This window comes from Carassius gibelio, chromosome A23 (assembly GCF_023724105.1).
Source record: "Carassius gibelio isolate Cgi1373 ecotype wild population from Czech Republic chromosome A23, carGib1.2-hapl.c, whole genome shotgun sequence".
NCBI classification, from domain to species: domain Eukaryota; kingdom Metazoa; phylum Chordata; class Actinopteri; order Cypriniformes; family Cyprinidae; genus Carassius; species Carassius gibelio.
The window spans coordinates 16748282-16880293 of record NC_068393.1 but is presented as its reverse complement, the minus strand read 5'-3'; the positions used below and the strand labels follow the sequence as shown (position 1 = coordinate 16880293).

The following is a 132012-nucleotide window of genomic DNA, read 5'->3' as shown; positions in this document are numbered from 1 at the left end:
ATGTAGACACAGATGCATATATGTAGATATTGCTGAGATATGGCTCATGTTTAACAGGGATAAACCAGGATAAAAACAGACTAACTCTTGTCCATCCAGTGGATGACCGGAGCCACAGTGCTGTTAGGAGGATTACAGGGAAGAACCACACTCTCTCCTTCATCCACCTTCTTCGACACCTTCTTCTCCTTCTGTAGAGTGGGAGTGTCTGAAAGAGAACAGAGAATGAATTTAAGTTACACTACCGTTTAAAAGTTTGGGATCTTTATAAGATTATTTAATGCTTACAATGGCTGCATCAAAAATACAGTATAGGCATAATATGGTTAAATATTATTACAATTAAATTAATGGTTTGCTATTGTAATATATTTTAAACTGTAATTTGTTCCTGTGATGAATTTTCAGCAGCCATGGCTTCAGTGTCACATGACCCTTCAGAAATCATTCTAATATGCTGATTTGGTGCTCAATGTTATTGTAAATGTTAAATGAAAACTGGTGCTGCTTAATAATTATGTGGAAAACCTTATACAGTTTTTTTTTTCTCTCAGGATTATTTTATAAATAGACAGTTCAAAGGAACTGCATCACATGATTATAAATACCAAATCTAAAACATACAAACTTTTGACTTGAAATAAAATAAACTTAAACTGAAATAAAATAAAATATAAAGAAGTAAACTTTTTTTATTACAGCTAGTTGCCATCATTTCTCATTTTCATTTACTTCTCATTTTCATTAACTTTATTTATTAACTTTATGTACTAAAATAACTAACAATAAAACTTAAAAAAAAAATAATAATAAAATAAATGATGAATGGATGCACAGACAGAAAAAAATAAAGGGATGGATGGTTAGATAGCTGAAATTATGGATGGATGGATGAATAGAACAAACGAAATGATGGATAGATAGATGGATGGATCAATGAATGGATGCATGGATGAACAGAACAAAAGAAATAATGGATAGATTGATGGATGGATGAATGGATGCATGGATGAATAGAACAAAAGAAATAATGGATAGATTGATGGATGGATGGATGGATGGATGGAACAAAAGAAATTATGATATATTGATGGATGGATGGATGAATAGAACAAAATAAATGATGGATTAACGGATGAATGAATAGAGCAAAATAAGCGATGGATGGATAAATGGATGGATGGATGGATAGAACAAAATAAATGATGGATGGATGGATGGACAGAACAAAATAAATTATGAATAGATGGATGGATGGATGCATGGATGAATAAAACAAAAGAAATGATGGATAGATGGATGGTTGAATGGATGGAATAAAATAAATTGATTTACAAAATAAATAAATACTACAGCCATATTATATATAAAATAAAAATGGCAACAACAAAAAAGAAAATACAAAATTAAAAACTAATAAAAACTATAATATCTCTAATGATACTAAAATAACATAGCATTCATTTAAAATACAAATCTTTTGTTGTCTTTATTTTCAATAAAATTTTGATCAATGTAATGTATCCTCACTTAACAAAAGTATTGATTTCTTCTTTTTAAACTTTTTGCTGACTTTAAGCACAATTATTAATTTATCTAAAGTCATTTTTGCTTATTAGTATGGTTGAACTGGATCATCAAAGGTCAGCAGCAAAGACACTTGTTAATAAAATTGGATTAGAAACATTTGTGTAATTTAACATTTAATTATTGCAGGTTTGTGTCATATTCTGAGTCATTTTGATGAATACTAAATCTGTTTTTTGTGAGTGGGATGAAATAATGCACATTTACATTTAGTATAGAACTACAGTAACATCATGTTCACACAACACCTCTGTACTTCCGATTTCTCCCAATATGGGGACAGGAGACTTGTCAGTCCATAAATGGGAAAACAAAGTAACTGCCATGACTTTTTTGAAAAAAGTAACTCAGATATTTTCTTGTAAATTAAAATGTAATGCGTTACTTTACTAGTTACTTTTAAAAAGTAATCTGATTACGTAACTCGCGTTATTTGTAATGTCTTACCCCCAACACTGCAGAAGATGCCTTAGCTTGAAATCATATGAAATAGGTGTGTGAAGACGTGCATATTAATGTAGCCAGCCCCAGCTGCGTGTGGAGTTCATAATATGTGGGCTATTGTTAGCCCGCTCATGCTGAGTACTCTCACTTCCTGCACATATTAATCCCACGAGTGGCCGTCCCCGCTGGCACACTTACACAACACACACTGGTTTCTCAGGTAACTGTTGTCAGGGAAACTGGTAGAGAGGTCAGGATAGAGGAAAGGACACCGGGAGATTTCTAGATAGCTAGTCAAAACAATAGTTTTGTTGTTGTTCGTAAGTACAAAGTGCCGCTCGGTGTTGTGTTTGACAGCTAATTGGGATGCAATCTGAGATTTTTATCCATTCTGTATTTCTTTGAACTGTGACTGGCACACACAATGAGCTGTAATTTTCCTCTTAATGTCATTTTGTGTGTATGACACAACAGGGAGCAAGGGGCTTGATTTTGGGCTGTTATCTGCTGTGTGCCAGATTCTCTACAGAAAACTCACTGCATGTGGTAACGTCAGGATATCAAACAGGCAATCATAAGTGTGTCGGTTTATAATGCTGCAGGAATGAGAGCGACTTACTCTCTGTGACAATACGAGCCTCGTTAGACACCGCCGTGCCTAAATGATTAGACGCGTAGCAGTTATATCTGCCCTGGTATTGGTGAATGGGTCCATCTTTGGCGGTCAAAGAAAAGGTCCCAGAATCTCTGGACACAGAGAGTTCAGGGTCTTTAGAGGGGTCAAACTCCAGACCATCTTTCACCCAGCGGAACCTAGCAATAGTGCAAAGAAGAAATACATTTCAGTAACTTTTTTACATAATATAGAAAAATAACATCCTTTAATTAAATTGCTATAGTGATAAAATATTTTTTGTAAACAATCCCTTTGAAGATTAAAAATAAATTATCTCACAAAACTGTTCAACAATTTGGTGTCCATAAGATTTTCGTTTTTTTAAAGCAATTAATACTACTTTCCAGGAAGGATGCATTAAAATGGTCAAAAGTAAAGATAAATAAATTAATAATGCTGCAAAAGATTTCTGTTTTACATAAATGCTGTTCTTTTGAACTTTCTGTTCATCTAAGATATTAAGCAGCAAAACTGTTTTTAGCTATGCTAATAATAATAAGAAATGTTTCCTGAGCACTAAATAATCATATTAGAATGATTTATGAAGGATCGTGTGACACTGAAGTAATGGCTGCTGATAATTCAGCTTTGCCATCACAGGAATAAATTACATTTAAAAATATATTACAATAAAAAAAAATCACTTTTTCAACAACAACAAAAAAACTTTTACTTAAAATTGTAATAATAGTTTTTATATAGTATTTCTGATCAAATAAAAGTTTTTGAGATTTTATTCAGAAGCATTGAAAACTCTTATCGACTCCAAACTTTTGAATGGAAGTGTATAAAATGCAAATAATTGTATCCATAATACCTTACAATACACCTTAATTTTTTTCTTGTATTGTAACTGTGGGAACAATTATGTATGCAATATATAAAGCATTATATACCATATAGGCTTCAAGTAAACTGTTATCAAATTATGTAACGTGTTGCGATGGATACTAACGTGGGCGGGGGATTCCCAGTTGCCTCACAGGTGAGTGTGATGTCATCTGCTGAAAAGGTGGTGACAGACTCTGGTTGGGCGGTAATCACTGGGGGGCTTTTCACTGTGGAGAGAGTACACAATCACACACCAAACATTCAATTATCTAGTTACATTTCTGTGAAGTTAGCAAAGCAACACCCTAAAAATAGAAACAGACATCTATTTACACAGAGCTATAATAATTGCCCATTTGTAAGTCACTTCAGATGTGGATAAGGGAAGGCAAATTAGTCACAGTAGTTAGGCAGCCTTTCCGCTGACCTGCTGTAATCACATGACACCACTATTCAAAACAACTTAATGATCTGCTGCGCCACTGACTTCAGTAAAGCTTCCCACTAAACCTCAGCAATGTTCTGAAGCAAGTGCCCCTGAATCTTACCAATGCACACACTCAATTAGTTCCAACTGGCATATGCAGGAAACAGAATATCGTGCATGTCATTAGAAACTCCCAAGTGAAAAGAGGGAAATGAAAAGTGCAGTGTAAAACATGCAGAGGTAAAACATGAAGATTAGGTGAGCCTGACATGTTCTTTCTAAATGTGGGTTGTTTTACGGATGAGTGGCCTGTGAAAGCATGGGAGAGCGGGAAAAACTGAGACCAGAGAGTCAGACAGCGGGAGAATAAAGCATTGGTGATGTAATCTACGGACAGAGTCACTGAGGCTAAACAAGTGCTTATACTAGACACATAACAAACACTGATGTGTGATTAGGAATGGGTAGAGTGATCCTCACTATGCAGTTTACTTTTTAGTCTGTCACATGCACGACTAGAAGGACTGGCTGTTTAACTTTATGAATGGGAGCTTTTTTTTTTCGAACACCCTTCAATTTGCTGAGTACATGCTGAACTGAAAAGACTATGTCTGTCTCTATAAATCATATCTGTCTGTCTATCTTGATTTTATTACCAAGAACAGGTGGACAAGAAGAAAAGAAAAAAAAGATAAAAAAAGCACATAGTTTAAAAATGAATGTAATGACTGATGATGGACCACTTTATGGATCCCTCGTGCCTCTACAGAAGATAATCATTAATTTTCAAAGACTCATGCCTTAATGCAGCACCCTTGGATTTTGCACAATCATTCCCACACTTCTAAATATAACAAACAAATTTCTCAGCTGATCAGTTCTGGCTGTTGCTGCAGGCTTTCTTCCGTTACTGGAATGACTCCGGGTAAATTTTAGTGGGGTAGAGCTAGTACATGCAAAAACATATTTTACATGCTAGAAATACTCACAGTCTCTTATTTTGTCTATCCATTGAGTCAGCAAGGGGGGAAAAAAATACATCTTTTTAGATTACAATTATGCACATTGACAACATGTACTCATGTTTTACACACTAGTAACATGTAGAAGCATGCACACATATACATAAAAAACACATAAACTGTACCTTTATATCTATTATTCCTAAATACAACACCCTTCATCTAACCCAAACCTCAACAGACAGCTTTGGCATTTTTAGATTTTTTATTTTGATACCAATGGTCTCATTTATGAAGCTTTTTTTTTTTAAATGAGGATTAGATGTTGAACTGATTTGCACAGTTCCAGAAATTATATATATGTATATGTATATATGTATGTATGTATGTACATTTATATTTTCGATCCCATAACAAAAACCATTTAGCATTTTTAGATTTCCATTAAGACATTAAATGTTTATCAGGTTGTTTTCCTCATGAGATGGTTCAGGTTTTACTATCCTCGTGAGGACATTTAGCCCCACAGTGAAGACAAAACCTGACCACACACACAGACTGCATTAAGCCTTTTTTTGCAATGAAACAAATGTTTGCGCTGGTATGATTACATACCATTATTGTTTGGAAGCAAAACAAAGAAAACATGTGATGCCAGCTCAGACACCTGGACTATAGATCAGCTGGCCAACAAGAGGCTCACCAGAGATAACAAGATCCTGGCAAAGCAGAGCAAAACTAAACTCCCTATCTAGCTATTTTCCTTCTTTGAATTCAACTATTCATTTTCAAGACTGCTTGCAGTGCAGGAACAGATCACTGGCACATACAGTAGCATACGGAATGGCCCAGGTCAGGCTGTGGTCACATGCATGTCCACATTTCCCACTTAAAGGTCACTAATTGAAAGTCAGGAGAAACCGTGACCTTTAATATAGGTGTAACTCTTCACTGTCATCTCATTCTGGTGCATTTCTGTTTTGCAGCTGTTGTCATCTAGTCTTTATCCTCTCCTCTTCTTTTGTGTGTGTGTGTGTGTGTTTGGAGGGGCAGGAAAGAGATACTCTGATGTACTGATACATAGCTGCAATCTTAAATTGCAGATGCACAATAATAGCAACAAACCCAGTGCTGTTTATAGCTTTAGGAAGCTTGTTCATTCTGCAATTTTTAACTCACATAGACTACTTTAATTATAAAAATATACCATAGGAAACAGTAGAATACTGCAAAAATCAATGCAAATTAAAAATAAATAAATATAAAACACCTTGACATGCACATGCATATTGAAGGCAATGTAAAGTCCTGTACTCACATTTGGATGGGATGTTGATGGTGGCATTCCCAGGCCTGGGGGCCATGGACAGCAGGAGGAGAGGGAGCAGGAGAGCAGCACATCGTCCCCTGCTGCCCACCTGCTGTTGTATTGTGGTAGGCATTGCACCCGCTGACAGGCACAAACACAACGGGCAGGAAAATCTGCGATTATCCCAGTCAGGGAAGAGCAATCTTCACTGTTTCTTCTTCCTGTATGCTTTGTCTCAGATCACCCTCCTGATGCACTTTAACTACAAAAGAGGAGAGAGAGAGAGAGTGAGGGAAGAGCAGGAGGGGGAGACCCATGTGTGTAGAGGAAAAATATTCGGACCTCCACATGGCCCAGGACAGAGGGAGCCAGAAAGATGACAGTCAAAGGACAAAAAAAGAGGACGAGGAAGAGAGAGGGGTGGAGTTGGGGGCACAGTAAAAAACAGAGGTGCATGATATGTTGTGACCATACAGTACAGCAAATCATAGAACATAGAAGCCATGAGTTTGAGTCCTAATTGGGAATGCATGAATTGATTTAAATCTAACGTACTTTTAGGGATGTAACGATTCACTCAACAATTTTGATTTCACAGTTCGATACAATTCACGATCTAACAAAATGAGATTTGAGACAAATGATAAATGAAATGTGTCCTTTTATTATTGGGTGGATAAAATGCTGCACGTTTCTTTGGGAAACTGAATTATAAAACTATATACTAATATAGCACTTGCACATTATTGCTCTTTTGATGGTTTCGATTGCTTCTCTTGTCATCATTTGTAAGTCACTTTGGTTAAAAGTGTCAGCTAAAAAACTAAATGTAAATATAATGTAAATGTAAATGTAAATAACAAAACTAAATTGAAAATTTAAAACAAACCCCAAATCAAATAAATAACACAAATAAAATAAATCTCTTCATATAAACAAAATAAGACTTTGTGCGCTTTCCATTTAAAATGAGAGGCAACCATTGCATTTTAATCATGATCCAAACAAAGATGCTGCATACATGCAATATGAGCAGTTTTCAATCTAAATTCTAATGTATAATTTCAAAAATTTGAAGCAAAAACAGAATAGGCTGACTTCAGTTTTGTGAAACTATACTACAGTACGTAAAACATATCTGAAGGAAACAGCAGACGGGCTGAATGAGACACAGATTCACTCTCTGCCAGCAGGTGGCACTTAAATTGTTTCCTTGGTTTACATTGTAAACAAAACAGGGCTGCAGTTATGATTTTTAATATGTATTACATAGAGACAAGATGAAAAGTAAAAAAATAAGACAGTAAGTCAGTGAATGTTTGTCTGCTCAGACATACATTCATACAAACTCCTACCCTTGTATCGCGATTCGTCTGGCTTCTCAACCGATTTGAAGTGTTGCATATTTTAATAGATTTCCAACCGACTCGCGGTTAATCGTTACATGATTACATTTCTAGTACTTAAAGCAATGTAAGTCAGTTTAGCTAAAAGCATCTGCCAAATGCATAAACATAAATGTTAATACCAGTGAGTCAACTATTACCAAATTTAATGTGGTGGTACCGTGGTAGAGGGATGGTATCAGACACTATACTATGGTGCATTATCAAATTAATGTCAGGTACCATGACATTTACAGTAGGCTACACTGTACTCCAGAGTACTTTAAAGAAGTCCAGCAGCCATGGTAGTACCTTGTTACTTTTGTTGGTTAAGATTAAATTGTTTATACAAATATAATAAAACAAATATTATTTACTACTATCAGTATTTAGTATTTATTCTTACATTTATACAGCTTCTATGTATTATATATAAACTGAGGCTGGTGTAAGACAAATTTAAAAATGGCTTGGTCTTTTTGAAGACGTCTTTAAAAGAGAAGATGCTACTATTATGCTACTATAGATGCTATTATTAATAGCAAAAAAATTATAAATATATATATATATATATATATATATATATATATATATATATATATATATATATATATATATATATATATATATATTTATTTATTTATAATTTTTTGCTATTAATAATAGTAGCATTAATACTATAATAATAATAATATTTAAATGATCACTTATGTATTTGTTTCTTTGTACTACTTCTACTGCTACTAATAAATATTATTGTATCTGATATTGGCAGAGTAATATATTTTTACTCGATAAAAAAGTATTACTATATACTCTATATATAAGATATATGCTTAAAAGTTAGTATCAGCTAAATCTTCTATATCACTTCATTACTGAAAGTCTGGCCACTTATTCCTTATTCCTAGAAGACTTAATACAGAACAAGATATAATACATTCAACTGATATAAATACCAGACATCATTTTACAGATAAAGTGACCGTAAGTGCAAGCACATGGCAAAATGTCCTTATCGCAATCACAGATCCACATTCATCTTATAAAGCAATTAACTCAATGGATTTCCTCAGCAAGATCTCAGAAGACCTTAATGGTCAGGGTTATTGATATACTGTGTAATGATAAACTGAGGCTGGTGTAAGACGAATATAAAAATGGCTTGGTCTTTTTGAAGACCTCTTGAAAAGAGATGATAAGCATCTATTAGAGCAGCTATCGCTCACGCCACAGGCTTATGAGATACTCTGCAGGAGGAGTTCTCCATCTGTACTAGGGCCTGCCAAATGACACCACAAAGACCTGCGTGTGGCTCCATTTATCAGTACTATCACTGGATCAAACAACCGTCTTTTCTCATTCACAAGCCTTGATCACACTACTGTACAAAAAAGAGCTCCCCGAGGACATGTGATAAAAACTTTAGACAGAGAATGAGGATGAAATGAAGTACGGAGTGAGGGATGGATATTTTTGTTGGCTCGGGTGCAGCATGTCAGTAGTGATTACCAGCCACCATCTGTCAAGATGATTTATGACTTTGACCTTTTGACAGGTTGAACTTCCGGTAACCTTATGATGGATGGGTTGAACTTTCCGAATGAGTTCATGGGGTTAACCTATGACCCCTTCCCACGCATCGATCATGTGGTTTTGACAGAAAGTTTTACCCTATTGACCTAGTTAGTTCTAAATTATATTTTTGATGGGTAGTTTTTATGGTATAGGAAACACTCCCCACGCATCGATCATGTGGTTTTGACAGAAGCTGTTTGAACTTTGTGTCAGTTAGCTTGTTTGAACTTTGTGTCAGTTAGCTCGTTTGAACTTTGTGCCAGTTATACGGTTTGTGTGTGTGTGTGCGTGTGTGTGTGTGGTTATATGGGTTCTCCCACTCCCATTACATTCATGAGCAGTGTATAAATGGGATCGGTGTGTTCTACATTTATATAATCTAAAACAATTAAAGGTTGAAAAACATTTCAGTTATTTCATATTCATATAAATACATAATCTAAAACAATTAAAGGTTGAAAAACATTTTAGTTATTTCACTTTAATATATAAAACATAATTTAAAGCAATTAAAGGTTGAAAAAAACATTTCAGTTATATAATTTATTTCATTTATATAATATAATTAATTATCATGCTAAAGTTGAAAACATTTTAGTTATTTCATATGTGACATTCAGTTATTTCACATTTATATATAAAACATTCTATAATTTATATAATCTAAAGCGATTTAACTAAGGTTGAAAAGCTTACTAAAGCAATCCACCTACCTTATTTAGACAGAAGCTTCAGCTTTGTGAGACTCTCTCTGAATGGTTGAGCCGTGCTCGTGCCCCCAGGGAGAGAGACAGAGAGAGCGCGCCTGCATGCGCACGTTCTCACTGTCAGACAGAGAGAGCGAGCGCGCATGCCACAGTACAACAGAGCTTGAAAAACATGCCGTTCTTTATATAATATAGACAATCTAAGGTTGAAAAACATTCTGTTCTTTTAAAAAAAGGTTATAAATGAAACCGTCGGTGTTTGAATGAGTGTGTGAATGGTTGAATATGAGGCAAATTGTAAAGCGCTTTGGATGGCCATGTGGCCTGTTGAAAGCGCTATATAAATGCAGTCCATTTACCATTTACCATGCTCAGGTGTGTTTGAGGGTTACAGCTAAGCTCTGCAGAAAAATGGATCTCGTGGGCCAGATTTGAGGATCCCTGGTCTATGGTCTCCACTCTCTTCCCTGACAACTCTGCTGCCGCTAGCGGCATACCCCATAATCAATATAAAACAAATAGATACTATTTTATCAAAATAAATAAAAAATAAAACACAAAAATTTATATTACAATTCCATGTAAAGGTGTGGTCACAAAAAAAAATCTGCAAAATTGTGTGGGTAAAAATGGAAATCAATTTGTCAATATTGTAGCGATAAAAATATACAGAAGTCACCTTTGAAAGATTTCCTGAAAAAAAAAAAAGTCTTACCAGGTCAAAATTGTTATCGTTGACTTGTATTCTAGCAAATACGGTATATTTCTGTAACAAACTACTTGAACCCATTGTGAAAAATAATTTGTGTGGGAAAATAATTTACCAATGATATAAAGTCTATTATCAAAAGTTGTATGAAAAATTTGCTGAAAATGTAACCTTAATTTTTGTCTTTTTATATGTTCTGGCTAATAACTGATAAATGTGTTGATCTTAAATTGTAAAAGTTTTGTTTAAATACATTATCATAAATACATCAGTGATTTTAAATGCTACAAGTGAACTGAGGCATCACAACATTATAATGTACAGTATGAAATGCGGATATACATTTTGAGGTTTACTAGTGTTTTTAAAGATTAACTTTAAGTGAGCCTAGATGATGGCAGAGTTCATCTAATTGTAAAAATAGAAAAAATAAGCATTCAAAATTAAATATCCAAATATATGCCTATATATATCTTATGTCAACCAAAACCAGTAAATGAAAAACCTGATATGGAAGAAACTCATGCATCTGTTTTTATGGTCTTACTGCTAACAATTCCTTTGTGAACGAAGAAAATATTGCTGTTTAAAGCCTGACACCAACATATCAGCTTTTCAAAATATAACATGCTGATCTTTTCAATCAAGAAAAATTGTAGGAGGAGAAGTGATTTAATGGAAATTTTTATAGCTACTGGAACATTTGACTCCCCCTTTGAGCCCACATAATGTTACCTACAGGTCACATATGGAAGAGCATACACAATGTTGGTGTAGCACCTCAATCTTGGATTACGTGGCTCATTAAGCACAGTAACCTTGAATGGGTGCTGTGCCTGCAAATCTCATCGTGGTTGCAAAAATTAGAGTAGAGAAGAAAGGCAGAAGAGGAGCAGAAGGGCTGATAGAAGATGACAGCTGAGACAGTAATCCCTTCCTCCATTAAATCACACAGCTGCCCAATCAATCAGTCACCTTTCCTCTCTTTTCGTCCTCTAGAATCAACAATATAAGTATGAACTGATCAGAGGGGGAGGGGAATTGTCAGCAGCCAATTAGATGCCAGGTTAGCCTCTGTTGGCCTTTAACAAATGCCATCAAATGAAGATGAATTGAGTCGGGCCTTTACCGAACAGCAGAAGAGGTGCTGAGCATAGTCCGGTTAGCCCTGTCACACGGCCGCTCTGGAGGGAGCCAGCCGCCAATCAAGCTGGTGCCAGTAACGTATGATCAAGCAGCAGCCACTAACTAGGTGACTAAGTCAAGCATTACTGGCTTGCAGGGAATAAAGGAAGAAGGGAGGGTGTGTAACCAAGAGGGAGCATTACATATCCATGAAATGAGCTCTAGGCACTACTTGAACCCAAACAAGCTGATAAGAACCTTGTCTATCACAGCTTACATGGCCTCTATTGCTGATGTGAGGGAGATTGACAATGGTCAGGGTCTCTCAGCGCCGCTGTGCAGCTGTTAGTGATAGCATCTAATCCTGTCACCTGCCTCATTACCGAAGGTCATAGACTAAACGTCATTAATGCCCTGTAGCAGAATAGACCCAAAGGCAATTATGTATTTTCAGGAGAACAGATGTGCATTATAAACAAAACAAAACCATAAATAAACAATAATAAGCATAGCATGCTTTCAGTAAAGCAGAGAATTGATGCATCATTATCATAAGCAAATTGTGTAATCTCAACCCCAACGGAAAAACAAGCAATTATCTTTGCGAAATGGAGCATGTCACTTCACTCGCAGCATATACTGCTCGAATTTCAGTGGAAATGTGAGTCATTTCATCACTGAAAGTTGATGTTGATGTAATCACAGCAAAGACTGTGCTGATCATAACTTTTATTTCTGAAAAATGAAAGGGGTGCATTTTTAAACTTCTAAATGCAAGAACTTTGGAACTAGACAAGGACGGTTCTTATTTAAATACATTAATAGTGAGAAAGTTGTATTTTTAGAAGGCTGTATGAGGCGTTATATAATCTTCAGGGGACCAATTTGAACTTGCTGAACACTGTATTTCAGGAGCTGTGAGCAGTAAGCAAAAAAAAAAACAAAAAAAAAACACTTCATCTGGTATGCTAATTCCTGTCCTGTCAGCTGGATCATGGTAGAATTGTAGACGTGTAAATACCGCCCTTATTTGATCCTGGGGTTATCTGATCACACAGTAAAACTTTATGTAATTCTATATCATCCTGATGGATATGATGGTACTATTATAAATTGTCTGTATTTATTATAGAGGACAAAGTATCTAGGGGTGAAGTCATACTTGTCCAAATAAATCAAAATCCATGTTTTGGAACTACTGACACCTGAATAATTGACTGTTCAATATATTACTCGAGTTTCTGTTCAGGCACTGTTCAGGGCATATGAAATCAAAATAAATGCTTTCTTATTTAATAATTTAATTGTCTTCTTTTTCTTCAGTTGTTTTCAAATGGTTAGTGGTCCCAACATATTAAATATATATATTAAAAAATGTGTGTATCAAAATTTTTGAGTTTCTGTTCAGGCACTGTTCAGGGCATATGAAATCAAAATAAATGCTTTCTTATTTAATAATTTAATTGTCTTCTTTTTCTTCAGTTGTTTTCAAATGGTCAGTGGTCCCAACATATTAAATATATATATATAAAAAAATGTGTGTATCAAAATAAATAAATGCATAAATACTATTTCTATTCTAAAGACTTTTACATGGTTACAAAATTTTTTATTTCGAATGATTTTTGAATGCTTCCATCAAAGAACCCTGAAAAATGTTACGCAGCACATATTTTCAACATTGATAACAATAAGAAATGTTTCTTAATCACCAAATCAGCATATTAGAATGATTTCTGAAGAATCATGTGACACTGAAGACAGGAGTGATGATGCTGAAAACCTAGCTTTTCCATCACATGAATAAATTACATTTTAAAATATAATAAAAAGTTAAATTATTAATCATATTTTATAATATTAAAATGGTACCACTTTACAATAAGGTTCCATTTGTTAACATTAGTTAAACACATTAGTTATCAAACATTTATTAATATTAGTTCATGCTGATTCCAACATTTACTAATACATTATTAAAAAGTAGCATCTATTAATGTTATTTAATGGACTGGAGCTAACATGGACTAAAAATGAACAGATATATTTTTATTAACTAACATTAACCAAGATTAATAAATACCATTTTGAGAAGGCAGTAGTCATGTCAATCAGACAGAAGTGTCTCAGTGATATATTTCAAGCTACAAGAAAATCCAGCAGGGGACCATGTAGACTTCACTGTTTTAAGATCTAATATCTCTTATCTGTTCTTACATCATCATGTGCTTGCATAATTATTTCACTGCAGCCTCAAGCAACTAGTATTCTAGCACACTCATTTAAAATCAGAAACAAAAACTTCTGATATTAATCCACACACAGACCATTTTATCAAACAATACCCTGCGTTCTACCGTTTTGCAGAACCGCAGGAGAACTAAGAGTGTTTATCCAGTGAAAGTCATGTGTTTATAAGGGCTGGGTTCTGTCATGCCTCCTCTTTAAATATTTACCACCCCCAACTGTGAAGATGTGTGACAAAGACTGGAGGAGAGAGAGATGGATGAGAGAAATAAATGAATACATGCTTGGCCTCCACCCTCAAGACCTCCCTGAGGGTCTGTCTGTCTGTCTGGAAACCCGAGCGACGGACAGTAACGGATCTGAAGGCAAAGAAAGCAGAAAAGGAAAAAAAGAGGGAAAGGAGATAGGTGACTGAAGGTAATGGGGAAAAAGAGGAGTGGCTGAAGACAAGGAGACATAGAGGGGGGCCTGTAATTTGCAGAGACCCCCTGCAGGGTAAATAATTTATAGCCTGGCCTTCCATGCCAGTACAATTTGCCCTAAATTCACCTAAATTCATAATTCATATCAGTTGACTGGCCTTCTCTATGCATTCCACTGTCTTTTTGAAGACCAGCATATCATTTGCATGAACCTGTTGCAATTAACTCAACTGATTTCTTTCCGGCTATAAAAAACCAAACAACGTCAACCCAGATTGTTCTCAGTGAATCAAAAATATTTTGACACAGCAAGTGTAATCTGATTCCAGGAGGAACGTCTCATATTATTAAGTTCTTTTTATGAATAATCCTAACATACAAACAGCCGAGTTAAAAAAAATTCTGTCGAAAAATCGGGTCTGAAAACATAACGACAGAGAATCTGTTAGCTATAAAAGATAAGGCAACATTTCTCTGTCCTTTTTATAAGAGGATGAATGGGTCTCTCTTTGACACTTCATCCCGATGTTACACTTTAAGTTGAACTTTTCTTTGCACAGCGTCATAAGCACGCTCCTTTTTGCCTTGCTGTGGGAAGTTCTAAAGTGCACCCAGATCACCGCACTGCTGACTTGAGCCGATATTTCTCTGCTTTATTGACTTGACATCCTATGCGGTTTACCCAGGGGTCCTTGCATGGATGTGTCCTCTTATCTTCATAAAGGCCTCTGATGTATGCCGACAGCACCGGAGTGCACAGGAGAGCAGAGAGCCGCCCTAACCACCTGACAACTGACCTGTATCGTAGATTGCTACCATTTTTTCTTTTTTTTTTCATGTTCACCATGCTTTCCTATCAAAATGCATGCTAAAGATGCGAAAACGCAGAAAATCAAAACTGACCCGATTTTTTTTTTTTATGACAGACCAAAGTTTTGAAGGCAGTGTGTTAAGATGATTGACACAACGTGAGGTCGTATTTATTTTTCAACATGCAAAAATTTCGGATGAACATTTCGGAATCATTGTGCAATGACCGGAACAGCTTTTTTTCCCCATGATTATTCAGTTTCTTGATTTCTACAAACACTCGCTCATGCCGCCTTCTCACTGTTTCTCTGGGTTAAGGGTTAATATCAGAGAGACAGAAAGCTGTGGAAAATAAAGGTTGTCAGAGGGGCTACCGCCCACTCATTCCATCCATGTTACCATGGAAACGGGGTCTCCACAGCATCTCCTCCATACATGGACATACAAATTCAGTTATTCATACGCGCACACACGGGGAAACTATTAGAGAGATGTAGCATACACATGACTAGCTCACAACACACTACAAACACAAATCTATCTGATGTTTATCAGTTTGCAAGATATTAAGCTCGAACACTCAATGTCAACAAGATGACAAGTATCCAGAAAAAAAAAATGTTCACCACACTTGTCTTTTTCCATGTTCCATGAAGCAGTAGCCATCAGGGTTATTTATTTATTGATGTTTTTTCCCCCTTCGGACACAATAAAAACAGAGGAAATAAAAGACGTGGTAAATAATTCAGAAGTGTGTTCATTAAGACAAGAAAGGTGGGAAATGGGGTATAGATATTTCCAACACAGCTCCAGGGGCGAAGGGAGAGAGGAGAGACGAGGGAGGGACGGAGACGCCTCAAGATCAAAGGAGATTCTGATTGAATAATGATATTAAAAATTAATCTGATGGTTATACAAAGAGAGCAAGAGAAATGTGGGAACATGGTGTCTAGAAAATGATGACAACATTTAGAGAAAATTAACCAGGGGAAATTAACCAACTAGAGAGCTTCAGTTTTATCTAGCCGACAGCAACATATGGCAGAGCTGTCAATTGGTTCATTAATGAATGTATATATGAAGGTCAATAGCTATTTATTAATATCATTAGTTACATTTATATAGTACTTTTTTCATAGACCATATGTAACCTCAACCACCATTTTTACTGATAAATAAATCAAATTTATCACTAAAATGAAACAAAAAGTATAATTAAGAAAAACATTATTTCAGGTCAGTCATTTATATTTATACATATATATGAAATGTCTTTTCAATCCATTTCTATTTTGTTTGCAGATCTAGGTTAATTGTGCAGCCTGGGATGAAGCCATGGATTTAAATCAGGCATCTTTCATGTAATTTGCGAAAGAGCAAAATGATGTCAACATCAAAAGCGAAGGTGCTCCGTTGGTTTGGAACCAACGCCTACAGATTCACTGGCACTGTTTCTTAGTCTCTAAATGGGCCACATTCACTTTGTTAGTGTCAGCCACAATGACATACTAAGCTTGTGGAACACCAGCGTTCATTATCACACCTCTGGTGCTTTGGGATGATGTATGGCATGCACACTTGGCCGGTCACCCAATTATAAATTTCACCTTATTCCGATGAACCAAGTCAACAACAATGGCTAATCTGCAGAGTGCAGACGTTAAAATATTCTCCACTAAAGAGTTCGTTAATATGACACATGCTGCTTAAAGAGCTTGTGGTGTGACATGCTAGCAAGAGACAGATGTATAGTATGTGGGGGGAGATGGGGTCTAAACTCATAAAAGGCTATTGTAAGTCAATATTAGCTCTGGTAAATGTAGCAATCATAGCATTATGAAATTAAGCGGAAAACCTATTACCACTGACCTTCTTTCTCCCTCCCCCTGCACTTTAGTCAGGCATGGCTACTTTCCTGCCCTGGAGTGTCTAGCAACTCACTTGATTGTCTAAATTCAGCCATGATTGCGAGCTTCATCTTTCAAAATAAATGTAAAGACAGTCAATGTTGCTCTTAGTTTTACCATAAGTTCATGCTTGAAAAGGGAACAGAGTCGTGTGACAGACACAGTGATAAACCTTGTATGTTTTTGCAGAACACTAACACTGTGTGTCCCTGTCTCTCTCTCTCTCTCTCTCTCTCTCTCTCACACACACACACACACACACACACACACACACACAAGGGACGCAAAACTCTGCATTTGAACAGTCAATAGCAAATACTTAAAACTAATAACAAAACATACATAAAGTAACTGATTCAGAAGCACCAAATTGTCATAGGAAAGCCATAATAACCTCCTCTCCTAGGTTCACGAAAAGGCCATCCATAAAATGTGTTGCTGTTCTGTTGTAAGTAATCTTAAAGATTCCTAAATGCATCCAACTTTCAGAAGACCAAAAAGTGTTTTTGCTTTCACCTAGATACACACAGCATCTCCCTGACATGGCTGCTTCAACAACTATCTGCATTACTGTAACCACGCCTTCCTTCTTTGTGTGAACATTTGGGCGGCATTATGAAAATATTTCCACATTGTGACATAGACTTGTGGGGGGCGTGTTCAAATGAGCCGTTTAGGGGGGCGTGGCAGAGTCTTAACTTTGATAAGGATTATCTCTTTGAATTTGAGACTTCTTTATACACCAAGAGCTTGTAACAATCTCCAAAGAAGAAAACTGTGGTATTCTGAGCGGTGAAGAAATCAACAGAAATGTCAGTGATTAATCAATGCTACAAAAACTCATTGAAAATAGAGACTTTTGAAGCTCTCCAGAGTTCAAATACAAATACACACTGGAGTATTTAAAAAATATGATTCACTAGTAGTCTACTTCTATTTCTTTAGCTCGTTCTTTTGTTTCATTCCCTCTAGCACTAACTGGCGTTAGATACATTTAAATGCAAAGAAATATGTAATGCCTATTTCATTCATGTTTTTTAAATATTTATGCCAAAGGTTTTCATGAAGCAACAGGTTACCGGTAGCCAAGTCGATAGATCGAGAGGGGACTTGAAGCATTTGTAAAGGGATGCTAAAAAGCTAAAAATGTGGCATTTATAGCCTATACATAAAAAATTTGATTTATATAATTTTTATGATATTTAATCAAATATTAATTTTGAATAATGAAAATTAGTTTGTTTCTGCTTATTCTATTCACCAGTGTTTTTGAACTATTAACGAAAATAAAATGCATTTTCTGTATTTTTATTTTATCTGTGGACAGATAAGATAGAAACATCCTGTTCTACACTACACTGACAGACCTGAAATTGGGCATTTGACCCATTCAGAGAGATATATATAAAACATTCAAACACATTAAATGATATATATATAGTACATAAAAGAAATGTAAAATATAATTGTTAAACTGTTATATATTATACATATATATCAAATATTTAATATTATATTATATTTAAAATACAAAAATAAATAAACAAATAAATAAATACATAATAAATAAAGATGATTTACATTGCCTAAAAAAGTTATTTCCCTAAAGTATATATTCATATAAACTTTAGCCTAATATCAAGAAAAATTTTCTAAAACCTTATTAAGCCCAGAAAAGCATAATTATGTGTACAACAATAACATTTGACCAAGCCAAAACAGCATGTCACAGCAACACAACAAAGATGATAATTAAACCGAGCGCATCTCAAAGCACGGCAGCTCAATTAGGCCTTAATAAGGCCTGGACCACACAATTGCATGGAAGCATATCATTAGCATGCCGCATGCTGTATCTGGCTCCCATCTGAGGGCTCCAGTGTGATGGAGACGGGGTACAGGCTGTCAGTAAGTGTGCATGACTGTGCATGGAGGTGTTACAGATCCCTTGGGCCCAGTGATAAGTGGAGAGCACTGGGGGGAGCGCAGCTGTTGAGGGGGTCATGTGACACGCGGGGCATGTCAGCTGCTCCCGAGGGAAGCACAAACACACCCCACACCCTCATCATTCCCCAACTGATGGACAGCCTGTCCACACCATCAGCTCTGACATTACACCGCAAAACACACTTTACCATGACAGATCACAACCACAACAACCCCCATATCAAAGAAGCTCAGCAGGGTGCTAGCAACACAAAGATCGAGGGTTTGATTCCCAGGGAACATGCATAGTTATAGTAAAAATGCATATGCAATATTTGAGCAACAAGTGATTAAGGAAAAAAAAATATATAAATTGTGATGATATATATATATATATATATATATATATATATATATATATATATATATATATATATATATATATTTATATATCTATATATATAGATAAAAATTTAATACATTCATAATAATACATTTTCACTGCAGATTAAAAATCACGAAAGGCTTGAAGTAATGTTCGAGCAGTTACAGTACCTAGCTAAAAAATAATTATTGTTTTCTATCAAGTTTCCCACATGATCATTGGTCAGCTGAATGATAGCCACACCCCATAGGTTGAGCCACTGTTGCTTGTCTGCTCAAACAAGCAAGCAATGTTTTTGTCAGCATTATCAGCTGGGATAGGAGAAAGTGTTTTTACATTGTAAAAAAATACACCACCTTTAAAGTGTCTGCCAAATAAATAAATACATTTACATACAGTTACGAAGTACTTACCCTCAACCTGTTTACATTAAAGTAGTTTTTAGGATTGTTAGTCCATTAGTCTATTCAGCAAGCCACGTCAGACTTTACACTTTCACTCAATTTCAGTTAGCTTCTGTACTCCGTCTGAGATGGCAAACCATCTCCCAGTTTTCCTCCCGATCCAAACCTGCCGGCCAATCAACGAACAGAGGGCATGCTGAGAGCCATGACATAGACACTAAGCGCCAAATTTAAGATTGTAGTTTAGGTTAGGGAAATCGAAAACGACAGCGGACATGGAGACACAGGATGCTATTCGCTCTGTTGTGAAGAAAATACCGGCATTTGCCAACTGAAGCTCGAACAAGAAGAGTGTTTTTTCACATTTTGAATGGAGGTGATGTTGTGGCCGTACTTCTGACAGGTTTTGGGAGAAGTTTAATTTATCAACTGTTACCGATCGTTAGCGAGCAACTGGAGAGGCCAAAATCTGTTAAGGCGATAATTTTGATTGTGTCCCCCTTGGTTGCTCTCATAGACGATCAGTTTAAAGAGGCAGCGAAACTCACTCAATGGTTTTGTTTTCGCTGCATATTTGTGTTTACAGTGGAAGTTTGAGGCGGCTGAGCTGGCGAATTGTTGTCTCATCATCTAAAAATTTCCTTTGCAGTGAATGGGAAAATGGTAAGTGAAATCTAGTCTCCACCTAATCTGTGCAAGTGCTCTCATCTCATATGGAAATGAGAAGTATTGACAGGTCAAGGTCATCCCTGATTTAGTATTCCACAGGATTTGCATTCAGTCAAGAGCAGAGGCCTTGCCTCGTTTCTAAAGTGGGGTGGACATGTACGACAAAAGTGAAACTGTAATATAGTAAATAAAAATATAGTCGAGAGAGTAATCATTTTATTGCAAGGATGTGATCTTTATTATCAGACGTTCATTCTGCTGCACCTTTCAGTTCATGAAGCTTCGATTAAACAGACCAGAGAAACCTCTCTTCAGCACCAGCCCCATTAACTTTGTTAAAAGTTGCAAAAGCAGCACTTGCCTCTAAGTGCTCCTTATATATTCGAAAAGAGCACCTCTTGGGAACCGTGAGAAGAAAAAAGTGAGACGTTGCCTGCAGGCTGTAGATCTGTAGGTCGAGTCAATGGCGTTCTATATATTTATCTCATCTTCACCGCTTCACTGTTTAGATAAAATCTGTTTTCCAGCAGTTATCACATGCGCATAAGCCATTAGTGGCTCATGCAGCATGAACAAGTGAAATCGGTTTGAAGTGATTTGACTGTCATTCAAATGTCTTTGTCTGAATAGTGAGAAAATGGGGTCACGCTGGCTGTGAGTGCACTGTGAAATGCATACTGTCTGCTGTAGTCCGTACACGGGAGCGAGTGCTGGCAAAGTCTGTGTGGTGTCAGTGCATTTGCAGAGGAAGCTAAACCTGAGACCGGACGGACGGGTGTAAAAACACAGTGATTCATTCAGTCATGCCCGAATGGAGAACGGATTGCATTACTGTCCAATAGTATGACGCTAGCAAGGTGTCAATACTAAGCTAGCCTGCCTGTTTCTTTTTTGCACCAGTCACCATGACAACCTTCTGACTCTAGCGGCACACAGCCACACACCTCCCTTCCCCCATCTCTCCACCCCCCCCCCATCTCTCTCTCTCTCGCTCTCTCTATCCATCTCTCCTCATCTGTCGCTTTCTTCCTGGCACAACTTCTACATGTCCCTTATGTTTTCCCCAGCACACGGATGGCTAATGTGACAGTGACATAACAGTCCAGGTTGTCAAACACTGTTATGAAGTAGCGGTCTTAATATGAACCACTTTCTGTGAATGGTGCAAAATTGATCTAAAACATCTAAAAGAGTTTTTCTTTTGTGCAACATTTAATGGACAGGAAATTGATTGTCAGCGTCAGGATGTCAAAATCTTAAAGGGTTAGTTCACCCGAGAATGAAAATTCGTCCATCTTCTACTCACCCTCGAAGCATCCGAGGTGTATGTTATTCTTTTAGAATAATCCAATCGGAGTTACATTAAAAAATTTTCCTTGCTCTTCCAAGCATTTCAATGGGGGTGAGTGGGTGTTTGTTGTCAACAGTTCAGAAGATGTGAAAAAATCTACACACATTTGTAATAAAATGGCCTCCTGTAGCGAATCCATGTGTTTTTGGAAGATAAATGTCCAGATTTCAAATGCAATAAACACTTTTTTTCTCACATCTGCTGACTGTAGGCAGCGGAAGACATGCAGGCGGATGTTGTAGTTTGTCAGCGCTGTGTGGCTAGTGATGAGTGTGGAGATAGAACAAATCAAAATGCTGGTCACGAATTAGAAGCAAACAAGGATTTGTAAAGAAAAACGTAAGAGGATATCGAAATAAGCCAAGAGTAGACTGGTTTTCCTTTGCTAAAGTAAGGAAACTTTGTTTCCTTTGCTCCTACATTTCTGTATACACGTGCAATGCATACATCTTCTGCCTTCATGTCTTTCAGTTCCCCACAGTCAGCAGATGTAAGGAAAAAAAAAGTGTTTATTACATTTTAAATCTGGATATTTATCTTACAAAAATGCATGGATTCGCTACAGGAGGCCTTTATTCACCCCCTGGAACGTGTGAGGGCTGTTTTATTACAGATGCGCACACTTTATTTCACGTCTTCTGAACTGTTGACAACACCCACTCAACCCCATTGAAAGGCTTGGAAGAGCAAGGACAATTTTTTATATAACTCCAGTTGGATTATTCTGAAAGAATAAAATACATGCTTCGAGGGTGAGTAGAAGATTTTCAGAAAATTTTGACAAATTTTCATTCTCGGGTAAACTAACCCTTTAATTTTATATGAGCTGTTTTATATTCTACTCATTTAATATTATATGAGGCTTGTAGGCCTTCAACATTAAATTAACTAAAATCAAATGGACAAAGTTATTTTTTATGTAAAAGGAAAAATAGAAAGTGTTCAAATAGAAAGTGTTCAAATTATGTTCCTTCTTAGGTGTCACAATTTGAATGAATATTTTTTATAGGGGAAAATGTAGGACACAGCTAAATATTACATGTTTGGTAATTAAACTGAATTAATAATTAAAAGCAGTTGTTTACTACAAGGAATTGAATAACTCTTCAAGAGTAGAGAGACATTTTATGTTTAAAACTAGCTGTGTGAGGCTAATTTGATGTTAGATAATCTTAGATAATCTTATCTCACATATATAAAAGTTTTCACATTAAAAAATAAGGAATAAGACATAATAAGACAGCAAAGGGCGCCATATTCATGCTCGTTTGTCCTCATTATTCATATTCATTTGCTGGGTGTTCTGGAATTTTAATCAGTGCTCATTTATATCTATCCAGACCAGAATAGAGATGAACATCAAAATTTGTCATAATGCTGCAAGATCCAATATGTCTTTTCCTTTTCTTACTAAAGGGGTGGGGGGCAGTACTATAAATTCTGCATGCCATGCATAATACAGGGGTTAGCTGAAAGATTTTGTAAGAGAATGACATATGATATGTGCCATTAACTTTTTCAGAGCTTGAGTCAACAGAAATGGAAAACTTTCACATTTTTTTGGTCATTAAAAGCATTAAAAGCAGTATGGTCATTTGATATGCCAACTGCAGCCAAACACTAACACTTTAGTTCAATCCTGTCTCTTCACCAGTTCCCATCAGAAGATATCTGCTTTGTTATCCAAAACCCTTTAACACAGAGTTTGGTCTTCTAGAAATTCACTGAGGTGTTCATACTTTATCATAGAGTCCATGTCAACAAACAGAACAAGAGGAACTTCATACAGAACTTCACTCTCAACCTAAAGATGATTCTTTTGGAAGAACGGACAGAAAATGGATATTATCTGTAAGGTTCTATGTCAAACATTCCTAGCATGTCAACTTAAAATGTAACCACAATGTTCAATTTCAAATTTCATTAAATTCTCTTACCAACTTCTCCGCAAGCCCTTTGCAATTCTCAAGTCTCATTTCTTTCAGCAAAAGATAGAGTGATGCTATTATATGCTATTGGAGAGGGAACAGGAAAGCAAAAGGAATTAATTACTACCATCCTTATGCAAAGAAAAAGTGAACCGATCATAAACCAGTTGGTAATATAAAAACGACGAACAAAAATTATGTTTACAACAGTTCTCGGTTATCCAACAGTATTTGCAATATGACGTGAATGTCTTGTTTGCCGGAAATGTCTTTTTTTTTGTTTTGTTTTTTACTATCAATTGTCAAATGCACACACATATTCACTGAAATCGAATGAAGGGTGGGAAGATTTGTTCTTGTTAACTAGCTGTCTCTACCTAATATCTCCAGTTAATCTCTCTTCCACCAATTTCCTGTTCTCCATTTCTCTCAGATGCCTGTTCCTCTTCACTGAGCAAACTGCACTCTCATGCAAACACATCCTCCATCCGAAACAGACCGTACCTGCCGTGCCATTAAAAAAACCCAAGAGACCATAACTTCATAAAGACAACAACTTTGTTACAACCATAATTGCCTGAACCGTTCATGCAAAACTCCATCTCAAGCAGTTTTGCAATTAAAGCCAATATATATTTATTACCCATTCTTTTACATGCAGGTCGAAATCAATCACATGTAAATTTTCTCCACAGGTATCACAAGTCATAGCGAGGGGTGCTGGCCATGGCGTGTGGCTTTTTATTGCCTCTTCTGGGCAAATATGTGTCCCCATGACGTTTTTTTTTTCCCCTGGTGGCAAATCTAATTATGCACAACAGAAAGTACTGTGGAACTCGATTTCAGACTCAGCAGTCATATCCTTTCAGCACTGATTTGGGCCCTTCAAAGGAAACATGTTATCTCCTGCAACCAGCTCTGCCTCCGAGTCGTTGAAGTCGGGGTGTGGTATGACACTTCACTATGTTTGGGATCAGACGCAAGCAATTCGGTCATGATATTACTCTCTGGCCCGTCCTGTTGTAATGTGACACAGCACAGTGCATTGCATTTGTCCTTATTCCATATAAAGGAGTACATCACAATGGTGCCCCAGTGAGCAACTACACACACACGCCGAGCAAGTATATGGCGCATTCTTCTAATCTCTTCGTTTTTCCCCCTGATCGCATCTGTAATCTGGGCTGGGGCCAGTGTGTCCTTTTCTCCTTCTGTTTTTTTCTTCTTTCTGTCTGGCTATGTACTCTAGAAAGGGACTCAGCTGTAACCGGGGCTCTCTCTCTCGTCTCTCTTTCTAGAGATGACATAAGAGATGACAGCGGTAGTTGGCCCTGATTCCTGGCTGAGTCTCAGCAGAGCACACAAGGGGAAATGGAGAGAAAAAGGGAGAGAGAGAGAAAGAGAGCACATGGGAATCTGCAGTGCCCTTTCCCTGCAGTTACAGAACCGATGAAAAGCCATACAAAGTGTTTGATTACTGTACATAGAGCTACTGCCAGATGAATACACTAGTGGTTCTATACTCTCTATCTATCTATCAATCTATCTATCAATCTATCTATCTATCTATCTATCTATCTATCTATTTCTCTCTCGCTCTCTCTCCCACTCACTCACTCACGCAATAGATCAGTTGGAGCAAAGACAGAGTAAGTGGACACCAGCACAATCTTCTTCCAAATGCAATTAGGATTCAATGATGGTCTCCCTAATCCACTGTGTCCAAGGTCGACGACTCAGGATGGGTCAGTGTATCGGACCTAGTGTCAATCTCAATTACTCAAAAATGAGTTTACAAACCTTCCATATCCATGTCATTTTCAGAGATATTATCAGCCACATTCGAGCAGATTGAGTTACCAGCCTCATGGTGTATATTACAGGCCATCAGAGAAATCTTCTGTGGATAGAGCACCAGAAATGATAGTGGGAAGCATTCCACAGCACTTAACGGAGCGTGTGAGCCACAGCCTTAGCAATGGCAGCTTACATGTCACAGAAATTTACACTTCATTGTAGCTTCCTTTACACAAGAGAGCCAACGAAACGCATGTCTAATCCTTGTACAAATAAACCAGACAGGTGGCCTGACAGTGGCTTCACTGCGGGAGAAGAAAAACCAACAGAGTGTAAGACGAAATACTGGAAAAGATGACTTAATGAGAAGGGAGAATTTTTGTGAAACAGACGCAGCACTCTTCATACTGCCAAAGCCTTGCCCTTGAGAGGAGGGAAATGAACCTGCAAACTATAAATATTTAGTTTTTTGCAAAAATAAAAGGATGCTTGCTAGTGTCAGAGGCTGCTGAGATAAGCAGGGCGTTATTATCTTCTGGTTGTGCTTGCGGCGTCCTGCGAGAGTGTGTGTGCAACGCAGGCTTTTGATTTCATATGTGTGAGTGTGTCTGCATGCACTTTGTCAAGTTTATCACTGTCAGCTGTGACATTTTAATGGCTCCAGACATCATCTTGTTCTCGCTCTGCTCACTTATATATGCATATATATATATGCATAGTTTGACAGAGTTCTCCTCCTCTTCACACTTTTAGTGATGCTTGATAAGAGATGCATCACTGTTATTATTGCTCATACTTATGGTTAGAGATCTGAACAAACCATTACCCCTAAAGTATTCAAATTGCCACATAACGTGTGCCATACTGTTTGTGCTACAGATATCAATGGCACCTCAAATTGAGCTGCTTATTAAGGAAAGGTATGCTATTACTTTGCCACAGATGATAAAATGGGTGAAAAAATGTGCATAAAATGATAATTAGTTATACTGAAGGAGAAAACTGAAGTATATAAAGCAGCCGGAATATAGTAAAAACCTCAAAGCAAACCACAGTGAAAGCTCTAGCAACATCCTAGTAGCCACCTTGCAAGCTAGAAAATATTAGCATATTTGGTTGCTAACACCTTTGAAACCACCAAGTCCCTATCAACAGTGGTATAGCAACCACCTATAGCACACCAGCACTCTGGCAACAACCCGAAACACTCCAGCATCTATATTGCAATGGCCTAGAAACCAACAAGAACACTATAGAAACCATAAAGCAATGTCTCAGCAACCACATAGCAACATAAAACTACATAGGAACTGGATATTAGCGACCCTGCAAACACACAAGAACATTCTAGTAACCACAAAGCAACATCCTACAACCTAGCACCTTTTGCAACTGTTAGCATCATACTCATGTAAAATCTAGCTTTTTAACTGTTCTTGCCACCTGTGTGTGGCAATAGAAAAACGGTGGACATTCAAATAAAACTTTAACGATAAAATAAACACAAAACAGCGCGACAGCCCCTCGTGGACGACTGTCGCGCACTAATAAAAACCAAACACAAAATAAAGCCCAGGCCTGGTCCTCTCTCGTCCTTCACTGTCGTTGCTTCTCTTTTGTATCATTCCAGTCTCCTCCGTGGGACTCGAGACCGGTGAGTGGAGCAGGTGTCGCTCATTTCCCAATCACTCCACCGGCCTCGCTCCGTTCCCACGGCTCTCAGCCCCGCCCCACTCGTCACACTGTGTTAGGTTAGTTACTCTAAAAAATAATTAATTAATAGCTACTATAATAATGACATATACAACAGTGTATTTACTTTCTAACTCCCATATCAACCTCAACCAGTTGAACAATAGACATGAAACTAAAAATATATCATATAAAATTGCCTAAATTATTCTTGAACCAAAGTATTTAAAGGGATTAGATACCATTTTAATGTTAAATCCACTATGCTCTGTAGTCTAGTATTTAATGCAATTGGTAGTATATCTGTAATTAAATTACAGACAAATTTAAAGTAATTCCTTACTTTACTTTATCAAGGGAAAAGTAATTCCGTTACAGTAATTAATTACTCAGTAATGCATTACACCCAACACTGCTTACAGAATTCAAACAATTACCCCCCACCATCTCTCCCCCTATTCTCTTATTCCCTGTGAACCTCCTCCTAGCCCTGTTCCCCTGGCTCTCTTCAAAGATCATTTTCTGCCCCCTCATGACGCTCTCTCATTCTTGATGCACATCTTCATCCTGGAGCCCCACCCAGCCTCTCTCCCCTCAGGTCATCCCATTGTCCAACTGCATAATTACCTCATTAAGCCTGTTAACACAGTTTATGACCCTGTATCTTTTCCTCCATGAGATCTCTCCATTTCTTTTTTCTTTGTCACATCAGCGGTCTTGTTTTTTTAAGCGTACCCCCAATTTGCCACGTTAGCACTTCGGTTATAGCTCTCTCCCTCTCCTCTTCCTTTCCTCTCCACTTTTCCATGCCCTTTCATCTTGCTTTGCTTACTCCAGATGTGTATGCGGAATAACATCTCTCAAGTTTGTTGTTGTTTATCAGCTCCATAAAGTGTGCGTCAAGATACAGCGCAGTCGATTTCGCAGTGCTGCACTGCAGGAATACATCAACATCATAAACACAGACACTGCTGGTTTAATATTCAGCACCAGTTATCTCCTGCCTCTGAAACTGCACCGTGCCTCACATGACATGCAGGGAGGAGAAAGTGAAAGCTGAAATACCTGAGAAAATATCACATGGACTCACACACAGTGCTTGAAGGCAGAGTAAGCAAAGCTTAGCTGTGATAACGTTTCTAGTAATAGAACCATACTGTATACATTGCTAAGAGCAGGATGAAAGGGAAATAAGATATTCAAGTGCTTTTCTGTGAATAAATGTCACATATTTGCCCCGCTGGAGTGTGCCTAATATGATTTATCCAAGCAAGACCTGTTCCTGGATCAACATTCTGGCTGAAACTGTGGGAAATTTGCTACCAACCAATCAGATTTTAGAGTTAGGGGCTTAGCCAACATTTTTAAGACCTTTTAACATGGCGCAAAGAACCAAACTAGAGTCCCAGCACCACTGCATAGTGTGGAGGTTAAACAATGTCCCATCATGTCTAAAAGGGCCGGACCATCACATTTTTTTATTTTATTGAGTCTATAAACCACAAAAAGAGGAGAAAAATACATTAAAAGGCAGATCAAGCTAACTGTTCACAATGCACAAAGTATGAATGTATCTGAGGCGAACTGACTGTCTTAAGAAAAAGTTTAGATAGCATTTTCATTTTATCTTGCCTCAGTATAATGCATTGTGTTTACAGCTGTAAACAAGGAACCAATGCATCATTGCATTGACCAATGCATCTAAATTGGTTAGGGCCAGCCGGTCCTGCTGTCTAAGACGGTACTTCTTTGGAATAAGTAATTACTTTGCAACGTTAAAAAGGTATGTTTGAAAATTTATAAATGCGAGTAGCATGAGTGAAATTCCGATGTACTAAATCTGTCAGGTTGTCATTATGATGTACCAGTTGCATCACTTGACTAGCATTCATAACTAGTATATGTGTAATATATATAGTGTCTATTAGATGCAAACTTCAGAATCTCACCGATAGTAACTAGTAAGTCATCCAGGCATTTTTCAATGACTGTTTTATGTGAATGTTTTCCTAAAATGGTAGGCATGCATTTTTTTTGATGCAACCTTTGACTTTGTTTGCTGCACATGAGGGTGAAAGATTTCCCCATGCAGATTTCGCAACATGTTCAAGTTGGTCACATGGATTCACCACATTGGTTTGAATGTCAATACATTTGTTATTGACAATAGGCAATGGACCTGTTTTGCAAATGTGACCGCATCTTTGTGTAGCAACCTTGAAAAATCGCTCATCTGTTACGGCATCTGAAAAGCTTTTAAAAAAATGGTACATGCCTTGGGAAATACACTTAAGCTCTGATGTGAGTCATGTGACCTTATCGACCTATCATTTCTATGTAATTATAGGATAGGGTTATTATTGTTTGATAGGAACATTGTGTTCCTAGATCAACATTCTTTGTTGGTTGTGGAACATTCAATGTGGTTAATCCCATTGTGCGTGGCAGTGTCTACAGTATATGACAGTGTTTTGTTAGTGTGTGGGCAGGATTGCTGCTCATTTTCTGGCAGCAAAAGTGGGTGGTTTAATCAAACATAACTTCACACTTTAGCAGAACATCACAACTGTAGCATCAAGACTACAATTAACATCTAATCATTCAGATGTATGCAGTAACCTTGTCAGAAAAAGGACAGCTAAAATGTGAGACTTCTCTCTTGATTATCATCCATCTGAGCGCTGGCTCTGTAAGAGGGATATGTAGTATCTTTCCTTGGTCCTGACTTGCTCCACCATACCCAGGTTTTAATGTGCTTCTGGGTGGTTGGCGGGTGCAGTGTGAAATAAGACAACACAGTAGATGAGATTAAATTAGCCGAGTGCATGGGGATCACACTCACCAGAGCACTGATCCTGCAGTAATGAATATATCATGCCTGGCATAACGCTTTGACTTCGCTAGAACAAACACTCAAAGCTTCAGGCCTGGCACACAAACCTGCAAACACTCTCACAGTTATACCACTGGAGGACTGAAACGCAATGGAAAGTTGAGCTGGAGTCAAGACCAGACCATTACCAGGCCAAAACTAGACTTATAAAGACCCAGACCATGACTAGATCTATTAAGACCCAAACTAGATTAAGACTATCCTCCAATTCAGATTGAAATGAGACCTATTGAGACCCAGTGCCAGACTAAACCCAGGTCTATGAGTCCAATAACCAGGTTGTCAATTTTATTACATTACTCTCATTACATTGGTAGACTAACCAAAGTCAAGACCAGCTATGGAGATGTCTCTCCTGATATAAAAAATTATGGAAATATGCCGTGGCCTTGGTCTAGGATCATAAACTGTCTCACACTTAGACCCAGACTAAAACTCAGACCAAAGCCTCACTTATGTGTTTCTCAATAGATCTGAAAACCACTATATTTTGCCATTCTATTTCCCGTAACTGTCTATATACATCTAAACTCTCAAATTGTCTAAATGTAATTATGATAAGAAAGAATCCACAGATCTACAAAGGTTGTTATGAAGATCTCCAGTCATTAATCTAGCAGACTGTCAGCCCACGGCCACAATATGGTCACCCATTCAGTCCAGGTCATCTCATAACAAATCTTCCAAACAGCAGATTTTCAATAAATGATGCATAAATGATGTACAAGATGATTCAGTGAATCTGTAAGCATCATGTGAAAGTTGAGGCACTGTTTAATCATCATTCATAAGTTAGAAAAATAGTAAAATTGCTATTATGGGAAACTCATGACTACAAAGAACTAAGTGTCAGTAGAATTCATATCTTTGAGAGAGACAGAGAGACCTCTCACAAAGCAGAGATTCACACCAAGTTCACTCATTCATTTGATCAATTATGCGCGTTTCATTGAATGAGGCAAATGTTTGTCACACAAAGACTTTATTTCACCAGACTGTGGGAGGAGACTGCACTTGTTTTAGCACAGCTGCCTTTTCGCTTTACAGTTTTTGACTTCGTTGCTTTATGTTGTCAGTCACATCCTACGCAACTCAAAATAAAAAGTGTTTTGAACAACTGCTGCTGTCGAAATCAGGCTACTATAAGAAAACCTTTTCCCAAGATGGGTTTGAACTGGAAGTTGACGATGTAGGATTATTTTGATTTATCATTAAACTTACGCCTGCTTTTTGGCGATTAAATCTGTAAAATTGAGTGATTTAATGTGACCTCTGTCAGCACAAGTTAATTTCATCAACATATTTAGTTTGAGACAGCTGCAGTACGGCCTCAACTGCATGATTGGCTTCATTTAGTGATGCTTTCCATGTGTGGTAATAAAAATTAAAAAAAAGAACCGCCAATTTATTTGAGAACCCATTACTCTGATTGCAGTCTAGAGAAGTATTTTGCCTGCCAATGCATGAATAAAGATACATCCTTGAAAAAGAACAAAAATCACTTGTGAGTGCCGAAAAGAACAATAAAGAGGATTGTTCAATGCTCGATATCGCTTTTTTAATGCATTTTTATGCAGGGTTATAAATTAAATTCATTCTCTCCTCAGTTACGTTCTCATCTTCTCTTTTGATTCCTATTCCCTAGTGCACTTTGTGGAAGCTTCTTCACCTTCTCAACATTTGGAGGTGTTCTACTGCAGTCCACATATAAAAAGCACCAAAGAAATTGGTGTTGTCAGACTTAATTTATGAATTTCATTTCATTAGATGATACATTATCAAAGTAAAGCTAGTTTGACAACCAGAAAAAGGTGTAACATATAATGAAAATAATTTGTATAACTGTTAATTTAGCAAAAATATTAAAAAAAATTAAACAATTTACAAATGGAATTTGTATAATTATTAAAGTTGCTCTCTCGGTCTTTCTCTCTATAATATATATGTTGGCAGCTTAATTGTACATATAAAATAGATAAAGCAATGGCATTCATATATTAATATATATGTGTCTTCAGTGTCCCAATCAATTTTGAGCCCCTTTGCATCTTAGGCTTCACCATCCACCCTTCTGTCCTAACAGGCCAATTTAATCATCGTGCATTCTTTAAATCATCGTAGTGCACCCTCCTCCCCTCCTTTCCAGTCCTACAGGCTCGTCTGACCGTCTCTGCCATGGCACTGTCATCCCCTTCCTTTCCGCAGAAAGTCGCTCCAACCGCAGCCGCTGTAAATGGGTTTGACTAATGTGACGGTCTCTCTGTGGAGGCTGACCAGCAGAGCAGCAGCAGTAGATTGTAAAGCTTTCATTACTGCACGGGTATTTAAAACAGGTGTTATGGGGGGATTTTTTGCCCGGTTGTGTGCGGGAGCAGGATGTGCCAGCGACACAGATGCCCTAAGGCAATAACAGGTGGCTGTGGAGACTTGCGGGCTGTGCTGTTTCTCCCAAGAGCTCCTCTGTAGCCGGCACATCCACAGCAGATGCTCTGCATCTGACAGTTGCGTTTCTAGTGATATTCTTACATGCTGCTATGGCTACATCTGCATTAATATGGATAAAAGTCTTTTATGCTCTCCAATTATTTGATCAAAATTACAGTAAGACCAGTAATTATTTCAAGTATTTTTACAATTCAAAATGACTTTTAATTCTTTCTATTTGAAAATATTTTAAAATGTAAAATTTCTGTGATTGAAAAGCTTAATTATCAGCAGTCATTGCTCCAGTTTTCAATATCACATGACTCTTCAGAAATAAATCTAATATGCTGATTTGCTGCTCAATAAACATTTCTTATTATTGATGTTAGAAAACAGCTTTTGTTACTTAATATTTTATGGAAATCGTGATACACTATCGTTCAAAAGCTTAGGGTAGGTACGATAAAAAAAGAGGAGTTAATATTTTTATTCAGCAAGGATGCATTAAACTGATCAAAAGTGGCAGGAAAGATGTTTGTTACAAAAATATATCTAAATAAAATAATTTCAAATAAATGCAGTTTAATCAGCTTTCTATTCAACAAAAGATCCTGAAAAAAATGTATCACCATTTCTACTAAAATATTAAGCAGCAAAACCTTTTTCAACACTGATATTAATAATTGAGCACCAAATCAGCGTATTAGTTATTTTAAATTTTAAAAATTAAAAAAAATTAAAAATTTCACAGTATTATTATTTTTACTGTATTTGTGATCAATTAAATTCAGCCTATCAAAAGACAGTAAAAAATTTTTTATTTTGGCTGCCAAAATGTAAAGAAGTGTTTTCAGATTTATCTGTATTAATGTGGATGTAGCCTATGATAGTGTTTCGGCTGTCAAAACGGATGCCATCAAAGAATGGCTCTTTTTCTCAGTCCTTCTTTTAACAGACCCTTCCCTGCTCTGGTCCCTTCCCTTGTTGACCTTGCTCCCATTTCCATTCTCTCTCTCTCTCTCTCTCTCCTCAGACGGCATAAGTACACATATATTATTGGCCTGTGCAACAGCTTCGCCTGTCAAACGGGACCCCACCCTCTTTCCTTTCTTTCATCCCTCCTAAATCTCTCCAGCCCGTCCATCCATCTGTGCACACAGCTCAATTAAAGCCTTGAGGAGAAGATTTTGCAGAGGCAGATCATATTTTTCAGTGCACACAGACTGCTGGTATGGTACAATACGATAGCATTACTCTGCATCTCATGGCCCAAGCACCTGTGTGCCATCTACAGACACTCTGTCAATAATCAATTCGGAGTGATTTATCCTAGAAAGACTCAAGTCATTGCTCATCAGTGACAGGCAACCAGTCAAAATTCCTTTGGAAGGAGAAAAACTGAGGTTAACCTAAAATAAGCAGCTCTACATACTGTAATAATATCAAGGTATTCTTTGGAGCACCTTGAAATACAACTTTTTTTCTTTTTCGTTTGGTAATATAACAGTTATACAATATTCTACAATATAAAACATTCGTTTTAAACTAACAATCATTGTATCAATATACTTCCACAGTACTTTTTGTAAGGTAAATTTAAAAATGTCCAGCAATATCTTGGTATTATGCTTTTACTTTTTAAGTTCCTAAGAGTGCCATGTAAATACAATGATTTATGAATATAAAAATCACTGAACCATGGTACTTCCACCATACCTTTCTAAGGATAAAAAAAGGTGTAATAACGCAACATAATCATAATAATAGCATTATATTATTTGAAGTACCTAAAAATACTACATAAACACAATGGTTTTAAATTAGGTAATCACTTTGTCATATATATATATATATATATATATATATATATATATATATATATATATATATATATATATATATATATATGCGCATTATGGTGTTCTTTAATGTACTTCCACAGTACTTTAACAATTTTACAAAAATCTCATAGTATTATGTTTTTTTTTTTAGTATCTTGGAGTACCATGTAAAAACCAGGGTTGATGAATATATTAATCACTGTAGCATGGTACAACCACAGTACTTATACTGTACAATTAAAATAGAATGTTTAATTTTACGGTAATAGAATTCTTTGAAGTACATGGAATACCATGAAAATACCATGGTTATGAATTAAATAATATGTCTACAATATAAATATAATCACTGCACTATGGTACTACTTTTTAGATTTTTCTTTTGTAATACCAAAGAATTTGTTTAATTTAATAATAAGAGACTTATATGCTCTAAACAGTGCTATTGATATACAACCTGAGCACTGTGAGAGAGAACCACCCTTAATCAAACATGCTAGCGCGACGCCAGGTGAGTGTGTCTGCATTTAAGGGACTGAAAATAAATGCAGGCCCCACCCAATGCTCTCAGGCTCATATATTTGCTATTGCCACCTGCCCCATAAAAGCGTCATTATTTGTTTTCAGTACTGCACACACAAACACACCACTGTGAGGAGCGGCACTGCAGACCACAAATACTCTCAACACCACAATAACCTCATGGGTGATTAACACAATTACACGGCCCAGCAAAACAAGGGGGAAAGAGGACCAACCATATAGATAATACACCAATTATTAAAAACATCATAGTGATACTAACAAAACATACACTTTTATACAATAATGCCTTAGAAAATACAGTAACAACTGTACCAAATGAAACAACAGCCAGCTATTGGTTCTATCAAGTACATTTTTATAAAAACAACAAATCTTTGCATTATGTCTAGGTCAATATGAGGCTGCAAAATGCAACCAGACCAGCGCATGCTGCAGAACAGGCACGATTATTCAAGGCAAGAGCGCAGTCTTGCATTAAAGATGAAAACAGAAAAGCCTGTTGCTGATTTCACATGGGATGTGCAGGAATCCACCAGAGAGCTGTTCCTGTTTACGAGACAGGGCAACTCAAGGGGTGAAAAAATGTGACATCACCAAAAAAAATACAATTTTAAAGAATTAATAAATATAATTAGAACACATTTAGCATCTCATTTAACACACGTAAGTTTAAATAAAATGTTATTTGCTTTTTTCAATCTTAAAGGTCTAAATGTAACCCTATGAAAAAAAATAAATAAATGACGGAATACAATGAAATTATTTTGAATGGAATAGCCCAGTTTATAAGACCGGATACCAACCCCACTTCTACATCATTGAACCTAAAGTCTCAAAGGTGCGATCAACAAACCACATGAAAAATCTGCAAAAACAAGCCAATTCTGTTTGACATCCATCAGGCACTAAATGCAATTGACATTCTCACTGACAACCTTCTCCACGTACCTCTACAGTTTCGAAACGGCTTCAGGTTTCCGTCCCCCTGTGGCAACTCTGTTGTTTTATCTGTCCCTGAAGGTTCTTGTGTCTCCTCTCTGTGTCAGATTGATTGTGGCCTCTCTTCACTGCTGATGCTGCAGTGCGAGGAAAACACACCCTCTCCTGGCTCCCTCGCTGCCTCTCCCTGCCTCCGATTGGCTGCCATCAATAGCCAGTGACATCACCCTTTTTTCATCTAGCTCCCTGCCTCTTTTTCTTCACTCTCCTCTTCCCCCTTCCCTTCATTCTCTGACCATTCCTTTATTGTCTTCATCCTGATTTCCACTCCGCATTCTCCTGGTACCAGATGAAATGTGTCAATTTCATCGGTGATTGGCAGGATCTGTCAGAACAGGAGGAGAGATTCAGTCATGCAGAGGAGTGATGAAATGGTAAATGCAGAGAGCTGTTCTACAGCACCATTAAAAGGGTTCTTGCTGGTGGTTTGGCAGATGTGAGCAATAAGGGATGAGAATTATATGTTATGCTAATTAGTGTATTGTTATGCAGCGTTTGTGTGGTGGCACATGGAAAGATTTCTGTCTATCCCTCCCCACACCCTCTCCTTGAAATTAGAGGATGAAATATAGAAAGAAAGGATCCAGGAATGTGGGGTCAGGCTCTATTTTTTGTGTATAATCCACATATATAGTTACTTTTTAAAGAAAACACTTTAAGGATACTGGATTATTATTCTTTTTTTTTTTGTGTAATCCACTTTTATATATAAATATATATAGATAAGTAAATTTATTTTACTAAAAAAAGAAAGTAATAAAAAAAATTATTGTATACAGTATTTTAAAGATAACACACTTCTCAAAAAAAAAGCTGAAAAAGTATTGTATAAGAATAGAATAATATTCATATATTTAAATAACGTTTCTATACTAAACTTGTTAGAATAGTGCTTAAGACAATAAAAATAAATATACTGTCCTGATATTCAATTTCACTTCTCAATTAAAACGTGAATATTCAAAAAGAAAATTTGCAGTGTGTGTGGAGATTATACACAGGGCAGAGAGGAGTGAAATAAACTATAAGAGGAAACCTATCATTTATGTCCGTCTTAACTATTTACACTCTTGAAGGTGACATATTGTGAAACTAGCACACGGTTGAATGGTTGACGAACGGTTGACAAACGAATCACGCTCAATTAGATTCATGAGGAAAAGGCACTCATTGCAGACCGGCAGATTATTCCAGATGAAAAAAAGCAACTATCAGATGCTCAGATCTCTCTAGCTACACATTCACCCTCCTCAGCATGCAAGCACACTGTAGACGTGATGGTGTATATGTATACAGTAAAGGTCAGTGCTTGTGAGTTAGAATGATTCTACAAAGAGCTGCTCTCTGTTGTGTGCGTCATCCAGCTTTGTGTGCATTGCCACACTTACAAGAAGAGTCATTCCTGAAGGTTTTTCACGACACACACATGCTGAAAAACACCAGTCGCTGCCCTTTAACCGGAAACTAATGCCCAGCCTTCTGTTAAAGGACATCAATTTGTGACAGGTCCATGAGCACATCCTGAATCAGGCAGGACAAATGAAGCTTGAAGGTTCATCTAGAAAATCTCGAACAGGGAGTTGACAGTTTGCATCAATGCCATCAAATGCAATTACAAAAGCTCATGCAAAATAGCCGCTTTGAATAAGTATGATTTGCAAGTGCTACAAATAGACTGTCAACCACCAAAAAACTAATTACAGCGTTATGATCAATCTCGACATATGGAGCTAAAGTGGTGGAAATGTATTTATTTCATATGAAAATCAAAGACAAGACAAAACTAGGGGATTGGGATCAAAACACTACACAGATCAGATTCAAACCTGCAAACACACAAGGTCTCATATTATATATACACACACAGATATATACTGACACGCACAAAAATGTCCTTTTTTTTGTGTAGCAACGGAACATAGTCATTACCTATACATTGCAAAATTCACCACACTCATAAATATCAAATAATATAGCTTTAGTCAGAATATGCTCATTATAGGCTATGTCAAGAATAATCCAGTTGCTAGTGGATTCTAATCTGTACTATATACTTTAAACACATAAAATATATTATAGTTAAAAAAAAATACAGTAAGTGTATAATGTTACAAAAGATTACAAATAAATGCTTTTCTTCTGAGCTTCCGACTCGAAGAAAAAAAACATTGCCAAGGTTTCCATAAAATATTAAGCAGCACAACTGTTTAACTGTGATAATTACTTTGTTACTCGAGAACCGAATCTAATTAGAAGTTAAACTTGTTTTTACTGTATTTTTTAGATCAACTAAATGCAGCCTAAGTGAGCATAAGAGACTTCCTTACTCTGCCAACTCTAAACTTTTGAATGGTGTGTACATATAGTATAAATACATGCACACACGCGCTGCATTGTCATATAAATAAAAATAAGGAAAATATTTGTTTTTCATTCATTCAATATAATACAGTCAACTGTAAACATAGCACTAATTTTAAACATTTTATTTAAGTAATCTGGACTTTTGGTCTGTCAATAATTCATGAGTTGGAGAGAAGCCGCTGAGCTCTGCCTCCATCATTACCCTTCAATTACTTAGTGATTAACACCAGGTCAGACCATCAGAATGAACTAACATCCACCTAATGAATTCAAATAATCTATTAGGCCTCCAAGTATAGCCGCAAAATAACCAAGCTAAACCAGGCACCCCTAAAGTGGTCCCATGTTGTATAGGGAATTAATACACAACCTCTCTGGCTGGAAATGTCAGCATAACAGTTATGAATTCCATCTGCTAGAGAAGCCACTGTGTAACACAATTTTTCATTTTTCACTTTCGGTCACAAATACAGACAAAACAGCACTTTTTTTTCCATCCAGCTTTCCTCTGGATCTAAAGTGGGACAAGCGATGACGTTAATCTCTTGCTCTCGGTCTCTGGTTATTGTGAACTAGCACAAGACACGTGTGCTAAAAATTAGTGAGCGAGATAAAGATAAAGGAAACAAAGACCAGAGATGTAGACCGGAAGGAAGAAGCCAGTACTTGATTAATAATAGTCATGGCTAAAATGCAGTCTGTTCATAAGTTAATTTGAATTGAATAGAATAGAGCCTGTTCATGAGTTAATTTGAATTGAATAGAATAGAGACTGTTCATAAGTTAATTTGACTGAGGTCATGTGAGCCTCAGTGGTGTCTTTGCTACTGGAAAGAGGTTTTCTCAGCCTCTGAGAAAAGACTCGCAATCCATTTTCAGAATGATGAAAAGCAAGTGAAGCAGAACAAAGGTGGGAAAACATTTAAAAGGTGACACTTTCGGCTTCTGGGAGTGGGATTCATTGAACAACCGGTGAAAATGTGACGGAGGTTGTCACTAAATACGTAGCTGTTAATTCAATCGAATTAACACCCAGCTTCCGAATGCATCTTCATAGAATTGAAAGACCTAAAATGATGCTCTGAAAAGCATCAGCACATTTATTTAAGACTCCATAGCTCTTAATTGTTTTCATTAAACACAGTCACTGATAATGTTACAAATGCATAATGGGGTAAAAGTAATTGTAACATTGTCTGCAAACAATATGATTTGCTAGATCATACAGTGAAGCTTTTCACAGCTTAACAGAATAGCATTAAATGGGACGTCTGTTCTAGAAATTACCACCAGCACTACTCAAGGTTAAAATATACGTTCTCATTTAGGAGCATGAAGTTAATTACCTTTCAGTCGGCCTGAAAAATGAAGCAGCCCATTTATTTCCTTCCTTGTCATTTCTCCAGGATAGTCAACATTTAAGCTGATTTATGCACACTATACCACACCAAAAGTGCTCTGGCTTCCTCTCAAAAAACACACTTCATTAATGAACTGGCCCTATGCCTTGCACTAGACATTTTCCCAAATATGAACCTGTATATCTAAGATAATAAATTGAAACTGAAAAACTTTGAGAAAAGCATAAGAGCAGCTTTGTTTAGGACACCTGTACAAATGCTTTCCTCACCCTGCTTACATTATTGATAAGAACTATTGATTTGTTTATCAGGTCAAACAAAAACAAAGGCACTTGCACGTTAGGGTGGTAGTGAAGGCAGAGTTTGACCAAACATTAATACAGGTAACCAAAACAGTTTCATTTTTCCCTGAAAGAAAATGTTTGAAATTATTAGAAATGATTTAAGTATTTGTGCAATAACTAAGTATATGTGTGTAATAACTAATAGATCGCTGCACTCCCCCTGCTGGTCAGCCTGAAATGCAAAGTCATAACTGATTAGTCAAATATTAGTTTTTCCCTGAACATACAATGTTATGTCCAGAAGGTAAACCATGTACAGCATCTGTTTTAGTCCAACCTTGTACATTATTTATTGCAAGTCACGTTGCATAGACAAAACACTTTACACCTAGATTTTGTTGTTGGGGGATTTTGGTAGACTTTTCTTTCAGTTAGGACATTCCATGTTTCTTTTTGAAACTGATTGATCGGAGCTCTCACACACGTCAGATTGTGAGGAAACATTGCCAAAATGATCCACAAAAAAAAAAAAAAAAATTCACTCAAAAACTGAGGTGCTAAACTATACACTGGTTCCAAAAAGAAATACAAAATCTGTGTTGACAAAGTAATCAAGTTAACAAAACATTGAATCTAAGATCGGTGACAATTTAGCATAAAGAGAGATTTACAAGCAGTTTTTAAAAGGCTGGTCATTTTTGACCGGGAACACCAAATCAGGTAACAGACTGTCAGCACAGCAATAAAGCAATAAACTAAAGCAAACATCTGAAAGACGGGCAATGATCACGACTCCAACTTCCTTTCTCACCTTTGATCTGGCACTTTATGTTGAGCGCTGTCAGTCCAGCCAAGTGGACTCCAGCAGTCTGGGGTGAGGAGGAGAAAGCAGGCGTGATGAACTGTATCCTAACAGCACGGATGCCCAGCAGGGACATTACTGGAAGCTCCAGATGGTCTGAGACGCTCATTCCAATTCACACCCGCTCTCATGCAAAAACAGTGAAAGAGGGCAAGAACAAGGGCTAAACATCCTGTCCTAAAATGCTGATGAACAAAAATCCACAGCAATAACAACTCGTGCAGGTGATCAATAACTGGACAGAATCCCTCATACATAACTCAGGATGAAGAATAGAGCTTTTAATACTTGGACCCCACAGCATGTGTCAAGTTAGTTTCCATGGACCTCCATCAGTATATTTCTTAACATATAAATGATATTTGCTCCTGTTAGTGCAAATGTGTAAGGCATACATTGAAACAACTCTAGAGGAGACAGTGGGCTCATTTTATGCATTTATTTATGTAGCAATTTATGTTCTGATTAGCTGCATCAGCAGTTGGGTAATAACCGCATGTGTCTGAGCACCCGCGGTTCAACTTCTCAGTCCTTCACTTCTCAAATCTGTGTGATCCTCTCCAAAAATATCAGAAAAGTTGCCTAGAAATTTCCCCATTCTGAAAATCCCTGCACGTCTGCAATTTCACCAATACCTCACTCCATGTTCTCGCCCTAGTCCATGACTTCCCTCCCCAAAATTAAAGTTCCCATTTGCAAAGCTAGTGAGGTCACATTAGCAACAGAGGACAATCAACTTTTCCCCCCCTGCAAGAGGGTTACAACCATTCTCTTTACACACACAAAATAGCCCTCTCCTTTTTAACAGCCAGAACAAAAAAAAAAAAAAAAAAAGATTGAACTCCCAAACCTTTTGTACAGAGAAACCAAACTAAATGGAGAAAATGTCTTTTATATTAGTCCGCAGATATCCTCTGTGATCCTCTCTCGGCTCTGTAATTTTAATAGGGAAGTGAGACACACACATATACCAAATACAGTTCGGTGTGTCAATGAGAGGCTCTGTGTGCAATAGGCAATGTCAATACATCTGTCAGCCATCCGTTTGTTTTATGTGGATCAGAAGTAGGTCTTGACCGTATGTATGATAGAGTGAATATGCATGTGTGTCATAAGTTAACAACATGTAAGTCTACATCTGTGTGTGTGCGTCTGTGTGTGGGTTTAGGACAGTCTTTAGGCCAGTCCGAAGCCTTCAGAACATTCCTGAATGGCCAGCAGCAGCATGTGTCTTAACTTCTCATAGCTCTCATACGCCGGGAGGTCCAACTGGTTAAAGCTGGAAGGAGAGAAGAATAAAAGAGCAATAAGAAGGGAGGTCCAACTGGTTAAAGCTGGAAGGAGAGAAGAATAAAAGAGCAATAAGAAACAAAAAAAATAAAGCCATTTTTGGCTGTGCACTAGACCAGAATTGCCATTTGACGTAGCATGTGGATTTTAGAGCTGTCTTATTACATGCATTTAGGAATTTCTTAATGCATCACATGGAAACACTTTTGTTTTGAGGCACAGGTGTTTATTTACCAAGTGTGCGCAGAGGGCAGGCGGTCAGTGGAGCGGTCATCTCGGTGGATCTGGAACTTCTGGATGCCGTTCATTCCTTCCAGTGCAGCAAAGCCCTGCAGTGGCACTTTAGATGTGCCTGTAACAAACTGAAGGAATTTGGCCCGGTCAGCCTGGTCAAAGGATCGTAATGCACGCCAGAACCACTGGATCTGTGGAGAGCAATGAGGACAGAAAATTAAAACCAGGTAGAGAATACATCTGGTGGAGTAAATGCATGAAAAAACATATAGAATATATTAGGGGAGTGCAATATAAATACATGTAGACTCGGTTATGTCTAAAATGAAAGTAAACAGTTGATAGAAAAATGTATACATGCCTGTATATTAGATGCGTGCAGGTCTTAAAGGGACAGTAGGCCTATTAAACATGCAGCCTACTGTCATTGCTGTCGAGGGATAGATCACCCTTAAATTTCATTTCTGTCATTATTTACTCACTGTCACGTTGTCCCAAACCTGTATTAATTTATTTCTTGTGTTGCACAAATGATGATATTTTGAAGAATGTGGGTAACAAAACAGTTGCTGGTCCACATTGAATTTGATAGCAGCATAAAACACTATGGAAGTCACTGTGAAGCAGCAACTGTTTGGTTTTCCACGTTCCTCAAAACAGCATTTATGTTCAGAAGAAAGAAACTCATTCAGGTTTTAAAACACTTTTGAGTGAGTAAATGGTGGTATAACAAATAAAACAGACAGAATTTATATTTTTGGGCAAACTATTCCTTTAATGGTAAACACCTATAAATATTTAGGTGTCTGGTTAGACAGTAAACTTAATTTTCAGATTCATATTATTTACAATCGAAAATTAAATCTAGAATCGGTTTCTTATATCGTAACAAAGCCTCTTTTACTTATTTCTATATTTTATTTTCCGCTTTAAGCTCTTAAAGTTTACTAAGTGTATATGTGTAGGCTACATCATTATATTGTTCTTTGTATTACGTTTGTATGTTGTATAGGGATTGGTTTGTTGATTGGATACTTTATTTATTTCTATGTGTAACTCTGTGTTGTCACACTGTTTCTGCCTTATCTTGGCCAGGTCGCAGTTGTAAATGAGAACTTGTTCTCAACTGATTTTACCTGGTTAAATAAATGAAATAAAATAAAAAGTAAAACAACAAAAAGAGAAAAATCACTCACTGCTTTCTTGACTGAAGAAATTTAACAGTTGCTTTAGGAATCAGTTTACATAGTGTCATATTTTTATATTTGTTCATTCAATTTCTTGAATGCTCCTGCTAAATACACATATTGTAAAAGAAAATAATGCACTGTTTGTTTTTATTTGTATATTATGTGTAGTTGTAATGTGCATCTTTGTCCTTTTATCTTTATTAAAAAAGAACAAAACATTTTTGGCCTAAATATCCGCCATTCATTTTTTTGTTACTTTGAAAGGCTTAGTCTTTATAATAGGGAAATTAGTTTGGCTGTAATGCTCAGACAACTTCCAAAATAGTAAAACCAACATGACAAAGAATTGTGATAAAATCGTGATATATATATAACCCCCCCCCCCACCCCCATTATATATGAACAAATTAAAAAATCTTTTTAAAACCATTAACACATGTACAAAATATGCCGCATTTCCACCGAAATTACCCGGAACATTTGTACCAGGAACTTTTTTTCCCAGGAACTTTTTTCCCCCCAGACCTGTTGTGCTTTCTGCGTTTCCACCGCGGTGTAAAGTACCGGGTAGATTAGGCAAATAGACTGGTGACGTAGGTCTGCGCGTTTCTCAATACAAAGTACCGCTGATTTAAAAAAAAAAAAAAAAGGTACGCTGATTTTGGACGTGCATCATTGGTAGTTAGTTCTGACTTCGTGCATTCGACTGGGGAGTGTGATGTCAGCGACAACGCGAATCCTGTAATTTTCCTCTCTGTATATTTACAATAAAACGAAATAGGATATAAAATACCACTGCCTCCTTTGGTTTTCATTTAAGCATAATAACAGCTGCAGAAATGTACTTAGTTCTGGGATATGTGTATGCAGCCATTACAAAGAAACGAAATATTATATTTATAATATTATATTATAATATTTTATTTTCATTTTAACATATAGATAAATTGAATACAGACCAAAGAAAACCTGTTAGATTTACCCCGCAGCTGAATTATATTTTATGTTTAACCACTGAAGAGACATCAGAGCCAGCGGCACATATCAGAAGATCTATCCGAGATGAGGCTGCTCTCTGCGGATACATGAGGACTGAGCTCCCGCTGATCGAGTGGAGCTTACCATCTCTGAGATCGGCGAAACACATTTTTAAATAGGCACTGTCTTTATAAATAAACCACAGATTTGAGTTTTAAACAACTACATTCTCGCCTGAAATACTTTTAAAATTACATTTCATGACACAATAACAGTAATATTTTGAAAATGTTGATTCGAATAAATGGTGGTTGAACTCAACCAATGCTGCGTGAACTCAACCAATCAGAATGTTTAGCGCCAAAGTCCCGCCCCCGAAAGTTCCGGAACTTTGAAAAAGTGCCACCTCGCCAGCAGGGACTTTCTGAGGGGGATTTTTTTACCCGGAACTTTATTTAGTTCCTGGTTCCTGCGGTGGAAACACACCAAGTACCAGGCCAGAGTCCCTAGTTCCTGGGTAAAGTTCCTGCGGTGGAAACGCGGCTATAGAAGGAAAATGCATTTTGCTGGCTTTAAAATTAGAGAGTTGCACATGAGAAATGAGTTGAGAAAAACTTAGCGAGTTTTATGATTAAAAGCCTGAAATAAGGTCTGTGGTTAGCAAGCTCAATATATCTTCATGTTTTATTCTACAACAGAAAATACATTACCCCACATTTACTTGTCTTGAAAAATGTGGTTGCTAGCAAGTTACCAAATGCAAAATGGGAAAATCTTATAGGCTTTTTGTTCAGAGAACCAGGGTGATGCTAACATCTTTGCTGGCCTGCAAAAATACATCCTCCCTGCAGCACTCTATTGATCATTATTTTTTTCCCTCTGGCTGTGCCGCGGCAGTAAATTACATTTTGATCAAAGAGCAAGGAAAACTTCAGAGATTAAGACAACAGTCATAAATAAAACAAATACTTTATCATATCGTTCTTTCGCGTGTAAATACCTGAATAGAACTGGACTGATATTTGTGGTATTCTGTATTGGCCTTGAGGTCGTCAATGTCTATGGTGGGCAGGCCGGAGATGAGAAGTTCCAGCTCTTGCTCAGTGAAGATGGATATCAGTCTCTTGGGGATGATCTCATAGAAGCCCTCCAGGAAGGCAGCCAACTGCTTACGGATTGCACCTAAGAAACACAGAAGTTACAGCTCCCTGACAGACTCCTGAACCTCCCGTTCCTCACTAGCAGTTGTTTATTGAAGTGTAAGCTCACCTGTCATCTTCATCTGGCAGACTAGATGCACATATTCTTTCTTATTCTCCTCGGTGACAATAATATTGGCACCATTGGCCTTCAGATCTCTCACTTCACACACGCCAAACTCTTGGACCTATGAACATATGACAAAGTGATTACGATGCCTGTTTCTTTATACTAAACAATTTTCAAAAAAGCAATAAAATAAGGAAGTGCACTTGGTTCCAAAATTTAGCCCATACCTCTGTGCTGAATGTCAACTCGTAGCCCAGAGTGGACACATCATTCTCCAACAAATAAACCAGACCCTGGAAGAAGGGGTAATCTTCGCTTTCCATGTCTGTATACCTATGAATCACAGAAAACAAAAAAGATTATTTCATATATATTGAGATAAATAAGACCTAAACATGATGGATGAGAATAAACCTTGCTGGTACCTGACGCTCTTGCCCAGGATGTGTTTGTAGAAGCTGCGTGTGAAGTAACACTCTAATAGCCTGTTGTCATAGACCGCTTTAGCCACCACACGTCCCACAAACTTGAAGTAGCTGAGATGGTTGGGGTTGCAGTGGGAGGAGGGGTTGATGGTGTATGTGACCCGGTCGCCGGGAGAAGTGCGGAACAGGGCGTACATGGGGTTGAACATCTCTCTGGAGATGATCATGTACCACTCCCTTAACAGCCCACCTGCATCCTGACCCTCCTCTCCTTCAAAGACTATATACCTGCAGAGAAAGAGACCATAAGAAAAGGAGAACAAACTAAACTGCCCTGCTCATGCTGGTCGCAGTTATCTATAAAAAAAAAAAAACTGCACGTTTGTGTGTGAGAGAGCGGCAGAGTGAGAAAGCGTGAGATATTTACAGTCTGTTTTTCATGTCCTCTGGGCTCTTGCGGTGCAGCTCTCTGTAAGAATCTTCAAAGACGTGGTCTCTCCTCACATGAACGGCCATATCCTCTTTCCTCAGGCCCTCATCCAGTCGCTCTAACTCCTGACGGAAATACCTAAGAGACACACTTATTAGATAAAAGACTCAACCCACAATAAAAATTAGGAGAAACCCAAATAAGTACAACCCCCCAAAAAAGATAAATTAATAATAAAAAAAAAACTAATTAATAAAATTCATACACAAATATAAGTAACCAGGTTTCATTTCACCCACAAAATCGTTAAATTAATAAAAAATGTTTATTATGCATAAATAAAATCAGGTCCGTTTAGATTGAGACAAAGCACATTTACCACAATTTCTCATAACTACATTCAGATGTTTGACTTCAGAGTTCTTGTAATTCCCATTCTCCATAATGATTCTTAATAGACATTCACTACTTTAACCCTCTGGAGTCGATTAACGCGGATACGCGTTATGAGGCATTTTCTCCTGATAACCCCCGAAAAGAACTTAAATTACAATTTCAGTTTTGATCGTACAGATAAGAGCAATACATCCAATCTGTAAAGGGTCTACTTTTTTTGTATATAGACATAACTACAAAACTTTGTGCATTTATAAAATAAAGATAAACAAGGTGTGCTGTCCTTTGTCTGCGCTGATCTTCATTTAGACATGTGTCATTAAAATGTGAATAACTCCGTGAATACTCAACAAAGAGACATGAGAGAGATATCTATAGAAAGCCTGACAGGTCTACTTTTAAACTAAACAAGTGCTGTTGAAAACAAATATTCTGTGATAAAGTAATCCATATGAAAACAATGCGATGTCTGTTTTACACGTCTCCATTCATTATCTTCTAATGAGACCACTATGCACCATTATGCAGCTCATTATGCAGGCCTTTGTCTTCTTAGGTGTAAATCACAATGATATTCATGATAGTTGACGCCTACTCGCATATGACTTTTACCAACAAAAAGTGTCTTAGTAAATTTTAATCAATATATTGTTTTCTTTTAAGTGAGTAAACAAGATGATTTTCACATAATTTAGAAAGAAAAAATTCTAGGCTACAAGTTCCAGTTCTCAAAAGTCCCATGAACCAATGTTATGTATGCGTTTTATTGCCTTATTCAAGTGATTTAACATTTTTTGTTTTTCACTAACCACGCTTAAGTTTTTTCCCTCAAAAATACAATCATGTACATACATGCTGCTCACATTTTATTATAGCCCAGTTTGTGCTGATTACAGTGAGATTAGACTTTAGCCATTTAGATATTTATAAGAAACTGAAAAAAGCACAAATGTCAGGGCATGGCAAAACTTCTCCGGGCCCCAAAAATACCCTTAGACTCCAGAGGGGTACACTAATTTGTTATTAGTATTACAGTAAAAATCAAGGTAATACAAAAGTATTGCAATTACGTATTGTTTGTATTATATAAAGATTACAGGTATTGGGGGTAAAAATACTTTAAACTTTCATGTTTTGTCAATGTTATAATTATTAAATTGTTTTTGTATAACATTATCAATGTAAAAAAAAAAAAAAGATTTTGGTGGATGAAAGCTATATAATGTATCTTACTTGCGCTTGACATCAAAGTCCAAGATGCGAATGTAGTCAACCAAAACGGCAAATGGCCCATCTGCCAGATGAGTGGTGGACTGGCGCAGGATCTGATTCAGCACTGTGCGGTGGGTTTCTGATAAAGACAGAGATAGAGATCATTTTGAGGACAGCCTTCATCAGTATTCATCATGCATCATGGACCACAGAACAGCTTGTGTATGACTGACTCACCTGCGAAACGCAGGAACTTCTGTGTATCTGGAGGCAAGTTGGAGGAGATGTGCATAGAAGAGGGCTCCCTGGAAAAGAAGGGGTCCAGAGAGGAGGGGGTGGCGGGGGTGAGTGGGGCAGGGGACAATGGGGGTGGCTCATCCTTGATGTGTGACAGCTGGCTCTCTCGAGTGTCTCGAACCGGAGGTTTGCTTTCCCGCTCTGTGGCATGCACCAGGAAAAAGGCTTCCACTGCAGGTTGCAGCACTACAGCAGTACAAAGAGATTTGTTAGCATAAAATAATTCCTTTATTTCTAAAAACATTAAATAAAATAAAAATACCTAAAACTGCATGTTGGTCATGAGACTCCTCAAGCTCTTTCAGACACTCCCCGAGCATGTCCCATAGCTCATCCAACAACAGCTGCTCACTCAACAGGGGGAGGTCAGGCAAGCGCTCCTCCTGTTCCTGCTGACTGCTGCTTTCTTCACCTTTTCACACATGCAAACCATATTTTAGCATGCATTCTATATAAACCACTCATTTCAGACACTGATTTCTCTCAAGTTACATCAATGCCGCACCAGTTAAACATTTATTTCACATCCATTTCACAAATTACTTTACAATCAAATAACAACTGGTAGAATCTTCGCAGTATCACTATACATTACAGCAATTACATAAGATTAAAAAAAATAAAAATAAGTTCAGTGATTTCTATGAGGTAATTCCAGTTACTGATGTTCCTATTGCCATCACGTCGCATCTATTATTTCACAGGACATTACCTATTGCTGCCTGGTCTTGCTCTAGGGGTGAGGGCTGGTCCACATCCATAGGCGAATCATCTCTTTGAGCTGCTGGGGGCTCGGCAACAGAGTGCACCTCCGACTGAACCAGGGGAACCAAGGAACAGGGTGAGATTCAATACAATTTCCTCCCGACAGAGGAGAAGAGACAAACAGTGTGTATAATGTAGGAAAAAAGATGAAGTGGGGGAAGTCACAGACTCAAACCAAAAGCAGTGCTAGAGATTCAGTATCATGCATCAAAACATTCAAAATATTGGTGAGAAAGCAAAGCAGCATTGACAGCCAGACAAAAATCAAACCATGCACAAATAGACAAAGTCAGAGACCAGAGCGAATCACAAAGCTGGTTGCAAAATTCACATATATCTCAAACACTGCACCATACAGACTTGTGCATTAAACGCAGCATGATGCACTGGAAAGCAGAGCAGTGGAGAAATGGGACAGAGATCTGGGGTTTAGAAAAGATTCACTGCTGAAAACAAATATGAGTTCAGCTTAGTAACTTTTAAAATAGTGCCCAGGTGTTTGATAAATAGCGAACTAAGCTGATCTTTCAGAGTTTAGTTTCAAACTGAACTGCAGGCAAATATTTACTTGTGTCATGATATCCGATGTTTAATCAGGGTATGGCAGTATAATAAATATTTGTGAACATGAGCATCAAAGTCAGTTTATTTGGCATTTGTATTGATTTCTAAAGAACTTTCTGATAGGACATTTCACATCAGAGTATGAAAACATTAAAGGTTATAATAGGCTCTCAGGTTTAAACAAAAATAAGACTTTGAAAGTCTTCGCATTAATTTCCAAATAATTTCTTCTTTTCTGCCCTGTGTGTAATACAGTGCAATATGTCCTTCAAAAATTGATTGTAACTTTACTAAAATAAGTAATAAGTGATGTCGCATAACTTTACTAGGAAAATGCTCAGGATGTTATGAACATGGGTGTGTGTGCGCGGGTCAGTAGAGTCAGTAGCAGTCTGCCTGCTGTCAGTGCGGCCCATGCTAACCGTGGCTGTGCTGGCCGTGCCAGCGGGGTTGTTGTTCGCAGAGGTACTGGGGGCAGACGATCCAGCCACAGCCACAACAGCGGATGCAGCAGCAGCAGCAGCAGCGGCTGAAGAGGATGCAGATGAAGAGGGTGGGGGGGCCTGCTGTAGACGGCGTGCCCTCTGCCCCTCTCTCACCATCTGAATGATGGCGTCTGCTTCAGCCTCTAGCTGACGGACCGCAGCCTGGATACTGCTGGCCGAGCCCAGACTGGTTGAACCTGGAGACAAATGGAGAATAAATCTAGAGAGAACTGTGAACATAAAATAAGCTGTGTATATCGCTCAATGGGAGAAGTGACTCAAAGAAGCTTAAATATAAAGCACAGACATGTTCTTAAAGGATTATAGCATGCCTCTTTGTTAAAAGGGTGACTTACTCAGTCTTCCTCCTGTCTGCTTAGCTTTCTTGTTAGCGCGCCGTGTGTCTTCTCTAAGCTGGATGATGACCTGCAGCACACGCAGGAAAAACTTCTGCGTGGAGGTCTTGGACGTGAGTGAGCTCATGCAAGGCAGCTGCAGCTCACGACCACCCAACGTGCGCTTCTGAGCAGCCACAATAACCACACTCTCTGATCCGTCAAACCTGTAATTCATGTAGACCCAAGGAGAATGACAAGTATTGTTAAATGTAAAGAAACTTTTATGCAGATTGGAGATAAAGTCGTGAAATAGTCTGGAGCAAATGTGAATGTTTGGTAAATTTTTACTGGTTTTACTCATCAAAAGCTTTTATTAATGTTAATCACACTAAATGTAATTTTGAACCAACCTAACTGCGCCTATCTTAAATCTAGATGCTATTGTTCAAAAGTTTAGGGTCAGCAAGTTTTTTTCTTTTGAAAGAAATTAAGACTTATTTAGCAAAGACACATTTAACTGATCAAAAGTGAGAGTAAAAACAATGTTACAAACTATTCCTATTTCAAACTTTCGATTCATAAAAGAATCCTGAAAAATGTATCAAAGTTTTCACAGAAATTAACCAGCACAACTTTTTTCAGCACTGATCATAATTTTTTCTTAAACACCAAATCAGCATATTAGAATGATTTCTAAAGGACTGAAGACAAGAACAATTGCTGCTGAGAATCTAGATTTGCCATAAATAAATGAAATTTTAAAATATTTTATATTAGGCAAGTTATTTTAAATTATAATAATATTTCACAATAATACTGTACAATAACGTTTTAATCAAATATAGTCCGTTTATTATAGATCATAAAAGTCTTAAAAGACCTTCAAAAAAACCAAAGCAGATCCCTAACGGTAACGTAGGTTGAAACTCTGGCCTTACCTGCTGGTCATCTTTCCCTTTGGGCGTGTGGTGATGGATGGGTCCTCATGAGAAGCTTCAGGAGACTGAGCATCAGCACATGCTCTTCTCTGCTGCTCCAGGTTATACTCCCTCAACTCTGCCAATAAAGTGCCTAAAAACAGAGCAGAAAATTTGTTTTACAGTTTTTGCAAACTAAGCTGAAAACAGGTTATTTGCTAAGTAAATTACCATATGCCTGGCCGTCTACAAATAATACATATTCATCATTGAGCACCTTAACCTGCCGTTATGAGCAGCCATAGAAAAATATTCTGAAGTATTGTTCTATAAAAAGTGTAGTAACGTACTACTGACCAATTTGTTTGCAGAGAGTGTATCCGAGATGACGCGCCCCACTGAGTAGAAGTCTTAGTACAGTGTCTCGGGTCGGTGCATCCCCTCTGGACAGCTGCAGCAGGATGTTGGCCGCGTCCTCCAGACCTTCCTCCGAACACGAGTGGGATGTCAGCACCTGGACACAAACCACAGGAGGTAACTAATCCAACTGCTGAGCTGGGTCAAAAGAGCACAGGGTTAGGATAACCAGACATGAGGTGACATATGTGCTTGCACCATCGGTTAATACCTCCACAGAGAGCTGCAGCTGTTTCTCTGTTAGTCCAGCAGAGGCCAGTTTAGTTTCAAAGTCAGTGTTGCTCACTGCTGCTTTTTGTTTTCCTGCTAAAATAAAGAGGAACAACGATGTGATTTAAACATTGTATTGCCAGGAGCCTAAACACAATTGACCGGTCAATCTTTAGCATTATACAAAATTATTTAACTTCAGCATGATCTGAACTGATCCAGCACCAAGCTGGATATCTTCCATATAAATGTGTCTGTTTTTCAGTTAATTCTCTTTTCATTGTGCATAATAAATTTGTACTGAAATACATAAAAACAATAAGCCTCAAAAAAAAAAAAAAAAAAAAAAAAAAAAAAAAAAGAAAAAAAAAAGTGGTTTACAGTGATTTTAGAAAAGGTAAGGAGTGTTGTTGGGTGTTTTTCTTGTTGACTCAATCATTTGAAGCATTAGTCGACTAATCGCACATTTATTAATACACAATTTAAATCATAATATCGAGCCTTAAATTGCCTTCACAGCCTAATAAGCGCTCAGGCACACACAAAGCTTGCCACATCACACCGGCAAAAGTAATGAGTACGAATGTCTCAGGGAAAACCAGTAAGGAGGCTGCACTGACATTTTAATAATTCACTGATAAACTACTGCTTTCTTTGTTCTCGGTTTAAGAGATGAAGTCAGCGACACTGACTTGCGATCTCTGCAGTAGTAATGTGCCTGTGTGGATGTTTCACATGGATTACATATCTGAGAATATTTACTTTCAACTTGAATTGGTTCATTTGAAAGTAGACATTTCACTATGTTTAATGTCTGTAAGGCAAAGATATATACAGTTTCGTGCTCAAGTTCACAGAGACAGATGGCAGAAAGTGAGTCCTGTTTTCTTTCATTATTTTACAAAAGCGCAATGTTTTGCTGTTATATTGAGTGCACACAAATAAATGTAGCATCTTTACAGATTCAAAAGACGTATTACTCTTATCTGTATGACCAAAAATTACGGAGTAGGCCATTTTAAGAGGAAGTGCCTGCACTGGCACCTCCATCTGCTACCATTCAGCTTTCACACTCCACACAGACACTTGAACAGCACACATTTCTCTAGGTTAACATTAAATTGAGCGGACATGTAAAGTTGCTAATACTTTTCAGATGATAAGCCATATTTGAGGTCAATTAAATGGGAGTATTAGAGCCTGTCACTGAAGAAATTGTAATGTTTTGACTCGGATAACTCGTTAAATCCATGAAATGAAAGAGACAGAAAATGAGGAGTTGGTGTCCCACACATTTAATGGCTGGTACATGGCAACACGCTCTTCTCATTCATGAGAGATTAACTCTTTCTTAGCTTACAAATAAAGTAAAGACAAAATAATAAGGCGACAGAGCAAACTTATCCATGGTGGTTCTCACTTAGTCCTTCTTTTAAAGACTGATCACTTAACTTATAACACTTACTATGTGGTGATGATGCAGAGAACCACTATGGATAAGTTCACTCTGCCGCTTTGATGCATCGTGATGCATGCAAAATACATTGTTTGTGGATGGAGACTTTGTAACGGCCAAAACATACATACATCGTCTGCAGAAATAAGGTATTTCATTGCACTTTGTCACGTCCTGTGACAAATCTTCCACATCTAATCTGTTGTATGTATACAACAGATTAGATGTGGAAGATTTGTCACAGGACGTGCGATATGACAGTTGCGTCCGACTATTTATGAACTAGCGGTTTTAAATACAGTATTTTGATATTTAACGTGAGTTTATCAGTATGTCTGAAATAGGGATGTCAACGATTAATCGATGATCGATTAATTGTCGATAAGAGATGCAATCGATTAAGGCTATCGATGGTCGGTTAACCGATTCAATGTTGGGCTGCGTGCGGCTCATGCGCACTCAACACGTGCGAGCGGCTGTGAGTGACGGTGACGATATATAAAAGCATCATCATTCATTCACAATGTACAAATTAAGCTTTTAATGTGATTTAAACTTTAAAGTACATTAAAATAGAAACAACATAAAAGTTCTTCAACATTAAATGCAATAGAAATGTAGTTACTAATCATTTCATCAGATAACTGTTTTATATCGTGCGCTTTGCAGGGCTGCGGGACACAGTGACAGGACAGGTAGTCTATTCATTCCTACAACTTGTTAATTCATTCCTACGAATTATTAATGTGGCAATTGTCCATGTTTCATTAATTTTGTTCCCTAAATAACCCATGATTTAAGTGAAATAAGGGAACAAATTAATAAATCGAACGAATTCTTAATTCATGAAATCTTTAATTTCCCTTTCCATGTTTACCACAGTAAGAGATGCGAAAACAGTTATTAAAAGCGAAAGATAATAAAATAAACCTGGGAAATTAGAGGGTTAGACTATGAAGATTTAGGAAAAGAAACAATGCCTAAATATACTGAATTTGTGCAAATTCGTGACCAACCGGCAAACCAGAACAAAGCCGCGTAAATGAAGACTATGGGGTCCAAAAGCATGGTCGCGATCTAACATTTTCCAGTTAACCTATTATTCCTCTAATAAACAAAGCTTTTATACCACACTTGTCATAATCAGATCTTATAATTTCTAAATAAATAATTGCTGGATTCAAAACAGCGATTAATAGGCGCTGTGACCGACACATTCCTGGAGCATTCACTGCTGTCACCAAACGGTGACGCCGAGCATCGTTCACAAGTTTCTGCATGGACCTGACTAGGGCACAGGTTCTAAGCCCTGGGACAAAATGGGATGCTTTAAGGAAAATGTATAGCCTACTAAGTAATAGGCCCAACATAAAAATAACAATTTGTTTTCATGTTTTTTTTTTTTTTTTTTTTTAAAATAGGCTATGCGAAATATATCCGCTTAAATAATTAAGATTAACGGATTTAAAACAGAAGTGTGGGCGCTCCATAAGTTCACAAAAAAAAAAAAAAAAAAAGGATGACAACGCATTCTGTTTGTTTGCTTTATTTTACAAGAGCACAAATCTTCTGTTTTTATTGTGAGTGTGCACAAATGAAAGTAAACACTTTTGCGGAAAATATATATTTTTTTTAATGTCTCAGCTGTTTCGATCGCGCCAGAGCCTGCTGCACACGTATATTCCAGCGATTCAAACTTACATCGCAGTCTGTTCATTATCAAAATAAAATAGTCAACTAAACATTAAAAGGTTACACTGGTCAGTTTAAATAGACCGTAGTATACCGGTCCACTCTGCTGTTATGCCAAGGACGTTTTTGCTCATATGAAGAGGATCATCTTTTCCGTCTATATGCGAATGCGTGTTAAGTACAAGTCTAGTTTACATTATAAATAATAGTTTAACATTCAAATACATTGCGAATATGGAAACATTTCGATTTGTGCCGAATGAGACATGAGCAATAACCTCCAAATAAATCTAGCCAAAGCCGCGCTCGCTCATCCTCGTCTGCACGCATGCACTGTCACGATCTAATGCGCTGTATGCCGGATTTTTAAAAATCTGCATTTTCTAGGACAGAATCCAGCAGGATCAAATTAATGTGAGCAACTGTGTTTTGGTGCAGCAGCGCCGATGTAGTTCACTTAATGTGCAGCGCAGTCACACGCGCTCCACATTTCGGATAATTTTATTTTAAATACAATAATGTCAGTTGAAAACATTGCAATTGTGCTTTAAAATACAACAAGGAGCACCACAAAACCATTTAAAGAGGCGCGTTCAGCGTTCTCCGTGCGGGATTGGAAACTGTCAACAAAGTAAAATGACCTCAAAAGTATGGCGCGCTCTCTTCATTTTATCAAATGATCATAATCGCATCTATTCATTTTATAATCCTGCTACTAGCATTTATTCAGACTAAAACCTCTTTAATTCAAGTGAGAAAGCGTTTTGTGTGTGTGTGTGTGTGTGTGGCTTTTGCACATCCTGTCATACCGCTGACTGGGTGCCTGCAATAGACGCATTTTGCAGTATTATGGTTAACGATTAATCGATTAATTGATCGTTAATTTAAACGACGATCGATCATGGAAATAATCGAAATTTGACATCCCTAGTCTGAAAGTATATTTTTTCGATTATTGGTGATTTCATAGGCTCCCTCGCGCACCTGCACAGTTTAAAACACCTCACGGGCTGATGATATGACGATTTGAAAAATGAACATATCACCCAACACTACTGTGAACAACACAAATCAGCTGGTATTTATTCGTGTTTTTAAACGCCCTGAGAGAGACTCACCAGCAATACTGCCAGAGGTGGTGATGGTGCTGCTCACAACAACAGGTACCATAGTGGCTGGTTGAGAGGGCGTCTGGCCTACTGAGCCCTGCGAGGTGCCCGTACCTGCCACCACTGAGATGGTCCCTGACCCCGCTGTGGTTTGAGTGGCAGGAGCAGAGGGTGTGGCAGTTTGGGCCTGAGGCACTGGGTGGCTGGCTGGAACCTCCGTAGCCTTGTTGTCAGGCAGAGCGATGGAGATCAAAGAGAGCAGACGGAGTAGTTTCTCAGTAAGAAGGGAACTGCGGCGGATCACTGGGTGGGAGAGCATGTTCATCAGCTGGCCCAGCGGAGAGGCCTCAAGGCTCAACAGAGACCCCTCTGTCTCACCAGCACCCCCTAGAGGCAGAGTCTTCATGGAGGCCTTGCCTTTACGGCTCACATTCATATTGTCCAGCTTGACCAGGAGATCCCAGAAATCAGTGGAGATGCCCAGGGACTGTGGTGTAACTGTGCATCCACTCAGGGAATTGTGGGTAGAAGGGAGATTACTCATGGTAGCTGAGGAGTTGCTCTGGCTGGTGCCACCTGACCGGCAACTTCCACTGGCAGTCGGTGTTGAGCTGGCACAAAGTCGAGCGTCCAACTCAGATGAAAATGCCGATAGGGGATCTTTACAGCGCTGCTGAGTGAAGTGACTGGGGAATACCTAGAAGAAATAAGAGGGAGAGAAATTCACTTTAATCTGTACACAATCTGTGCATTTTGTGCATTGCTTTATTGCATTTAATGTTTACATTTCTTTTTGTCATGAAACTTGTTTTTAAGAGGAAAACACTAATTCAATATCATGATAACAACATATAATTTGAAATAAATTTGATGTCACACATGCCTAATCACTGACAAAAGATGAGTGCCATTTAGCTAAAAGTCCTCTAATACCTTGGCCAGTTGGATGAGGGTATCCAGTACATGTCGACAGACAACCGGAGCTGCCTGTGGGTGGATGTGAACAGTTGATCCACCTCCTGCCCCTGCACATGCCACTCCCGTTCCTGACACTCCACCTCCTAGCCCTCCTGAACTCATGCCCACTCCTGCTGAATGCTTTTCTGCATGTTTCCTGCCTGCAGCCCGCTGGATCTGAAAGATATTGGTCCTGCATCCCAAAGCTGCGTCCATTGAAACTGACAGCCAGGACAGCTGACTGGAACTACGCGATTCCACTCTGTTCAACAGCTCCAGAGAGGAAGATGAGGACGACGACGCTACAGCTGCCTGTGGGGATGAAGTGGAACCCTTTCCTCCACTCGATGTGCCCTGGCTTAGTGAGCGCTTACCACGGGACTCCTCCAGGCGTGCAGTCTCCAGGCAGAGCTCGCTCTCGCTGCTGCGCTGCAGGATAGACAAGAGGCTGCGGATGACCCAGCCACGTGTCTGAGAGTGGTAGCACAAGTTACGCAGCACCCTGTGGAGGCGGCTGGTATTGAGCTTGGGCTCGTCCACAAAAAGCAGCACTAGAAGGCAGGACAAGGCCTCATGGTCCAATAAAAGACGCCCCCGCAGACGCAGGAGAGAATCGACATTAGAACTAGAGGGCCTAGATTTAAAAGTGAACAAAAGATTAATTAGAGATTCTAAATGTAACTGTCCACAAACAAATACTGCGTTCATCAGGGCTTCACTCATATTTGCAATTTAAAATAGGTGTGCAAACTGAAAACTGTATTTAGGAGCATGTGCTTATATATATATATATTTATTCAATTTAAGATAAAAATAATCTAAATGTGTATAATGTCAATTCAAATTAAATTTAGGGATAAAAAAATTATTAGGCTGTGGCTGAAATCAGTGTGAGCACTGTACATTTAAAATCAAAACACAGCACTGCTGTGGTTCATGCAATCTATTTGTGAATTTTGACAACTTTTTCTTATTGGCGTTTATTTTGTCATTCGTTTTAGGTTGAAAGAGTGTATTTTTTTTTTTTATCTCCGTCATCTTTTTAAACAAGCAGCCGGTAAAGCATAGGCATTTTTACTATGGGTATTTTGGTAACAAACTTTCCATGGAAATTAATTCTAATTAAACTCTTGCAGCTTTTGTCTGGGCTGCTCTATCACAGGAAGACTAAGAACATCATTTAACACACTATTCAATATACAGAAAATTACAGAGAATTACAGTGAATTACTATTTACTATTATCAGCAAAATAATCTGTTCTTTAAAGTTCTATGCGCTCAAACATCAAGCCCTTTTCATTGTCACACTCACCGGTTGTGATTGGCACTCCCTCCCATTTGAAACGTCCCACCTCTTTGCACAGCCAATCGAGTGTATTGTACCCCACGGTTGCCACCGAGACGGCTTGTGAAGGCAGGAGAGCGTAGGATGGCAGACAGGGCTGAGGAAGAACTGTGACCGAACAACCTCTCATGCATCAGTTGTCTCTGTCTGGCCTCCTGTTCCCTCCGCAGTGCCGCAGCTTCTGCTGCAATATCTGGGGGCATGACTGCCAGAACGCTATCCTCCATGTCCTCCAAAACGGATCGCCGCAACTCAGAGGGCAGGGTCTGGATGAACGTGACAGGGTCCAGAGGTTGATCGCCCTGTGGAGGTTGCTGGGTTAACTCTCGACGCTGCTGCTCCGCCCGCTGCTGGGCCAAGACCTGATAGCATTAGAAAACATTCACACATCAAGTTTTGAAGATTTTTTTTCTGTTTAGGAAAGTTATTTAAAATATCTCTGCAACTGTTACTCATACTTCTTCCTGTATTGCAGGTGGCAGAGCAGCTAGGAATTCTGGGCTGACCTCAGTAACCCCTGGCCCTCCTCCCAGCACAGTGTTAGCTGCCGTTACCAACGTGGAGGCTACAGGAGGCCTAGAAGGAGGTCTTATTCCCAGCTGGTTCTGCAGCACCTCCCGCCGGATGTCTTCAGGCAGTGCTGCCAAGAAAGATGGGTCCACACCTTCTGGCAGACTGATGCCTGCAAGGAAGTGACAAAAACCATGTGATACAAAGTTGAGGTATGGCTCCATATCCATCATCAATCTAAGCTAAAACACCAACCTGCCAGAGGGTCCTCTTCTTCATTGCTGGTGGATGGGAGGGGCTCCTCCTGGATGGCCTGCGATTGGCTATCTGCACTGTCACTCCGAGGCATGGTCTCACCAGGAGATGAAACAGAAGTTGAGCTGAAATAAAGACCATAATATGGTAAGAATTCAATAGCCATACTAAACAGATTACATTATTTTTATTGACAGTATAAAATTACGCTTTTAAAAGGAACTTCACATTGCTTAACTTTTTGGCTTTATAAAGTTTACTAATAATTCAGGGTATATACAGAACTTCTTAAGTTAAATTGAACTTTTACTACCTTTTTAATACCTTCAAAATATTTTTAAATACCCACGCGACTTCAAGCTGCAACTGCAGTTAACTGTAATTAAATATCTTTACAAATGGAATAACACATTGCATCACAATGTAACGAGGTCATTATAACCTCATGGCCTGATATCAGATTTAATTAACAATTCTTCACTGAATTTGAATGCTTCTCACAAGATTTCACAGAGGTGTTATTGATTCTGTGGTGAATTTGACCGCTTTCTTCGCTGTATCTCCCATCGCTGTGTATAAGGGTGTTGCGGCTGCGGCTCGAGCAGATAAACAGTCTTTGCAGCTCAAACTAGTAGTGCGGATTTGTTTCCGCTTTCGGTTTGTTTATCTAGTGTAGCTCTTGTAAATCGATCATGAGAATGCAAGGACTTTCTTTGACTGAATGCACACTGCGATGACGTCACGGGACGCTTCTAAGCTCAGACTCTGCGGATATTTTGTGGCAATTACAAAAATCTTTTGTGAAAATTGGTCCAAAAACTAGCATTTTCCCATGTTTTAATTACTGAATGGAAGTGAGCTCACGTACATGTTTGGCAGCAAGCCAGCCGGACACCCAGTTTGTTTCAGCGCACGCGCGACCGAACACCTCACATGATATTGCTCAGGTCCAACTCTCAACATATAAATAAATCCACGCAAATTTTAGAAGAAAGGCCTGAACTTAACACAAATTTAAAATGTATTAAAAAAATTGGGCTTGAAAATTTAATACCACGTCAGATGACGTTTATTACTTTTTAATGCCCTTAATTTGGGCTAATTTAATTTACTACCTTTTACAACCCCGCAGACACCCTGTAATTGAGCTGAACTGCACTGAATTGAAAATCATCGTTGGCCAATATAGACCTTTAGGGCTTTTTGTTAGCTCGAAATTTGTGAATTTTAAAGATAATAAAAGACACTTCTTTTAAAACAAACAAAGAATGCAATAATAGCTGTACTGCGGTCCAAATACGGACCCTGTTTCTGCATCCGTTTGCCTGTCTGTGAGTCCACTGTCACCACTTCCTGACAGCTCCTGAGACATGTGATTGGGCGGAGCAGAGCTGGCAGCTGGCTCTTCCTGCGTTCCTGAGGCGGGACTGCTTGTATCCATGGGTGAACCCTCAAGCTGAGACACACCCACTGGCACAGGCTCTGAACTTTCAGCTATATCTGGACTGAGAGAAGCTGAGAAAGAGACAGCAGAGGAAAAAACTCATCTCATGTTCACAACTGACAAACAAACTAACATACACAATGCAACAGGCAGGGGAAAGTACATGCAGTAGTTGCATGTAGAATGCAGTGGGATCATACAGCAATTTTGACAAAGGCTCAGCCTCTTCAAAGATAATTTAGCGGTTGCATTTTATGAAGAATAAAGATAAGAATTCACTGTGATGTGAATGTGACTCCACCAAACCAGTGTGTAAAATCTAATTTTACAGGATACAAAGTTAATCTACCTTCCCTGACTGCATCCAATGCTCCTCCTCCTCCTCTCTCACCAATAGTGGGTGCAGGTGACATCTCCATCTGAGATGTTTCTGCCTCACAATTCGGCCTATCAGGTGCTGAGAGCTGGGGAAGCCCCACCCTTGCCAAGGCTCTGTGAGAGTCAGGACTGGAGTCAACCAGCAGCAGCTCTGAGATTGGCTGGTGCACCTGCTGACTGATGGCTGTTTCCAGAGAGACAAGGGCTTGCTCGTGTGGAGCAGGGGTGGTTGGGGTGACTTCTCCTGATGGGGGGGCTGTAAGGAAACCCTCAGAGGTGCGAGAAGGGTCCAGGCAGGACGACACCCCACTCTGGGCCTGTTCTCCTTCTGACCAGATAACAGAATGAAAAGAAATTAGTATTGTGGACATGATCAGTTAAGATAAACATGATAAATGACACTGTAGCTCAGTTGTAGAAGGTAAATGAAAAAGGCAGAGCATGTGATTGAGGGTCTGTAGTGAGGAAGGCAGTAAATTGTATAGTTATCTCCTTCAGGGGCCACACTATACTGATCCCCAACAACAACACAACTTACTACCTCACCACAACACAGCCACTGTAGCCTCACCCAACTGGAGACAGTAACTACATTCAAACAATTTACAGCAAAAGGCAAAAAATAAACGTAGATGTATTTATATTGACAGTAGTGTGGTGAATGTGATTCATGTAGATGCAAACCTATAAATAATTAAGCAGTTGCCTAGAAACAATTGATTGATTAACTAATTGTTGCTTAGTAGCAGTTGCGGCAGTGATGGAGATAGACAGGAAGATCATCCAGCTGTTGAAGCGGTTACCGTGGGAAAGACAGTAGACTGTATAGTTATCTCCCAGATCTGGTGTGATCCTAAAACTATACAAACTACTACCTCATCCCACAGCCCACAGCAGAACTCATCCAGAACCCTGGTTTTTCATATAAAATATGTGAGCACATTTTCACATTTCAGAAACAAAACACTGTTAGATTTTTTGTGTGTGCTTAACAAAAACATGCACTACAACACTATTAACATCAAATTATGTAAAAAAGAAAAGAATTCAAACCTTCCAGTGCTCTTACCTGCAGCGTTCTCTCCAGCTCCATTGACTGTTCCAAGCCCAGAGCCCTGTGGGAAATAAAAACAATTCATCCACGTTGATTCAATATGAGGCAATACCGTTTATATCGAAATACAGTAGTTTGAGACGATCGCATCTGAAAAAACTGTGGAGGACACAGACTGAGCTGCTGCAGAGAAAGTGCTTAATCCAATTTGTTCTTAACATGTGACAAGCTCCATATTAAGTCCTTTAAAAACTGCTAAGACATAGTTTATAATTTTGTTTCACAGTGCTCAGACAGAAAGGCTGCGTCTGCCTCTGACTGAGACACAGGCTACTCGCGCTGTTTTTAATGTTTTTGAGATGTGCTGTCTTCCTGAATGCATAACTTACATTTCAGAGGTATATCCTCCATCTGTAAATGTTAGAAAGCCATTTAAATATTTACATTTTTCTGTTAGAAGTGCATGAGGCTTATGTTCTGATTACATACAGATTTTTTTTTCTAAATTACATATACATATACATATATACATATATATATATATATATATATATATATATATATATATATATATATCGGATTTTGCAAATCGGCCCCCCAAATTTTTATATATATATATATATATATATATATATATATATATATATATATATATATATATATATATATATATATATATATATATATATAAAATACACATACACACACTTTATATATATATGTACACACAGACATGGCAGATGTACTGTAAAACTTTGTGAACACAATTATGAATATGGGACTACTTGATATAAACTTGTATTTTATATGTATAATAAGCAGAGTAATTGTAACAAAGTGAAGATAAGGTTAGAAAGCATATAGCTAGCAGTGTCAGAACACCAGTCGGTCAGTCAAGTCTGAATCAAGATGCAAACCATAGCAGACCGTTATAACACTGACATCTCAGATGGCAGATAAAACTAAACGATAAATGAATGATTGATAAATGAGTGATTTTACACTCATTCAAAAAATTTTACACTCACACGTTACAGAAGTTAGAACAGACATATTTTTTTTCTGGCACACACATTTGAGCGTCTTTTCCTAGTGGTTGGCAAACCTACTTAAAGGCGCATACCGGCATCTCCTGCACGACACCAGCATGACAGCTGATATGAAATAAGGATCGGACTGAGGAGAGCCGATACAAATCAGATAAAAAAATCCTTGAGATTGCCTGTAATATTACTGTTTCACTGTATTTTTGATTGGTGAGGAACTTTTCAAAAAATCTTAGAAAACAACATTTTGTATGGTAGCGTATGATTAGATAGATCAGCCACATTCAAAAGTGTGAACACACATCAGTTAAATCCTATATTAATGTGGCAAGCAACACTGTTTGGCAATTAAAAACATGATCAAAACAACAAAACTCATTCACTACCATAATAAATCAATAAAGCTTCTATAACAGAAGCACCTGTCTGGAATACAGTCTGTAGATTACACCTGAATTATAGACTTCACATGTACTTTCTATCTTTATTTGTTTACATTTTGCTCTTTTACCTGTAGGCTCTGTTCCCGGGCCTCCTCTCCAACAGCAGAACTCTCATTCTGCTTTGCTGTCTCCTCTTCCTCTGCCAACTGTCTCCTCCTCTTCTCCCTGCGTTCCTCCAGCTCCTCATCACGCAAACTCTCCAAATGCTGCAGTATAGGGATCTTCACCACTGAGAAACCAGGCACAAGACGTGTCATTAGTCATAAACTCCTTTATCAGTTCTTCCTGCAGTCCATAAACAACAGATGCTATAATATATTCATTTTTGAGATGTTCTCACCAGCCACACAGTCATGCATGCTCTCGGCATCCAGGACTTTACACTCATCCGTCCATCTGGTTAAGGCAGTCGGGATGCTTGAAAGTGTGCCTGTACAAACACCAGGGTTTAGCAAGTGCATCTTTAACCATTAATTTTAAAGCACCTTGTCTGTGGGAAACTCACCAGCTTGTCCTCCAGTGCTACTCTGCTCATGAAAGAAGTCATCCAGCAGCTCATCATCTGAACGGGCAATAATATGCACATCCTCATTACCCACCAGTAAACGTGCACGCCCGCGAGACTGCAGAGGCAGAGAGCTTGACAACTGCAAGATATCAGCTGCAGCACTGGGGCCCAATAATCTGAGACACACACACACAAAAAAGAAAAAGAATTTGAAAGTACAGTGGGACCATGAGAACAAATGAAAGATATGATTTTTAATCGTATTTAATCGTAATCGATTTCTGCACCATTGTAAAGCTTGTCATTTAATTTCTTATTAAACTCAAAGGCAAACACGTTGCTTAAAGGACTCACCTTTGCAAGATAAGAGGAGGGTTGGGCTGACGGTTACCAGGGTAATGTACATGGACTGTGTGGCCCGTGTTGGCCGTGAGCTGGCGGAGAGATCGTTGGCTGCGTCCCATGCCCTGAGCCAATCTGCTGCTGGTGCCTGATCCACCCAGAGTCAGTGAGCCATGGTCAGCATGACGCACCATCAGAGGGTGGGAGCTGGGGATATTTCCTGGTGAGGGAGGGATGTCAGCTAAAGTGTACAAAAGGCAGAAAGAGTAGATGTGACATTTCATCCAAAAAAAAAAGGAAAAAAAAAAAAAAAAAAAAAGAAAAAGGGAAGAATAATAAGAAAACTATCTTATGGCTCTTTGACTTACCGTATTTTCCGGACTATTAGTCACACTTTTTTTTCATAGTTTGGCTGGTCCTGCGACTTATAGTAAGGTGTGACTTATTTATCAAAATTAATTTGACATGAACCAAGAGAAATGAACCAAGAGAAAACATTACCGTCTACAGCCGCGAGAGGGCACTCTATGCGCTCTACTGCTGCGCAGTGCTCCTGTAGTCTACACTGAGCAGCATAGAGCGCCCTCTCGCGGCTGTAGACGGTAATGTTTTCTCTTGGTTCTTGGTTCTAAATAAATGCGACTTATAGTCCGAAAAATACGGTATTTAAAAAAAGAAAAAAAAAAATTCTTACCAGATGTGGAGAACATGTTATCAAACTCAATGATGAGGTCATCGTCTCGGTCAAATCTCTCAAAACGAATGTGTGGAGCAGCATTGATATCAGGAAAATCTTCATCCAGTTCCATTTCTGAGCCTTCGTCATCATCATCCTCATCTCCCTCCTCATCATCCTGAGAACACATAACACAAGAAGTAAAATATGGAAAAAAGTAGAGATCACTTTTCTACTGTGGCTTATGAGTTTGCTTAAATAACTATTACTTGATCCTCCTCTTCTTCTTCCTCCTCCTCTTCCTCCTCATCTTGACTATCCTCATCCTCGTTGCTACCGCTGGAGTCTTCCTCCTGTGTGTGCTCTTCATCTTCTGGCTCAAGGATGTTCATAGAGTCTAAATCAGTAAAGAAAACAAAATGACTGCAGGATCTTCCCCAAGACAGATTTGAGGATTATAAAGAAACTGGGAACTAAGTCTGTTGAATAAATGTCAGGTTTTTTAAATAATACTAATAGAAAAAAAAGTGGATAAGAGCTTGAAGTTCCAGATGGAGTCACTAAAATTCAGAGGATGGGCCCCCTTTCTAGCAGACCCAATGGGTATTTATACTATTTATGGGTCATTGTCATCATAAGTGCCAAGAGTTAAAACTCAAGAGAGATTCATGTCCTACCCTCTCTGTTAGCTTGGAGAGCGGAGGCCTGACTCATATTGGAAGGAGCTTCATCCATCAGCACGTCCTCTTGAGACTCGTCCTCTCCAGAGCGACCCACTAATTAACAGTAAATTCCAATTAAATACAAGCATCCAACTCTGTATTACTTCCATATTTGGCCAGGAATCAAATAAATCACTTACCGATGATGGTGCTATTAACGGTTCCTGCATCTCTTTCTAAAAGTTCATCAATCAAATCCACCAACTCATTTTCCACCTACAAGAATATAATCAAACATTGTTCAGTTGAAGGAGGATTATCATTTTCATCAACGGAGAACAGACCCACAAACTGCTGTGCTTCAAACCTGCATGGCCTGAGTGCTCAGCACCTCGGGCTGTCCAGCAATGACCACGGTGTCTCCCTCATTTTCTCCATCCATCAGGTCGGCATCTGTGGCTTGACCACGGTCACGATTCTCTGCTGGCTCTGCCTCCCCTGTACACAACATCAGCCATAAAACACACATTACTCAGTAAGGCCAATGTATCCATACTCTGCTGAGAGTATGATCAATGATATGAGTGTTACCTTGATCTTGGGTGTTGCTGTTGCCGTCCCTGACTGTACCAACAGTGTCATGCTCTGTCTTATTCTTGCTGGATCCACCTTTGCCCCCAAACAGGCTGCTAGGTTGGTTCACAATTCGTGACAATGTCTCCAAAGGCTTCAGTGCAGCATTTACAGTATTCGCCATATTAGGACTGCAAGAAATAAAAAAGAACAGCAATGAAAAGAAAAAAAAATGTAAAACTAAATGACTAAAAATTTACTTTTGCCTAAAATTATATTAATGGGCAATTAAGCATGGTTGGGATAAAAGAATGAATGAATAATTAAATAAATACTTGCCTTAAATATATATCAAATGAATGTTCTCATTATTATTATTTGTTATTATTATTATTATTATTATTACTATTGTGATACCTGGATAGATCAAGGCTATGAGGCACACGGGCAAGGTCATTGACAAGGCCCTTCTTCAGAAAGAGTCGGATGATATTGTTCATGCCGTTGTGCTGGGTCTTGGCTGTGGCTGTGCTGTAGAAGCTTGAGGTGGAGGGACACGACTCCATAATGGTGCTGATGATACACATTACTGCTTGCAAGCTGTAAAGACCAAAAAAGTCAAAGTTTAATCAAGTTTTAGGTACATTCTAGGTATCTTTTTAGGTCAATTTTAGAATAGCGACTAGGCAGATCGACTCACCGGGCATGCTTTTCTGTGCCTTCTGCCATGCCCAATGCTCGACTCAAAGCAGCCTTGACCTCATTGACCAGGGCCGCCTGGGCATCAGTGCCTGTTCCAGCTGCAGCGAGGCTGGCAAGGAAGAGGCGCGCAAGGGCAGGGGTGTCCTTATCCTCCGAGTTCTGGGTGTGTGGGAGCAAGTGGTCCAACACAAATGCCAGCACACTGCAATCCTGTACATACATATGAGGTTTTTTAAGTAAAAAAAAAACAAAAAAAAAAACTGATATTTATTTAAAATTAAATGAATATTTATGCATTTAGCATACACTTTTATCCAAAGCAACTTACGGTGCATTCAGGTTAACATTTATTACCTAATTGAAATAAATGTCCAGACAATGTGTTCTCTCTCCATATTGCATAAACACTCCGTTTTCTTTAGAAACAGTATGATGTGAAAAGTGAAACACTTGGCCAGAAACATTGGTTGTACACCAAACTGATGTGACTCACCTCCTTAATGAGCTCTGACTGGCCAGCTGTGTAGTTGTAAGAAGTGATAAGAGTGGCGATGCCAACATAGGAGCGCACCAGCTCTGCAAGCAGCCTCAGGATGGTAGAAGTAGGCATCAGAGGTTTGCTGGCCTTAGCTTTGGCAGCTCGGCTCTCCTCCGAGGAAGCTCCCTTCTCTCCCTCCTGCTCCTTTTTCTCTTCCCGCATTTCCTCGGGCGTAGAGGCTAGAGACAGAAAAAGCAATGACGGGAAAAAAATTGTCAAGGGGAAGTCAAGAAACTAGCACAAGTGAGAAAAATAAGGACATTGTAAGAAAGGTTTTGAGCTCTGTGTGCTTGTATAGAGGTTCACACCTTCTCCCTGTGGAGTTCCAGATTGGGAGGATTCTGCAACAGCACCATCTGCAGCAAACACCTGAGTCTGACAGAGTATAATTAACACCCACTATTAATGCAAATCCCACATTTCTGAGCCCATTATAGTATACATGCACTTGGGGCTAAGTGTGTTTTTCACAGAGAAGCTAGTTGAAGTTGAAGAAAATGTGAGCAGTGATCCAGACATAGAAAAATATATATAAATCACTGAATTTTCTAGGCCTGGATAAAACTGATTGATTCGTTTATCAATATTGATGATAATTATGGCATTCTACGATAATTGATACAATACACAAAAATCAATACATAGTTCCATGTCATCTTACATTGATGTGGAAGGCAGACTGAGAGTCAAAATCGCTGCCTTGTCTGGTAAGTCTGTACTGCTGGTAGACATCATCACCAACATCCTGCAGGATCTGACACAGGTCTTGACTTCCCGGTACTGTGGCTACCCGCTCCTCTCCTCTCTCTGCTACATATAAACAAACCCAAATGGACCCCCAAGCATTAGGAGAAGTGGATGTTGATGAGAGATATCAGCTTGATAGCTCTGGACCATGAACTAAATAAAATGCATGCTCTCGTTTTTTTGTCTGATGAGATTTCTTACCCTCTTCTGGAGCATGATATGCTGCTAGGGCATTCAGCATGTCATAGATGACCTCTTTAATAGTCTCTGGTATGGAGGGCAGTGGGGACAGCTTCAGGGGTGTGGTCTTCACCAACTGTACAGCATTTGGACCCTTAATTCTGAAGTTCTCAAACTCATCATCTGAGGCTAAATAATAGAGAGATTTGAGGATTTAGAATAACAGATTATGCTGATCTATTATTTTTGAGAGGATTTCTGGGAGTTTTTCCACCATACCAGTGCCAGCACCTCTTGGGGCCGGGAGAGCAATTCGGATACAACTCTTGGCAGTTTCAGTAAAGCACTCGGGGTTGCGACAGGCCGCTGGGCCGAGGACACGAAGGATGTAATTGATCTCCCTGGAGCCCAGACTACCTGACACCACACCTGAAGTAGTGCTTCCTGCACCACTAGTGACAGCAGACCGTACCACCTGAAAAAAAGAGAACGAGCGAGTACCAGTGAGACAAGGATAAACTATTTCAGATAATACACCTAAAATAATAGAAATGTAGCATTCATGTGAATATGCACCTTCTCCATAGTGTGTCGCAGAGTGGCTGGGTCTTCTATGATGTGACGGAAGAGCAGAGTGACCAGTGGGGTGAAGCCATTGAACCCTGAGCTCTGAGTGAGGTTCAGGATCATACGAGTACTCTTGAGCTCTGCAAACATCATGGCGTAAAGGTGTGTACGTGTGAGACGCAGACAGAGACGCAAAGTGGCATGTAATGTGTCCGGATCCACAGGAACGCTTATCATGCTGACACAGGCACGGATCAAAACAGTGATCATTTCCTCCGTCAGCCCTTGTACAACAATAGCGCTGGATCCAGAGGGGTCCTGAAGGGTAGAGGGGGCTACTGTGCTTGAATCCTTCTGCTCTGACTCTTCTTTAGGGGGCGCCATCTCCACAGCCACAGAGCTGGAATCTGAATAAGTCGTAAAAGAAAAAATGTAATCAAACAGCAAAAACTACAAAATATACATATGAATCAAAAAATAAAACATTCAAAATGCTAATGAATTATTATAATAATTATAATAAAATGATTTTATTTTATTCTTGGCCAAAGCTCTGCAAAAAGCAGAAACAAGATTTCCTTCACGCAATGAAATGTTTTTTTTTTTAACTGTATAGGTTTGTGGTTTCTCCACCTGTGTCAGTCTGTGTCTCCTCAGTCTTTGCTCTCTGTTCACTATCTTCTCTCTCTGTATCATTAACACTTCCAGATTTTGGGGTCTTAGGCATCCGTGGCACCCGCTGTACTGTCAACATAACTGGGCGTCTGTTCCCGGTCTCCTCATTCACCTGAAAAAAAAAAAAAAAGAGATATAGAAAGAACCTAAGAATAAAGATCTACTACTCATACTGTAAGGCCACTCGCATTAATTCATCACATTTCTATTTGATCCACAATACAAGTGCTTTGACCAGGTTGTAGCTGTTACCTGCACCATGGTGTTGAACTGGACAGTGTATCTCCTGCGGCCTGCAGTGAAGCGTACGCTGGTCTCTCCCGCCCTCCAGGCGGAGTCGATGGTGTTGTTGTTACTTGCACTGTAGCTGCACCAGCGGCCTGAACGGTCGTCAAACCAGCGCCAGTTATTTCCATTGGGCTGCAGGTACTAAGATAAGAAGAATAAAGTTAATATAACTCTAGATACAGAAGTTGTTCACTGCTGTCATATTGACAGTTTAGGATGACAACAGACTTCATCTGAAAACCAACCTTATTCATCTGAGCTCTTCGTTTGGATGAAACAGCCATTTTCTCATAGAAGTCAATAAGCAGGAGAACAGGGGTGATCCATCTACAAATAAACACAGGATTGTTAAAACAGACATGGGGAAACATGTTTATATATCTTATTAAATTAAAAGTGTTATAAATTGTTGTGCAAGACCCGACACATAATATTCTGCTCTTAAATTCTTCTTTAACATGCTTGGGTCAGCAGAGCTTTCTAGGAATGCTGACGTCTGAGCGCAGACTGATCACTCAAGCAGACAGGGGAAGGACAGGGACTCACTTGGGTGTTTGGATGTCCTTCTGCTCTTTGGCAGCTTGCAGACAGGGCTGCACCACCTCCAAAAGCTTAATCAGCACAGTCAAAACACCACTGCTCTCCACCACCCGAGCACATGAGAGTTTTAGCTCCTGTGGAACATAGCATGACATGCTTCCATCAGAAAAGCACAGTGGGTGTATGTACTTGTGCATGCAGATCCTTAAGTTCTTTTAGAGGAAAGAGTAAAAATAAACACTGATGATGTGTACAGACGACTGTGCAAGACCGTGTACCTCAAAGAGCAGCGTGAGCAGCAGGATGCGGGTGGCCAGGTTGGAGGCCTGGGGGAGGGTCGCCATCTGTCTCGTCCACTCAGACACTGTCTTGGTGTCGCTGGTTGTTAGCGGCACTGCAGCCTTTATCAACACGTTGGCAGCCTCCCAAACCTTTGGAAATATACACAAACATATAGTTGAAGATAGGGTCGTGGTTTTAAATCAAAGCCTAATATGCAACCTACCCAAAAATTATTATTAAGCATTTTAGATACAGTACAGACCTGGGCCAACTTACAGTAATGTGACCAGCACTACAGCTGATCCTTGTTAATCATGCATTTTTATGTGCTGAAATCTTAAATACTGCTATTTCCAGTGATTATTTAACATTTTCTTTATACAGAAAAATTTAACCTTTAATAAAAGATGCATTTATGTGTGAAAATATACACTACCATACAAACATTAGGGGTAAGTACGTTTAATTTCAAGATAAACCTTTAGATCGGGTTATATAACTCGGCAGAGTTTAGTTCCAACCCTGCTCCAATACACATATGACGCAGTTTTCAAATAAGCCTTAAGGACTTGATTATCTGGATCAGGTGTTTAATTAGGGTTGAATCTAAAGTCCGCAGGGATGAGGCCATCCACGAACTGAGTTAGACACCCCTGCTTTAAATCAAAAAAAAAATTTTTTTAAGACCACAAGTACACTGATGTCATGTTTGTCCAGTTATTTGACTCTATGTGTACGAGTATTTCTTCCAAAATACCTATTCCAATTAGTATGTTGTGTGAACAAATGGGTATACTGACCTGATTGACCACCTGTCTAAGGATGAGGTCCCTGTACTCAGGGCCGTTCCTTTTAATAGCAGTCATGAGCAGATCACAGAGGCGGTACACTGTGTCTGGCAGCTCGTCGAGCAGGTGAAAGCAGCCAGGCAGCATCGAGTCTGTAAAGGCATGTAGCTCTGTGGTGTCTAGAGGCTCAGCTTCCTGGAAACGCTCCAGACAGCGTGCCTCTTCCTCTTCTACCCGCTCCCTTGCTCTCCTCTCATCCTCCTCACGCCGACGAGCTGCTTCCTACAAACAAAAATTAACATTGTTGTGACACATATCTGTCCAAAGGCAGGGAAAGATTAGTGAAGATGAGAAGTAGACAGGTGAGGTGGCCTATGCTGTGCTACTCAGTAATTCCTATTTAACTGATGTAATGATTGTGTAGGTGCCCACCTCAGGTGAGTCTGAGCGCTGCTCCATGCTAACTTCTTGACCTAGAGACATGGCAATGGCCCGCATCATCTGGTCTTCTTCAGACATGGTGAATTCCTACAGAAACAAAGCTCAAAGTGACTACACTAACTTATAGCTTGTGTGTGCATCCTGTCTGTGTATGCTTGTGTGCGTGTGCGTATGAGAGAAAGAGAGAGAGCGTTGTCTGCGTGTTAGACTCTTACCCTGACAGCTGCGCTGAGCAGTGGTGGAGGGTGTGTGAGCAGGTACTCAGTGGCTTGTTCCATAGTGCTGGTGTTTAGAAGAGCCTCCATCGCATGCTCTCTGGAGAAGCCCATGTCCATCAGCTGTGAAGCAGGTCAAGGTTTGACTGGTTAGCAATGGCTAATAGCTCTCTTCAAGTATTACAGATCTTGAATACAACACAACCTCATTTGTGTAAATGATTGTTGATTAATTTGATTAAATTGTTAAAGAGATGCATTCATTTGTTTACAGTTTTTGATAATAACCTATTGCATTCTATCATAAAACACACAATCCATTCAATTCATTAGACATCCTTTCTGATTATTAAAAATTAAACCATTAGAATTTAGAAAATTTCATAGGGCCCTACAACAAGAAGTGACAGTACCTGAGTCAGCTGAGCCTGGTTGACCTGTGGCTCTCTGCGTGCTGCAGTGTTGCTTCCCTCCTCTGTGGAGCCTCCAGCAGTGCTGCCATTGGCACCTCCAGACACTGCTTCTCCAACTGCTCCCGCTGCAGCTGTAGGCACAGTAGTCCCTCCACTGCTTGCAGAACTGCTCTCCTCATCAGGCCGAGCAGTGCCCTCCCTCTCTTTGGAGAGCCGCTCCTGGATGATAGGTTCTCCTCGTAGGATGTGGCACAGAATGGCCAGCATGGACTCAGCCATGCGTCCACCATAGACCTTCAAAGGCTTACGGTTCCACAGGTTACGAATACAGCTGAATGCAGCCTACACAAAGAGAAATATAAAAATCAGAACTGTGCTGCTTCCCAATAATAAAAAGTGTATTTATTTCATTTCTATTAAGATTTAAAGTCATACCTTCTGAGTGACGATGAGAAAGCGCAATGCACTGAACTGTGGGGTGCTGAGTGTTGCTCCAGGCACTTTAGCAGGCAGAGAGTGTGGGGAGTCCAGAACAGTGCTGGGGTTCACCATCTTCTCTACTAGCATCAACCAGGCGTCTAGGAACTCTCCTGTCCCATCAGGCAGCTCAGAGTGCTCCAAGCCCTCTGATACGGGCACTTTACCTCCCATGGATAGGGCCCAGTTAAATGTCCTGATGAACACAAAGCATTTTTAATGATTGTAATGAGTATAATACTAGAGAAAGTCAATACAGCACAATTAAAGGTTTGGTTCTCTTCCAGAATAAAAATTTCCTGATGATTTAATCACGTCTATTTCATCCAAGATGTTTTGTAAGGTTTTTGAGGAAAGATCATGGAATGTTTTCCTTAAAAAAACCTTACATTTCTTGGCGACTGAAGAAAGAAAAACATGAACATCTTGGATGACACAGGGGTGTGTAAATTATTAGGATTTTTATTCTGGAAGTGAATTAATCCTTTAATGGACAAGGTTTTATTTTTAGATTAAGGTTTAGATCAGTTATTTATTTGATCAATTTACATAGACAAGGCAGTATTGTTTTTTTGGCTATGATAATCATGCAGTGAAAATGCCACATACAATAAAGTCCATATTTTCAAATCACTTATGATTTTATTATTCCAGGTCTAAGGTTATGAACATTAGACCTGGTTATAAATCTTAGACCCACCCCCAAAAAAACTACTCACTCAAACAAAGCATCATGGCCACCAGAACAGAAGAACTTCTGCAGCATCAGATGGTACGGATACTTCCTCTCGTCAAACAACATGGGTGACGTGAAGCCCACAGAGCAGATAAAGAAAGTCAGCCTGATTAGGAAAGAGAAGCACATAAATATTAGTCTCCAGGACCTCCAGAAGAGACAATACTCAGGGAAGTCTGTTTACATTGGATTAAAAGCAGCTAAACTTTACTAAACTATCATTAAAGATACTAATGCTATGTTCAGAATTATAGAGTAACCTTCGCTAAGTTTATTTACCTGAAACGTGGAGTGGGTGTATAGGGAGGGGGCTGCCAGCTCAAACCCTTGGTGAGGAGTTTAGTAAGAGAAGAAGCGGTGGCCCGAGCCGCAGGTGTTGGGGCGGTTCCTGTGCTGGTGGTGTGGTGAGAGCGCCGCTGACGGACAGGTGAGCCCACACAGAGCTTCACTAACAGTCCAAAGAGCTCTGCCAGAGCCCTGCCCAAACGAGAGGAGGCTGGGGAGATAAAGAGAAAGATGCAATGTTATTCAGAGATTCTCATTTTATGTATTAAATACCCAATTAAAGTGGTTGAGACCACTCCATTGGTGCTGACCTGAGAGCAGAGGCTTAATTTGTTTGATGCGTGTTGCCATTGCAGGGGTGAGTTTAGACTTAGTCTTGGGGTCAGTGCCTGTGGGTTCATCAGTCTCCATGGGAGCGAGAGTGTCTCCATCCAGGCCCATTCCTTCTAGCAAACCCTGAGCAGAGGGATCCACCCCCACAGGCAGGGTCTCAGTCTCAGCTGATAGAGAGAGAGAGAGAGAGAGAGAGAGAGAGAAGGGCTTTAGAAAAAAAAAATAAAAGCAAATACAAACCAGCAAAAAACTACATGATTGCAAATAACCAAGGTGCAGAAAGACAGGAAAGAGGAAATAAAAGAGAAACTGGTGGCTAAAAAAAGCTCTCAAAAATTGTACATATAAAATCATTAAATAAGGAGGCAGAGAAAAGTAGTAAGATTTATAAAGAATCTAAGTGTGAAATAGCCACTATGCAGTCATTGCAGTATGTTTACCAGATCTCCTTCCTGCAGCTGCTGTGCTGCTGGAGGGTTTATCATCTTTAGGCACAAGTTTCTGCATATCAGCCTGACCAAATTCACACCCAGGAGGTAAACTGCAAAAAAGACAAGCGGGACAAATCACAAAAACAAACAAACAAGAACATTATGTTTTAGTTGGTAGACAACCACCTGGCCTAATTCTATACTGTACAATAGTAAGCAGCAGCAACACATGTTTTCTTTCCATATTGAGACATACATAACTCAAAAATGAATGCATGCTTGCAGTCAATTGTGGACGAGGGGGGTTTCAGTGCATTAAAAAAAACTGTAGAAGTCTGTAGGGCTGGGCTTTGACACAAATTTGTCATTCAATTACCAATTCGATTTGATTCAATATAGATTATTTTGCATATATATCAGGTACAAGCACTTGCCAAATTTTTCAAGGAGAAAAAAAAAAAAAAGTATTTTGGAACTACATTACTGTAATATTGAAGTTTACAATTTATAAGCTATAGGATTGTTAAAATTACACAATTAAGTTTTTAAAATGGTAAAATTACAAATTACATAATATTTCTACTTCAATTCAGTATTTATTTTTTTAACTGAGTCACTACAGCGATCTGTCACGCCACATTAAACAGTTTGAATACTGCAATGCAATAGGCAAGGCAAGTTTATTTATATAGCACATTTCATACACAATGGTAATTCAAAGTGCTTAACATAAAATAAAGTAAAAACAATAGACAAAATGAAATCTGGGACTTTGATTCATATTAAAAGCACCAATGCTTATTGCTATTTATTGGATGGGAAGTGTCCTTCAATGTTCCGTCCATTAACTGTAAACAGGCTAGACTGATCGATTCTTGGGATTTAAGGATCATTATCGTTCGTAAAAAAAAGAGAATCGATTAATAACAAGATATTGATATTTTTACCCAGCCCTAGAAGTCTGGCATACATCACCAGAGAGAAGTGTCTCGTTTCACCAAAAGATTGAGTTAGGACAGAATTTTAAAAGCCCACCACATACTTAAGTTTCAGCTGTGAGATGAGAGCAGTACCAACCTGTTTGGTGTACAGAGGGACAGCAGCACAGTGCTCTCCCACACCAGAGAGCAGTAGAGCTGACTCAGTTTGTTCAGAACACTCAGACCCAGTTGAGATCCCCACTGATTGACTGAGATCGCACGGATCTCACTCTGAAGGAAAAGGAACAAGAGGTACCACATCAGTCTTCGCACTCTGAACATCTTCTCACCCTCTTTCTGCTAAGACACTAAGCTTTAATTAACCGGGCAACAATACCTCAATGTGAAAATTGATATTCAGATTTGTAGATTATTTTCTTTATCAGGTACGGATTAATCCTCACAGACTTCTGTGATGAAGCTCCTTTATTGCTAATGTCTATATCATAACTGCACAATGTGCAAAATGCAGGATTTAATGATAAATATTATTCAAAGATTTAGCAGGTCTGGACTCAGTCACACACACCTTTAACCACACTGTTCGGTTTAGAGTATTTTTTATTTTTTTGCAATTTGTGGCATTTTAGTATGCAGTAACTGAAGCCTTATAAAACCTAATTACCCAACAAAAATTGTTGAAATGGCTAGTAATTTTGGAAAACCAATAGCCACAGTGGCTGGTGAGCAAAACATTTAATTTCAAGCCTTGAATACAGTGAATGTGTATAATTGCAGTTAAAATGGGATGTTATAGCGTCAAACACTATAAAGAGGTGCACACTGCAAAAACCTTAGGAACCACTAATAAAAAGAATATAGAACTGCTTTGAATTATGAAACATTACACCGAAACGATATAGTTTATCGGCGTTCAAGTCATCTCAGGTATTTTTATAATAATGTATATTAAAATCCCTTGTTAATCGACAGCCTTTTTTACAGTTTATCATATTTTATGCCTCATTCTGTGAAAAGTGATGAAATGTCATTTCAAACATTCAACTGATGTTATGGAGTAAAAAACATGTTCTAAATGATCTCTATTGTTGAAAAATAGTGGAAGATGTCTACGGTGTCTGGCATTTTCAAATGCACGCTGTAAGCGGGGAAGCGTTTGCTCATCTCAGCACATGAACTCACAGGCAAACACAAAGCCAATTCTGAGAGAAATTAAATGTACAGAAATTATTTAAATGCACAACCGAAATAATGACTACTGTACTGTCCTCGCTTAAGAAATCAGTCAGATGGTGGGAGTGGAAGGGGATCAAGCAGGAGTTTGTGTTGCTGTCGATTTGCAGTCTCCTTTTAATAAGCTGTACGCATTTGTAAATCTTCCCAGCTTGCTATTTGGGGAATGAGCCCAGTGCTCTGATAGGCCGAACTCAACTTTTTTTTTTTTGCTGTTGCTTGATTTCAGTATTGCGCATGGACTAGACATCAAATCAGACCAGCGTACTTCGAGGACAAAAACAGGTACAGGTTGGCAGGTCTCGTAATTTAGTAAAAGTAATGTTAAGATGAGTAGAGGAAATTTGTTTTCCTCCTACCTTGCACCAGCTAACATTTATTTGTCTTAATTCTCTTTTCAAATGGTAAGCAATTCACTTAAACTGTAACCCCTTTTTCTGCACATAATGTTTAATTGCACCTGACCTGAATGAGACACATTCAGTACATTTGTTTTGTTGTCCCTCAAACTTCATATTGTTTGGAGGAAAACATTGAGCAGGATGTGGCATAACAATTTTGTAAATAATGGATTTTTATTTTCTTTCAAACTAAATGAAGCAATAATCAACAGATTAATTTATTATCAAAATAATGACTAGTTGCAGCCCTGATGAAAATACAGCTTCTTATATGCATACCTGTCCAACTCTGCAGGTATGAACAAACATCAGGATGTAAGCATGTGCTGCTGTGAGGGCGTGCAGGAGTGGGGTGGCTCGTGCTGACAGTGTGGCGTCTGTAACATGGCCTGCGTTGGCCAACTCTCTGAGCAGCACAGAGCCACCAGGAACCTCGATGGGCCGGTGAAGAGGCTCCAGAGCAGAAAGTATGCTGTCCAACTGGCACAGTCCCTCCTGGAGAACTTTCGGCTCATGGGACAAAGTCTAAGACACAGTCAGAAAGTGAGGGGTGAAAACAAAATTAAATACTATGGGTGCATTCATACTTGTAGTTCGGTTCTCTTGGTTTGTTTGGTCTGGAGCAAAAAAAAATAAAGATACATTTGGTCCTGGTTTGTTTAACGTTCACACTGGCATTTTTGACAGCGAACCTAACCTAAAGGCATAGTGATATGTTCACAACCTGGTTGGTCAGGTTGAATGATGTATATTTTGCTACAGAACTCACCCAACACCCAAACAAAAGCTGTGTTCCACTTAAAGCGGAACCTTAGGTTTAATATATGTTAGGTAAAAAAATATTAGCCTGAATGCACTGTAAGTCGCTTTGGATAAAAGCGTCTGCTAAATGCATAAACTTAATTTTACAAAAGCATAAAGATTCGTTTTTATTGTGAATGTACACAAATAAAGGAAGACCTTTAACAAATTCGATTATCTTTTTGATTAAAAGGAGTTGCTTTTTGACTAAAAGGAATGTGCACGCACACGGTTAAGCATTGCTACCTTGACGAATGATGCCTGTTTATTATCATTAAATACGGTCAAACATGGTCAAAAAACACTGCTCAGTTTAAATATGTGCCGTTAAGTGTTATCACCCTACCACCTACTGTTATGCAAAACATTTTGTTTTACGTGGATATTGGAATGCAAGTGAAGTAAATAGCTATAGATTCTTATATTTGTAATTCTTGTTCTTTTCTAAATACTGTTAATTGAAAGGATTTTTGTGGCGTGAGGGGAACTAAAATAACCTAGCTATGTTAACAGTGTTTATTATAATGTCTGTAATTATTTTCAAATCAATGCAAATAGTTTTTTCCTTATCTAAATACATTTTTAAAAACAAACTTCATTTATATATATTATATATATATATATATATATATATATATATATATATATATATATATATATATAACATTTTAACCATGTAGCATTTATAAATTATTATTTTTATTTACTGTTAACCATTGTATTAATCGGTCATAATTCTTAACAGTCGGTTAATGGTTAACCGGTTAAAATGAACATCCCTAGTTCATATTTAATTCACGAGTTCATTTGGAAGGGACCGAGACTCATCTTTTTAGTGATCTCGGTCCGCTTGTTTGGTGTGCGTCAGGGTTCAGATGGTGGTCTACAGTTGCTCAAATGAACCACTAACATAGCAATCGCACCAGGATTCATTTTAATCAAACCAAACATGACAAGTGTGAACACACCCTAAAACTCAAGCAAAGCAAAATCCCTGACACATATGATTAGGAGAAAATTCTGTATATCCTACAGGTAGGTGTCAATCTTACCAGTATAGATTTGCAGACTCCTGCCACAGCTTGGCAGGCAGCAGAGGTGGGGAAGTCAATGGGCAGGTTGGGCAGCCCAAGGATTGACACCAGTGGTAGAAGTCCTTTCTGATTGACAAATTCCTGACAATGGTCATCTGTGGTGTTGTTACTAAGTATGGACTCCACAAATTTCATCTAAAAGGAAAGGCACGTATTATAGTTCCAGTCCTTGGAGAGCAAACTCTCATCTATTTAGACTTTAAGCATTTTAATAAACAGCCAATGAACTGTGTGAATGCAGTAAGAATAAGTCAGAATAGACAGTCTAATGATTAATAAGTGGGGGGAGGGGGGTATAAAATAAGATGCAAAGAATCTAGGGTGTGCACGTACCACATTCAGAATGTAATCCATAAGAGCAATGGGGATTCGCTCCTCTGTTCCCACCACTCTGTAAATCATAAATTTGTTAAAAACGGTCTATTAATTAGATCTAAAACAATCTAAATTTCTCACACATGGTATTGAGGAACAATTAAGGAACACTAGAGGCTATTTTGATGCACTAACTGCCTGTTGGTTTCTGGCTCCCCCTGCTGTTGGGTAAAGGTATGTAGAGCCTCTTCCTCCTCTTCATCCTCACTGGAAGCCTCCTCTGCAGCATGGTTCGAGCGAGCTGGAGGCACTGTGACGGTCCCATCTGCTTTCTGTATGGAGGGTTTCTGGCAGATATATTCTGGCGATCTGCCCAAGTTGCAGATCTCCTCCAACAACTGTTAAAGGTCAAGTTAGTAATCAAATTCAAGGACTATGAAAGAAAGTGTTTAAGTATGCATATAGCACTGCAATAAAAGGGCATTTCTTAAGATGTGTCAAAACGTTTCAGCACTATCCACTTCACCTTGATGATGGCTGTTGTAGCATCGGTTTTAAGTGTGGGCTGGTGCCGCATTAGCTCGTCGACAGCACTGCCCAAGTTAGAGGCAGTGTCACCTGTTTCATAAAATCAAACTGCCTGTTAGAAACACATTCCAATTATCTGCAAACTCAAGTCACTGACTGCGTGAAACAGGTACACCTGTAGGAGCCACTCACCTAGTGGGTCAGAACTGCGTCGACGGCGCATGGCTGGCAGGTAGTCTGGTGAGAGCAGCACCTTAAACAGCCGCTCAAAGGGCTGGCACTGCACAAATGAATGCAGACCACGGGCATTCAGGCACAGGGCGCTGAAGACATTAGGCAGTGAACCTAGCACCTCTCTGGTGGCAGGGACCTGCAGAAACAAAGGCAAGAGGTCTAAAATGCATCATGAGTTGCTGAAATATCCAAGAGGGAGGAATAAAGCAATGGAAAAACATTAGAGAAGTATTTGGAGGGGAAAAGTGGTGTAGCATGACTGAATGGGGGCTGGTCAAAGACCTTAAAACAGACAAAAGGAGTTTGGAAATGGGCAAAATGTGTCGGTTCAAAAATAGAAGAGAAGGAGAAAATGAGATGGTACAGAGTTAAAACAGGTATATTGTTAAGCAGGTCTCACGTCTTTGATGAGCAGTGCGTGTAGCATGACATCGGTGAGACCATTGTCCTGCAGAGATGACAGTAGAGAGGGCTCCTGGAACACAAACACTGTCACCACCTCCGTTGCTGAAACAGAGCAAGAGAAAAAGAATTAGAAAAAAAAAAAATAGTAAAAGGGCAGGAAAATAAACTAGGCAAGATTCAAACCAATTGATTCCACAATTTGCAAAGAGGCTTTTAACCATACTATTGTACAACTTTCTGCTCTTGAATACAGGTGACCTCAAAGCCAGATCCACAAAAAGTTGTAAATAAAGAGCTAATTTCCAAAGTTTGACTAATTTCAGCAACACCAGAAGTACTGTTGTCAATGTGCTTACCCAAAAGAAACAGTGATGGTCCATAATACTCTGCATTACTGATAATGTGTTTCAGAGAGGTAGGGAGGGATCCATCCATTACTATAGAGAGAGTGCAAAGGCAATGAATATAAGAAATAAAAAATGCTCTATTAACCACAATGCAAAAGTTGAAGCATCATTAAATACAGAGTTTTATACCATGACGAATGCCGTCAGAGAATGCAGGGTCCTGAATGGCTTTTTTCAAGAAGTTCAACATGGATTTCAACAGAGCAGCCCTCTGAGGAATGCACTGCACTCCTGTTAGGAAAGAAGAAAATATGTATTATCACAGTTCTTCCTGTACTGATATGAAAGAGACCTCCTGAATTGCAGGTTACTTATTATACCTGCTCTGGGGGTGCTGGCTGCACTGCTCTGTGCTCGTGAATCTGCCTCTGCTCTGGAACCAGAAGAAGTGGATGGGCCAGGACTGCTCTCCATGGCAACCTCTGACACTACATTGAGAAAAGCATTTACTCACTTCAAAAATGTAGTTAGCACTCATGTCATTCCAAACCGTTACTTCCTTTCAAATTGCATCTAGCTTCAGAAGACTTTGGAATCAGTGTTAATTTTGACAATGAAGATGAGGACGAAAAATATTTGTTAACGAACATTTTTTTCTGTGGCAAGATGAGACATTGACAAGCTAATACTAATATATGATAAAAACTGACAAAATTTATGATGCGTCTTCATTAATAAGACGAGATGGAACTATAATGTTATTTGAGAACTACCAGACATTCAAAATACATCCTATAGATTACGGTCTTGTCCTTTAAAATGTGTGTCCCTGTCACTGTATTGCAATAAGATAATGGGCGTTTGCATATGTAGTCTTAGTATGGTAGCTGTAGGGGATGGATAGACTACCAAAACACAATCTACGGTTCTGAAAAAATGGCCTCAGCACCCGAACCCAGCCTTCAGTCTTAAAATGGAAGTGAAGCAGTCAGTTAAGTTAACATTATTTAGTAAAGTGATTTCCACTTTGATTTTAAAAATATAACAAACGTGATTAATGTAACCATTTTAAAGAAAAAAAAAAAAAAAATGTTTTGTTCTAGCTTTTGGAGCAAGGGCACCGCCATTTTGCAGTACCACCCACCGCAAGTGACGACATGGGGTTGGTTCACTCAGATGCCCAGTGCAGTAATATATGCATTTCTTTACATTTTGAACACACAAATGTTATTTTAACACAAATAATTTGGTTTTCACCATAATTTGGATGAATATTCAACATCTAACTGTCTATATGCTAAGTTTTGATCGTGGTATCCCAAACATTGATTTCATAATGCTAGACACAGCATAATGTAAATAAACAACGCTTCATACAATATCATTCATGTCGCATTTTATTGTTATGTCAGACCATTGAGACATATGCATTACATCAATTGGTTCACCAGTTGTATGTATCATATTTTATGTTCATTTGCGAATACGATTAGTTTTCCTGCTGTTAACAGGATGTAGGGTTTAACTAATCACCTATCTGAACAATCAGACCAGTGCTGCTTCCTCAAAGTTTATCATTCTCACGTGTTTTAAATCATGTCAGTTTAAATATTAAAGAGTTTTAAGCCATCCAAGCGTGAGACAGCACAGAATATATTTTAATGCAGTACACATGCTGTGATAGACCTTTTCTGAAAGAGATTTAAATGCATTTCTCACGCATTGTGTTAGATCATTTTATGTTTGCACACACACACAAAGCCACAGTTCAGCTCGGACAGTGATTAACAAGGCTACCAAATTGAGCTTTCTTTCAAGCCTTCATCAACAAATGCACACAAAGTGCATCAGAATGACAGTCTTGAGGAGTATCTATGTTTTGACCCTCACTTTACCCCAAACCAGCAGGATCATTGTTTCTTCAACCCCTAATAGGCCCTACTGCTCGGCCCCATCACCGTATATACTCTAATGCAGGGATAGGCGACTTCAGTCCTGGAGGGCCACTGTCCTGCAGAGTTTAGCTCCAACCCTAATTAAACACACCTGAACACGGCAATCAGTGTTTTCGGGTTTACTAAATAGATACAGGCAGGTGAGTTTTTATGAGGGCTGAAGCTAAACTCTGCAGGATAGTGGCCCTCCAGGACCGGAGTTGTCTATCCCTGCTCTAATGCATAGTCAGTTGCACTTTTATGGACTTAACAGTGCTTTCAAGGTCATCTTCCTCCATTTTAAAACAAACGTGGGTTCAAAATGTAAAGAAATGCTTATATTACTTCACTGGCCATTGGAGCAAATCAACCCCGAGACGTCACATGCGGTGGTACTGCAAGATGGCGGTGCCCTTGCTCCAAAAGCTAGAACAAAACATGCCGCCTTCTTATAAATTGTTACATTAATCATGTTTGTTATGTATTTATTTATTTTTTTTAAATGGAAGTTGTTTTGTTAATGCAAACTTTACTGACTGCTTCATTTCCACTTTAAAGGGACAGTACTCCTAGTTAAGTACCTATCCGTGTCATTAATGTTAACCAACACAAGATGTTAAATAAATGTACAAATGTTAAGCAAACCTACTGTATCTGAAAAATTAGTTTAATTTGTATCTTTCGTATGTCTTATTATGTGCTTTTTCAAAATTTATATGTATATTACATCTGAAAGAATGTTATAGGGAAAGTTCATCTAAAAATGAAAATTGTCATCCATTCAAGTTTTTCCAAATTCCTCATAAGCTTAATCGATTTGGTCTAAAGAGAGAAGAATTAATGACAATTTTTTTGAAAACTACATACAAAATAGCTTCCAAAAATGTTGGTTACTGCAGTTTGACTAAAATAATGACAAAGTCATGACTAAAAGTTGACAAAAATGCAATGATTTTTCGTCGACTAAAACGATGAAAGTCTCAAATGACTAAAATGTGACTAAGACAATTAAGCATTTCTGTCTCAAGATAAAAGACTAAATCAAAAACACCTGTCAAAATGAACAGTTTGGAATACATGCTCTTAGTCTTGCTTTAATGGGGTGGCCCAGAGGGATGCGACAGAAGTTTGATTATTTATGGCAGATACAGTTTTTTGCATATCCAGAATACCAATAATAACCAGATTTGATGATAATGCAGATTTTTTTTACCTTAATTATGAACAGACCTAAAATGAGGGATATAAAATATGCATCCTTACATAAGCCCCATAATTAGGGAAAGGTTAGGACAATTTTGGGGCCCTGAAGCAAACATTGATGTGAACTATTTTGTGAAGCACAAAAATAAATCCACATGTAATCATTACATAACCCTAGTGTAAAGATGAGATGAGTGTGTGGATACTATACTTAGATTTAAATATGGATTAACTAAATATAGTCACTACTAATAAAGTCTAATATATACTAAAATAAACAATACTTCCATATGCAGTAAACATAACAGAGACTGTACTAACTGTCCATATCTGTGTCCATGTCCTCTGTCTCAGTAGCTGTGTTGGGCCTCTGGATCTTTGGTTTGATTACAAAAGGGCACTCTTTCCTGGAGAGGTCAACCTCATGCTGCACAGGGAAACAATGGGGTCACATTCCGTCAACAAAAGGGCAGAGGGCAAAAAGCTGAATAGTCTACATAGAAACAAGTGGCTGAATGAGTTGTGCTGGGGGGGGGGGGGGGGCTTTCAGTACCTCCAGTCTGCAAATAAAGATTGAGAGGCCGCCGTGGGACTGAAAAGCAGCCATGTCCAGATTGGTGATGAGATCCACAACTCTTACTGCCCGTGTCACAAAGGTAATCTGGTCCTGCTCGTCCCCAAGGAACTTGATCACCTGATGTGGAAGTGGCATGGTTCACAATACACCCGCACATAACACCTTCTTCATTAGAGCTGCACAAATGAGGAAGCAGCGAAGTACCAACCTTTAGCAATGCCTCCATCATACCACAAGATACGAGGGCCTCTCCGCCTGCATCATAACTAGCCAGATGATAAAGAAAGGAGAAAAGGGCTGTGGCAAATTGGTGGGGATAGGGCTCCATCAGTGGGTCTGAAGCAAAAATAAGAACAGAATGTTACCAAACCTGAAACCTAAGAAAAAGGCTCAGGTAAAGAAATAAGAGCTAAAAGTCTATCTCCCCACCGATCATGGCCTGGATGCAGTTGCGGACAAGCACAGGCAGAAATCCATGGTAGGAGGCCGTTCCTGTGCAGTCGATAATGTTGGAGAGTTTGGGAGTGCGCTCCAGGTGCACTATGGATGTCAACGTGCGCAAAGAGGCGGCCTTAATGTCCTGCAACAATACAATGAAGTAGGTGACAACTGGGTGTTCATAAAATCTAAAAGCACCTTTTCTGTTTGAGTAGTCAAATACCAATTCTTGACAATAACTCTAAAGAAAGCCAAGTACATATTAAGGATGGGTCACGATTCTAGAATATTCTATTTGTTAATTTAATTATAGAATATCTAATAAGTTGTGTGATTATGGTCTAAAAAAGAAAACCACGTTTTCGCTGCTGACGAGTTCATGTAATCAGAGTGCGGCACTGCCATAGGGCACCTTGTCGACTCAAAGATGGATCATAGAGAACTTTGTTTTCATATATCCATGAGTGCATCTATTATTGCCTTGTTTATCTAAAAGTGATCTTTTCCTTGTTTTAAATGTAGCCAAAAAACCATAGGCATGTGTGTTGACTGTGAAACACACTTGACTTGAATTATATGCTTTTATGGTATAATTACTACATTTACGTGTCAATCCATGTTAATTTTTTTTTATGTATATGCCCTAGCCTTATGAGCATGTGATTTATGCTAATCGATGGACTGTTATGTTAATAAGCGATGTTATTTGGTTATGTTTATTATATAAATATGTTTCAGCGTTACAATCATTGCTTGAGTAAAGATAGCCCATTTCCTAATGAATGAATCAGTTTGTTATCATACAGATTAAAAGCGTGAATGTCTCTGTTTATAGTCTGTAGCCTATATATGCATGCAGGGGAGGGGTGCAATTTTCAAATAATAATCGATTAATACCCAGGAATCATCGAATATTATTTTTGCTTGAAATACCCAGCCCTAGTACATATAATCATATAGTGCTAGATATAAAGATTAATAATTGCTACCCACCACCAACTGTTTGTCTGTGATCTGAAGTACATCCACTAGCTCCTCTATAAGCCCATTGTAGAGTATGCTATTGGCTGACTCCTGGAGGGCATTGGAGTACACTGCAAAAAAATAACCACACAAAATCAAATCTCACCATACTGAAAGTGAGAACCTAGTACCATTTCATGAAAATAAACACCTGTACTTATTTTGGTCAGTACCAGAGGGGTCAACTCACCGAGTATGGAGATGGCATGCAGCCTGGCTTGCACAGCCTGCAGTCTCCTCTTGTGGTTGGAGAAGCCATGAGCCAGGCGAATGTGTGTGAAAAGCAATATTTGTTTGTCTTTAGGGATGTTGTACATAGCCGTCAGAGACTCCATTATCTCTGAGGGGCTCTCGGAAATCTGAGGGCACACCAGGGAAAAGCAAATATCAGATTCAAGTGTAATCAATAGCTATTAAAGGTATATGCACTTCCTTTAACTGTTCCACAAGGACAGCAAATGAAAACAACTAGGGGAACTCACCTTATCAAGTTGTTCAATATGAATGTAGTGTAGCGTATTACTGCTCGACTGCAAAAGGTACAACAAAGGTCAAATATAAGGAAATGAATTGTTTGCTTAAAAAATATGAGCAATGTTTTATGGAGAATGGCAAAATAAAGGCAAGCATACCTTTTTCTCCACTTTGACCTCAGAGCTGGGTTCTGCATAGAACTCAAAGTGCAATGTGGTGGCACTCGGTGGATATTTCTGCACAACACAAATATACACACATCAGAAAAGAAAAGTTAATTAGTACTTGTCCTGTCAATTTCCACTTGCCACATCAAAGATATGATAAATAGACATTTTAGCAACATTCACATTTGTCATAAGTTTCTTTACAAAAAAAGTTAATAAACCTCTGTAACAGCAATAACTGTTTAAAGACACTTTAAAACAATACTATAGATTGTGATATTACAGTACTTATTTAATATTTAACATTTCAGAATTGAGTTCTGTATAATATCCAACTGATTATAACAATCCTTTTAATTACATTACCTTAGAATCATTTTAGTCACACACAATTCAAAACTATATAGCAAATATAGCATGTTTTTTTCTCTTTTCACAGTGACATAGTATAATATGTAATAGAACAAAGCAGCATACCGACATCGGCAGATCTCTACAACACTCTGCAAGACCAAATCCATTCTCTTTCCCACCCCAGCTCTAGGACAGTGGAAATAAAAAAAAGTTAGGAAAAGGTGTAGGATGAAAGATAACAAGAAACAGTCTTGAAACATCACCATGAAAACACCTGTCTGTACAAAACCAGGTCATCATGCTGCTTTGGTTAGAACTGATACTAAAAATCTAAAACTAATTTCAACAAGGATTCAAAAGTTCACAGTAGAATCAAAGATGCAAGTCATGGATTCATCTTTTCGAATTGACAGGGGTGTTTTTAAAACAGCATTAGCCACATATATGCTTTCAGACTTGGCATTCCAATCTTCTAGACTTCAGCAATCAAAAATATGATGATGTGTCTAAAACTCAAGTTTTCATACCTCAGCCAGATGTTGCAGTCGGGCGAGCAGTGGGCTTCTCTTATCTGAGCCCAGTCTGGTGATGTAGTTGGAACGTTTGCTGAACACATACAGGAGATTCAGCACAGACAGAACCACCTGCATGTCACATGATGCTAGGAGGGTGGTCAAGTGCTACAGACACACACACAAAAAAAGAGAAAAGCAAATGCTCAAAATCAAGTTGTGACAAACCGTTTAAGGCTAACGGAAGCAGGTTTTGTTGTATTGGTTCAGAGTTGTGGTACCTCTATAGAGCTGTACAGGTGTCTTGAAAAACTGTATTCGATTAACAGCGCAGTGAAGTTGAGCACCGCCAGCAATAAGGCTTTAAGTTGCCCATTCTCTGGCCGGTCGCACACCAACAACCACGACATGTTCTCCACTGTCTGCCCTGCATCACAGAGGATGCCATCGAAACGGTCCAGCAGGTCTACCCAATGATACAACTCACACTGTGAAGAGAAACAGGTCATCATAAGACATCTGAACATGCATATTAAACACAATATGATGCTAGTGGTGTTGGCATATACCTTGCCAATGTTCCAGGTCTTGATTTGCTGCAGTTCCAGCAACAGCTGTTCGTCGCTGCATCCTTTCAGCTTCTCTATGAGAGTCCTGCAATCAGCAGGCTGGAAGAGGAGTGCAAAAACATGTCAACCATGAGGAAACATGCACTCACAAACTCAAATACACCAAATGCACCGAAATCCTGCTTACTGACCGCTTCAGTGGGGGTTTTCTTCAATTTGCTTCTGTCAACCTTCATGGTCACTAATTTCTACACTCGATTCCTACAAGGAACAGATCAAATCATGAGAGAGAAGCTCAGTCAAATGAACAGTGAATACTACTCATCTACATGCCACCATATGATATTTAAACTTAGCACTGCCACAGTATCACATTTTGACACTTAAAAAGTTAACCCTGGCTCATTATAAACTTAGGTAAACAAAATGCTAGGTTATCTTGTTTTATGTTTCACACATACTCATACTTTACCCAAAGTTAAAGGTTAATTCTGTCTTTTCATAACATGACATCTCACACTGTTCATTCCTAAACCCTGAATTGATGTACTTCTGAGCAATGCCAGTGTCACTGATTAGATGAAAACAGCACACAACTTGTTTTGCATAAATCTAGCATTGTGAATCCTCAAATTATATACTGCCCACTATACTATCAAGTTTTTCCTGCATGGACTTCTCAGAATATAAGAGGTAAGATTGAAATGCACTCTTTGAAAAGTAAAAAAAAGTGAAAATTGACATGTCATTCAGCAAAGTATGGTGACCCATACTCAGAATTCTTGCTCTGCATTTAACCCATCCGAAGTACACACACACAGAGCAGTGAACACACACACACACACACACACACACACACTGTGAACACACACCCGGACACATTTTCTGACGCCATTGGACATTTCCCCCACCGACAAACTACTGTTTATACAACACACAGTGATTTTCTGTGACTGTCTAAAGCATGTGTGAGGCACGGGATGTTTGTTACTAAGCATGCAACCTTAACATTTTAACACCACAACAATTCACACTGTACAAGTTTGGCACCAGAAAAGTGACCCATTTCCTGCTCCACTGGGTTAAGTGCAGTGCAGTGTGCAGTGTGAAAAGCCCTTATGAGGTGAATCATACAAGAACAATTACATACTCAAGAATAATCAAAGATCCAAATGCAAGCCGAAATGCCAACATGTTACCAATGTAAACAATCGTCCCATGTTCAAGCAGATAGCCTTTCAAATTAATCAAAAGAACTTACGGTATATGATTTGGCAATTCCAACTTAACGGCATTTTTCATGTGCAAATCCTAAAATAGAAAAGATAAATGAAAGTGAAAATTCCCAAGAATGAACATAAGGATGTTTGTGATATTGCACAAACTCTCAGAGGGCATTCATGTAAAACTCTACATCTCAAAAAAACTATTTCTTCTAAATGATCACAAACAATTCCATACTAATTAGCTGGAGAATTCAAATCAAGGTGGGTGGAAAGAAAACAGATGTCTGAAACAAGCCAAGGTAAAAGCAACCCACACTGCTTCAGATATGGGGCACAGATAATCCTTAGCATCTCACAAAAATGTCTTTACAGAATTCAACCAAATAATTTGCTCTTTCTGAAACAGGTGGCTGTTAATGTAGCATTATTAGAAAGGTACTCAATCCTTCTGAGAAACAAAACTCTTTTAGGACCTTGAACCCGGTCAAAGAGAACCTCTGGCCTGTGATCAAGGGAACCTGACATGGACACATTTCAAAAAAACTATCTAGCTCAACCATTTAAACATAACGTTACGCGTAATTTCTAAAGACGCGAATTTAGTTCTTGACAGAGAACCAAACTATGCTGTAACGTTAGTCAAGAAAACATCACTGCAGCTATTTACGAATACCGAAAATTACAATGCCACTAGCTAACCAGAGCGTTCACCATAAACAAAACTATAACACCGTGAAACAAACCAATTTAGGTACAAGTGAAAGTAGCACAGCCACTCTGGAAATATATCTATAACTCGACATGTCTATTTAATTAACTAATTGTATTTCTAACGAAAACAAGACAGCAAACGCAGTACAATTTTGAAGAAAAGGGAAGCTAACATGCTAGCTAGTTTTTTCCGTGCTAACGAGCTAACTTAGTCTGACAGTTAAGTTTTGCGGATAAACATTGTAACGTCGGTCATCCCTATTAAATGCCGCAAATAAAACAAAATAATCACCAGGTTTTTTTGATCAACTGTAACGGAATTACCGTGAGCGCACTATGGGGAATTTTGACCGTTAGCCGCTCGCGAGCTACGAAGCGCTAAACATACAATAATTCCCCTCAACATGTCAACACAAACCAGCAATTCCTCAACTCTCTGTTAAAATCACATCAAAATACCCTCATTTCCAACAAACTCTCGCCAAATCATAAATATAACGCTCAACTGTGGTGGAATACGTCAGGAGCGAAGCTACACAGGTCCATTTTTTTCCTCCAAGCTGCACACATGCTCTGGTCTAATCTAGTGCCCGGCTCAGGTCGGCCTGCTCCGGCAAACCCGCTCACTCCCCTCAGAACTCTAACAAGCTCACAAAAACGGCGTCTGTCACAGCGCTTACATGCCGACACAACCGTACCGTAGCGTATTATATTATCTCACATTTTCAGCAAGCGCTTCGTAACGATGAACTGTGGCCGGTGAAGCGTCCGCGGTGGCGACTGATGAGATGCTCGTGCTTGCGTTGGTTCGCTCAGAAACGCAGAATATCTCGCTGAATCATTCCGCACTCTGGCCTACCATAACACTGACTTCCAGTGGACGGCTCAATTTTTCACTTTTTACTGCTGCACTTCTGCGTAGCTGCATTTGGGGCGAACGTAGCGTGTCACACATGATGCTAAAATCTACTTCATCAAATTTAAAATTAAAATTTTCTGAAATAATACTTATTAAATATTGAAGGATAAAGTTAAGATATGATGGAATTTATCAGCCTAACTTAAAAGTTAATATATTTTGCAATCAATCAGTCTGGATATTTTTTTTTTTTTTTGTTAATGCACTAACGTTACTACATTAAGAGATGTGTACATACATCCATGTGAAGAAATGGTATGAAATAGATATTTCCCAAATATAAATTATATTCATTCTAATATTGTTTAAATTAATAAATAACTTGGAACCTTATTGATTAAATTTATGGAATTACTTTAATTAGATATAAGAAATATATATAATTCATTATACACCGTTGTTATACTCCATATACTGTGTTTTGGAATTAACAGGTTTCATTCTTGTCATCAGCAATAGTTTAAACCATGATGTTTTGGGGTCACTTTACAAAATCAGTTCTGGTCAGTTTGGTTACACTGACGCATATTATCCGTCAGTAATAACGTTAATCTCTATAATAGATTATATGAGACAGATTTATGGGGGTGCATTGGGGAAATAAACAGTGGATACTTCTTTACATTATAACTGGACAACATAACGGATTACTAAAGATGGAAATATGTAAACCCCTACAGGCCAGATAAGTGAAATTTAGGTGTCAAAACTTGCTGGACTTGATGGATCAGCATATTTCTGGGTATGAGCATCTATCCAGAGAACACAATGTTTGAAGCGTAATTTTAAAGCGGACTGAAAATGCATATAATATTGTACTAAAAAAAATCAAATTGTGCAGCTCTCATTTATTCACATAGGAACATGCGATCACATTCACACGGTCTTTTCGTCGTGTTACCCCAACAGAAACACATAGGGGTATTATGCGCCAATTCCACATCATTTTCACTCACGCACGTTTAAGATATTTCATTTTACAGTTTATGCCTTAGGCAAAATTGATTTTGTACATTGATTTTAGTCTGCGCGCGCACATCGCGCGAACATACAACACACCACAATGCTCGACAGTCCGATTGCAAATTAAAAATGGCGGTTTATTTTAGCAAAGTGTCTGTCTGGTCTTTCAATCCAAAACACTTATTTTAATGACGGTAAACGCGTACGATTTGCAAAACAAAAAAACAACTGATTGTGTTAACGGTAATGTAGCCTCAGCCACAGACGCCTCTGCCGAACAGACAAAGACTAATTTAAGCTCTTACCTCTGTTGCGCCTCAACATAACTTCTCCATTTTACAGCAGCCAGTGCGGATGTAAATCTCGCGATATTTCAGTTGGCTTCCTCTGCTCCAATAGTAACCCGCTGTAGTAACGCAGATCAGCCCCTTCATGCTCCTAGACAGACGAAAAAAATATGATCAGTATTCGCTGTAATAAAATATGTTTCTGCATGAAAATCCATTTTCGTTCATACCCACCTCGTTTTTTATATCTCAAAAAGCACCGTCAAAAAATAAAAACAGGTGCAACAAACGATAATACAAGTCATAAAACTGGTTTGAATGAATGAATGAATTAATGAATGAAATCTTTATTTCGAACAAATAATCAACCTGTTCGAAAATGTTTTAAGATGACTACATCTTGAATCACAAATGGCAAAAGCTTTTGCCACCATAATGTTAAATATTCCTTTCGTACACGTGCTTTAGAGGTTCAATACTCACATTTTCTCAATAACTAAGGTCTAAGTTAATATTTTACCCTCCCTAAACAGTGAATACCCCTCTTGTACTTTTGATAAAATTATATCAAAAACACAAGCTTGTTTTCAGATTTTTTTTTTTTTTACTAGGCCTACCAGACACCAGGTCTGTCAATTTATTAAAATAACTAATCATGATTAATTCCAAGAATTTGACAGTTCTACCAGTTGTTTATGGGACGAATTTTAATTGTTTTTCATCTGCCAGAATTTCATGCTTCAGTGTAAAAGTGCATGTAACATTTCAAATTTCAGGTTTTATATATATATATATATATATATATATATATATATATATATATAGTCCACTAATACATATATAACATATTTTAGTCTATGGTTGAACATCACTGTCGCAGAGCGACTCCTGCCAGTAGGTGGCAGCATAAGGCTGTTTGATGGACAGTTTTTAGTTCAGGACCGATTCTCCAAATAGAAGAAGAGTGTTGTCGTAGCAACTTTTGTTGATAAGTATAACAGATGCATAGAGGCGTTGCATTTATCTTCTGCTTTGTCATCTGTTAGAAACAAATGTACATTTTGCACACCAACACCTTTTAGAAAGCTGGTACGTGTATCCGCGTTTAAGTGTTTTTGGGTAACGTTAAACCGCTCATTTACAAGATGCTTAAGGCTTTAGTGCTATACTCATTGGCACAGTCATGTCTCACATTATGTTGTTTTCTGTTTAGTTCAGTGTCGGTTGTAAACAGTCTGGTGCCAGCTCGTTTCCTAACTCTCATCGCGCATCTTGTGATAGTAATTATCATCTTCTGGTCCTGGGTGAGAACTTCTCCTGTGTTTCATGACTGTCTAACTGCAGTCAGATTTGTGATAAAGTGTGGACCTTTATCCCACAGGAGAACAGTGTCAGAGCCTGCCTACCACTGGACTACACTAATGAAGAATACAGGTCAGAGGACACACGGTACGGAACAGGTCTTCTGCATTCTCAATCGGTTAAAAAATCAGTGTGTAGGCCAATGACAAGTAAATCAGGGATGATAAACAAGTATAAATTTAACTACATGTATTGTTTGTTTAAAAAAATACAGTAGAAACAGTATTATTGAGGAAATGTTAAGACAATTTAAAGGAACTTTTTTATTTTAATATATTTTAAAACATTTATTTTTATTATCAATGTTGAATGAAGTTGTGCTGCCCAATATATATATATTAACTATATTATATAGTAAAAGTTTTTAAAGGGGTCATATGAAGCAATTTCCATTTTTTACTTTCTCTTTGGAGTGTTACAAGCAAGCTCTTGGTGCATAAAGAAGATCTGTAAAGTTGCAAAGACTAGAGTCTCAAATCCAAAGAGATATTCTTTATCAAAGTTGAAACTCTGCCACGCCCCCCCTAAAACAGCTCATTCAAACAACCCCAACATGTCTATGTCACAATGTGGAAATATTTGCATAATAAATATGTTCACACAAAGAAGGAAGGTGTGGTTTCAGTAACACAGTTAGTGTCCAAGCAGCCATGTTGGGGAGAAGCTGTGTATATCTAGGTGAAAGCAAAAACACTTTTTGGTCTTCTGAAAGTTAGATGCATTTAGGAATCTTTATGATTACTTACAACAGTACAGCAACACATTTTATGCACAACCATTTCTTGAACCTAGGAGAGGAGGTCATTCTGACTTTGCTACGACAATCTGGCACTTCTGAATCAGCTACTGTTCGTATGTTTTGTTATTAGTTTAAGTATTTGCTATTGAATGTTCAAATGCAGAGTTTTGTGTTGGTGTGTGTGTGAGAGAGGAGATACATTGACACACAGTGGAGTCAGCTGTCTTAAGCGTCTGTGGCCTGTGTACTGCAAACTCATACAAGCTTCATCACTGTGTCTGTAACGCGACTCTGTTCCCCTTTCAGCCTTGAACTGATGGTAAAACTAAGGACATTATTAACTATCTTTTCATTTATTTTGAAAGATAAAGCTTGCGATTATGGAAAAAAAAAAATATATATAATTTATATACTCATTAATCTTTCCCAACCATTCTTTTGGAGTGCAGCCTTGTTGTGGCGTTATCGGTGACCCTGGGCCTGTTTGCTGTCGAACAGGTTGGGTTCCTCTGTGGAGTCTCTATGTTCAACAACAATCAAGCTCTTCTATGTATCCTTACCAGTAGCACATCATCACCAGAGGCTCAACTTACTTAGCTGTCCACTTTAAATGGATATCTTTACCTTCATTATCATAGAGCAGTCCAAAAACGAATGGTTACACTGGCTACCAGTAGCCGCTCGCATCAAATTCAAGGTACTGATGCTTGCCTACAAGACGACCACTGGCAAGTTTGCGCTCTGCAAGTGAACGACGCCTTGTGGTGCCATTCCAAAGAAGTTCAAAATCACTCTCACAGACCTTTTCCTGGACTTTGCGCAGCAGGTGGAATGACCTCCCAATCTTAATTCGTACAGCTGAGTCTTTACTCATTTTCAAGAAACTTCTAAAGACTCATCTTTTTCGCTTGCACTTAACCAACTAATACCAGCACTTTTCCTTTTCTTGTCTTTTCATTTATAAAAAAAAAAAAAAAAACCTGGCTATGCGTTCTATACTAGACTAACATGGCACTTGTATAATGTTGTTGTTGTTCTCTTGTTGACCTGACTGCTTCTATTGTCCTCATTTGTAAGTCGCTTTGGATAAAAGCGTCTGCTAAATGATTAAATGTAAATGTAAATGTAAATGAATGCAGTGTTTGAGCATTGCGTTGTTATTCACAATGATAACAATTAGTCATTTCATTTCACAGTTAGTCAAAATCATACTGGAAGATTTTTATTTAACCATCACTCTGTAGCTATTGGATGTCATGCAAGTGGGTCTGTGGCTTTGCTCTTCTTCTTGTTTGAGCAATGGACCTGCAGCATCTACTGGTGGATCTTTGGCTTCTGTAGGTAAGTGTGTAAATAATTGCATAACTGTTCATAATAAATTCTCTTTAATACTATGTTTTTAAAAACATTTTGTAATCATGTTTTCTCTATATTTCAGTGTGATTCCAGCACTATATGAGATGGCCCTTTTTGTTGTAGTGTTTGGATTTAAGAGGAAGCCTCTATGAGTGTCTCTTCCCTCTTGGTTCAAGCAAGCTGGATGTTGTCCTTCCATGACTGACATACCAGAATATGCTGAAACCCGTGTAAAATATACTGGCACAATAAACTGGTGTTTTCTATAAGGCTTCTCTGGAGGGCTTTTAGATTGCTCAATTATGTTTGAAAGTTTTTTGAGTGTTATATGTGGTTACAAATAATTAATTAAAAATTTATAATAATTAAAATACTAACTGCATCCCACAAGTTCATACTAACACTATATATATATATATTTTTTTTTTTTTTTTTTTTTTTTAGTCTGTACCGATTTTTCCCGGAAAAACACGAGCGCCTAGAGGCGTGACGTGTGGGCGGAGCTAAAGAATCACGAGCGCGAGTAGGCTTTTGCGTTGAGAGCGTTTGGAAGCTGTGACACAGATCCAGAGGCTGAAATTTAACAAGAGCAGCATCAGCAAAGGCATCTCTATGTGGTATGTACTGAAACTGTATATATTTGCTTAGCGGTTTTGGAAAATGACTAAGTTCCACTTTATGTCGTCTTTTTTTTTTTTTAAGCTGTAATGTTACATGTGGAAAGTGCAGTGTGATGACAACATCGCATGTTGTTTACTTGATGTGCTTACGCGCTGATAGCTAAGTTAACAACACAGAGATATTTGAAGCAGTTTTACTCACCGCCTGCGGTTCCAACACACGATCGTGACCCTTTTTCGTTGGGACTGCATTATCCTTAAGAAATAAACGATGTGCAAATCCGGCGTCAAACTGGGCCTTGTTTGTAAAACAAGCATCTTCGAAATGCAGGGAACAAACACAAACACTTGCACAACTCCGTTGATGCTCTGTAAAAATAAACTCCATCCACTGGTCCCTTAATGCTGTTTTTTTTTTTTTTTTGTAATCTGTGCAGGGTTGTCTTGCCCTGGCAACCAAAAACACACTTCTTTTGTGACTTTTCGCGACGCTCTCGCTCTGATCAGTGAATCGCTATGATCAGTGATTGTCTGTGCACAGCCTCTCTCTGCTCTGCTATACGGGAGCGCGCGCTCTTCGGCAGAAGTGCCTCAGGACCCATATAAGGAAATTACGCTCCATCTAACGTCACACAGAGCCATACTCGAAAAAAACTTTCCGAAACTTGTGACAAACCGGAAGAGTTTTTTTTGGAACAAAAATACTCCTTTGAACGTACAACTTAATTTTTGAAACTTTGTCCATGTTTAGCATGGGAATCCAACTCTTTAACAGTGTAAAAAAACTCAGTATGCATGAAATAGCATTTCACCCCCCCCCCCCTTTAAGTCAGGAATACGCTGTAACTTCATCAAGTTACAATTTTTCATTTCAGGCATAGTTGCCAGTCTGTAGCCTATATTTGCTGCACTCCTTATTTTTGCTTAAAATAATCATTTTTAAAAGTTAAACCCATGATAGGGAAAAGTAGCAGTAAGAAGACAAAAGTTCACTACAGAGCATTTCATGTGAATCCAAATACCTCCATGATGTATTCATCTTACAAGGGTATATTTATATTCATGTTCTTAGCAAAGATCGAGATGTTTGTTGATATGCTGTAGAACTGCCAAGAGAATTTAGTCCTTCACAGGAGTGATGAGTCCGTGAGCCTGCGAGGTACATGCAGACTTCAGCTGGACTGCACACACTCTTTCATTAAGATGGATGAAAAAACACAAATGAACAGTGACAGTCACTACACTACAAGGTTTCAAAAGGGGGGTTTCGCAGCAATGCCATAAAAGAACCGTTTCTGTTTCCCCAAAGAGCCTTTCGGTCAACAGATCTTAAAAAGAAAAAAAAAATATTTTCGGAATATATATATACATAATGTTTAAAAAAAAAGTCTTTTTTTTTCCTGCATTTTTCCATTATGAAGCTTTTGTGCCATGGACATTTCCCATGGAAAAGTTTCCTTATGGAACCATAGATGTCAACAAAGAAATTTTATTTTTAAGTGTAGAACGTAAGATATTCACAGTATCAAAATTTACAGCAGGATGCTCTCTGTATGTATGTACTGTACATGTGGAATAACTGACAATAAAGCAGACTTGACTATCAGAAAGAAAGAGTAAAAACTTAAATATATCTATTTAAATAAAAAAGGGTATGTTCTATCTATATCACATTATCACACATTATTTCTTATATTAAATATATATATATATATATATATATATATATACACACACACACAAGAAATACACACATATAAACAGTTTTCTTAATATTTAAATATATATATATATATATATGATAACAAACTAATACACATTTTAATTTAACATAATTTAAAAAAATGATATCGTACATTATATAAATAATATATATTCTTATAACAGAATAAAAATATATATGAAAAAACTATAAAATAAATAATTAAAATAAATTAATTCAAAAACATTAATCAAGGCACTCCATTAAATTACGACTGATTAAAGTAATTCGTTAAATTAAGGTTATTGTATCCACCTTATTTTTAAACGTGGACGTAAGCCGTTTTCTGTGAATGTGTGAGACTTTAGGTTCATTAAGCGCTGTAGGAAAATAACAAGAATGATGAAGTGCAGTAAATTGTAGAACTGTTTGCTCTACAAACCAGTGTGTCCATAATTAAGATAATACATTCAAATAATAAGGTAAGACACACCAGTTTGCAATATCAAGCCGCAAAACGAGCTGTTTTGTACAGCTATAAATAGCTGGAAGTGTATTACACCAGAAGCCAGGCACATTCAATTTACTAATGACTGTGCACGCTCTTATAAAATAAAAAAAAGGTGAATATAGGATTTAAAATGGTTTTGATGGCATTCACTTTAAATGGAAGGACTTGCAGTTATATAGTCCTGCAAGCCTTCTTTCTATCCCTTTAAGAGAAACCCCATCTCTCCCTTTTTTGCTCTGGTGGGACCTATTCATGTACCCTGATTTTCTTGGACAAAATCAATACCTCAATTCCAAGAAACTTCCCTCATATCCTCTAAATAATCCAACCACTCATCCCAACTTAAATAAACCATAGCAATCAATAAGGCAACTTCAGCCAAGGTGCTGCATCGGCCTGTCTTTAATGAGCTCCACTCTCTGTGTGTACACAGCCCTATTTTCTCGGCAGCTCATGCAACTGTCTGCACACATATTATCGGCACGCTTTGCTCCCCATCGTTATTTTCGTCCTTGTCTCTGTTTGCTGCGACCCTCCTCATCGCCTGACCCCTCTGCTGTCTGTCGCATAGTGAAAAGCTCTCTTCACCTTAGGCCAATTAGTGTCAACTAGACACCAACAACATCAGTGACCTCTGGCTAGATAATTAAAACTAAATGGAAAGTGCATCTTGACAAAAAACGCCATTTCCGGTGACTGTGCCTGGACCTTTTGCCATCTCCTTCAGTTGCTATTAACACTACTTGATAGTGTATTGATGTCACCATCCAGTAGTTTTGCACAAGTACTAGTGATCTAAACAACACAAAATAAACTAGATGCCTATGACAGCTTCAAAGAAACACTGTGATGGTTAATAATTTTGCAGTTTTTGTGGTAGATTTCACAGTAAGTGTTATCGTGCAGCACCATGTAAAACTAAATTATACTAAATGCTATCAACAGGGCACAGAGTTTATGTAATTGCAGTTATGCTCTGTAGCTATTAAAAATAACAGGATGTATACCGGTTTTGCCATTCACAAATGCACTGTGAACTGTAATTTGAACTTGTTTAGTCAAATAGTAGCTTAACTTTGTGGCCTGTTCACGTTTCCAAGCCAAAGTTCTGTTTTTATGTCACTACTAAAGTATGAACAGTAGAGGGCGCTATGTTAATGGTACTGCATCAGTGACATGCTATGGCTAATGTTTCAAAATTCTGAATACCCTTTCTCTAAATAGCCTAAAATGTCCATAATGATAATTAGCATTTACTCATTTTAAATTGTCATTCTCTCTGCTTCTTGTATTGATTTTTCCTTAAAAAAAAAAAAAAAAAACTGGCCCACCTTATAGCTGGGTACATTTCACAAAAAATATCAGAAGCTGAACTCTTGTTATTATGATAAACCATTGTTTAGTAGCAAGTGGTTGTACTTTAGATAGTATTTGAAACAACATTTGCAGACATAAGTATTTCTGTAATTTAATGAAGCTTAACTTTCTGAAGTATTTATATTTTAGAACTAAATAATAAAACATTAAATCATTTAAGACGCATTAGTGCAATTTTAAGAAAACTGAAACATGAAGTGCACAAAATATTTGTGTGAGAATATCATATGCTTCACCTTATGAATAAAATGTTGTTTATGAAAAAAAATATATATACTTAAATGTATACTATATTTAATTGAAATTGTATTAACTTATAGAGTGCATTTACCGTGTACATATTTATCTGATTCTTGAATTGAACTCATGGTCTGTCTATTGCTATTCTCTACCAGTTAAGTTACGTAACATCCACGTTAACTTTAAAATCTGTTACTTCATGTAGTAGCTATATTGGTTATGCATTCAAAATAGCTGCCCTGCTTGCAAATAAAGACCACACAGAGAAGTACTATCTCCTGTCCTGCTCCCCTCAGCGCCGATGATGTATTATAGGTAGTGTGACTATTCTAATAAACACGGTTGGGGTAATTAAGGCATGGAGAGGCAGTAGACAGTGGTGGTCTAGGGACAACACCAGACGATAAATCACAACTCCTGGTTCCGCCTTCTCGAGCGTGGCCGATCGCACTCACCGAGAAAGCAATTCTGCCAAGCTGGGTTTGCACATTTGTCTTCATCAGCCTCTGGTTGTTTAGGGGCTGGTCTGAATTGGCTGGTTCCCATGGTAATCAAACAAGCAAGAGATATCAAATGTGTCCATTTTAATGTCAGCAATGGCGTAACATTTAGGGTGCGCCTGGAAGCTAACTGCATGTTTTATTACGGAGCCCAGAGTGTACTGGGTTAAAGTGTGAATTTAAGGCTGTAAGGCTGAATGAGAAATGTTTTGTGAGCGTGGACAGACTCTGTTGCAAGTGCACCACCAGACATCAAGATCAATAAGCAAGCATACCATAATTCTTTTTTTTTCACTTTTATACAGTAAGGTACAGTAAACACACTTTATAACAACGGGGTATGTTGTCACACTACATGATGATCTGCTACACTGTAATATTTTGAAGTTGTAAACATAATGATGTATGTTTTAGATTAAAATACCCTTACAAGTTTTATTCAATGTGTTACTTGCTATTTCTTTGTATTATTGTTATTTTGTGTGTGTGTGTGTGTGTATGTGTGAAATTCCCTAGCAATTTCTTGCTATGAAAGACTAAGAATTGCTATGAATTTGCCTTATAGTGCATTCACACCAATAATAAGAAGATAAATATAAAGAGTTTTAACAATCATTCTAATTCTATGAGAATTAGTTCACACTACAACTATAACGATAACAACACAGAAGAACTAGAATGTTGGAATCTTTTTTTGAAATGATTTTTTTCCCCCCCAGTTGATGAATGTAATGTAGCAAATCAGAATCCAGCCAAATTGAAAGAGCTTGAGCATGTAAAGCGGCAAATGACGGCAGTGCGAGCATGTATTAAACATGTTATTGTTATTATAAACATGATCTTCAGTTAGTTCATCTGCAGCTTTAAAGGGTTTAAAGTTATAGTTAGCATTCTTGGTGTGTACGGGTCTTTGCACATGAATAAATTTAGAGTTTTAAATACTAGGATTAATGAAAACAATGGCATTTTAGCCCAAAACAAAGTATATATTCATAACAGTAAACAAAGGATAAGGACTCCTCAGGTCAGGTGTCTGTCTCTTGTCCAAGCGCCTTAGGGCTTGGATTTGGACAGATGCCATTCAAGCACACCTGAGCCCAACAAAACAGAGTTGTGTCAGGAGTCAGGTGAAAAGTAGGGCTGAACTCAACCGGACTGAGAGAGAAGGCTGTGGAGCATTCTGCCTCTGAGGGACAGAGAGGCAACAGCAACCGCTGGAGCAGGAGATTCAGCCAGACAGAACACAAAACCCAGGAGCAGCCATGACACATGATGGACACTAAGAGGCAGAGAGAGCTTGTTTTTTCACTCCACCCAAATGCATTAACTATTCTGATCTTGTGCTGGAGGATCGTAAAGCAAAGGACAGAAGCCATTCCTTAAGCTCCAGTGATGTTTTAATTCTGTGACTCCTGTCAGATTAATTCATGGTTCGGTTTAAAGCTTATTACTATTTAGTTTATTATTATTATTGTTGTTATAATGGAGAAAATGAATGAAAAAAAACAAAAAACTTCCCAAACCAAGCTGGCTGGTCAAAATTGTGCTCTATGACTATCAGAAGCAAGTTTACGACAATGGAATCATTGCGTCTTTGATAAATATAATCAGAGCAGCTGACAATCAAATGCACTTCACATGTGAGCCCCAGGGAGAAAAGGCATGAACAGTGATGTGTGTGGAGAGGTAAATACACTTGCCTGAGGGGCTGAAAACAATTTATAGTAGAAATAAAATTCTTTCTGATCTTTCTGTCCTTTGGAACAGTTAATTTTCAGACTCAAATTAGCTATGAGCTGAGGAAAATATGCCAAAAGGTCTTCTTGTGAAGGTTCCCTTTAATCTGTCACCGCTTTTTAATTATGTTTACCAAAGCACCATGAATAATGGAAAAGAGAGACTATAAAACAAAGCATGCTAAATTTAATCGATAGCTTGCCCAAAAACGAACATTTTGTGATTATTTACTCAACCTTTATACATTTTTAAAAAGTGTTGTTGTTGTCTCCATACAATGATACTCAATGGGGCCACATGAGTCATAAGCCCCCAACATTCTTTAAAATATATTTTTTTGTGTTCCACAAAAAAAATAAGTTATATAGGCTATGTTTGGGCATTCTGATTTAATTTCTGGGTGCACTATTCCTTGAAAACATTGAATGTCCTCAATTAATATATGCAAAGACATTCTTTTTACAACAAAGGCACTTTTCCACTACGAAGGGTGAAGACAACTCACTCCAGCCGACACTGTTCAGTTCGAATTAGATCTGATCTGGTGACTGGCTGATTGATCAAGGCAGAGGGGGAAGCTACATTGTCAGTTCTAATCTTCACCAAACGGCCCGGGTGACGTTTCAGCACCATGCCACTTTAAACAATGGGGTGTGTGTTTGTGTTGGGGAGGTGGGGTTTAGGGGATTTGCATGGAAGCAGGTCGCAAGCGTGGTGGGCTCGAAGGATGAATCGTATCAGACCCCCACCACCCCACAGTCACCGATCCACCTGCTACAGTTGGTGGCCGCCTTCCTCCAGATGCACTGCGTTTGCTAAAATAGCCCCTCGGAAAGTGCTCAGACACCCGATCCAATCTGTCTGCACATGAACTCCTCCCACATTATGAAGGGGCAAATAACCATGATTCAAACTCAAGGGTATTCTCAAGGCTACCACACAGAATCAATTACTGGTCACAATTAAAGGGTAAAATAACCAATCCGAAGCATATTGTAATAGGCTATTCCTAAACCTTAGAGAACAGATTTTAAGTGAGAAAACACACTCAGATGCCTAGCATGTGCGCATGCTCACAACAAACAATTTGTCTGATATTGCTCAAAGTGGGAAGGCTTGCTGTGAATTTGCTGTAAACAGGCAGAGCTGAGACCTGACTTGTCATATAACAGCTCCAGAAATCGATCGAGGCCCACTCTCTCCACTGATCCCCCCCACACACGTGCGTGAAGTGAGCAGTGGGCGGCTGGACACAGCCCACAGTTTCTGAGAGCATGGAGGAGAAGGAGAGAGAGAGAGATCGACTTGAGGGGTGCTGGGTTGGAGAACACAAGTGGAAGCAAGGTGGAGGTTGGCAGCGTGTGCCTGGGATTTCGACAGAACTTGTCAGAGAAACACTGAGGCTGATGGGGAGAGAGGGACCACAGGAGCGGATCTGAATATATAAATCTTTCCGACGCAAAGAGTGTGAGAAGAAAATCAAAGTGTAGTCTATGTGGTCTTAAAGTCTGTGAGGAGCACAGGCTCTGGATCTTTCATATCCATTTGTTGCCGTCTCTTGCGTCAAACCCCCACGCTGCGTGTCACAGCTCCAGACCGTCGATACTGCATGCAAACGAGATTCAGCTAGATGAGTTGTATCCAAATTATTATCGATTGATCTCAGTGGTGCGCAGATTTGCCGGAGGAAAAATCTTAAGGCACTCTTGCCCGTGAGAACCAGGGTCAAGATGGTTCTGTGGATTATCAAACCATGACAGAATTCCAATGGCCCGTTTTGAAATTCAAGTCTAATATCGGCCGTCGATTGTGCTGCTGAGAATATTCCTTAAGAAAGACTGATCCCTTGTTGCCTTTGTAATGATGTAGCCAACATCTTCACAAACTGTCAAATTTCCTTACTCGATAAAGTCTGTTTGTGAAGAGTTTTACATGTGGAGCCCTTGTATGAAATACAGTAAAAATCGTTCTCCACAGACGATAGACAAGACAGAATATAATAGAAAGTAGGATATTCCTATGTACAAAAACATACATATATGCAGAGATAACAATAATATTAATAAATACATTATTAACAGACAGAAAAGTGTAAGTGCAGGTCTATATTAAGGTATGTTATATGTAAGACTAAATTAATATGACAAATGATTATTCTCAAGCAGATTTGTCAATAATATCAAATTCAGTAAATATCTTTAAACATATTTATTTCCGGTAAAAATGTTTACTTAAACTATTTTTATCAAAAACATTTTAAGACATATAAAAATATTCATATACATCATGTTAACTCTAAAACGACATTTTGAACACAGTTCATTTTGATTCATCCGTCTGATTTCAAATTGATTTTCAAAACTGATGATGATTCAGATTTTCAGAAGAATAAAAATAAACATTTCAGAATACAAAGCTGAATAAACATTTACTTTTAAGACAGCAGGCTGATAATCTTTAAACTTCTGAATGTTCAAAACAAAACATGGTTTGATTTCAGTTGATTCTGAGCATGTATTACATTGATTAGAGATAAACGAGGAGTGGCATTGAAGCATTACCTCAGAGTCTTAGAGCCGTGCAGATCCATAATTCACTATGCATGCGTATGTATTCATGCATTGGTATTTGCATTTATGCTCACTTCAGAACACGAGAGGGAGGGGACGCAGAGATGCTACAGGTGCAGGAACCACAAGAAGAACCTGAAATTAAGAAGAGTCAGGAAAAAAGATTGAAGAGAATGAACGCGTGTGGACAATTCCAATGTGTAGCATCATGTTTGAACGGGAAATGAACACCTTAAAGTCAAAATCAAATCAAATTGGACTCTGTTCATAACACATGATTTTATTCATAATACTCATGGTCTTAATAATCACTAATCATATGAAACTCACTGTGCCTTTTCACAATAATATTTTTTTCATTGAATAAATCTCAGAAACACGTCACATTACTGAAGAAAATAGGTAGTGAATGCCATTCGCTTAACCTTAAAATCAGATACCTGATACCACACCTTGAGCAAAAAAAAAAAAAAAGGTTGTTAGTTCTAAAAATTAACAGTTTTTTTTTTTTTAATAAGGACAATCCAATATTGTGCATTTATTTTTCACCAAATCACAGGTTATCTCCTCCCCTTACTCAAACGCTCTCTGTCAGCTTTCTCATTGGCATTCTGTGCACCCTTTGTCTGTCTTATTAGGAACATCTCTTTGGTGCAATTAGTTGTGCCCATTTCTCTTTCTATTTTGCACCGCTCACTCCGTTAAGGAGCCTTTAGCTTCCATCGCATCTCACAAAGCAGCGGCTCTCACTCCCTTTCCATTACTGCTTTTATCAACAGGCTGTTTCCTCTGTTAACCGTAACAAGAGTGAAGGCAGATTAAAGTGGAGAGAGATATAGAGAGAGAGAAAAGGGCGGGGGGGTTTAGGGGGAGACGCTCGACTGGTTGGCTGACAAACAGAGGGTCCCTCTAGAGTGCAGGCAGAGGAAGAAGGAGAGTAAAAAGAAGAGGAGAGTTTGATGTGGGTAGCCGAGCTCAATCTCCCCCCATCCCCGCACCCCTCATTTCAGCAGAAAATCTATGCTGGCTCTCTTAGTATTCCAGCCGTCCTCCCCTGAAGCCTCTATAGGCTCAGTCAGACAACTGGGCTGCTGTTGAGGCCTGGGCCAAGCGGGAGAGCAGCGGGGCGGTGGGCTTTTTGGAGGGAAGAGGGGAAGGGAGGGGAGTGTTTGCTCGAGGCTGTCAGAAGTGACAGGAGGCCAAGCGACTTAAAACCTCACTTGGGACTTCAGCTGGACAAGCCCTGTCTCCTCTCCTCCTTCTCGCTGCTTTTTCTTCCGTATCGTCATGTTCTCTCGCTTTTACCTGTGAGTCCAAGTCTTGTCCCAGACTGACTATTACACTGCGTGGATCGTCCTCTTGTGACCGCTGATCATGTGCTTAGGACGCTGTTTTGTTTATTTTCTTCAAAACTCATTGAAACTCACATCTTAATTCGGGGATACATTACCCAGCTTTGATTTGACCTAGCCAGTCTGCAGATCCTAAAAAACTGTGCAGAGTATTTTACTCTTTAGCCAAGTCTTCCAAACCTCAATAAGCTGCATTGCTGTTCATCGCCTCTGTTGGCATTAATTTGACTTTTAAGGCAGTGTCCTAACTTAAAGTGGAAGCGATTTAAATAGTTGTTTACACAGGCAGGCACACAAATAATGATCCTCACATGAAGAGCATGGGAGATTTGACTGATTCTGACAGGTGTTATGCTTAAGGTTTACACAAGATATTGCAACAGTGCAAAATGTTTTTTTTTTTTTTCACATTGGTGCAAAACACCTCTTATCCAGTTTAACCCACAATGCACTGATTCCAGGCATATGGTGCCACACCTCATCCCTAAACACCCGGCCACCCCCAAATTCCCTCTTCTCGCTGTCACCTTGAGCCTCGCCGTCATGCTTCTGTGATCGCTCTAAAGGTCAGCGCGTGTAGCCACTGTCATTACCTGTCACTCTCACTCCCTCCCTCGTTCTCTCGCTCCTCAACCGCCTCTCTGTCATGCATTTCATTCCTAAGCTCTGGAAGACAGATCAAAGTGCCATCCTTAGTTGGGCTTTGAAGGTTACAAGCCGATAGGGGTGATCTCACAGCAGCGTCGGATGAGAGACAGGGAAACACTGGATGGAACAGGAGGTGGCTAAATGTTCTGGTGTATGTGACAGTCATTCTGCGGCTCCGAATTAATGTGGATATCCATCAGGGTGTCACTTAGCATTAGGCTCTTATTTGCATCCAGGACACTATTTTAGGGTGAGCTGACAGGTTAGTGACAGTAGGAGAACCAGCTGGAGTTAACCACTGGGGGAGGTGTACCTGTCCCTTTAAATCTCTAAAACAAGCATTAGTAATGATAGAAATCATGTGGTCCTTAGTTGGGAACCTAATTGTGATCTACTTTAATAAAGTATTCTTTAAAATGTTCACTGACCGGGCCGTATGAAGTAAAGGTAGGACTAAAAGATGCTTTACAGAGCCTTTAAAGTTTACCAAAAAGAATAAAAACAATATACATTTTTATTATATATATATATATATATATATATATATATATATATATATATATATATATATATATATATATATATATATATATATATATATATAATGTCAACATGTTGGAAAATCTAAATCTAATTTCACAGAAGACAAAATGTGAGTAAATAATTGTAATTAATAGGTGAATCCTTCCTTCCATTATCTGTACTTTGTTATATATATATTTGCCATACTACAAAAGTCGAAAAATTTAGCTTGAAATAAAAAGATGCTTAATATTGTTTCCAGAGGCGAACAGTGGGTGCTAAAGCAAAGCAAACACAGGTGTGTCTTTTTATCAACTCAGAGGTAAGGACTAATCAATGGCAAACTTTAATCAGATATGATCAATTATTCATGGCCTGAGGCCTAGCCATCCCATCTCTCAACCATTCTCATACTGACGGCACTGGATGAATAATTCAGACACAATTTACACAAAACCAAGCATCATCCGGATGCCAGATTACTGAATTAGAAATATTATGCAACAAAGAATATTAATTAGACTGGAGCAATCCAGCCTGTCTACAATGAGTTAAATAGATAAAAAGATGAACTAATCCATTCTATCATTCAACAAATGTTTCTAGGTGTGCCATGATTATCAGTTTGCCATGAAAATGATATAATTTTTTATTATTTTTATTCAGTTTTCAGAGAAACATGCACACCCATTCTCAAATGTTTAAAATAATTATCATACTATAAATAAACAGAGTATATTTATATAATAATTATAGTTGAATTTCCTCACATTTTTTCTTAATATATAAGAGATCACTACAGACAAGCCAATTCAAACAAATCAACAAACAAATACACAATGATATTTATGCCACTATGATTTGAATGTGGTCATGAATTAAAAGTGAATCACAAGCTAGTGAATCATGTAACTTTGCAAGAGCAGAGAGAGCGAGAGAAGAGGGTAGATGGATGAAGGGTAAGGGAGAAAGTGTAATTCTTGTTTTCCTCAATTTATCCTGAAATCCCTGACAGCAAGCAACCATAAGTCACCAAATAATCGCTCTCAGTAATTTAAAAAGATCACTCATGTCTCCTTCACCTTCCTATGCCTTGTTCTCTTTATCTAGCTCAGATATAAAAGTAGAGAAGTCAAAACGTGGTTCATTCATAAACTCAGGCTTTAGTCCATTTTGTTCCTTCTCTATTTACGTTTTTCTTTCTTTTGGTAGACCATGCTTGGTTAAATATAAATGTAATGTTAATAAATGAATAAATAAAATCAGCTTCTAAATGTCATTTGTGTGTTTTAGAGAAATATTGCATGTAAATGTAACTTAAACGATTCATTCATTGAATTGACTGGGCAAAAAATCACAAAGGGAACAATCTCTGCACTTAACAAAAGGCCTTTCATGCAGTTTGTGTGCTTATTTTAATGTATAGCATTGCAATATTTTTAAGAGAAATTCACACTTGTACAACCAGGTGTAAAGAGTGCAGGGTGACAGAGAATCTGAGGAATTGAGGCTATCGGTGTGAAACTGAGGAAAGGATTTTAGTGTGCAACATGATGCTCATGCATTTACCGAGAAGAGTTTTAATGAGGGCACACAATATTGATATCTCCATGGGAACAACTCAGGGCACTGCTGACAAACCACACACCTGTGATTTGTAACATTTGTTTGAATATACAAGTTAACTACAGTGGAAATAAATATAAATGTATATAAGGCTTGAAAAAGTAGAGGTAAATAGATCATTCTGTTTGTGTCTCTGGGTGGAAGTACATAATTAGTCTAGATATTTGGATGGATGGAGACTGCATTTATAGATAACATTTATAATTGGAAAAAAACAGCTTTAAAGATGGGGCAACACAATACAAAACAGCTGTGTAAACAGCCCTAAAACTGACCACATATTGATAAAATCAATTTATATGGGAATAAAGAAACAGTAAATTGACTATAAAGCCACTTTTGTAATATCTATTCAGTGATTTCTTCTGTCACAATGATGCAGTGTTGTTATTGCTAACAAAAACTATTAAAATTCGTTTTTTTGTTAATTGAAATTAAATTATTAGATGAGAAAACAAAAAAAGAAAAATTAATTTAAATAAAATAAAATGGCTGTAAATTACTAAAACTAAAATCAAAATATAATAGTAATAATAATAATGATAAAACTAAAACTAAAATAATAATAAAAAATAAAATAAACTAAAAACGAATATAAATGTAAAATGAACACCAAAATTAATAAAACCGTACAAAATAAAAATTGAACATATAAAAATTTAAGCTAATTAAAAATATTAAGAAATACTACAATAATATAATAATAAAATAACACTGCGGTGATTTAATGTGATTTGAATTATCATCATTCGGTAGTTTTTCTCAGCAAATAATGATGTATTATTTGATATTATTAATATGCATATGTTGTAATTGTTTGACAGATTTGCAGTTGATTGACAACCTCAACGTATTTTCTCCTAGTAAGAAATAAAATACTATTGTAAAGAAGGTTTCTCAGGTCTCAGCATTTCCTCAGAAAAACTTGTGTGTGTGTGTGTGTGCTTATGTGTGTGTGTGTGGTTGTTTCACCAACAGACTACGCACCCTTGTCATGTTCCCGTCACATCTGGAGTTGAGAAGAAAGATGAGTCCTCACGCAGAATGACACGATGTCTCAATGTGACTGATAGAACGGTAGAATGTGTCTGCAGCACTAGAGAGAAATCAATCCTTCCCTTCGTCTGCCTCTCTTCCCTCTCAAGCCGCACAAGCTGAACCCTCCCTCCATGATTATATCAAATCTTTTTCATCAGCTCTTTTTATCATTTTTAACTGCAATTAAGGCAAAGTTCATCTCATTGTCAAAAAGTCTCCTTTTGTTCTGTGAAGAGGGGAGCATGGGTCTATTGCATATCTGTGTGTGTGTGTGTGTGTGTGTGTGTGTGCTGGCTTCCGGAGGGATTCCTTGTGAAAATGTTGTTGTGTATTTATTTTTTTATGTGTTATGACACTGTTTGGACTGTGCGTCTGATTTCCATCCCCCATGAGGCTTTGGGCTTTGTCTAGCTGGATTCGGGGGCGGTAAATAAGTGCTAATGGAAGTGAATGGGAGGGACTTGGGGAGCGCTCTCTGTCATCACTTTAGAAGGTTGTGACCCCTGAGCGCAGTGACACCGAGCTGCTAAATTATTCAGCCGTCGTCTCGCGCAAGGCCTCGGGAGGAGTCGAGGCTGTGATTGCTGGGAGATGACTGACTGACATTTGCACATGAAAATCGGCTTGGTTTTCCCCTTCGAACACTGGTGCTGCTTAAGAAAAACAGCGCAAGGCCTCTGTGGGGAGATGGAGGGCAAGGCACTGTAATGACAGCACCCCCATCCAACTAACACGGTGTGCGAGGCCTACCAATGAGAACAGCCTCGTGAGATTAGCGCCAAAATCATTTAAAAATCATCTTTGATACAGATTAGGCCTAACAGCTATTAAACATGCAAATAGCAGCTTTTAATAATGATCATTCTGGTAAAACATCTTTGTCTATGTACATATGTTTCTAAGGAATTTCTTTCAAATTGGGTCTTAGTCTGTTATGTTCCATTTTATATCTTTTATTGCACTTGTCCTAAAGTCTTTTTAAACACTGTCTTATAGCTGCATGTTATTTGAGAACTTTAACTAAGATGCAACAATATTCAAAGTTAGCTGATAAGTTAAGCTATACACTATGTATAGACTACCGTTTAAAGCTCTGGGGTCAGCAAGGATGCATTAAATCGGTTAAAAGTGATAGTAAAATCATTTTTTTAATGTTACAAATTAAATTATGTTCTTTTAAACTTTTATTAATCAAAAATGTCCGCAAAAATAATCACAGTCTTCACAAAAATAACCCTAAACCAGAACAACTGTTTTCAACATTGATAATAATAAGAAATGTTTCCTGAGCAGCAAATCTGCATATTAAAATGGCTTCTAGGATCATGTGACACTGACGTCTAGAATAATGACAATTGAAAACTATCACAGATAAATATTCATTATATTTCATAAACACATTTCATAATATTAATGTATTCATAGTCTTAGAAAAACATACTGGTTGATTTTTTTTTTTTTTGTAGAGTATAATGTGCATCTTTAATAAGTTAACTAATGAATTATAAATATTTAATAAATGTAATACTGATCCTAACAGAACGCGTTCGAGTGCCATAATGTTGCTATGGTTACCTACTTAATTGGTCAATTTGGGAGGAGGTAAATTTTTTTTTTTTTTTTTTTTATGATCATTTAAGATCATATTGAAATGTTCCTGATGTAAAATGTAGCATCAAATACTTCATAAGATCCCCCCAAAATTTTATTTTGGCATCCTTTGCGAGGGTTAAAGCTTTGATTCGGGAGATCAGACCCCCCTAAATCCTCCAAGAATTTATAGTTGTTTTCTGTCAGGTTTTAGTGTTGTAGATAGTCCTTCTTCGGGCTTGGGTTTATGCAGTCTGACAGATATTTGCCCATGTATGGATTGATTACCTTTGAGACAAGTCTTCAAATCCAGAGTGTCAGGGTAATGAGACCAAGTCCAATTAGTTAATCCTCTGAGCCAATAAAAGCGATAGGCAGTTTGTATAGGGTGAAATGTAAGTAAGATGCTGTTATTTGTGTTTCCACTGCTGTATAGATAGTTGAGGGATGGTTCTCATGCTATAAATCCATTTAAAATAAATCTTTTTAAGCTACAAGAAATTATTCTTTTTTTTTTATATTCATGGCCTTTAGATCAATCTCATCACCTTTAGAATGGAGATTCGAATAATGACTTTTGCAAATAAATAACAAGCAGCACTAACATTTGTGCAAAATGCTTTGGATTAGTCTCTGAGTCCTTTAAGAAGATGAATGAGAGAGTAAGTCGTGCTGCCGCAGACTTTCAGCATGCTTGACCATGTCTTTCTGTTTGAGAAAGGGAAAGCAAGGGATAAGCAGACAGAGAGAGGAAGGTACGAAGCGAAGGAGAAAGAGAGGGGGGGGGGGGGGTAAGAAAGACACAGAAGGGGTGGAGTGCAAGGCAGATGACAAATTGTGATTAATAAATGTGGTCCGGGATGGCAGTGTGGAACCATGCTTATTAATGGAGAGAATTAGAGAGGCTGTGCAACTCAATCTACACACTGTCACTCTGCATCAGGCACCATGATCAGAGTCTAATGAAACAGCACAACAGAAACACACACACACACACATACAGGCTCACCTAAGCTTCTCCTTTTTTTCCGAACACACAAACACTGCAAAAATCATTTTTATCTTATTTCACGGGGAAATATCTAAACACTAGATTAGATTTTAAAAGTTTTCAAATTCACATTAGAAGAAAAACGCCATTTGATCTAATTAGCATATCTTTAGACGATTGTTTTTATTTAAATCATTTGAATTTAAAGAAGCAAAATTAGATATTAGATATTCAGATTTTTTAGATATTCAGATTTTATATATTTTTTTCCAGATTTAAAATTTACTTTAGAAGCACTACTGCATAAGATATTTAGAATTGTTTTCATAGAATATGTCTTGATTATATCCAAAAAGCAAGAACTCCTTGACATAAACCAACATCTGGTAATTACATCATTTCATGCTCATTTAGTGTATTCTGTATGAATGCCAAAGTGAATCTATTTCTTCACTTATACCTTGTTCCTGAAACAATGTGAAAGTCCAAAAGGCCTTTGTTTCCGCACCTGGTGATGTTTTATTAATCGTTTTCCAACACCATAACCCTCAAAGGCACTGATCTATAGGCTGTTATATTTTATATCAAGATCCATTCTTTTCCTCCAGGGCAGAGGTCAGGTCACCTCCCCTTTGACCATTTGGGAGACTGTCAATATTTCCTGTTTAACCGAGTGTTAATTCATGTTCTTATTTCTTTTTACTACCCAGTGGTATTCTCATCATCAAAATGTAACATAAATAACGGAGTATAAATCATTCTTCACACCTGCTAAGTGACGCGGGTGGATCTATGCACAGAATCCATGTTTCAGTATGTGTCACAGTAACACTCTTGGGATCTTGTGTCTGGTAACGATTAGTGAGTCTATATGTGTTCATGTGGAGAATGCATGTGGTTTTCTTGTTATTTTCCATCAATTTAGTGTAGGAAACCAAGATATATTATAGATGAACTGAAAATACAGATAATGAAGAGATTTCTTTTAAATAACAGAATGCATGTGTGTAGTGTTTAATACATTTTCTATATGCATGGAATGCCTTCTAAACTTGCCAAACTGCACAGTGTACATCAGAGCACACTGTATGGAATATGTATCCCACAATTCAATGTGCTCTACCTTACATTTTTTTATTTATTTATTTATTTTTTTTTTGAGGAGGAGGATTAATATTTTGACATAGTTGATTGGAATGCTAGTAGCAGAAGTAATATATATATATATATATATATATATATATATATATATATATATATATATATATATATATATATATATATATATATATATATATATATATATATATATATATATATATATATATATATATATATATATATATATATATATATATATATTGTTTGTTTGTTTGAACATTTATCGGAATGTAATGCACTAAATGGTTAACTTGTGACATGTTTCTCTTGCAGACTGAATACAAAGAAGGACCTTAGAGGTGAACATCCGCTGGATCACGTCCCTGCTTCATTCTCGTACTCTATATAGTGTCATACTAGTCTACTTGATCTGACACAATATTTCCAAAACACTGTGTTGTAAGACTAGAACTACATTTTTTCCCAAGGAAACTGTCCAAATATTGCTACCCCAGTGTCATTCAATACAACTCTCAACAGTTAAGTCGATGAGATCCAAACAGCGATCTATAGATGCATGATATGAAACAACAATCAACAGTTTGCTTGAGTCATCATCAATGACAGAAGAAGGGACATTACCTAAAGGCTAAAAATGAGTCAGATGCAACAATTCTCAAACCTAGCTTAGTGCATGACAACAAAGAATGACCAAAGACTGCAGTGGATTATTAAATGAAGAATTTTTACCAAAATAGTAACGGTGGGGTAAACTGTGCCAAATGCTTTGGTGTTAGGTTGTGTTACTGGCTCAACTATATTACAGGAAAAAGAGAAAGGAGCGGCAGAATAGTGAAACGAGACCTAAAAAAGAAGAGCGAATGACAGACAGACAGCTCAGAGACGTGTGCATTTTTTAATATTAATCATCTCAGTAATATTTTAACAGCCACTAAAAATCCAATTCTCACTATATTGCCTATGTCTCCTGGCGATGATTATACATCAATTGTGGTTAAACCCACAAAGTGTGTTTCTGTGTGTGTGTGTGTGTGTGTGTATTTCTAATGGAAGAGACTGACTGACACATGAAATGGGAGTGACATAACTCAACACTGTAACACACATACACTTCTTACTTGAGGAGCATTTTCTGCACCTTCCTCTCCAGACCATTCTTTTCTCTGTGCACTTCTTTAGTTCTTCTCTCTTCTTGCTCTGGTCATATCGGAGGAAGAGGTGCAGAGAGCTGATGAGAAAAAAAGATAGCTGTTAATATGGAATTCCCCCAGTACACCTCCACCATTAAAATGTACAAATGTAGATGTGTGATTTACAGAGAACAGCATGATTGGATGAGTTACAATGAATTCTCAATGGATCCGTTTGTCACCAGACCCAATATTTAAATACTCATTAGCCTTCAAACTGAGTGCTAGATAGATAGATAGATAGATAGATAGATAGATAGATAGATAGATAGATAGATAGAGAGCGAGGGAGAGCACAATGGTCTCAGTGTCCTTCACTAATGAGCTCTGAAAGCTAGAGAAACTGAGCCACACACACAATGGCCTCGAAAAGTCAAAGTGCTCCATCTGAGATGCTTCACCCAGCCTTTTTTCCCTGTGTCATCCACAAGAGTTTTTTGTTAATAAAATTGCTTGTTTTTAAAGCATTAGTCAACATATACGCTGCTGACATGATAAACGATTAACATTTACACCACTTTACCCCATTAAATGATGAATAAGTGGGGGAAAAAACAACGGTTGTGTCTAAAAACCAAGTGTGCTGCCGAGTCAGACATCGGCATCGCACGCGCGTTCTAGGTAGACAGCTCAGTGGTGTTTGAGACAGAGCCAGTGAGACAGAGGAGCGAGAACGAGATGAGATGGGATGAAGGGATAGTGGGAGGAGCCGACCGGATGGAAGAAGGGGATAGTGTGAGTGTGTGTGTGTGTGGAGTGTGAAAATCTCACAGGTGTCGGAGTCAGAAGTCCAGCGCTGTTGCTGTTTTGTTATTTCTCTCGACAGAACGAACTCCAAAAGCGGAAGTTTACCTCAGGCGTGCAGTCAGTCACAGTTCGTCGAATAAATAAAGTCAGAAGTGCTGTTAGTCGCAACTTCATTAAGTTAACTTATCTTATTTGACTGGTAAAGGCATTTAAAATCGTTATTCTGCGATTCGGTCTCTTGTTGGAGTAAAGAGGAGTCTTCGTCTGCTGAAGATGCGCATGAAGAAAAAGCACCTTTAATTTGCTTTTGAGCGCAGCAAATGTAAGGAGAGACATCAGAGGAAAGATTTTTAATCATAAATATCTTCCATAATCATTGAAGTGAAGGTAATTGTCCCTTTAATGCCTTTTTTATTAAATGGACTTGAAGTTACGCACTTGTGTCATAGGCTACTTTCTGAGGTGTTATTTCGCGCGCTTCACTGAATGTATATATATATATATATATATATATATATATATATATATATATATATATATATATATATATATATATATATATATTATGGTATTGATTTAATAATTGATTTGTTTATTTGTGCGTATTTTTCCTGATAAGGACAAACATTTTGCAGGAAAAACTTAATATCACTTGGCCACTATGGAAATCAGTGGTCATTCTGATGAATAAATAATTAAAAACATAATGCATTTTGTAAGAAATAATAATAATAAAAATTATTATTATTATTATTATTATTATTATTATTGTGTTAAATATTATTAATTGTATTAATTGTAATTAATTGTAATTGTAATTAATTAATTATATATATATATATATATATATATATATATATATATATATATATATATATATACTTTCAGCATGTTTAATCTAGGATAAAACTGGTGTGTGTGTGTGTGTGCCTGTGTGTGCGCGCATGTGTACACAGATAACATGAAATATAGCCTCCACAAATTTTTCTTATTGTCTTTTTGTGTTTTTCCTCCTTTAGTTCAGTTTCTGTGGAAGTTTCCTGACCTGCCAGAGCGACTACAGGGGTCTTTCATTTATCCCTTAAAAATAAATAATAATAATATTCTGAAGGATCGATACATTGTGGCTCATCAGGTTTTGATGCAGGGCGTTGGACAAATTTCATTGTGTGGGATCAGTTTATTTTGAAACGTGGAACATTGGATGACAGATTTTTTTGTCACATCTTTTAGGTATTTAGTTGGACTTGATTTTAATTTTGTTGTGCAAGCAGATAACTTTGTGATTTCATCTCTCATGAACTGAATTTTGCAGTTTCTAAATTGCACAGCTTTTGTCAGGTGGACAGGAACTTTGAAGTGGAAAAAAGAAAAACAGTTCATTTTTGTTCGCTTATGCAAAGGAAAACCTCAAAGCATCTTCTGTGTATTGGAGTATTCATTGTATATTTAATGTTAACAAGCAAGGGGATGAATGAAAATATCTGTATTGTTATTAACCAGGAAATTCCAACACTTTAAAAAACACCATATTGCATTTAATTGCTATTGTTAATATATAATACGTGACCATAAACTGTGTGTTCCCGTAATCATCTTTCTTAATCATTCTTTACCGTGCCACACCTTTCTGTTGCAGCCTCCACTGTTCCTTTTCATTCCTTCAGATCTTCCTGTGGCTCTCCACTCTGTCCTACCACAAGTCCCATTGCACCGTTTTTTTCTGTAAGCTCCACACCCTTCTTGGTCTCCTTGTCTCATCCATAAATTCATCTGCTATCCTTCTACTCACTGCTCTATAGATATCTGTGGCTCTTTGGCTGTTCTTTTGTACCCAAAGATACATTTACTTTCATACTTTAGTGAGTTTTTCTCCACCTTTCACGCTGGCGGGCACCATCCCATCTAAAGGAGAGGAGGACTTTCTAACGCTTGCTGCCTCCCGGATCAGTCGTCGCAAGCGTGTTATAGGAGCGGCAGTAGGTGTGGCCATGGTTCTGATTCTCCTGGTCACCATCCCTTTACTGGTTCACAACACTAAAGGAGGAGGAGCCGGCAATGCGGGAAGCCATTATGAAATGCTAGGAAGTTGTCGGATGGTTTGTGACCCCTACACCACATCTCATGGCCAGGAGCTAACGGCTGTTTCACCCGCACCTGTTGATTTTCCAAACCGGAAAGGGAAACCTGGGTATCGGGGACCTTCGGGAATGCCAGGACCGCCTGGTCCACGAGGACCACCTGGAGAGCCTGGAAAGCCAGGGCCACAAGGGCCTCCTGGTCCTGGGCCTGGTGGTTATGTGCCATCAGTCTACAGCCCTAAGATTGCATTTTACGCAGGCCTGCGCAAGCAGCATGAAGGCACTGATGTGCTCAAGTTTGATGATGTGGTGACCAATGTTGGCAACTACTATGAGCCCAGCACTGGAAAATTTACATGCCCTCTACCTGGTATCTACTTCTTCACATACCATGTCCTGATGAGAGGAGGAGATGGGACCAGTATGTGGGCGGACCTCAAGAAGAATGGACAGGTAAGAATGTATCATTGTTTGGTTGAAATGAAATCTTTGACTCAAGGATAGTTCACCCCAAAATGAAAAAACAAAAACAAAAAAAAAACTATAATCATTAACATCTATAATTTCATCCAAACCCGTATGACTTTGATACTTCTGTATCACAAAATGAAGATATTTTGAAGAATGTTTCCAAAACAACACTGAACTACACTGACTTTCATTTTAAAAACTAAAAACCTGAGACATTTTTCAAAATATCATCTTATACAGGGGTATAATGACATAAGTATGAGTAAATTATAAAGGAATTTCATTTTGGGGACTTTATTATAGATATTATGTGTGCAGTGAAAAGTAAGAAGTAGTTTCTTCTTTCCTCAGTTCGCTACATTGAGCTTCACCACTAAGGTCAACTTCATTTAGAGGAGTCAGAATAGTTGGATTATGAGATTTTTTTCTTATTAAAATTCCTATTAAATTGTATAATTGATTATCGCACTAAATAACGTGGAAGTAAATTAGACGCAGATGTATTGTTTTGCAAGGCTGACCAGGAGAAGACTAAAAGGAAAATTGTGACATGAATATCTTATCTGTTTGTCCAAACTATCTCAGTTGCATTGCTATATGTTTTGACAATTTAATAATATCATATTTACATCTCACTCATCAACGAAAAATGTGTCATACGACTCAGTTAAAGCTGTCATGGTGTGGTCCACTGCCAGTTAAATAATGAATGTACAAAAAAAAATAAGTATCCACATTTAGTCATTCGTTGATTCATTGACATTAATTAAAGTCTGAAGGCTGGAAATGAGCAAGAGGAGAAAAGGTTTATCTGAAGTGTTTTTAAGTGACTGTATGACCTTTGTAGATCAAGACACACTCTTGGACCTTTTTATTTGAGAGGCAATCGTAACATATCCATTTATGAACAGTTTTACCCAAGCACACAATAAATGTTTATTTGTATTTCACTGTGCAATGAAGGTCTGGTGTTATGTTGTAAAAAGAAAAAAGAAAAACCCTCTGGCTTAATATAGTGACCCACCTGTAAAATTGATAAGAGACGTAGTAGATTAAATTGGACTGGCTCGTACAGTTTTGTATTGTCATGCAAGTCTGCTTCCGCTGTTAAATCATTCATAACTCTTAGATTGCATCCACTGCATGCTAAACGTGCCCCCTTCTTTTGCATGTTCATTGATTGCTCATTAATTATCTTTCCAGTCCACTCAATTATGTCCATTTCGAGCACATCAGGTGGCACTGCTTCACTCCTCTCTAGGACCTGAAATGTAATAGAGAAGTGTGTGGGTTAACTGCTCACTACACCAGATAAACTGCAAATGGAATGACACTTCCCCAAGCCCCTAAAATACAGTCAGCAGTCCATTTGTGACACAAATGACAACTTTTGTAGCCTTTAAGATTTTAAAGAGCTCCTAGGATGCTGATTTGTGCAGCTACCTATGGAAAGTACAGAGTATATTAAAGTGAAAAGGATGCTAGATTTTTTGACAGATGCTGAGAGACTGGAATTCTCAGAAGTGTCATCTGAAAGCAGACAGTGGTCCGTTGGGATAAGGAGGTTTATTTTAATTTGTAAAAGGTTATTTTTGAATGCTGAAAAAAGGATGTTCAAACAGCCATGTCTATTGAATATTATAGGCCTATATCCGAAACACAGAGTTCACAGAAAGTCAAAGGCTTTGGAGTGGAGAATCACAATTACATATAAGGGTGTTTCTTCAAATAAATGCAATTTTTTTATGAAAACATGTTTTCTCTTTTTCTTTGTGTTATAGCTTGTGAAGCAGCTTCATGATTATTAATTAAAAGATCATAATTTCAATTCAAATCTCTTGCAAAACAGTATCACAGACAGTTGTCTTTTCAGACAGTAGGTGGCAACAAGTGATTATGAGTGACTCATTGAATCACTCATTTCAACTGATTGGTTCAAAAACGTTGATCCATTCAGAAATGAACCAAGTTACAATCTTTAGGAGCCAGTTCAACAATTTTTAAGTTCAAATGAATAAACATTTGTAGTGTTTCAGTGGTCTGTATATTACCTTAAAATGCAGAATATTTTATGTAAACTTTAACAATAGGCAATTTTTGATTTACATATTTGTGTACATATTTTAATTCACAGACTTCTTTTTGTTTATTATAATATTTCTTTTTTTTAAGAAATGTTTTAATTTATTTAACTGAAAAAAAAAATGAAATTAATTTTGTATTTTAAAAATGTAAATGCCTTTATGTATAGATCTTATTGCTTTACCTTTGGACCAGATCCAGATGTTTCCAACATTAAAATATGAAAATCCATCATAAAAATATTATGTTTTTAGAACTGTGTATATATTAATCTTTAAATAATTTGAATCCCTATATTTTATATTAAACATTGTTGGTAGACAAATGAATTGAACTAGTGAGAATAGTGTGTTTTAATGGAATATTATTTTTAAAAGCCCACATCAATAAAAGTGACTATCGTTGAAGAAACACTTTTACAGAAGAAGCTGGAAAGGAACAACACCAAAACAGAAAAAATAAGCAGTGAAATAAATTATAGTTCTTAACCTTCATCTTAAAATCAAGTTTTGACACAGTTATCTTGCATCTTCATTGTGGAGGCCATGTTCAGTATGGCACCCCAGTGGGTGGCCCACAAGCTCAAGAGCACGAGTGAATTGTGAGACAGACTGAGAAGGACGCAAGGGTAGCCATGACAGTTAAGAGTATGGCAGAATCACCTAGGCTGGTTGACAGAAAGATCAGGGTAGGAAAGGAAGATAGATGGCTTAATAGAAAGCTGCAGACAGTGGGCAGAGAGACGAGACTTCTGGGAGGCTTATACGCATGGACAAAAATGAATACAGAGCCACAGACAGATGGAGAAGCACCAAACATGTCACGGTTTGACAGGTTAACAAGGAATCTTAAAGATAAAAAGACTGGATCCTGACATTAGCATTTGTTTGTTAATTATGGCTGTCTGTGAATGTTAGGGTGCTAATTAAGAGAAAAAAAAGTATCTCAGGTATCCTCTAGAGTGTGTCATGCATGTTGCTGTACCTGCTTGCAGGCCCGCATGACCATCTGGCTGATCATTGTCTGTGCAGTGGTTTTGACAGATAGTGAAAGCTGGTCTCTTGATACCAACTGGTGCCATTGTGATGGCCTGATGTTGTAGGACCTCAGACATGTGAGGCTAAAGTGTCCCAGGAGTTTGGTGAGAGTGTCACTGATGAATGATCTGTGAGTTAGCACCCTTTGGTACCACTTGAAATGGAAATTATGTAGGTGGATAATAAAGAAAATTCACAGGTAAGACTGAAAACTAAAGAGACATTTGAAATCATTTAGATCTTTCTTATAGGGATGAGGATTCAATTACAGGACATTTTCTAAATTTTAGAGAGAGAGAAAGAACTTTAAAAGAATGGATTATATTCAATTTTCATTATGTTTCTTTAATAACTTTTTTCCTACATATATATATATATATATATATATATATATATATATATATATATATATATATATATATATTGCTTTCGAACAATGTCAAATTTGTTTATGATGAATATTGTTTTTAATGAATTTTAAATTAATTTTAAATTAATTGTCTGCTCACTGACTTCTTTTGTTAGCAAGCCCAATCCTTATCAAATTTTTTCCACACCATTGCATGTTAAACCTACTTTAATATATATTGGTTGTTTATTTCAGGATATGTGAAATTTAAAACTTAAAACAATTAGAACATTTCATTAATTAAAGAGTGACCCATATTTCACTGCCTTTTAGTTTAGGATTTTTGCATTTTTGTTTATCTGTAAACTGTACCAATATATCAGAGTAGATGAATGTCATTTTTTTTGTTACAATAATTCATAACAGATGGAAAGGATTAGTGGTGTGATCATATATCAATAGTGCCCCCATCAATATTTAATGAGGTCATCTTCATTTTTCTTGTAATTAATTTGGTGTATTGCCCACTGAAAGGGATTCATAATGAAATTTCATCATTATGCATTTAGCCACTGTCTCACAGCGTCTGCCACAGTTGAAAGGAATTCTATACGCAAGAAAATATTTTTACTTGTCAGTAAAAGTTTTTTACTTGTCTTGTAAGTGTCCTTTGGGTCAAAAATCGCACATCACTTAATAATAACTTCTAATTTTTATTCTGTATAATCAGATAAAAACCTCTGCTGATAGAATAAGTGCATAAAGATCTATAAACATATGAAGAGATTTGTTAAAAGCATTTGATGCTGCTAGCATTATTGGTGGTTCTTTTATCGTCCTTGTGGAATAATGGTTTGTTTGCGTTAATGCTAATGCAAGTCAAAATATGACACCAGGGTCATACATCATCTCTGATTTAGCATCTGCATGCTTCTTCCTCATAATTAACGTGTTGTGTGCTGTTAATCTTTTAATTTATGGTCCCTCAGCTTCAATGTAGTTTCCCAAACCCTTTGTCTGAACCTCTGTTCAAAGTAGACTAATCTACACTCTGTCCTTTCTGTTGCTTAATCGTTCCACCATTTCTTTTTCCCCTTTTTCACCTGTCACATGCTCTTTTAATAGACCTCCAAAAGGTCGAGCTCTTTCACACGCTAGTGTTAAAAATGTCATCGCCTGTCTGTTAATGACCAGTACCTGCTCTAATAAATGTCTCCCAGTGCAATGACATGTACATAGTCCGGTAGCGATATAATGAGTGTATTTGGTCATCTCTAATTGTGGTGATCTCTAATTGCACACCTTTTAATTGAACATATGCACGGAGCGTTCTTTAGAACTTCCACATAAATAAGGTAGAGACATAAATAGGTAGAGACACTTGAGACCCTCACAGAAACCTCTCCTTCCCCGTTCTTGTCAGAAACTGAGAAACAAAATAACTGCACCACTGTAAATAATGATCACGGCAATAACATACAGTTTCATGTTATTTAACAGCTTTTAACAACATATCATTTTAAATGCTGAGCCTGGGAATCCCAGGAGAGTACCTAGAAACTTAATTGTACATTTAAATGCTGACAACTAAACATTATCATAACCTTTTAGGTAAACTTTAGCTAGTTAGCGATGCTATCTCGTAAACAACATCATAATGGCATTCTTGAAAATCAATAACTTACTTTCATAGTCTTGAACATATTTTAAAAACACTTATAATGTTGTAAAGCCTTTATTATTTCTCAATTCTACAGCTTTGCAGTAAAATTCACTTTAAAGATTCACTTTTTATTCATAAAGATGACATGAAAAAATTTGCCAAAAATGTCTCCTGGCGGAAAACAAAGACTTTTAAAGGGGTCATATGATGCTTTTTTAAAGATCATTATTTTGTGTATTTGGTGAAACAGAATATGTTGACATACTTTAATATTCAAAAAACTCATTATTTTTCAAATGCTGTACATTATTGTTGGTCCTCTATGCCCCGCCTCTCTCAAACGTGTCGTTTTCTACAAAGTCATTGCATGAACATTTGAGTGGTGTTAAGCAAATATTTCCAGATAGTGACGTAGACATGTGGGGGTGTGTTAGAACGAGCCGTTTTTCGGCGTTTAAAGGGAGAGTCTTACCTTTTATAAAGAATATCTCTTTGGATTTGAGTCTTTAGTCTTTGCAACTTTACAGATCTTTATTATCCACCAAAAGCTTGTAACACTCCAAAGAGAAAGAAAAATTTTAATCGCACCATATGCCCCTTTAATATGAAAATGATATGAAATTACCATTATAACCAGTAGATGACAGCAGAGGATCACTCAGTTGCCATTTCAACTCCCTTGTTTTTTCACATCTTGCTTTTGGATTTTGCTTTTGCTATTATAACAAATTTTAGTACTTTTACTGTACTGAAGTATAAAGTATAGCAAATACAAGAAGTCTCGTGTATGGAGCCCCGCACATGACATGCAGGAAAAAATATAAGTCTAAATCGTGTGCACGATTTACTAATTCGTTCCCTCGATTTACTAAAACATGCACAAAAAATATTTTGAAATATTTTTAGATTTAATTTAAAAACAAAATGTTAAATTTTTAAGGAAAAAAAAAGAAGAAGAAAAAAACGTAGAAGCTGCTAAATATATTCAGCAAACAGACTTGCTGCTGCTGTAGTTTTGTTACTCTGAATTTAGCCTGAATCACCTGGGTCATTTGATGCACATTTTCCAGAAGTTGATATGATTCTTTATGGTCTTAATGAAAAGTCTGTAACATAGTTTGGTTAAAATTTCTTAATGGTAGTGTAAAACAACACCTTGTTTACCCTGTCAAAAACATCTCTTTTCAGAGCAAGCTGTTTTGTAGCATTTTCCTTTAATTGCAAATGAGCTCTGCTGACCCCACCCCTCTTTTCCCAGCTGTTCTCTGGCCGACTGTTTACTTAGCTGCATTGATCGTGAAACTTGCTAATTAGCACATTATTAGGAAAGATGATTTACAATGATTCATTAAAAAAACCTTATACTCACTCCTTCTGTTGGTGAAGCTGGATCACAAATTATTTGTTTGTGGGACAAATCATTTTTTAATTTCATTTCACTTTCTTTTCATTAGCTCTGTGGTAATAAATACAGTTGGATGAGTGTGCAAAAGTATTGTTAAACAGTGTATTCTATGCAAAATAACAGTAGTGCAATGATATTTTTGTACACAGTAAACTATTTCTATAAAAATATCATTGCACTACTGTTATTTTGCATAGAATACATTGTTTAACAATACTTTTGCACACTCATCCAACTGTATTTATTACCACTGTTCTCACATTGCTGCTGTTCATACTGTTTTTATAATCCTACATTGCTATCATATATATATATATATATATATATATATATATATATATATATATATATATATATATATATATATATGATAGCAATGTAGGATTATCATATATATATTGTTGTTTGGGTAGGGGATAAATTAAATGTGTGTGCATCTGAAGCAGATTGGCTCCCTATGTCAAAATCAAGTGGTCGAGGATATGTTGTAAATGTCTCTCGTCGACTTGAAGAAGTGGAAAACACTTCAAAATGGCGGTGGGAAGTTCACGAGTGCATGTCTAAAAGTGAAATGGAACACAGCCTTTGTCTACATCTACTACGGTGGTGAAACAATGGCAGACTGATGACAGCTCACTCAGGATGTCACACAAACAGGCATCTGAGATCAGCTTGATTTGAGAAAGGGGAAATGATTTAACAAGATAAAAATAAAAAAAAACACTGGGTGGATTTTTATCATTAAAGGGGGTTTGTGTACACACTGCCAACACACATTTCAGTTTAAACAACTTGTAAATGTGCATGTAGTGTATGATGACCCCTTTAATGCACAGCTCTGTTTTTGACAGTGGCTTGTCTGATGTTTTGTTCTGTTTGCATTATGACTGTCAGTCATTGTAATGACAAATTGCACAATTTAGCAGATTCACTCACCTAATTTTTGACTACCGTGTTTGTAATTCCTTAAACTGTACATGTGGGTGTTTGGTCTTCTTAGACAAAAAAAACTTTTCTTCAAATTGTGAATGGATTATGTAGAGAAATCGAGCAAAGGGCAATCCCCTTATAGCACATTGACCGGAAATGACTGAGCTGGAAGTAACCGTGCATATAGATCAATTTGGAGTAAAAGTCACAATTACATCACTTGCAGCTGTGCGTGTATTGTGGTGGCAGAAAAACACTGGTAACAAATGGAAGGAAAAATCCATGGAATAAGAGAAAAACTATGTTGTTGTGCCTTTGGATGTCAGAATCAGAATGCAGATAATTTTTATATAATAATGTTGTCAAAGACGCCATTTGAAGCTAAACGCAGAGTCGCAGGCGTTTAAATGGACAAACCATGGACGAAACCTGCTGTGATAACCCTGTTTTAAAGCATAAATTAGATTTGAAAAATAGGTCTATATAATATTCACATGGGGTATTAGCCCTATAGTTAAAGCTTGAAATACTATTTAAACCTAAAACATACCATTTACCTATTTTGTCTCACAATTCTCTCTAAATTCTGACTTCATTCAACTCAGCAATTGCGAGTTTGTCAATTCTGAGAAAAAACTCATGAAACTCATTATAAACTCATGATTCTGGTCTGAGGGAAAAAGAGAGAATGACAAGTTGACTTTTCTTACCAGAATTGTAAGATATAATCTTAGAATTTAAAGAATTATAAATAATTCTTTAATATAAACTCAAGATTACATTTTTTGTAATTTTATTTTATGGCTTGCTTAGACTGCTAAGTTAAAACTGTCATTTTCTGCCACCAGATAGGCTCCGCCCACAATAAAACCTAATCAATTTTTGCACATACTGAAATTGGACTATAGTCAATTGCCAAATAATTTTAAGGGAAATGGTATAAACTCATTACATACTCATTACATTTTACATGGTGTCACTTTTAAGAGATAGTTCAACTAAAAATGACAATTCTGACATCATGTATTCACACGTGTATGAGATTCTTTCTTCTGCAAAAAAAAAAAAAAAAAAAAAAAAAGGGTGCTTTTGAGTCAATGGCAGTCAATAGGGACCAAAGTCGTTTTAAACCCTAACATTCCTCAAAGCATCTTTTTTTGTCTTATAATGATTTAGAATGACATGAGAGTGAGTGAATGATCACCAAATTTACATTTTAGGTGAACTAACCCTTTAACCAGTTGATTATATCCACACAGTGATTGAAGCTATGTTCACTGAGCTTGTAACTGTTATAGCATGCACTTGGACTATTAGTATGCAATCCCACGCTTTTACAGTATGCCAATTAAGCACAACTCTCTGAAGAAGCTGAACAAATTTTATTCTCCCTTTGAGGCGAAACGGAGCTATTCAAAAACTGTTCCTTTTTTATTTTTTGCTTGAGTCTTCCCCCTCCCGTGTGCTCGATCCCTTAGGTAAGTTTAAGAGCTAGTTTTCCATTGTCTCTACTCTAAGAGGTCTGTATATCACAGAGAATGAATCCTGTCAGTTTTATTACCGCTGGAGCATGGCATCACTGATAAAAACAAGACTTTATATACCCTCGCATCTCGCTGCTCTCACAAAACAGCTTTGCTTGATCAGACTGTTATCCGAATCTCCCCCTCCTATTTTCACCTTCAACCCCTGTCTTTCTCCTCGGCTCTGGTTATGTATAAAAATCTGCCGCAGATGTGCCCCGCTCCATCCTTCCCCTCCCTGCTAATGAAAAGGCCTGGCAGAACAAGCCCCCAGCAGGCCCGAGGGTCCCTGCTCACAGCCAGGATCTCGCTGAGATCAAGTAAGCGTGGCGTTTCACAAGTAGTCGGCTCCCATGTCAATATCCATCTCCGGTGCAGTCAACGGTAATCCTAAAATGCCTCTCTCCCGCTCCCTCCAAGACAAGCTTTCATATCACTTATATTTGATAAATGCCGGGAAGCATCTAACAAGCGCGCTTTGCGGGATATGTCTAAACCCCGGGCGCTCAGATTCAGTGTAACTGATCCCAAAAATACAAGACGAGAATCAATGGAAGCCAAGAAATGTCTTAAATGGTCTTTGCCGGATGTCTGCTAATTAAAGTGACCGCTCGTGTTGTCGTATCGAACACAAGGGTATGCCAGAGGGAGAAACTGCACCTTTGCCCACTTAACCAAAATAATGAGGAGAATGACGTACACTGTGCGTTGATAGGGAGAGGAGGCCAGACTGTCACTGCAAGAAGTGGAATGATGCACATATTGTCCCTCTCAATTTTATGGTTTTTGTGGATCTTTTTGAGTTTTCTCAAATTGCATTGCAGTCAAAATAATTCAGACATGTGTAAAAAAAAGAAAATATTGTTGCACTGATAGGTATTCAGTCACACATACCAAAGATTGCATTCACCCAAATGAAAGATTGCGTAGTTATATCTGTAGTCATTTGTTTTTTTAGATATAGTTGGAAAAGGGGTTTCTCCAGAGACTAGCAACTCAACACAACTGTTTGATGCAGGCTGAACAGGGACAAGCCAAAAATGCTTTTTCACAACACACTTCAACACAAGGAATATCTTCACATGAAACAAGATATACACATCTAAACGTCTATATTATAGTCCGCCATGACTGATATATATATTTTAAATGATATTGACACAGTAATTTAATCACTTAACTACAGCATATTGTGCTCAGATAAATGACACTATTCGCCGAGTCGGTTAAAAGTAGGACACAACAACAGTACTCAGAGATTGGGTAACTTATTTATTTATTTAAATATATTTGTGATCATTTAAATAGCAAAAATTATAGTAGTTTATAGTATAGTTGTATATCAATAATGATTAGATAGATTTAATAGATTTAATAGATTTAATTTAACTATTATCATTAAAGTGATAAATAATAATTGTAGTTATTATTATTGTTACCATTTTTAAAAAAGGAAAATATATTTGTGACAATTTAAATGGCAAAAAAATATTATTTATTATTATTATTATTATTATAACAATCTTGATTTTATTAATATATGTATTATTTAATTATTGTAATTAATATGATCAATAATAATAACTATTATTCTGATTAATAAAACATATTTCATTATGATTTTTTATTATTATTAATATTCACAGTTAATGTTACACAGTGAATGTTATGTCTCTACACAGCTTGTTTAAACATGCAATGGTATTTTGTTTTAAATTACAAATGACAAATATCTATCACTGCTATGCAAAATCAATTTAAAACTGATATATTTGTCCTACAGTGCTGCATTGTAAACCTCCCTAACATCATTATACAGATTGGTATTCAATAAAGCATCTAAATGGCTGTAGTCTCCACTCAGGACAATGTGCAGACGTTGACAGTATCATGATGGTAATGGAGTGGGGTTATTAGATTATGGATATGGGAAGGAGTTTATCTCTGTCTGGGGTCAGTGTGTTTTATGTGGGCTGTGGTTGTGGGTGTTTCTCAGGGGAATAACACACCCAATAAAACAAGAGGCATTTGAGTGAGTGATGGCATGTTATATGAGGATGTTTACTGACACCGTGCATATCATTGTATTTTTTTCCTAGGATAGACTCGCTCCATATATTTAGGAAACCTGACAGAGATTGAGTGGCTATAACACGGCCGAGCAAAATGCCTGACAACTACTGTCTGTCATCTGACACTTGTCTGCTAAAACATTACCCATTTTATTTCTGTTTAGAATACTTGAGTTTAGAGCAGATACAAACAATTATGATAAAATATCACACCGCTAATGTCTGCTTTGTATTGCAAGGATACCAAACTTTAATGGATCTGTTTTACCACAGGTCTTGGTTCTTTTTAATTGCATCTTTATGCAGGAATGTACTTCTGTCTGACCACATGACTAATCTCAATTTAAAATGTTAACAAACAAGTTTCAGATCCACTGCTGGGAGTCAATACGGCTGATCTCTCAAGCAGAATTTAAATGAGTCCAAGTCTCCAGCAAACAGTCTCATTGCGGTTTGCATGATATGTGCGCTTGTGATTAAATTCAGCAGGTCAATACGAGGAAGAGATATAGTACAGTTTTAGCATCACCCATCCCATAAAGTTCTAGCTACATGATCTCTGTCAGCAGATAAATAGGAGAGAGCGTGACTGCTTTCTCAATTGAGGTGGAGGTCAGCGGGCTATCTGCAGCCGCATCCATTTAACCTGACCAGCCCTTGTCAGAGTATCATTTAATAATGACTCCTTTCCACTGCCATACAGATGATAAAAAAGGCAAGACAGCATTTGTATGAAGAGATATGATTATAGCGCAGTATTTTCTAACCTGTTTTGTCTTAAGTATCTTTCTAGTTCTGTAGAACAAACCTAAATCTTTCCAACCTGGAAATAGTTTTATAGTGGTTTCTGCCAATATGTTATAAAAGCATATAATATGTAATGTAAAAAAAAAAAAAATGTAACTATTATTTCTTCCCCTCAGAAGGAACTGGAAAGATCATGAAATCAATTATAATTCCTAATTTTTGTCAATTAATTTAATTAAAAAATATTATGTTTATTATTTTGAATATTACAATTTTTAAAATGATTTGTAATTGTTGTTCATTTGTTAATAATATAATTTTTCTTATTTCTCTTCTATAATTAAATAATAATAATAATAGAATATTTCCAATAAAATCTTTACATTTTAGTCTGTTAATTTTTTTTTAAATTTAAACACACACACACACACACACATACATATATATATATATGTATATATTCCAAAACATTTATATTAAATTATTAATTTGTGCTAATATTACATTTTATTAATTAATTTATTTATTTATTAATTCCATTTAGTTCTAAAGGTTTAACAAATCAAAATCTTTCCAAGCTCAAAATGGTGTTATAGTGGTTTCTGCATTTATTTTAGAAACATCAAAAATCATACTTATTCATTTCTCCTCTCATATATGATAGTGAAAAAGTCACTGAATGCAGTCTGTGCTTATTTATAATATATTTCACCATCTGAAGTTGTTGCGTCATTTTAAAAGCTCCAAATGTCACATTTCATGATGTTGCGATTTAGTCGTATTTTGTTGTTTGGTCTAATGATCATCACTAAATGATTATAAATGCTTCATCTACATTTCAGTATCATTCAAGTGTACAGGAATATTGTTGCGATCTGCTCTGTGTCCTTCCTCTAACCATGGCTTCATTTCTCCCGTGTGTGACAGGTGAGGGCCAGCGCTATCGCCCAGGACGCTGATCAGAATTATGACTACGCCTCCAACAGTGTGATCCTGCATTTAGACGTAGGAGATGAGGTCTGTGTGCAGCTGGACGGAGGGAAAGTCCATGGAGGAAACACCAACAAATACAGCACGTTCTCTGGTTTCCTCATCTAT

General features: G+C 37.8%; 4 protein-coding genes across 15 annotated transcripts in view; 2 read left to right on the top strand and 2 right to left on the bottom strand.

Annotated features, from left to right (window-relative positions):
* Positions 1–36074, bottom strand: part of l1cama (L1 cell adhesion molecule, paralog a) — a 49959-nt gene extending 13885 nt beyond the window's left edge. The window contains exons 1-5 of one of the 2 annotated variants that reach the window (XM_052541286.1): positions 35931–36074; positions 6246–6498; positions 3663–3765; positions 2651–2844; positions 86–208 (exon numbers count right to left, since the gene is read on the bottom strand). In XM_052541286.1, the coding sequence (XP_052397246.1) occupies positions 86–208; positions 2651–2844; positions 3663–3765; positions 6246–6369 (544 nt within the window). In that variant the 5' untranslated portion in view covers positions 6370–6498; positions 35931–36074. Of the gene's footprint in view, positions 1–85; positions 209–2650; positions 2845–3662; positions 3766–6245; positions 6499–9912; positions 10039–35930 lie in introns of those variants that run through there. The other variant, XM_052541287.1, reaches the window with a different exon arrangement.
* Positions 36075–41112: 5038 nt separating this feature from the next.
* On the bottom strand, positions 41113–93129 carry LOC127944882 (E3 ubiquitin-protein ligase HUWE1). Of its 11 annotated transcripts, none has more exons than XM_052541276.1 (82): positions 93033–93129; positions 90170–90219; positions 89100–89169; positions 88909–89007; positions 88621–88827; positions 88355–88507; positions 87951–88013; positions 87465–87542; positions 87315–87362; positions 87023–87191; positions 86803–86903; positions 85801–85951; positions 85580–85707; positions 85348–85488; positions 85116–85221; positions 82038–82145; positions 81847–81948; positions 81667–81747; positions 81306–81412; positions 80864–81041; positions 80670–80761; positions 80339–80541; positions 80162–80219; positions 79787–79963; positions 78213–78458; positions 76436–76569; positions 75368–75468; positions 74906–75094; positions 74589–74805; positions 74293–74415; positions 73532–73769; positions 73097–73438; positions 72684–72806; positions 72460–72555; positions 72040–72309; positions 71236–71388; positions 70964–71091; positions 70663–70744; positions 70382–70558; positions 70088–70241; positions 69464–69861; positions 69167–69362; positions 68909–69076; positions 68622–68770; positions 68269–68335; positions 67916–68139; positions 67421–67632; positions 67138–67320; positions 66739–66911; positions 66515–66645; positions 66348–66423; positions 66163–66261; positions 65752–65882; positions 65504–65663; positions 64822–65050; positions 64465–64643; positions 64300–64389; positions 64028–64188; positions 62486–62531; positions 61388–61744; positions 60899–61109; positions 59595–59719; positions 59288–59511; positions 58797–59191; positions 57460–58117; positions 56536–57223; positions 52271–52365; positions 52000–52156; positions 51664–51796; positions 50744–50949; positions 50325–50584; positions 49286–49388; positions 48836–48985; positions 48514–48759; positions 48298–48415; positions 46666–46806; positions 46239–46526; positions 46041–46146; positions 45814–45931; positions 45545–45726; positions 42377–42567; positions 41113–42131 (listed from the first exon to the last, which is right to left on the bottom strand). In XM_052541276.1, exons 3-82 carry the CDS (start codon positions 89142–89144, stop codon positions 42029–42031), a joined length of 13695 nt encoding a protein of 4564 aa, XP_052397236.1. In that variant the 5' UTR covers positions 89145–89169; positions 90170–90219; positions 93033–93129; the 3' UTR covers positions 41113–42028. The 11 variants fall into 11 exon arrangements, with proteins under 11 accessions (XP_052397236.1, XP_052397244.1, XP_052397234.1 ...); XM_052541284.1 differs by lacking the exon at positions 93033–93129 and adding an exon at positions 91567–91724 and having other exon boundaries at positions 50502–50584; XM_052541274.1 differs by lacking the exon at positions 93033–93129 and adding an exon at positions 91567–91723.
* Positions 92916–96740, top strand: LOC127944334 (transmembrane protein 107-like). Its single transcript, XM_052540213.1, has 7 exons — positions 92916–92921; positions 94024–94103; positions 94228–94318; positions 94396–94463; positions 95565–95665; positions 96360–96456; positions 96554–96740. The coding sequence occupies exons 1-7, from the start codon at positions 92916–92918 to the stop codon at positions 96621–96623; spliced, it is 513 nt and encodes a 170-aa protein (XP_052396173.1). The 3' UTR covers positions 96624–96740.
* Positions 96741–116498: 19758 nt separating this feature from the next.
* The window catches only part of LOC127944404 (complement C1q-like protein 4), a 16321-nt gene continuing 807 nt past the window's right edge, over positions 116499–132012 (top strand). The window contains exons 1-3 of the mRNA XM_052540301.1: positions 116499–116941; positions 117574–119088; positions 131842–132012. The exon at positions 131842–132012 is cut by the window's right edge and continues 807 nt beyond it. Coding sequence (XP_052396261.1) covers positions 118546–119088; positions 131842–132012 — 714 coding nt within the window. The 5' untranslated portion in view covers positions 116499–116941; positions 117574–118545. The remainder of the gene's footprint in view (positions 116942–117573; positions 119089–131841) is intronic.

Coding starts and splice junctions, on each gene's coding strand:
- LOC127944334 (XM_052540213.1), top strand. Junction 94,319..94,395: donor TTATCATCTTCTGGTCCTGG/GTGAGAACTTCT, acceptor TTTATCCCACAG/GAGAACAGTGTCAGAGCCTG. Junction 95,666..96,359: donor CAACAATCAAGCTCTTCTAT/GTATCCTTACCA, acceptor ATCACTCTGTAG/CTATTGGATGTCATGCAAGT.
- LOC127944882 (XM_052541276.1), bottom strand. CDS start 89,144: ATGAAGGTTGACAGAAGCAAATTGAAGAAAACCCCCACTGAAGCG. Junction 68,336..68,621: donor AGTCTGCCTTCCACATCAAT/GTAAGATGACAT, acceptor ATACTCTGTCAG/ACTCAGGTGTTTGCTGCAGA. Junction 59,720..60,898: donor CAAACGGATGCAGAAACAGG/GTCCGTATTTGG, acceptor TCTTTATTTCAG/CTCAACTTCTGTTTCATCTC.